General features: G+C 41.1%; 4 protein-coding genes across 8 annotated transcripts in view; 3 read left to right on the forward strand and 1 right to left on the reverse strand.

Moving 5' to 3' along the window:
• arfip2a (ADP-ribosylation factor interacting protein 2a) overlaps positions 1-12,539 on the forward strand; it is a 17,166-nt gene extending 4,627 nt beyond the window's left edge. For 2 of the 3 annotated variants that reach the window (XM_072691498.1, XM_072691499.1), the window contains 8 exons: positions 4,783-4,891; positions 5,023-5,085; positions 7,606-7,686; positions 7,880-7,995; positions 9,403-9,624; positions 9,737-9,894; positions 10,113-10,287; positions 11,904-12,539. In XM_072691498.1, coding sequence (XP_072547599.1) covers positions 4,783-4,891; positions 5,023-5,085; positions 7,606-7,686; positions 7,880-7,995; positions 9,403-9,624; positions 9,737-9,894; positions 10,113-10,287; positions 11,904-12,059 — 1,080 coding nt within the window. In that variant the 3' untranslated portion in view covers positions 12,060-12,539. The remainder of the gene's footprint in view (positions 1-4,782; positions 4,892-5,022; positions 5,086-7,605; positions 7,687-7,879; positions 7,996-9,402; positions 9,625-9,736; positions 9,895-10,112; positions 10,288-11,903) is intronic. The other variant, XM_072691500.1, reaches the window with a different exon arrangement.
• Positions 12,540-15,476: 2,937 nt separating this feature from the next.
• Positions 15,477-31,970, forward strand: fhdc4 (FH2 domain containing 4). The gene is made up of 11 exons (XM_072691215.1): positions 15,477-15,905; positions 20,346-20,407; positions 24,410-24,512; positions 25,985-26,070; positions 26,700-26,800; positions 27,841-27,911; positions 28,005-28,112; positions 28,211-28,281; positions 29,237-29,354; positions 30,029-30,193; positions 30,909-31,970. Exons 1-11 carry the CDS (start codon positions 15,561-15,563, stop codon positions 31,968-31,970), a joined length of 2,292 nt encoding a protein of 763 aa, XP_072547316.1. The 5' UTR covers positions 15,477-15,560.
• Positions 31,971-39,487: 7,517 nt separating this feature from the next.
• trim3a (tripartite motif containing 3a) lies at positions 39,488-87,965 on the forward strand. 2 transcript variants are annotated; one of them, XM_072691506.1, is made up of 14 exons: positions 39,488-39,630; positions 68,441-68,628; positions 70,940-71,180; positions 72,496-72,647; positions 74,546-74,726; positions 75,578-75,925; positions 76,541-76,928; positions 78,403-78,506; positions 78,612-78,779; positions 81,244-81,412; positions 81,625-81,684; positions 81,866-81,936; positions 82,096-82,236; positions 83,548-87,965. In XM_072691506.1, exons 2-14 carry the CDS (start codon positions 68,483-68,485, stop codon positions 83,698-83,700), a joined length of 2,322 nt encoding a protein of 773 aa, XP_072547607.1. In that variant the 5' UTR covers positions 39,488-39,630; positions 68,441-68,482; the 3' UTR covers positions 83,701-87,965. The 2 variants fall into 2 exon arrangements, with proteins under 2 accessions (XP_072547607.1, XP_072547605.1); XM_072691504.1 differs by lacking the exon at positions 39,488-39,630 and adding an exon at positions 56,842-57,356.
• Positions 87,428-121,357, reverse strand: c4 (complement component 4). Of its 2 annotated transcripts, none has more exons than XM_072691503.1 (41): positions 121,147-121,357; positions 120,847-121,036; positions 120,557-120,731; positions 120,391-120,461; positions 120,195-120,280; positions 119,254-119,336; positions 118,079-118,166; positions 117,873-117,978; positions 117,559-117,685; positions 116,801-116,916; positions 115,653-115,835; positions 114,219-114,416; positions 113,019-113,204; positions 112,683-112,829; positions 110,596-110,725; positions 110,432-110,491; positions 109,788-109,991; positions 106,882-106,999; positions 106,305-106,375; positions 104,697-104,836; positions 103,787-103,990; positions 103,597-103,648; positions 103,418-103,501; positions 102,541-102,744; positions 102,371-102,446; positions 100,781-100,937; positions 100,569-100,673; positions 100,273-100,441; positions 98,307-98,494; positions 96,360-96,515; positions 96,222-96,281; positions 96,047-96,137; positions 93,309-93,492; positions 92,875-92,962; positions 92,702-92,776; positions 91,282-91,384; positions 91,108-91,197; positions 90,135-90,227; positions 89,961-90,044; positions 89,731-89,866; positions 87,428-88,171 (listed from the first exon to the last, which is right to left on the reverse strand). In XM_072691503.1, exons 1-41 carry the CDS (start codon positions 121,206-121,208, stop codon positions 88,030-88,032), a joined length of 5,082 nt encoding a protein of 1,693 aa, XP_072547604.1. In that variant the 5' UTR covers positions 121,209-121,357; the 3' UTR covers positions 87,428-88,029. The 2 variants fall into 2 exon arrangements, with proteins under 2 accessions (XP_072547604.1, XP_072547603.1); XM_072691502.1 differs by having other exon boundaries at positions 89,731-89,869.
• Positions 121,358-121,896: the final 539 nt, after the last annotated feature.

Consider the following 121,896-nt stretch of genomic DNA (forward strand, 5'->3'; position numbering starts at 1 on the left):
TGGTCCTGTGGGTGTGTGCAAAATAAAGAGAGAGCTGTTAAGGAAGTAGGTGGTGGGATTCAGTCAGGGAAGAGCATTGACTTGTTTGATATAGCTATGAAGCACTACAAGTCTGATTGTCATTATAAGACAAAAAACAAATATTGAAATTGCTGAGAAGACCTTGAAAAATCAGGGTTCTGAAATAGGCCCTAAAATAGAACCCTGTGGGATGCCACAAAACGCACTAAACCAGGGTTTAAAGGGTTAAAGGACTCGTCTACTCTCATTGTGTGATTTCCCATTGCAGTACATGTTCAAATCAGTTCAATTCCATTCAAATTAATTTGCATAGCGCTTTTTACAACATACACTACCTGTCCAAATGTTTGTGGACACCCTCTCCGATGAATGCATTCAGCTACATTAGGCTGATGACTCAGATGTCCAAATGCACACATACACATAGCATATCTAGTCCTTGTAGAGAAGTATGGCCAATAGAATAGGACTCTTTGCAGCAGATCTACATGAACCTGTTGGCACCATGCCCCAATGCCAGGTGTGAGCAGTGGAAGAGAACGGTGTTCTCTGGAATGATGGATGGTGGAGCTCCATCCAATACTTTCGGGATGAGATGGGGTGGTGATCAGCATCCTGACATCACTAATGCTCCTGTCGCTGTAAGCAAATCAGATCCTCTCAGCAGTCCTCCTAGTTTGGGCCCATTTGGGAAGCTCACCTTGGTCCCAGTACCAACACTAGCCCACATTTCACCCTTGTGAAAGAGCCTCAGAGTCTACAATCCCAGTGAAATTTTGCCTTGAGAAGCCACCCCTTACCTTGTAATCCTGTCATAAAATCCCTACCTCTTGTCTGTGAAGGTTTTCTGTGTTCCAGCTCACTACATAGTCCATAACGTCATGTAGTAGTAGCAGAAAATTGACCACCATGTCTGTCCATGTGCCTGATTCTTCTTTATGGTTTGCAGTGAGAGGTTAGCCAATCATATAGATCCCATTATTGAGTAGCTACATATAAAGCAGTGCTTATTAATAGAAGTATTAGAAGTCTGGACCCAGTGGCAGGTCTGTGAATGTCAGTGATGTAAATGTACTAAACCCAGTAACGTCCAGCTACTTGAAGGTATCACCATTGTGCATTAACTCTCACCAACCAAGCAGCTAACACGTCTATACTGTCCCAGGTTTATTTTAATGGCCATGCCTCCCAACCTATGAGTGGAATGGGCAAACCTCAGTGCTGGGGGTGTGTTTCCTGCCTGAACACTCTTCCCTCTACTTATTTAGACCTTCCTGACTAATCTCTAATGACTAAGTGCTACTTGATATGAAAAGAGTGTTATTGCTGTGCTGAAGCTGGACATCTTTCAATATAGCTGAACTTACTGTGTGTCTTGCTTACACTGGAATGTCCATAAGCAGCCGAATGACCAGTGTTCACCCTTAAATACATACCTTAAGTCATTGGTGACCTATACGCCCGTTTTCTTACCAAGTCAGTAGCATCTAAGTAGTAGAACTTCTTAAAGGGCCTATATTCAAACTTTTTCTTCTAGTTTCCATCTCTTCTCTGGTCTTATGTAGCCAAACCAGTCAGAATGTAGTTCTACATGATTTATTTATGTCTCAGAATTCTACAGGCTGTTTTTGTTACTTTGCCTTTAACCCATTATGCTCCATGACACTGATTACACCATGGGGGTTACTAATCGGTAACTACATGCAAAGCAATGTAAACTGGCTGGGGGGTGGGGGGGGGGCATAGGAACCACAAGAGGGTCTGAGTCTAGATGGGACCCATATGAGGTTAGGGTGGGCTGTAACGATGGGGCCCACTTGAGAAGCCCACCTGGGTCCCAGTACCAACACATGTATAAACCCACTCAGAGCCCATGCCCAAGTAGAGTCCACCTAGCCCACGTTTCACCCTTGTAAGTCTCACATGAGCATGTTGGCTGAGGAACCTACAGAGTCTACAGAGTCTAGCCTTCAAATTTAGCCTTGAGAAGCCACCTCTTAGCTTGTAATCCTGGCATCAAATCTCTATCTCGTTTCTGTGATGGTTTACTGTGATCCAGCTCACTAAATAGTCCATAAAGTCAGTGTGTCCACTGCATGAACACTTGATAGCTCCTGTACATGCAAAGCAATGTAACCTGGCTGAGTTTGCACCTATGTTGCACCTAACAGAGGGGAAAAAACACCAGTGATTCTAAAGAATTTAAGAGTTAAAAACTGGTATATGCAAATGACATCTGCACTGATTGGCTGACCTGTATGACTCATTATTAATTCAAAAATCAGTCCATACTGAAACATCCCTATCAGCTTAATTTCTAAATGTGGGCTAAGTGGAGTCCTGGGGAGTTAACAGCACATTTGGAAACTCAACCAGTGTCACCAGGGTTTCTGACATGAGGCTGGATTCACAAAAGTTTTCCTAAGAAAAAATGTAAAGCTACATTCTCAGAGCAGGTAAAGTGCTCCACCAAATCTGAGGCACTTTTTAATGTGATCTCTATCTGACCTTCATCTGAGCAGAGCAGTGCTTCACCTGAAGTTTCGGTTTCATCTTCACCAGCATCACAGGAGCTATCTAGGACGTCCAGTGGCTGACAGCTGGGCTTATTACAGAGAATGCCTTCCAGCTCTGTCTAAGCTCTGTGTTATTCGGCCACGCCCACTTTCTAAAATTTGCGGCCTGATTTCTTTCAAATTTGACGCTGCAGCGGCGCCCTCCTGTGTCCACGCTCAGACATTTCTCTATGAATGTCTTCAAACGCGGAGCAGTCATTGGGTCTTCTAACAGAGACACCCCCCCCAAATATTAAGGAGGTCTGTTAACTCTCTGTCCCACCACGGAACACCTCCCTCACTGCTTCCTGTCGTCCATTTTCCCTTTCCCTCAGTCTGCATTCATGAGAAATGAGTTGGACTGACGTAAAAGTCGTATGAATTCTGATCTGGCTGTTCAGACTGAGTTGCGATGCCTCGTATCGGATATGCATTGGATTTCAGCACCACGTGTAAAAAGTGGTCAAGAAATCCAGGTCCAGAAAATTAGCTCCAACTGCCTGGGCAGCTCTGGAAGCTCAGCTGAAACAAAATCCTGGGGCAGATTTTTACTTCTGGACCTGGGTTTTATATGTGGTTTTGAAATCTGATGCATATCTGATACACAGAGTGTGAACAGACAGATCTGAAGTCAGTCCAACTCGACCTTTCTCATAAACGCACACTGAGGAGAAGGGCAAATGGACGACAGACAGCAGTGAGGGAGGGAGGTGTTCAGTGGCGGTAGAGCGAGGTAACAGACCTCATAAATATTTAGGGCTGATGTCTCTGTTCAGACTAAATAAGAAGGCAGATATCACTTTCACCTCCTGTGTGAATGCAGCCCGAGAAATTCATAAGACTGGAATTCTCAAAAAACAGCATCACTTAACAGTTATTACCAACAAAGTTTCAATAAATTATTTATTAATTAAATGATTTAAATGAGTCTAATGTGTTCTTATTCAGATCATTTGTGTTGCATTTTACAGCTTTTCATGAACAACACCTTTTTAAATTGCCATTATTCAGTTAAATCTGTGCAGTGGATGAAGAGCAAAACTAAAGAGACACAGAACCGAACTGAGTCTTCAGAAAGGTTTAGTAAAGAAGAGCCAGGAGGAGGAAGAGGAAACTGCCAACAGGAATAAAATCCGCCTCATTCACCATATATAGTGTTGGACAGATGGAATTTGGCCTCCTTCTTTAACAGTGAACACACACACACACACACACACACACACTAGTGATCAAACACAGTGACAGTGAGCACACATGCCCGGAGCGGTGGGCAGGCATTGGGCTTTGCTCAAGGACCCAACAGTGGCAGCTTGTCAAGCCTGGGTATCGAACCCACAACCCTGTCATCAGTAGGTTAAATTGGTTCACTGGTTAAACTGGTCAAGGCTGACCTTCTGAACACTCACACAGTTAAGAAGGGGTTTAAGAACACACACACACACACATATATATATAGATATATAATTTTCTTAAGACTCTTTTGTGAATCTGGCCTTTGCTGCCTAAGGCTTATTATTCAGGAATAACCTTAAAAAAATGCATAAAGCAAGTGCTTGAGTCAAAATATCATTCTAATATTTGATTCTTTTTTCCAAGTATTTTTTTTTTAAACTCATTCTTATTATTTTACAAAATCTTGGAAAAAACACTTTGTGTCAAATAAGCACTAAATGACCTAAAAAATCGAGGTATGTATAAATGCTTGGTGAAACACTCGTGATTTAAAGTGTTAAATTAAATCTACATTTAAATCTAAATTAAACATTTAACCCATTCATGTCCAAAAACTAAATTTAGTATAACAAGATGCTACCGAACTTGTTCTGTCTTAAATGATCACTATATAACAGTACCAGTTTGAATATTGTGATTTAATGTATTTTTGATATTTTGATATTCCTCGTCAGACTTGAATACCATCAGAAATACCATGTGACCAAAAGAACGAAGCTAATATCATAAATGAAGTTATTAAAACTCACTTTTTAGGCACGTATGTTGTTCCAATTAGTCTAAACTCTGAGCCCAGGTGAGCTCAGACAACATAGACCACAGACCTAAAGGAAATCTACAGTGTCAGATATGGACATTAATGGGTTAAGCATCCAGCAGACAGGTGCTCTTACTGCTGTACTAATCTGACGGTAGTTAAGAGCGTGTGGGTGTTAATCTGAACTCTGCTGATTTTACTGTTTATGATCTTCAGGACCTGCAGCAGGTCATGGTGTCTGGGCCCAACCTGAACGAGACGAGCATTGTGTCCGGGGGGTACGGAGGAGCCGCTGAGGGCATCATCCCCACCAGCTCCATTAAAGGTGCGTATTCTACTCAGTTAGCAACACTGTGGCTCATTGGATGGCCTTTACCGACGATTGCAAGTGACGTCTGAACGTTTTGGACGAAATTACACTGGAAGTTTCCAGCCTTTTAATTCCCATTTTTTTAGGACCGGCTATACTTTTCAACGAGGAGTATTTTGAGAGGCGATGTGGTAACACACCAAAGCCAGGTGTTTTTATACACTCGTGAACGCTTTCATCTTCCACTGCTCTCTCTCTTACGTTTCTGTTTCTACCAGTGAAGAATGGTTTGAGCTCACGTTTGGGGTTAAAGGAGGATTCCACTGATTTTTCACTGAGTGAGATGGTTTGCTGTGGAGAATCGTCCTGACTTCTTTACAGTGGTGGTGGTTGGAACCAGGGGTTGTCATTGTTTACACCACAAATACAGCCATTTAACAGAGTATCAGAAGCCATCAGTGTATGTCCAAATGTTTGTGGACACCCCTTTTAACCATTGCATTGTTCATCTACTTTACGTTGCACCCATCAATAGAATAGGACTCTCGAATAGGAGCAGATAAGCATTAACCTATTGGCCCCATGCCTAATGCCAGGTGTGGGCTAGAGGGGTATGAATGCCCCCCAGCATTAAGATGTGGAGCAGTGGAACTGTACACTATATGTCCAAATATTTGTGGACACCCCTTCTAATGAATGCCCTATTCAGCTACCTTAAGTTGCACCCATTGCTGAGAAAGGTGTGCAAATGCACACACACACACACACACACACACACACACACACATATATAGCTTGTCTAGTTCCTGTAGAGAAGTATGGCCGATAGAATAGGAGCAGATAAACATGAACCTATTGGCACCATGCTGCCTAATGCCATGCGTGGGCTAGAGGGGTATAAAGTCCCCCAGCATTGAGCTGTGGAGCAGTGGAAGAACTGTGTTCTCTGCAATGATGGATGGTGCTCCATCTAATACTTTTCAGATGAGCTAGAAAGTTGGGGATGAGGTGGGGCGGTGGTCATCCAACATCCTGACCTCACTAACACTATCAACTCCTTTCAGCAATGTTCCTCCAAAATCTAGTAGAAAGTCTTCTTCCCTGGACATTAGAGACAGTTACTCCAATAAAAGCAGAATAAACTCTTTTTAATACCCTTGATTTTAGAAGAAACAATGAATACACAGGCGTCCCAATACTTTTGTCATGTAATAACTTTCTGTAAGGAAGCTTTTAGAGGACCTCTGGTCTCATTCACCACTACTGTAAACGATTCGGACTGTGGTATGACTCTTCAGAAAGGGTGTATTTTTCAGAAATCCACTCTGAATAACTTTAACTTTGAGAAATCGATGGAACCCCCCTTTAACCGGCAGCATTTACCCCTTTTCTACAGGCTGGAAAGACACACAACAGACTGGCTGCATGCTACGATGTTTACGATGGGAGCACTAACTAACCAGAATGTATTTCCCTGGTGTGTGTGTGTGTGTGTGTCTTATAGCAATGGTATGTACAGTCTTCTTTCAGAATGTTAAATAACAGATTAACCCTTGAGGCAGCAATTGCAGCATTGTGGACTGAATGTGCTTCCATACTTTGGACCTGAAACGCTGAGCAGATGTTGTTCTTGTGGCTCATTCATTTATTCATTTGCTGCTCATTCATCTTCTTCATCACACTGTCGAATAACATGGTTCTAGCCCTGTTTTCTCTCTCTGTCTCATCTTCCAGTACTGGTTATTCTCTACTGATGACCTCTTCATGCCTCCTTTTACTACATTGAAGCTTACATGTATCTACTGCTTCACATGTTATATACACTATATGGACAAAAGTATTGGGACACCTGCTCATTCATTGTTTCTTCTGAAATCAAGGACATTAAACAGTGTTTCTCCTGCTTTTGTTGGAGTAACTGTCTCTACTGTCCAGGGAAGAAGAAGGCTTTCTACTAGATTTGGATTTTGGAGCATTGCTGTGAGGGTTTGATTGATTGCATTCGGCAACAAGAGCATTAGGGAGGTCAGGATGTTGGATAATGATCACCACCCCAACTCATTCTGAAAGTATTAGACGGAGCACCGTTCATCATTCCAGAGAACACATTTCTTCCACTGTTCCACAGCTGCTCAATGCTGGGGGGCTTTATACCCCTCTAGCCCATGCCTGGCATTAGGCAGCATGGTGCCAATTAGTTATTATTGTTGACAATACGTCTCTACAAGGACAGAACAAGCTGTGTGTGTGTGTATGTCTTCAGTGGGTCCAACCTAAAGTGGCTGAATGCATTCATTAGAAGGGGTGTCCACAAACTTTTGGACATATAGTGTATTTATTCCGTTTTCTAAAACCGAGACCATTGTTATTATTGCAACATACTTATCGGTTGCCTTCTTGTTGCATGTGTAACATCTTTTCCCCATTCGGACCCCTTAGAAGTCGAGTTATCGTTGCTGTTTTGATAAATTTAAATTCTGTAAATTGACGAATAATGGTAGAAATTGAAAGTTCTACAAGAACATCAATAAGCTTTTATTAATCACCAGTTTTAATGAACTATAAGTTAAATAATTCTGATAAATTAAAAATATTATTATTTTATTACGTGTTCAGTGATAACAGAGACTTCTAAGGGTTAAAATAAAAAAATTAAATGTTGTCATAATGCTTCATACCATCTCCCCACCTCCCAACCCTCCACCCTCACTCTTGTCCACTCATTCCAGACCTTCGCTCCAAGTCTAGGGGAATCCCCCCCAGCCACTCAGCCGCCAGCCGGATAGCCCGCCAGCCAGATCACCACCCAGGTATCACAGGGGCTGATCAGCATTTCCTTCCACCTCCAGCCACATCACTTCACATCAGTTCAGTCATCAGCATTACACCTCGACTCTGTCTCATTCGCACTCTAAAGTCCTGGTCCTCTTGACCTCCTGTATAGTAGTAGAGCTTAGTAGAACATGATTGTGACTTGTTATAGTGTTCCTACCTTCTCTCTAGCTTCCAGCATGCATCACAGTAACAGCCATCCAGCCATGATGTCAGAGGAGGCCACACGAGGCATCGCTGTAGAGAAGTTTGACAGCGTGAAGAAATGGAGCATCAACACCTATAAGGTACAGGTCCTCTCCAAGTCTACCGTGATTCTCTACTGAGGTTGTAACAGACGTGTTCACAGGAGCTGCTCAGTTGGGGGGGGGTCAGTTGTTTGGGCTATTTTATGGCGTAAACCCCACTAAACCCCATTACTTGTATTACTAGTAATTACTAATATTACTAAATCTATGTGTCTTTAGTGTCTTTTCTACCTTTTTTTTCAGTTGCACCAAAAATGGAAATAATTCATGATATAATGTCAGACTTTGTGATGGGTTCGGGTTCTTTTTTAACATATTTAAACATCTGGAGATTTGATGTGGTCATGATGTGATCAATACTGAGAGATAGAGGTAATCTATCTAAACTCACACAACTGAAGAAATGTCTGTGAATCATCATTTATAAAATAAAACTAATAGAAATGTAATGTAATGTAAATTAGAACACAATCTATACATTATTATTTATGCATCAGTTATGGATTATTTATTATTTAGTATTAATAATTTATTATCTAGCATGAATTATTTATCATTTACTATTAATTATTTATCTACTATGGATAATTTATTATCTAGTATGGATTATTTACTATTTAGGATGGATTATTCAGTATCTACTATGGATTATTTCTTATATACTGTGAATTATTGATTATCTACTATAAATTATTTATAATCTAAAATTGATTTGTTATCTACTATGAATTATTCAGTATTTACCATGGTTTGTTTAATATATAATATGGATTATTTATTATGAACTATGGGTTATTTATTATCTAGAAGGGAGTAAGCAGTATCTACTATATATTATTCAGGATCTACTATGGATTATTTATTATCTACTGTGAATTATTTATTATCTAATATTGATTTATTATCCACTGTGGATTATTTATGATCTACTATGGATTATTTATTATTTACTATGAATTATTCAGTATCTTCCATGGTTTATTCAGTATATAATATGGATTATTTATGAACTATGGGTTACTATTTAGGATGAATTAAGCAGTATCTACTATATATTATTCAGTATCTACCATTAATTATTTATTTTCTACTATGAATTCTTCAGTAACTATCAATTGTTTGTATGTGCACAGACAGACTCATAGGGTTGAAGGGGTTAAGTACATGAGTAGAAGATGATGATGATGATGATGATCATCATGATTATGGTTAAATCATTTAGGATGGAATGGTAATCGTAACTGTAGCAAATTGTGAGATCAGATTTACAGCCCCACTGTAGAGGGTTGGGACACTTTGCCTTCAAAGCAGCTTCTAGCTGTTGTGTCTTTCAACATCAGTACCTCTGATTCCTCCAGATTCTTTGCTATGTGTAGTGGAAGGCTTTGCCTCCATGATTCATCTTTGGTGCTCCTTCTGACATGTTCTCCTCTCCTTGCTCTCCAGTGCACGAAGCAGATGTTCTCGGAGCGTTTCGGCCGTGGTACGCGGACAGTGGACCTGGAGCTGGAGGCTCAGATCGACGTCCTGCGCGAAACCAAGCTGAAGTACGAGCACATCCTGAGACTGGCCCAGGCGCTCACCAGCCACTTCTACAACATGGTACAGACGCAGCAGGCACTGGGAGACACCTTCGCTGACCTGAGCCAGAAGTCTCCTGAGCTACAGGTGAAAACGATATATGGGATATTACTCACGCTTCATCAGATCTCAGAATCTGCCCAGATTATTAATGAATGGTTTTATTGAGTGACTTTGAAACGGATGCAACCTTTTTCAGGATGAGTTTGGCTACAACGCAGAAACACAAAGACTTCTGTGCAAGAACGGAGAGACGCTCCTCGGGGCCATCAACTTTTTCGTGTCCAGCATTAACACTCTGGTCAACAAAACCATGGAGGACACATTAATGACCATCAAGTTGTACGAGAATGCAAGGTACCTCAGCACCAACGTAGACCCTAAACGTGTACAAAGGGATGCTGCTATCCTTCAGTCCTACACTTTAAGCACTGAGGATCCATGTAGTACTGAAAAGAGCTGTGTGGCTCATAACAGTAGTGTAAGCATTGAGGTCAGCGGCCTCTGTTGCTCTCATTTTATGTTTCTAAACTGAAAATGTGTCTATACGTCATTAAGTGAGTGTGTGTGTGTAGGTTGGAGTATGATGCCTATAGGACAGATCTGGAGGAGCTGAGTGCTGGCCCCAGAGATGCAGCAACTATGATGAGGATTGAGGTGGCCCAGCAGGAGTACCAGATCCACAAAGACAAATACGAGCGCTTACGCAGCGACGTCACCATCAAGCTCAAGTTCCTGGAGGAGAATAAGGTACATTTGGCACCACTGCTGTAGGAACTTTTGAAATAATATAAAAATTAATAAGAAAAATTGTAGTAAAATTATGTTGGGTTAAACATCTAATTTGGTGAACATGGTCAACAGTAACATTATTTGGAGTTTATTAAGATGTTTTTTATTCAATAAAGCCTAAATTAGACAATTTTAAATATATGATCACTATGCATTAAGATTTATTCATTTTAATCTTTATTAGTACATAAATGAAAAAATCTGTTATGTAAAAATCACCATTTATTTAATTATTAGTTGTGATAATGCACAGTAAACACTTTATTACCACCCTGTTATACAGGTCATTGAGCATGAATTATCACCTATTGTCAGTCTACATATTATGAGTGTAAAATTAGCAGCACTTTGTTTCATGTGGGTTCTAGATAGTGCCAGGTTTATTGATTTATGTGAGTTGTTTGAGTTAGTAAGAGTTGTGTTAGTAAGAGTTGAGGCTATACTAACTATAATAACTAATGAGAGGTTAACCTTCTGAGGTCAGGGGACAGAGCAGAGATACAGTTCAGACAGTTCCTCAATTTGTAGAGTCAGACCTTCGGATTGCATCTGATCCCGAAATCATACGTGACTTACATCTGCAGTTACGAGGCTGTGAAGAAGAGTCCGCCATCTGTCTCTTATCTGTAATTGGTGTAATTGTGCGTCTGTCTATGTTTAGTGTGAGACTGGAAAATGGACAAAAGTGTACGCCCAGGAATATATAATAATATAAAGGGGAAAAAAAAATATATATATATATATATTAAGATAGCATAGTGTAAAGAGCTTGTTTTTAAACTCTGTGTGTTTTTGGTTAGAGCTTTTACACAGTGAAGTAAAGATGTACTAATGGTTAGCGATTTCATTTCTACACTTTTTAAATTAAACATTCTACTACTTTAGTGGTGCTAAAACTCTGGTAAACTCATTTCCGGCACCAAAAAAATTTGTCCTCTTGAGTAAAGATATGCTTTCACAGTAAAAATGAAAAAAAAATCTAAAATCTGTCTTAAATTTTTTAGGTTTAGGGTCAGGTTATCTCTTCACAACGGGATTGTTCTTGCTGATAAAAAACATGTGGGTATTATCTGATATGCAAGCAGATTTAAAGGCGAATTTAAGAAGAAATGCAAAAATACAGAAAATGCCTTTAGACTCCAGAGGGTTAAAAATCACTAAATAAGAATATTTAATAATTCCATCTCTATTCATACTAATTAAAATAATAGAGATTTTCTTTTTGCAAGTAAAAGGAAATTTCTATTATTTCAATTAGTATGAATTCCATACAGGAGTTCAGTTTATCAGTGTTTGGCTGATAAAAGGAGCTAAACATAAATAAATAACATAAATAGCAGGGTGGTAACAAAGTATTCACTGTGCATTATTACAACTAATAATACATTTATTAGTGATTTTTACATAACAAAGCTCAAATTATGTGCTAAGAAAGGTCATAATTAATGTGTATATATATATATATATATATGAATGCATAGTGAATAACTTATTTAGAAATGTCTAATTCAGGCTTTATTGAACAAAGCATGAGACCTCAATAAATCCCTAATTTATTTAACTGTGTCCTGCAGGTAAAGGTGATGCACAAGCAGCTCCTCCTCTTCCACAATGCAATCTCGGCTTACTTCGCCGGGAACCAGCAGCAGCTGGAACAGACTCTCAGGCAGTTCAGTGTGAAGCTGAAGCCCCCCGGCTCAGACAAGCCATCATGGCTCGAGGAACAGTGATAAAAGCCGTCGGCCTCTAGAGAAGCAGAAGAACTGGAGGATGGACTGAGGAATGGATTTACTGACAGAGGGACCTAAGGAGGAATGGATGGGAGGTCTTGGAGTAAACCGCACAGATCTGGTTCATTTGAAGCCGGGTTTGATTTCGGTGAAGGACAAGAGAAATCCTGATCCCCTCTCTGGTCTCTAGGGTTCTTGAGGTTACTTTGGATATTTTTTGTCACGGAACGTGTAACATAATCACATATTTGTTCTGTACGTGAGGTAAGGCACCTTCTAGGGAAGTTATTTTAATCACTTTTGTTTTAGAACAGGACGGAGGCATTGTGTTTGTGTGTGGGTTGTGGAAATGGGACACTGGAACGGGAGCATGTGATGGAAAATTGTTTACAGTACATGTCATAAATAGGTAATTCATGTATATTATTGTGTAAATTACAGTGTAAAGTCTCACATATGAAATTAAACAGTTTGAAGAGATCACAGCTTCCATTAGTTTGTTTTGATATTAGAACCAAAGACACAAGTGGTCCGGCGCTGGATTAAGGCGCTGTCACTATTATCAGAGGATCGCTGGTTCGATACCCAGTCATGCTGCAAGCCATCGCCAGCCGAGGCCCCGAGAGAGCTCAACTGGCCTTGCTCTCTCCAGGGTGGGTAGATGGCGCTCCCCAATATCGCTTCGCTGCGGTGCTGGCTGTCACTGCCAACCGTCACTGCCGTCTTCAGGCTGCAGAGTTGGAGTCGAGTATGCGACGCATTGGTTGCCCAGTGATGTTGCATCGGCAGCAGTTCGAAAAATGAGTGGCTTGACTAGTCAGCCCTCACTAGTCTCAGGGCATCGCAGGCTAGGTAATTGGTGGTCCAAATTGGGGAGGAAATAAGTGGGAAATCTGATAAAATTTAAGTCAGGCCAAATAAAAACAATGCAAACACAGTTAAATGAGCTGCAGCAGAAACTGATTAAATAGGTTTAGTCTGTGGCTCCGCCCCCTCAGCCTGTTTACTGTTTATTCCCATCTGCAGGTTAGAATGTCCCTATTACATGATAGGATTTGAACTTATGGCCTCTGATGTCTTTTAACAAGCAGAGGGTTAGACAGTTGCTCCACTCTAGAGCTGTAAAGCCCTGGACATATCTGTGTCTAAGAAAAGAAATCTGTGTTTGTATGTAGTGTAATTTCACAGCCCTAGACCGGCCCTACGGTCTAAGTGCTGCGCATTGTTAAGTGTGAGGAGCTCATAAATTCATAAACTCATAATCCCAGGAAGGCCTCAGAGCTCCAGAGTCAAAAGCTTCCCAGTTTCAGGACGTCATGTAATGGTGGAGATCTAACCCGCAGATGGGAATAAGCAGTAAACTGACTGAGGGGGAGGAGCCACAGACTTAACATCTTACCCAGTACTTAATGAGTTTTAGCTGCAGCTCATTTTTTGAGGCCTAACAATAAAATGTAAGTACAAAATGTGATTTAGGAGAAAGTTCATTCAAAAAATGCTTTCTCATTTTGACTGAGAATTTAATGAGTATCATACTAATTCTGCATTCACAGTTCATCAGTGTAAAAATCTGTAAACATCATTTCTCTCATTTCTTCGGCCTTCACTGTTAAAAGTATACAATCCTTTTTATTTTATATTGTTATTTTTTCCACCAAGCGTCTTACAGCTTTTAGAAGTCATTCATTTCATTTATTTGCTTGATGCAACCCGTCTCTTTTTGTCCCTTACAAGTGGGTACCAGTCTACAGAATTTTAGATTTTAGACAGAGCTCTAATTATATATTTGGACATGGATTGGAACATATTTTAAGTCTGAAGAGCAAATTGGGATGTCCTTGTGCAAAGCCGGAGCTGTAAACACAATAAAAAATACTTAATTTTGATCAGTTACATCAGTAACAGAGATAGCCCTGTAGCCCTGTAAATGCAGTAGGTGCTTGCATTAACAAGGACAGATATTTGAGTACTAGTAGTGCCCCCTTGTGGACATCTTACTAAACAAAGTAAAGACAAGGGCAGCATGTGCTTCTCAGACAGGATATCTATTTATTGAACTCTAGAGGAGAAGAATGCTTGTAATGTTGGATTACTGCACTAAAATATCTGCATTTCATTCACTGCAAAGAATTTATAACATTACAGAAAACTCTAATCATAAGTTAAAAGGTTTAGCAATATATAATTTTAACCTGGCATTCATTTAGATACACATACAGATACACAGTAAAAATATGCAGATCAATATATTGTTTTTTAAAACGAGAACTAAAAAGATTTGTTTTTTATTTTAATGCCTCTTTCTCTCTCCCTCTCTATCTATCTATCTATCTATCTATATATATATATATATATATATATATATATATATATCTGTCTATCTCTCTCCCACTCTATCTATCTATCTATCTATATATATATATATATATATATATATACATCATACAGGTAACACCACTGCCAATGTTTTTATAAATATTTCTAAATATATAAAGCTAACTAGTGCTACTTAATAAGCTACAAAGCTAAAGCTTGTCCCAGAAATGTCTGGAGTCGACTCGATTCCGATCTGAATCGATTCAGAGGGTCGACTCCATACAGTTTTGTCGCTTTTACAAATTAAGTCATGAAGACAAACTGACTAAATAAAAAAGTACATTATTTCTGCTCATAGCAAAACAGTGTGCTGCTCACGCTAGCTAACTATCTTAACTGACTCAAAAGAGCCGATACTGAACCGGATCCCAGCTCCCTGTTGGATTGTTTAAGCACTAAGCAGGCCATTTAGACCGCAAACACGTTTTTATTACACATTTCTAGCTAGTTTAGCTTCCACATACAGTGCTACTAACCGATTTACCTATCGTGTAAAGTATTTGTGTTTTGCGCAGGCTGTGATCTGCAGAATCGATTCTGAAACCTCGGAGTCGACTCCCACTTCCTACACGCGTGCAAATCGTTGAATCGACTCTCAGCTCTAGCAAATAGTGCGGTCCCACTGAACTGCTTCAGATGAGTGTTCAGATGACTGGCTTGTTTTAATCCGTGGGCTGTGTGTGTGTGTGTGTGTGTGTGTGTGTGTGTGACGGGGAAAGAGGGTGGAACTGGGCGTGATTAGTTCATTGCGACACACACACACCTCTCTCCTAAGTGAACACACACACACACACACACACACACTTACTCTCTCTTTCCTGCACCTGGAGCTGAAGCTGAAGCCCTTCTGAGAGGCTGTCAGAGGATTAAATTATACCAAGTTTTTTTAACAGGTAAGTGATTTTTACCCTTTCTAACAGTGAGATTATGATATATTATATCAGAAATGGTATATATATATATATATATATATATATATATATATATATATATATATATTAATCCTTATAGACGTAACCTATTTACAGTGTGGAGACCTTTATCACTCCCCACCAATCCCCAGGAGACTCTGCCATGCACAAAGAAAAGACGTTCAGCTTATAGTGTGCCCAACTGCCACAACCCATGGCAGAACCACCACCACCGCCGCCACCACCACCTCCACCACCACCTCCTCCACCTCCTCCACCACCCCCTGTGCCAGGCTCCGGTGGGAGGCTGCTGTCCAGAGATGCCAGAAGGAGCTCCAGAATGCGAAACTTCAACTGGGAGGCCATCCCACATGACACTGTGCTGGGAAAACACAACATATGGACTGTGGAGAAGAAGAAAGAGTATGAACTGGACACCAAGCGCATGGAGGAACTGTTCAGCCGGGATGACCAACCCGACAGCAAGCGCCTGGCATCCGTACGGCGGAGCGTAAAAGGAACCCAGAGCAGGGGTCAGAAGGCCCAAGGGCCTGAAGTGGTCAGTTATTTTCTATTTTTTTTCCCCTTCCTTTTGGTTTCTGGGTGGAGTGGCCTGGAGGTACTCAGGTAGAAGTACTGATGCTGTGGTGAAATAGTGACTTTTCAAAGAACAGCTTGAGTAGAGGGCGAAAGCAGCAGCTTAAAGCACTGCTATAGCACTAAGTAACAAGTAGAGCTGGAGGAGAGCCTGTTTCTACATCTAGCATCTGTGAGCATGCAGGAGCTGAGGATTAATAGACTCTATTCTTCTATTTTTGGATCATTTTGATCTAAAATAAAGGCTAAATCTAAAATGTTGCCCATTGCAAAGCAGTGCTAATGCCCTTGCCAGTGTAACTTAATCAAATTAAATGCAAAAATCAGTTAGTAGCTAAATAATGGTCAATAAATACAATTAAGCTTTAGTTAAAAATGGATTCCGTTCCACATGAGTTTACCTGAGTAAAGGATCAGTTATTAGCATCATAGGATTTTTGAAATACCAGAATTTCAGATTTAAATTCATATGCATTCAATACCATGTATAGTATCATAATGCTCAAGACTGAATTATACTGCTACTCTACAACACCAAAGGTCAGTTTCCTGGACAAGGCTTAAGCCTAGCAGCATTCCAATAGGAGATTCTCCATGGAAAAGGAAAATGACTAGACTTCTGCCGAGCATGTAACTCGGATTTTTTCCGACCCTCTGAACTCAGCATGTGACGTCAGATCAATATGGCTGCTCACAGAATCAGCTTTAGTAGCTTTTCTTTATCCTTTATACTTGATTATAGTCGTTATAGGAACAATCCTAAATGGTGTATTTTAGAAAATTAATTACTGGGAAAAAGCAAGACATAATGTTTTTTTTTTTATCAATACAATTCTATTCAAATTTAGGCAAAATACAACAACAACATGGCCTATTTAAATAATAAAATATCTGACACTGTGCTGAGTATGATAATATGCTTTGTGTAGAGGTTTACTTATTTTTTAACAAACTGACATTTTACTCAAATACAAGTATTAGCAGATTTCTAGCAATCACTATTTGAAAATATTATTATAATATATTATATTTAATATATTAATTAACTTTAATTCAACTTTAATGTTCTACTTTACTTAATCATTAACTTATTAGTTGAAATAATCAGCTTGAAGTTTGTTAATTTGCTTAGACGTGAGAAAATTGATTTTCCAACTTTTTATAGTAAACATAACAGTTACAGTAAAACTTGTATTTTTGTACTGTATTTTTGGCTGAACAAATACTGAACTTATAATACTTTATAATTTACTTTACTTATTTTACTCTGTAAAATCCTTTAGAGCAAAAACCTTGTAGCTCCTTTGTTTTTTGGCAGTAGTTCTTATTTAGGGTCAAAATGTCATGATCAATTTCTTTTACATTGGTTTCCATTGAAAGCCAAGAAGGTTTTTCTGTCTGCTGCCTTTTTTTGCCTTTTTTGGAGGTACAAGGTTTAACCATGTAACTCTATAACCAGTTACCATTCAGTTGTGTTTATAGATACAGATAGTGTAGAGCTCAAACACTGTTGCAGACTAAGTCTTGACACAATTATCTGGGCAATGTGTAAAGTATAAAATCCACGTACATGATCCTGATCCCTACATGTCTGGAACTGACTGTCAGGCTGCTGAGAGACTGCAAGGTTGGGACATTTTCATAAGGCCTACTCATCTTTAGCATCTGTAGGTGTTTTGCATAAACCGTTGACCTTACGGGTTGTTATCTTTTATGTAATAGTGGACGGTAGTACTTGTCTGGGAGCAAATTCTAGGCCTTTAACACATAGTAGACCTTAAAGGGCTTTGGAGTCGACAGACTTATGGGATGGTAATGTGTGTTTTATGACTTTGGGCCTTTTCAGAGCCAAGATAAAGCGACCTTTATTGCACAAACAGCATCAAAACAAGAAACACTGTGGTTCTGTTGACCTATTTTGACCCATATTTAACTCCATTGACCCACAGTTCAAACTTCCCTGCCTATCTTGAGTTGGCTTTGTTCATGTGACCCATATTGATCTTCTCAGATCCAGTGTTTTGCTGAGAAGCATTGCTGTTTGCTTGTTGGTGTGTTTGTGAGCTGTGTGGTTCGTGGTAGAGTAATTGTAATATGGCTTTGCTATGGAATGTGGGGGGACCTGATTTCCTAACGTTTCTGTTATCAGGTTTGTCAGAGAAGGAAAAAATGAGAGGCTTCCAGGTTAATCTGATATCTTTATACCTTTAGCAGTAGCTGTGGTGTGGCTGTGGTTTATAAGACCTACATATCAGTGGGTGAAGACTCATACTCTAACATTTTGAGCTAATAGTTGTCATTTCTTTGGGCTACACCCTTTATGGGTGAAGCTAGTGCTCTCATTTGGTACATGTTTGCACAAGGTTGATGCCTGTCTTATTTCCAATAGCTGATGTTTGACTAATGCTCCAGTGTAGTCAAGTTTACTTTAATGTCGTGATCTTACTTGTTACCTGGGTGCATTGTACAAGCAGCTATAAGCACAGGGGTGTGTTATAATAGTCCATGCCTGTTATTGTTACCATGTTCCAAATTTTAGATGGACCAGTAGGTCTCGACCCTGGGCCTGAAGCACCCCTGCACATCTTAGCTTAGTTTCCAGCTTAAACACACCACCTTCAACTCAACAAAAACAAAAATGTAAAGAGTAAAAAAAAAGTAAAAGTAAAAGTAATTTATTTAGTAAAATATCCTAAATCATTCAGATTAAGTGGAAAAAACATAAATTAATTAACTTAAATAAAGATTTTGCATAGAAACACTGTTATTTTACTGTTGATTTGTTTCTTACAGATCATTTTATATAATACTAAGGTTTTGTATGCAATTAAAAACAAAAAAGAAAAATATCTTTATAAATCTGGATTATTTTTCACAGTGTTGTTAATTAGCTAATTTCATGATCTAATTTTAAATTTACAGACATTTTCATCAAATGTTCTGCTGTGAAACACCATTATTTTACAGATTTTACCCAAATATTATTATAATCCCTTATTATAAAACCTTCAATAAACTGACAACACTAAGTTCTGCAGAAACTACTTAACTACTTAGCAAACACTGACAGTATATCCCTGTCCCTACATACAAGAGTGAACACTATAGTGCACAGCCAGTGCAGAGTCACACTCAGCAACACAGAGAAGTGGCAACTTGCTCTTACAGCCTACAACACTGGGACCACAAGCAGTCAGCCAATACAGTATATATATATATATATATATATATATATATATATATATATATATATATATATATATATATATATTGATGGCGAGTGTCTAATATGTATTGCTCACTCTGCTGGTGGCTGCATACTGGCTGCATATCACCACAGGATGATACTGTCAGTGTTTGGCAGTTAATGTTTAGTTAATTAAGGAATGACAGAATGAGGCTTTCTTCACTGCAGATTTTGGGTTAACTAGAAAGATTCAGTTAAAGTATTAAGATTTAACAACAAGTATTCTAGCATATGAGCATATTAGTACCTTAATTACATTTAACATCATCTTTTTAATGTGCTACAGAACCTTTAGACCTTTAGTCATTTTTTAAGTTTTTAGGTGTTTGATTGTAATAATTCAGGAAAATGTTTTTGAAGAATTTTAAATTAAATTTGTCTGTAGATTTATCGATTTGAATTAGGATATTTGACTTTAATTAAATACGTATAGTACATATAAAGTAAGTTCATATAAAACTAATTACTGAAAATAAAGTAATAACTAAACTAAGAAAAGATTTACCTTAAAAGTACAAGGTACTTTTTGGTTTTTATTTAATTGCATATGTTTGAAAGTTTGCATGTAAATATAAAGTTACAAAACAAATACAAAAAAAAACTAATAACTAAAACTAATAAAAGTAAATAAAAAAACCTAAAATATTAGTTTGGTCAAAAACATTTATATAATTAGCTTTGTGTTTTATTACTGATAATTATTGTCATTTTACATACATTTTTATGTAATTGCATGCTATTTAAGAAAGCAGACAAATACTGTATAAATAATAATCATATTATATTCTTTTATTAAATAATAAATATAATTTGTAATTATTGGCATAATACTTACAATAGCGATAGGTTATTAATTTACGGATATATCTGTAATTTTATGGGGGTTTTGTGTACAATTCCATTGAATTTGGATTTATGACTCAGCTGATTAGTTGATTATCAGATGTGTTGGCAGCAGGGTGAACACTGAAATGTGAAGGACAGGGGGTCCTCCGGGGTCCAGAGTTGGGAACCACTGTTTTAAATGTTTTGTACAATAAAGCTTCTCAAATAAGCTTCTCTGGAGATCTCTGGAAGTCAAGTTCACCAGCATTCATCATGTCCTGGAGTCAGCAATCAATAAAAGTGATAAACCTTTCTGTGTCCTCCCACCAGGTCTCCATTCTCAACGCCAAGAAGAACATGAACGTGGGCATTTTCCTCAAGCAGTTCAGGCGGTAAGTATGCTCAGTTTCCTGCCAGGTCCAGGGCAGAATTCCCATGGAGTCACACCTATGAGCTTCCACAAGTCTCTGCAAGCAAGGCATTTGAGAATTGCCTCACGGCAATGCTGAGAGCTCAGATGTGGCATGACTACACAGATAAGAGAGGTCAAATCATTAACGTCAGCTTTCTCCTCAGTCATACTGTGTCACCCATGGATTAGACCATGGTCTATGACCAGGCCAAACTGATAGGTTCTCTTTGAGAGTGAATGGATCAATATTTAGGTGCCGGGGGAATTTTAAGATATCAGTGTGTGTGTGTGTGTGTGTGTGTGTGTGTGTTAACAGGCTGGGGCTTGTTCTGTATTAAGATGTTTTCAGTGCTTTACTAAGCGAGTTGATCCCATGCGTTTTGAGCAGTGAGGCTAAAGTACAGCCTCAGCCAAGCCCATCACTATCCTCACTACCCTGACTTACCTAAAACAAAGGAATGTGGAAATCAGTGGGTTGCCCACTTCCTCTTGATGACGTTCACACTCCATAAGTTCTGCACTGATATCTGGATCCAGTACAGTTTCAGCAGTAGGGTGAGTTTGATTGGTTGAACCTTTCATAGTCAGAGGAACAAGGTGCAGTGCAGTTATGGCTGTAAAAATATACAGGTCAACCAGAGCTGGGTGTCAGTACTGTTATGTTATTAAATGACTGTTTATTCATTTTCTTTTTATCATAATTACAGCATATCATCAGTGTCACACAAAACCTTATAAGGCATGGACAAAAGTATTGGGACACCCCTTTTAATCGTTGAATTCAAGTGTCTCATTTAATCCTAATACCACAAGCCCCTAGCCCTGCAGTCTGCCTTTATTATACATTAGTGAAAGAATCAGTGGTACTAAAGAGCTCACTGAACTCCAGCATGGCTGCACCAACAACAAGTCAGCTGGTGAAATTTAGACCGTCCCTCCTAGATCTTCCTCCATCAGCTGTGAGTGGTGTTATTATTGAACAGTGGAAGAGTTTAGGAGGAACAGCTCACAGAGAACAGCTCAGTGTCCACCGAGTGTCTGTCAGACCACGTAAAGTTACAGAGCAGGGTCAGGGCCGAGTGCTGAGCTCAAAGCAGAGTGCAGAAAAGCCTCCAACTGACTCAATAACTGCAGCAGAGCTCCAGACCTGCTGTTGCTGTTAGAGCTTAGAGCAAAGGGGGACTAGCGCCATATTATTGCCTGTGGATGCAGAATGGGATGTGCTAAAAGCTACTGTAGGTGTCCCAATACTTTTGTCCATACAGTGTATCTCTATAGTATATCTTGCTGTTTTTCACATCATTTGAATATGAAAGCGGTTCTTTACATTGAGTCAAAATGCTATAACTTGATTACTTAATATAATATTATGGAAAATAAGAGGTTAAAATAAGATAACATTCAGATTCTATCAAAATTTAACAGAATTCTGGTAGATTGTTTTGCTTTTGCTAATATTTGCAGTAGTCTTTGCGCTCTAGACAGACTATACTATAAAATAAAGCAATCTAGAACTGCTTTAGGCTCATTTATTATGCGTAAACCATAGCTGCAGTATGGTTCCCTTTATGGCTGTTGGGTCTGAAACCAGTGACGTTCTGATGTAATGAAATCCGGTACGATGAATCATTGTTAAATAGAAGTAAACAAGGATGTAAGAAGTTAATCTGGTAAGGCCACTTAACTCAGGGGCCACATGCACCGATCTGTGATCTGTGAATAACATTGATAATCTGGTTCCAATGGCAGCTGTCTAGGGGTGGATATATTAGGCAGCAAGTGAGCAGTCAGTTCTTGAGGGAAAGCAGGAAAAATCTGAGCCACTTTGACAAGAACCAAATTGTGATGGCTAAACGACTGGGTCAGAACATCTCCAAACATCTCCAAAATGTCCTGCAGGGTTTGTGGGGTGTTCCTGGTAGGTACTGGTGGCCAGTACCTACCAAAAGGGCTCTAAGAAAGGACAACCAGTGGACCAGCAACAGGGTCCTGGGTACATAATGGAGGACCCAACTTAAAGGACTGAAAGGACCTACTGCTAACGTCCTAATGTCTAGAACCACAGTGCACCTTCAGGGGTCCTGTGGAGTCCATGCCCTTAGAGCTATTTGGCTAGGTGGTGTTAATGTTATGGCTAAAATGATTCTTTAGTCAAGTCAAGTGGGTTTATTGTCATTTCAACTACATACAGAGTACACAGTGAAACGAAACAACGTTCCTCCAGGACCATGGTGCAACATAGACAGTGCATACAAAACACAAGTGCAACACAAACAACACAAACTTTAGATATTTAGCTCATTGATTTTAGTGTACTGCTGAGTCTCAGCACCAAAGTTGTTAGTTTTGGCATCCGTCCGCCAATAGGCAAAGTCGACCAATTCACCATTGCTTCCACCATTAACCCATCCGTGCAGTGAACACACCCGTTGACAAAGCAAGCACACATGCCCGGATTAGTGTGCAGCCATCACTTGAGCGAAAATGGTTAATGGCCTTGCGCAAGGGACCAACAGGGGCAGCCTGCTGAGCCCAGGTTCAAACCCACAACCCTGTCATCAACAATAACCTGGTTCTCTAATCCCTAACTCACCACTGGCCCGGGCATGGTTGTTCTGAAATCCAGACTGCTGATGGGCCGTATGCATGTTACTAACATCAGCACTTCTTGATTAACCCCCCAGCACCTCACACTCGTTCTGGTCTAAACCACATCCACGTACAAGTACATATTTAAAAAAGTATACATTTTTAAGAAGTATCTAATCTAATTTTTTAAAGTTCACTCCTAATAATACTGTAATGTAATGAGTGATACACCTTATTGTAATAAGCCTTACTGTGTTAAGGGGTTAAGAATTAAACCTTAAGCCTTAATCATTATGCTTTGATCTGAAGATGCATCAACTTCACTATGAATTATAATCAATTACAACAATATTCATTAAAATATGCTCTTATATAAATTAAATATTAAATAGCCTGGCTATTTTTAACCTTACAATTCTTCATCTACCTGTTTTTAAACAGTGTAAACAAGTCAATAACAGCTTTGAATAAAGCTTTGAATCATTTTCTGAAGAATCATAGTTGAATCATTGAGAGGTCCTGCCTTATCGAATCTTTTTATTCATATGATTCACTTGTAAAAAATGGTGCTACTTGTTCAGACTTCTGTGGACAGGACTGTTGTAAGACTCTTACCGCCGTTGCAACCAGCGAATTATCCATGATCTTGCAATATTGAGTCATGTCCTTGCTTGCTCATGTTGTGGAGAACATTTAAAAGGAATTCTCCAGCCATTTGTCAACCTGTAGTAAACTGTATGTCCAAACTGTATGTATATAGATGTATTGTATGTATATATATTAGATCTAGATGTATATAGATTATAGATCTGTATTAGGGAATTCTGCTACTTCATGGGGTGCCCATTTCTGACCCAGCATCACCTGTGTAAGTAAACAAGGTGTACAGTGCACTAATGAGTATGGCAGCTTGGTGTTCAGGTAGTAAGGACACAGCACACAGCTTAGTTACAGTAGAGGGAGTTCCAGTCCTATTGTATAATCTCCATAGGAAAGCACTGCCAGCAAAATGAGACGCTCTGGAGCAGCCTAAGGTCAACATACCCTATGCCAACTATCAGCTAGAGGGCCAGAGAGCTCTGCAGGATTGCAATGTGGAGCTGTGGAACTGATCCGATACTTGGGTGAGCTGGAGTGGCGTTTGTGATCCATAACTAAACACCCAGCATCAGGACTTGACCTCAGTAATGTTCTTGTATCTGAATGCAATCAAATCCTCACTCATAAATGTTCCAACATCTAGAGTAAAGTCTTCCCAGTTGAGTAGATGGTGTTTCTGCAGCACGGGAGGAACGGATGTACTACTAATATCCTTTTATATTATGTATCTATATTTTGGGGGATGTGGTTAAGTCAGGTGACTAATGAAGCCACTGTTCTTCACCCTCCACAGGTCTGTCAGAGAAATTATTGAGGACATCTGCGATGGCAAGAGTAAAGGATTTGGCTCTGGAAAACTGGAGGAGTTGATTAAACTGCTGCCTGACTCTGGAGAGGTACGAGAACACGGTGCATGGATATGGGGTCCAGATATTTATCCAAAGTTGAGATGGCACTGATCTGATAGCAGGTATCGAGCCAAAATCAGGGTAAATTACTGGATCAGAGGATGCAGCTGAGTGGTGCAGCTGTCTAAGCATTGGCACAACCATCAGGGGATCATCCTTTATTTTAATCCCCAGTCATTACAGGTCACCATGTGCCTAAAAGTGAAACTCTATCCTGGCCTGTAGGACCATGGTCCTTCTGTACAAAATCAGTGGCCATTTTTATGTCGCCCATTCCTCAAGGGGGCGATAGTGGATGAATCAGAGAGTCTGTAAACTTGTGGACCGTAAAGGAAGAAGTGCACTGCTTTATTGGACCAGACAGCTGGCCAGAAGAAAACGCCCTAGTGGTTGAAAGCAACACTATGTAGGATTTGTACCTCCAAATAGCAGCTTCTAAATGACTGTAATAGGGTGAATAGCGTCTCTATCATTGCTAATTCAGGCCTGAAACGCTACACTTGGTGTAGTGGGCCAGACAACACTCACGAGAACTGCGTAATTCTGCGTAACCCAAGTCATATTTGTGTAAAACCCTGTAATATTACTCTACCGCCTCAGTTAGGGCATTAAAAATGATTCGAAACTGACATTCTGAACCTTTTATTGACAATATCTTGCTCATGTTCTGTTTAAATGTCTTGTACTGTTCATGTACTGCCCCTGTAGCTCATGTGGATCCACTTACTAGTCAGCTCTGCTGTTAATTACAGAGGCCATGAGATACAGATCACACAAAGTCAAGCCAGGTATTTGGATGCAGCCATAGTCTCAAGCTTTTTTAAGCTTCTGAAGCTTCACATGCTGGCACATTCTGCTGGTCCAATTGGTGTAAATACATCATGAATATCATATAAGCATATTGTTTTATTGGTAAACAACATGCTACTGCATGTGTAGTCACACCACTCCACCCCAGCCCGTCTGCAACATGGAAGCAACATGAAGGACAACTCAAACACCAGGCCAACTCAGCAACTCCAGCAGTTGCTCATGTACACTTGTCCTTGAGAGGTGGTTCAAAGCGCAAAGTACAACTCCCGACTGTAGGGGGAGCCCAGGAGCAAGAAATACCCATTCTCGAATAATGCTGCTTTAAGACAGCTCAGACAGTCTTGGTCAGTCGCTGTAATTCCCCATGTCGTAACAGAAAACACCTGTGTATGGTTAGCTCAAAGAGCTTGCAAATCACATACTTGCATAAAGCTGTGTGTGTGTGTGTGTGGGGGGGGGGGTCTTCCTATAGAGCGAGGAGATGTTGGAGTAGTTTGATCATGGTAGGCTAAGGACAGGAGGAATATGGCCTGTATGGACAAAAAGTGTAATCGTCCCGTCTCTCTCGACAGGAGGATGTCATACTTTATTGCTTACATCGCACAAGCTAAAACAATATTTTGGTGTGGGTTTGATGGTGGTTTCAGGTGAAAGAGCTTCTTGCCTTTAAAGGAGACTATTCAACCCTCTCTGAAGCTGATCTGTTCATGGTGCAACTTGTGAAGGTTCCATGGTGAGTCCTGGTCTGTCCAGTCTTTGCTGTCTTGTGTACATTTGCAGTCCTTTCAGTATATGATATTACTAGAGTGTGAGTCTGTAGCTCATGTGGATCCACTTACTAGTCAGCTCTGCTGTTAATTACAGAGGCAATGAGATACAGATCACACAAAGCTAAGCCAAGTATTTGGATGCAGCCATAGTCTCAGACTTTTTTAAGCTTCTGAAGTTTCACATGCTGGCACATTCTCCTGGTCCAATTGGTATAAATACATCATGAATATCATATTAGCATATTGTTTTATTGGTATTGTTGTTAATGTTCATTGCATACAAATTTTATGAGAGTAAATTCCAGGCTTAGCTAAATTTAGACATTCTGAATTCTAAAATTCCTGAATTAAATGCCACTACACAAATAAATAAAAGACCAAAAAAAAGGCTGGTGAGTTTGACTAGTACACATATTTACATCCTATTGGAGCTGTACAATAATTAGCATAATGTAAACTATATTATATAGTATAGTATGTTATGTTTCCTTCTATTCTTCATGTGAGTAATATTTTCAGTGTTTTTAGGCCCACATTTGTAGACAATTCAGATTTTTTATTGTTTATATCTTTACTGTTAATCTTCTACTAGCTATGAGGAACGACTGAGAAGCTTAGTTCTCAAAGAAGAATTTCCCCATTTAATGGACGAGGTGAATCACTGCATTACCATCATGACTGCTGCTGGGAAAGGTAACGTCCCCACCTTACTTTTCATGCTGTAACAATAGTCCATATATTAGCATTTCCTGTGATTTCTATGCTGTTTAGAAGGCCTGCCCCTTCTTTTTTGTTTCCTTTATGAAGATGTTGTGACACTGCGTTAGGGGTGTGTTATGGCAGGAAACTCTGTACACACAGGATTCAGAAACACCATGCTAGTGTAGTACTCCACCATGCTAGTGTAGTATCCAGCCAATCAAATTAAATTGTCGGCTGCCTGGCCAGCTCAGGTTGGTTAAGCTGGATAAGCTTAGCCTAGATTAGGTATTGACCAGCATTGGGTATGTTTTTAGTTTGAGTTTGATGGTTTAGTTGGTTCACAAGCTTGATCAACCTGACCAAGCTAGACAACCAGTATGACTGTATCACCAAGCTGGTCAACCAGCATGACCAAGCTTGACCAAATTCAAATACACACACTGGGCTGGTCAAGACCTTGTAAACCAGCTATTATATATATATATATATATATATATATATATATATATATATATATATATATATATATATATATATATATATATAATAGCTGGTATATATATACTGCTCAAAAAATATACCTCAATATACGCTACCTCAATATAATTTGATTTCCATTGATGATTTTTGTGTGATTTTGTTGTCTGCACATTCAACTTTGTACAGAACAAAGTATTTATTTTTTTGAGCAGTGTATATATATATATATATATATATATATATATATATATATATATATATATTTAATATTTAATAGAACAATATTTAAATGTATTCATGTGGCCTTACTTTCCTACTAACTATGAGCACACAGAACAAGCCAATTAATTTATAATTATTTTCTTCATTTTTCTAATTTATATATAAATATAGGTTATATTTTTTTTCTACATATTTTATTAAAAATATTTATTTTAGACTATTGAATGATGGTTTCCCATGTTTGGACAGTATTGTTTGCGTAAAGTCGGCATAAAAATAAGAACAAGATTTTCAAGTTTTATTGTTTACTTAAGTAATCTTTCCCTCAGAGCTGCTGGACTGCCTGGATCTTCATTCTGTCATCCGCCTCGTGTTGAAGACGGGAAACTACATGAACGCTGTGAGTATTTATCGTCTTCTTATAACTGACCCGAAATACCATAAATACTACCAATACTGTATGTAGCTGCATACCAATCCGTTGCATTCTCAGGACGGCTATGCCGGCAGTGCTGTGGGATTCCGGATGACGTCTCTACTGAAGCTAGCTGACACCAAAGCCAACAAGCCAGGAATGAACCTCATGCACTATGTTGTGATGGTAATATTAGAACCTTTACAGCCTGAAGAGAGACCTTGCAGGCTGATGAGTGTTGTTCTTCGCGTCTCATTAATGCTTCCTCTCCATTTCTTTGACAGCAAGCTCAGAAAAGTGACGCTGCTCTCCTGAATTTTCCTGACCAGCTCAGGCACATTGGAGAAGCAGCAAGGTACACAGTCCACATACACTGGTCATATTCAGTTTTAATAAATGTGTTTAATTAGCAGTTCCATTTGTGTTAACTGGTGGTTCTCTGAAATGCTAATAGAACCAGGTTCTTCAGATTCACTCCTTGAGGGCCAGTGTCCAGCATGGTTTGGTAATTTCCCTGCTTAAACACACCTTCTAAACCATATCATTAACAAACCATTAGACCCAGGTGTGTTTGAGGAAGCGATCCTCTGTAGTGTGCTGGACATACACTATATGCCCAAATGTCTGGGGACACCTAACCTAACCTATTGCTGACAGCACCCTATGTGCAAAAGCACCCAGACACAGCTTGTCTAGTCCCTGTAGAGAAGTACTGCCAATAGAATAGGACTCTTTAGAGCAGATAAACATCATGAATCTATTGGGGCACCATGCTGCCTAATGCCAGGCGTGGGCTAGAGGGGTATAAAGCCTGCCAGCATTGAGCTGTGGAGCAGTGGAAGAACTGTGTTGTCTGGAATGATGGATGGTGGAGCTCCATCCAATACTTTTTGGGACGAGTTGAGGAGTTTGGTGATCATTATCCAACATCTTGACATCTATAACACTGTTTCAGGATAAACTATTTGTTTAATACCTTTGATTTTGAAAAAAACAATGACTGAGCAGGTGTCCCAATACTTTCGTCAATATACGTATCACTCAAAGAACCCTGTAAGCATATTTATTTGGAGCGGAATCCAATAATTCTGCTTTTCCTTACTTACTATTGAAGCTGAATATTACCGTTGCTGTTTCCTCTATTTGGCTTCCCTCCACTGGTTTGATTTATTGAGGGCAGAGCCTCGGCTCTGAAGCCCTAAGCTTGAATTTTGCAGGCCTTTTAAATGAATGTGCTTGTGGTGAGTTTTGCGACATTACATCAGGAAGTGTTACAACAGCAGGCGAGGTATTTGTTCACTTCGTTGCAGAATCCACAAACAGGAAATTGAACTGGAATTCCAAAGAAAAGTGAGCGCAGTCCAGGAGGCGAGGAAGAGCGCTGAGAAACAGAATGACCTGGCGAGACAGATGGAAGACTTTTTTCAGGTAGATTCTGCCCCCTTTTGTTTTCTAGCGGTTGCTACATCTTAATGCATATCAGCAGAGACAGTCTCCAGTCACAGACGAAGCAGCAAGGCACTGGAGTCTAGCTCTGATTTTGTGGCTGAAATGCTTATTGGAGAAACAAATGTACAATATATGTCCAAATATTTATGGACACCCCTTCTAATGAATGCATTCAGCTACTTTAAGTTGCACCCATTGCTGACACAGATGTGCAAATGCGCTCACACACACAGTGTGTCTACTTCTTGTAGAGAAGTACTGCCTGGCGCAGATAAGCATGAACGCAATGCTCCTCAAAAATCTAGTAGAAAGCCTTCTACCCTGGACAGTAGAGACAGTTACTCCAACAAAAGCAGAATAAACTCTTTTTTTAATATCCCTGATTTCACAATGGAAACAATAAATGAGCAGGTGTCCCAATACTTTTGTCCGTTTAGTGTATATTAGGTTTTTGAGCATTTGGGGTTGTTGTTCAGTTGCTTTCCTGCTCCCTGAGTTGGACATTAGTCACCCTTATTGGTTGTAATCAAGGCTATATTAGCCAATGTTACAATTAGTAAAAACGGGAACAAATATGGGAGTCGCAGTCGGGAGCGATGACTCCTCAGATAATCTGCTCTGATTTGTGACCTGTTTCTACTTGTCGTCCTCAGTATGCCGATTCCAGGATAGCTGAAACGAAAGCTTCCTTCCAGACGCTGAATACAGTCACTGAATCCGTGGCTGAGTATTTCTGTGAGGATCCCAGTGAGTTCAAACTGGACGAGTGCTGCTCCATCTTTTACTCCTTCTGTGAAAGGTTCAAACGAGCCCTTCAGGTAAGGCATCATCATCATCATTCATCATCAACAGCACATGACAAACATAACAATTTTCATAAGATCTACCACTCTGAACAATTCAGATCCAAAAAGCCCCTGAAGGACTTCATTACCTGGAACGGGTGTGTTCGGTTAGGGTTGAAGCATAAGCTTGGCAGGGTGGTAGATCTCCAGGGCCAGATTTGAGAGCCCAAAATACCCAAGGCTTTTTAAATGAAAGCGAGATGATGCTTGCCTCCCAATTATACCATACAACCATCAGCCATAACATTAGCACCATATATATCAGGCAGCAAGTGAACATTCAGTTCTTGAAGGTGATGAAGGTGTTAAAAGCTGGAACTTTGACAAGAACCAACCTGTAATGGCTAGACGACTGCAGGGTCAGAACATCTCAGAGGAGTTCCTCTTATGCAGTGGTCAGTACCTACCAAACGTGGTCCAAGAAAGGCCAACCAGTGGACCAGCGATCATGGGCACCTAAGGCTCATTGAAGCAATCAATGGAGGACCCACCTCACAACTGGAAAAGATTTGCTGCTAACATCTTGGTGCCAGATACCACAGGATGCCTTCAGAGGTCCATGGAAACCTACTTGATATTAAGCAGGAGGTGCTAATGTTATGGCTGATAGGTGTATTGCTCCTGTCCTGCAAGTCTTGATCCTTTGTCAATTGCAGTTACAGATTTTCCCTTGTTTCTTTCTCCGTAGGAGAACCTAGAGCGTGATTTGGCTGAGGTCAAACGGAGACAGCGCGAGAAGCTTCAATCTGCAGCCAAACGTCGCTCCACTGCCACCTGCTCCATGCGGGACAAAGACATGGAGGGGGTCGCTCTGGAGTCGGTTCTTCAGAGGTTCCTCACAAACCGTGGGTCTAACAGGAGAGCCAGGACACCCTCACCCACAGGAATCAGCCTATCTGAGATCATATCTCAGGACAACCGCCCGGTCAAAGACTCCAGAAAGCAAAACTTGACAGGGACAAATCTGTCCCAGACTTCCGTGGATAAGGAGAATATGAAAGACAGCATGGATACGTCCTCCAAAAAGCCTCCAGGTAGCCGTGCATCTGTGACGTTGGCGGTGAGTGAGGACGAAGAAGGCCAAACCGAGGAAGAGGTGCAGAAAATGAGGGAGGTGTCCCAGAAGGTGCTGCGTTATCAGTCAAGCCGAAGCAGCGTGTCATCAGGAGAGTGTCTTTCTCCAATCAGTTCTCCACGCAAATGGGCATTTCAGGAGGACAGGGACAAGCTGCTGTCTGTTTCAAATGTGGAGGATGCTCCCAAACCTCCTGTAAGCCTAGTTTTGATCCAAAAAAGCCCTGGTAGCATCAGTCGTCGACACACCATTGCCCTACCGTCAAGACCTTCACAAGACAGTGACGGTGAAGAAGACGTCTTGATCCCCAGCAACCCAGTGAATGGAAATCCTGGAGGTCATGTGCCAGTCTCTCTGGGAAACATTGGAAAGATGAAATCCGTGGACGGCTATTTTTCTACCGCGAAAAACGGACCAGAGACGGTCAGGAATGTCTCCGATAAAATGCCGGCTGACGCTCCGAAGGACAGCTCAAAGGATGTGAGCTCACCGGCAGAGTCAAGCAAGAAGGAAGAAAAGGAAAAGACTGTGGAAAGTTCGACTGACTCGCGGCAGAGTAAAGCTTTCCAGAGACAAACCAAAGAGACCTCCAGATTCATATCCTTCTTTAGGCGCTTGGGCGAAAAGGCCAAGACGAACAGCAGAGAAATGGATTCCAGCAGTGTTGACCCTTAAAATGTCCTACTGAGAGCATTGAAACCGTCCTCATTCTGCTGTACTGTTTCTCAATGGCACGTGGAAGTGGATAGCATTAGGTAAAAGTGTACATAGACCACCTAATGCAATGTTTATTATAAGTTATTACTTAATGTTATTGACCTGTAATGTCACTAATCTGCAGTACAACACATGTTCCCCTGGGGTGCGCTGTTTCACAGAGGTGCCTTCCACAGCTTTTCTTTTTCGGAATTCTAGCAGAATTGAATAGCTTCTCATATAGCTATTAGCTCTGAAATAAATGTACACATCTGGAATATGACTGCTGGCACAGCTGCATTACTATACCCTGCTAGATTGCTAGTTAGCAAGCTAAATGCTACACGGCTAACACCAACAATAATAAAGGCATCACTCCACAGTAGGAAACTGAAGCTTAAAGCCAGATAAAGCAGCAATTCTCAAGTTTCACGTGCATTAAGTTGTTCTCAGAAACAAGGAGGTTCACATTGCAAAGTTAGCATGGCTAGCTGAATAGCAAACCGGTGCTAGCCTAGTCTAGGGCTCCATTCCTCATTGTTCAATCCTGCGAGTGGCCGCTCATGTAATACAGGTGTGACGGACCGTAGATTGGTGTGTCAGTGTTGTGGAGGGCTGGTTGAAACCAGAAACTGGGCCGTAGTCCTGTCAAATCATTTGATGGAGGTGTTAAAAGTGAGCTAATACCATACGTACAGATTCACTTTGGACAACAGAAGTAACGCTTACAATGGTTACAATTTTCCTTATTATACTACTTAAATAAAAATGTATAATTATTGTATAATCATAGTACGTCTGCAATGAATTATATTAGCAAGAAAATTAAAATTATAAAAGTGAAATGCACGTAAATAAAATTTCTAAACCCCAGACTGTATCGTAACAGTCTTCGCTCATGTTATTTACGCCCCCAAAATGTATATACACCTAGCCCACCAGTGAAAGCCTTCTGAAGCTAAACACAACGGCTATGTCGGGAGGGTATGGAAGCAAGGAGCAGCTAGAAAACCGATGGAGTTACCTGGTTGTTACACACCCTAGGCTAGGCTAGACTACGCTAAGCCGAACCAAGCTAAGCTAAACTGTGCAGCCGGGAGCTAATAAAATCAGGGTGTTTTGTTCTGAGGTAAAATAACAGGGTGGTAAATAGGCTTGCTGAACGTTTTCCACCCCAACCAAAGTCACATATTTACTATTTATACGTCAAATAACCTAAACCTAAAATACTCAATAAATGCTTTCTGCAGAGACTAAATGTGGCAAGGTCAGGATAAGTCAGAGTAAAAGAGAGGTCAATGAGACGTCTGGGTCATCTGGGTCAATTGAGTTGTTGTAGTTACTGGCCTTTGCCTCTGTAGGGCAGTGTAGATATCTGAAGCATCTCACAGCATCTCGCTGGCCCTCTCTTTAACTTCATGCCCATCCTTTGAATTTAACGACAGATAAAGGAGAGCTTATCCTTGGTAAAGACATACAGAGCTTATTCAGGGAGAGAGTCAGCACCTGCAGATCCCTGATAATGTGGCGTGATCCGGCATGGCCAGTGCCGCACATTAGCGTATGTGCTTACAGCCCCCTGACAGCCGGGGACCACCAGGGGGTCCCGCTAAGAGGGTGTGGGGAGAGAAAGAGAGGGAGAGGAGGGGAGAGGCAGCCTCAGAGTTAAATATGTGGGTCGCTGTAGCTTCTAGACAATGGCTGTCACAGTATGTTGTATGTTCTGCATAGGAACTAACGGCGTTTGGCTGACGTTCATAACATTTCTAGTCAGTTTTTAGTTTTCATTTAAATAATTGAATTTATAAATGACTTTTTTATTATAATTAAGAATAAATAATACATAATTAAGAATACATTGCTAATACATGCATGAGCTTAAAGGAATAATTGGGCAAAAGAAAATAATTAGGATAATTTATCACTGACTCTAGGTGCAGATGATTTGCCAAAAATGTTAAGTATCTGATGTGTGCTTCTTTAGTTTAGAACAGGAGATGCTAGGCTAATATTGCTAACAAAGACTGGGATTAGACTGTCACCAATCAAATCTCTGAAGAATAAACAACCAAATATGTCTTTTAACCCACATAAAAGCTTTCAGATCTTCATTTGTTTGGTACAGACAAATGATAGGACTTATTTTAGTCAATAAACATAAATAAATGTCTCCTCATAGCTGCATTATGGGGCAGATATTTTGAGTAACCATTCCAAATTAAGCTCATGGGCCCTATTTTAGCCATCTTTAGGCTGTGCAGGTTCATTTATGGTGTGTCAGTGTGTCTTTGCTATCAAAACGAGTGTGTTTTGGCCGTAACGTGCAGTAATAAACCAATCAGCGTGTCACTCGCCGTTCCCTTTAAGAGTCAGGTGTGGTCTGACTTTGGCGGATTGATATTTCAGTGGTGTAAAGCGTGGGGGGGTGTACGAGCGTCAGGCTGCACACACCTGTGTTGACAATGCACTGCCAAGATAGCAACGAACGTCTTGACTGTTGACGAACGTCTGCCTAGGTTGTTTTCAGTCAATGGAGCTCCTCCTGTGTTTTCCGTTGCCAAGATACACAGCAATACTCCCGAAATTCACCTTAACACACCTAATTTCGAGACCACCGCGCCCATCAGCATAGATATATTCACAAGCAGCGTTGCTGTTTAAATGGCGCATGTGTAATACATGAAAATAGACTGTTGGCAGGGTGTAAGATAGCAATGAGCATTGCAACGCACCTTGTGCAGGGTGAAAAATAGGGCCCTAAATGTTTAAATTGGGTCTATCCATTATGTTTTCTTAAACAAACATGTTCACATGGCTTTTTAAAAAAAATATATTGAAGCAAATTCAAGATTTGAGCATGTATTTAACGAAATACTGCTACCATTTGGTGACAGTCCTGTGTTAGCCTTTTTAGCAATGTTAGCCAAGCATCTCCTGTTGTAAACTAAAGCAGTTAGCTATGTTAGCTACCAAATATGTCTTGGCTAAACCAGTTTATATAGCCTTTATTGTTTGTTTTATAAAGCAAATAAATGAATGTGTTCAAAGAACATGTTTAGTGACAGTCCAATTTCAAGTGTTTGTTAGCAGAATTAGTTAGCCTAGCGTCTGGTGCTGTAAACTAAAGGAAACACATGTCGGATACCAAACATGTCTTGTCTAAACCTGTTTAAATAGCTTTTTTGTGAGTTTTATTAAAAAATAACAAATTAAGATTGTAACATACATGTACAGAAATACATTTGGTGAAAGTCTTGTGTTTGTTAGCAATGTTAGCCTAGCATCTGGTGCTGTAAATAAAAACGGCACTCGTCAGATACCAAACATGGCTAAACTTGTTTACATTTTGTTCATTTTTTAAAGCAAATAAGTTCAGATTTGGGTTTGTATTGACTGAAATAGCGTTACTGTTTGGTGACAACCCAAGTCTAGTGTTTGTTAGCAATGTTAGCCTAGCATCTGGTGCTGTAAATGAAAGCAGCACCCATCAGATACCAACCCTGTCTTGGCTAAACCTGTTTACATTGTTTTCAGTTAGTTATTTGAAGCCATTATTTAAGATTTAGATGTATATTTATTGAAATACTGTAACTATTTAGTTTAATTCCAGTGTTTGTTAGCAATGTTAACCTAGCATCTCCCACTGTAAACTGAAAGAAGCACACGTCAGATATCAAACCTGTCTTGGCAAAACTTGTTTACATATTTTTTTAGTTAGTTATTAGAAACCACTTAATTAAGATTTAGATGGATAGTTATTGATATACCGTTACTGTTTGGTGACAGCCCAATTCCAGTGTTTGTTAGCAATGTTAGCCTAGCATCTCCTGTTGTCAACTAACATGTTTTGGCTAATTGACTGCTTTTAAATCAGTGTTCAGACATTTTTAGCAAATTATTACTTTAACAGTTTAAAACAAGGACACCCTGCTTCAAGGGGTTCTGCTACATAAGGAGTGATGCCATAGAGGAACCTCTTTTGGTTCCATAAAGACTCGATTAATGGATTTAAAGGTTCTTCACCAATTTAAAGGGTCTTCACACTCACACAGCTCTATCAGAAACAGGGAACCATCTTTATGGAAGCAAAAATGGTTCTTTAGGGAACTGAAGTTGGTTATTTTCCGGCACCAGAGATGTAGTGTGTGAAGAACCTTTAAAATAGTAAAGAACCTTTCCTACAGCTTCTTAAAACCTTCAAAATATTCTTCACACACTTTATCAAAATGGTCCTCAATGGAACCAAATACCAAATATTAGAAACCGGTGGAGTTACCTAGTTGCTACACCCTAGGCTAGACTAGACTAGGCTAAGCCAAGCTCTATTATGCAGCTGGGAGCCATCCTTCCTGCTCCTCTATGGTCTCGCTCAATAACCATTATCAGAAGCAGCTCTATATGTAATAGTGTATCTGCTTTCCTTATTTGCCGCACTGTCCCCTCACACTGAATCCCAGGCCATTTGCAGGTGTGCAGTGCTGGTCAGTCTGTGTCATAGTTGTAATATCTGCTGACGTGGCTGAGGGAGACTGCCTGCTCCTGCCATCTGGCTGGATGCAGTCTCCATAGCAACCACCTCCTTCTTCGCTGAAAGCTGAAGATATCTGTCTTTTTTTACCTCCCCCCACCCGACACTGTAAACAATGCCTGACCCTCGGACTGCGCCGGCTTATTACTGCTTCAGCATTCGCTGCTTACTTTCCCTCTTCCCTTTCATCCCTCTGTCCTCCCTCGGCCCAGTGCCGTGACTCACGGCTTCGTGACCTCTGTGGGTATGCTGAGGATAATGGCTTTTACAGACATCCTTTTTTTTTTATTAAAAAATGAGACGATTTTGTGTAGCAGGGCTCATTCGATTTGCCTTCAGAGGTGCTGTTTCAGGGTTAGGCCTGCCTTGCTAGACTGCACTGTATCCATCAGGTTTGCTGTCTCCAAGGCCTTTTTAATTTAAGAGGGATATATATATATATATATATATATATATATATACTCCTCTTAAATTAAAAAGGCCTATATATATGTATATATATTTGCATATATATATACATATATATATACATATATACACACCCCTCTTAAATTAAAAAGGTCTATATGTACATATATATATATGTATATATACTTCAGCCTTCAGTATTGTTGCTATTGCTGTCCGTGCTATATGTAAATAGCCTTTATTCTAACTGTCTGCCCTATTTTATGCCAGAATCAGTCTACTGAAGCAATCCTTATGACTTAAAAAATAAGCTCTGTTGGTTTTTAGTCAAGGTAAAGCTATTTTTTGCAAAACAATAAATGTATATATATATATATATTTTTTTTTTTTTTTTTTTTTTTTTTTGCAGCAACGGTATCCTTGTCAAATTGCCATGCCTATTTTCTCCCCCCAATGTATTACTGTCATTATGAGATTTCCTAAAGTGTCTAAGAAGTTACTGAAACTGTATTTACATCCATACGTAAGATTTACACACTAACGTTGCCCTTTAAACCCACCTAAACCCACTTAATCAGGAATGCCGCTGAAGTCAGCATAATGTAATCACCAGTGTGTAAACGATGTAATTCAGAGTGGGGTTTGGTGTGAAATGTCTCATTGTAGAGAAACCTACCGACTCAGGTCTCTGTACAGTGGTGGAGATAGGGACCAGGCGTACTGTAGAGATGTCTGCAACACGTTTAGCCTTTTATTTACTATCTAGATAAACCCGTACTATCTAAAACCAACGCTCAACACTTCAGCCTTACCTCAGGCGTCAGGCAGTGTCTTTATAACCAGCTTCATGTAATACCTTTCTGTGATTTAGCTTTTCTGGTTTCCATTCATCACCACTGTGAACAGTGAGTAAGATTCATCCCACCGCTCTGAACAGGGGCGAGGGGATTTTGGGCCCCATGAAAAGATATTACACTGGGCCTCACAACTCGAACAATTCAAATATGTCAAAATACTTATTTAATACGATTTGTAGAGGCTCTGTCAGTCACAGGCCTCTAGAATCGTCCTAACTTCCCCCCTTCGACAAAAGCTGATCAATGCCTATGGCTATGTATTGCGTTTCAACAAGGAGCTGCCATCTGCTCATGGTAGTGCCTAGTTTATTGTCTGTATTGCTAATAGTCTGCATGTTTAGCAGTATCTAAGCTTAGAGGTATCTTTGGACCATAGTCTACAAGTCAAACTAGCTAAGGCTATTTACGGAGAAGAGCATCTGCTAAAGGCCTAAATGTAAATGTAATATTCCTCAGTGTGAAGCAACCAGACACTTGGTGTTAACTAATATCTGAAATTTAATATATGCATAATTAATGGCTCTGATGTAAATAAAGCCATTTAGAGCGGTTTAAAATCATCTGCATTACTGAGCCAGAAACTGGTCCAGTCACACTGGTCTGAAGAGTTTAACCTCTTGACACAGAAAGGCTTATTACACACTAAGGTGTATCACTCAGTAACTACAGGGACTTCTGCACAAACTGGTGAGGCTATTCTTAGGTAATAGACGGTTGTAATAACCCTTTCAACCCACTGGCGGGTATTCTCGTAAAATTGCTATGCCTATTTTCTCCCCCTATGGATTACTGTCATTATGAGATGTCCTAAGATGTTACTGAAACTGTATTTACATGCATATTGTGAATTTCCCCACTGCGGGACTAATAAAGGACTATCTTATCTTATCTTATATGCAGGATTTACACACTAAAGTTGCCCTTTAAACCAGGTCACAGCTTTTTAACATAACCAGCGTTATAAACGTGTAGGCTCTAGAGGTGGTCAGTATGGCGGCACTTATCAAAATTTGATAAATTAAATACAATAAATTAAAAAATAATCATTAAAAAATATATTTACTTGCAAAGAGTGTAATTACTCATTTAATTTTCTCACAGTAATAAAACAAAAATATTTATAAACATTTTAAGGATTATTTTGGATAGTCATTTCTTTTTATCCCCCACTAGTGATGCATTTTTATGTTAAAATATTATCATAAATATTGTGATATAAGTGTTTAGGGGCATTAAACTCTTCAGATGTTCTTCACCAGTTTAATGGTTCTTCACAGTCACAAAAGTGGTTCGCCGATGGCATCTGCAGCCCCTTTATTATGGAGAGAGTAGTTGGTGGTCATCACCACCATCCTAAAGAAATCTGCTCCTGAGTTTTCTCCACTCTGAATTATGCAAAGCTTTTTAAAAAAGTGGAATAAGCCAGTGGAGCTCCTTGTTAACTAGTCAGCTTTAAGATAAACCAGGAAAAGTAAAGGCCCTGGGTCTGGCCTGGGTGGGCTTGGCTGGGCTCATGGCAGGGCGTTGGACTTCTGCTGCAGTGGAAAAGAAAAGCCCTGACTGGCTTTGCATATTCAAAATACGTCTATCCTATTGGACTGCGTAACTCCACCCTGTGCTGCGCCAGCCAATCCGTCGACACTTTGTGTTTAGCCACGCCCCATCGCCCCTCCTTCAATCTCAGTCTGCTGTTTCCTCCCAGTGTCTCCCATAGAGAGAAAGGATTACCGTGTATCTTCCAAAAGCCTTTGTTTTCTTCCATATAGGATTTATAAGCAGCGGATAAGACCATTGTTGCCTTTTGTTGGGATGTTGGTGATGCTTTAATTCCTGACTGATTTTCCACGTGAGTTGGTATTTCTCCTGTTTTCCTCGTTTTCCTCGTTTTCCCTGCAGCTTCTTCTCATATTAGGCTCGTTGGACCGCCGTCTGGGTCTGGGCTGAATAGCTGGAATAGCTGAATGCGTTTTCTTTCAGGGCAGAGGATGAATAATTCATTGAATAACTCATCTGCAGATAAAGCCTTGCTGTTCTGGTAGCCTTACATGATGCAAATCCAGCTATATCTGGACACAACTCACCTAATTTGGCAGAATATGGGCTGTCTTGGGTCCTATTCAATCAAATTCTGCAGCTGCAACACCAGCAATGCAATCCATCCATCAGTTGATGCAGACGGACTGCATCCCCACGTTAATATTGATGGGATGGTGTGTGAGGCTGGTGATGAATTGGCCTGAAGATATGAGACGTGCTATGGGAAAGGGGAAGTCTCTGCTGCTAGACTGACCCTGTCAGTGGGCTTCACTGGCTGGGAAACAGCTGGCACCAAATGGGGGGAAGCAAATGCTCAGCTGTTCCTCCAACAGTGTTATTGTGTTAGAGTGGAATGAGGAGAAATGGCATAAAGTAGGCTGTGTGTGGTAGTGTTGTCAGTGGAGAATGACTAGCATCCTTTTATGTTCTGTTTGTGAAGAAATGCCCATTATTTCTGTGTATAAATATAAATATACATATCTAAATCGCAATGCTGTCCAATAAAAAATGGTCTTTTTACATGGTCTAAGAGTTTATTCCTAGTAATTTAGAGCATTTCCATTGGTCCATAATAATAATATGCAGATACATGTTTTGTTTTTTTGTTTTTTTCATTGGACAGCAGCGATATGCATAATGCTTGACCCTTGTAGAGTTTACATAGCACAGACCAGACAATCACTCTGGCTTTTGGCTGTGATTAGATAACGGACTGCTTATTCAATCATCACCCACAATCATGGTGTTCACAGATCTTTAGCTCTTTGATCCAACAGCAATATTTAAATCACCAACAATAACGAAAACGACTTTTTATAGGAGAAATTTGGGTGGTCTAGGGATGCATGGTCTAATAATAGTCAGAGATTGGCTCTCTGGGACACAGGCACATTTCTGTTACTTTCTAATAACCACAGTTTTAGTGGAAATACCATAATTTGCTCGATAATGAGCCGGATTGACATTATAAATATCTGTTGGCTGTCTGAAAAACATATCAACAAATAAATGTTAACATAAAAGCTATTTAGCACAATATGTTATGTACCATTAGGCTGGATATCATCATTATACAGGTATAGAAATGTAATTCACAATAAACAATGCCATTTATAATGCAATTGCAACATGAATCAGCCAAATAAAACAGACAATTAATGAAATAATAATGTCTAATTTGATGGATGCACCAGTCCGGCTTTTTCAGTTCCGATACGATACATAAACTTTGCATATCACTCGATACCCGATACAGATCCAATACCATTGTTGAATTAATAAACCGTATATCTCACCATGCGGGACACACTTAAGGCATCAGGATTGACTTCAACATTACTTTACTAACTTTGTAAAACAAAATAGAACAAATGAACACACAGATATAAATGTACTAAATTGCTATTTCTTTGTCACTAAAATAAACAAATGTCCAGGACCCTGACACAACATTTACATTCAAAATAAAGAGACAAACTTTATAAAATATATTAAAATACATACAATAAGAAAATAAAATATGAAAATAAGTAGCTTCACTTTGTAAAACACACAAACAGTAATCAATCTTATTTAAAAAAAATTCAGCGTAATTCAAAATAAAATTTAGCAGCTGAACCTGAGAATAAATAAGTAACTGTATAGTTTAATGGATCTATAATCAAAAAGTGAAGGAAAATGATCTATTTAAATGTAACTTTTGTAAAGATATGCCTGAAGTAATCATCAGTAATCAATCTTATTGTACATTTTTTTGTGTAATTCAAAATAAAATTTAGCAGCTGAACCTGAGAATAAATAAGTAACTTGGTCAAAGCAATCAAAAATTGCAAACATCTAAACATTTAGTGCAGCCTCACACCAACCAATCAAAGTAAAAGGATCGGTTCCATGGATCGGCCTAATTATCCGATTTTGTTAATATCTTGTCCGATATCCGATTCTAATATCGAATCGGTGCATCTCTACTTTGGAGCCTGTTCTTATTTTGCTTTGCAAGGGAAAATCTGTTTATCCAAGCAAATGGACAAGAGAGGCAAAACTGCCCAGGCCCTTGTCTTGCCCTTTGGACATAATGCATACAGTGTACAGTGCCCTCCACAAATATTGGTTCCCCTGATACTTGATGAAATCCATTAAATCCATGTATACCAACCGACCGCCCAGGGCCCACAACATCACAGATTAACCTCCATTCTTCAAGGTGGAACTTTTCTGGCTGTCTTTGGATAACGTGGCCTGGTAGGTGCCTGAGTTTGTTGATCCTTGACCACAAAAAGCCTTTCTTCTGGCAAACCCAACTCAACAGAACTCAAGGTTCTGTAAGTGGCATCTGATTAGTGTGGGTGCCCTGATGGTTGAGATGGCTGTTTTCAGCTGTTTAGGGGCTGTCTAGTAGCTGGCTCCGGTGGTCTGTGCCGCTCAGCAACCTTCTGTTACACATCACTGCTGTATTCTTTGGATGGATGACTAAGGGAAATTTTTCACCTCAGTGAAACAGGGTAAAAATCGCTCATACCCGTTTTTGAATAGTTGCGTAACCTTCTGCAGCCACTTTTTTGTTCAGCACAAGACTGCCATTGCAACAGACCCCTTGTTATTTTTCTGTGACATCTGATTGGTTCCTTGTGACACAGAGCAGCAAAACAGACAAATACATAAACATGTCAGCGCTGAATTTCATGATAAGAGGGATACAGGCATAAACCAGCAGACAGGAAATTGACAAGGCTGGTAATACATTCAGCTTGATTAAGCCTAATGTGGCATAGTAAATTAATCTCTGCCAAGAAAACTGTGGTTTTTGTCTGCATGAGAAACGGTATGCATGCAGCTAACAGAGCCTTATGAATTGCAAAGAGCAGCGAATCCTCCCCATGGGCCTGCTCTCAGGCCTTGATCTTACATCAAGCAAAGTCAGGCAGGGATATGTCATGCAAGTCATAGAAATACTCAAAAGAAACTGTCCACCAGGACTTTTCTCGCAGATTCTGAGTGACAGATCAGCTTCAGAGAGTTCACAGAACCACAGATGTGTCAGATGTGTAAGCAGCATTCATTTTTATTTACACTGTCAGATTAGCGTTGAAAAGTTTAGAAACACCTGCCATATGGCTCATTTTTATTATTTTATATACAAAGATAATACATTGTGTAAATTTAATATTATAGAATATTCACCAAAATGTATTTTTAAAGGTTTAATCACTATTTTAATGGATCTATAATCAAAAAGTGAAGAAAAATCATCTATTTACATTTAACATTTGTAAAGATATGCCTAAAGATATGCATATGCTTTTTTTTTTAGTTTGTGCCTCTTTTTTCTACCATTTTGGTACTGCTAATTGTACTGTGGTTGGTGTGGCGCAACAGATAACACCACTAACTGCCAGTGAGCTACCACACCATGTGGGAGACTGCTCTGGGTGACTGTGCTGCGCTACACCAATAAGAGTCCTTGGGCAAGACTCCTAACTCTACATTGGCCCTCCTCTGTAATACCAGTAATCATGTAAGTCGCTCTGGATAAGAGCGTCAGCTAAATGCCATAAATGTAAATGTAATGTATCACGTGCTAAGTCGGCCACTGCCTCACAACTTCTGCCGATGCAGCATTTCTGGGTAGCCGATACACTCTAAGGTAAGCACTGGGTCCCCAGTTCCACCACCAGCTAACAGATGCCTGTGCTGGCCAACATTGCTTAAGAGTGATGAGGGGTGAGAGCGCCATCTACCCACCCGGAGAGAGCACAGCGAGTTGTGCTCTCTCTGACTCCGGCTGCTGATGGCAAAGAGGCATGGCTCGGGATTCGACCTCCTGACCTCCAGCCCTTGATCAGCACTTTTGAAACAGGAAGTTTTCTATTTTTATAACCCCATGGCCATATGGCTTTTATTAGTCATTTCAGATTGTTCTCAAGCTCGTTTCGTCAGTTTAGACACACCTATAATTATTATTTATTACAGATTCATAAATGCGGCATAAAAAAAGATTATTTATTACAGCTTTATTAAAGTCCGACCAGTTGTGAGACCCACATTAGGCTCATTTTTATAGTGTTGAAAGTATTGATTCCAAACCTTTGAATGCTATTGGCTGTTGCAGAGCACAGCAGATGACAAACACCTGCGCCTCACCTAGGATGAAGCTGAGGTAGCCAAGTGTAACGCTAAGCTGACCAGCACAGGCATTAGTATGCTGAACTCATTCTTCTAGTGTATGAGTGAAGGACACATTGACTTTATAGAACCAGGAAAAAGACAACGCGAGGGCCGAGTCGCTGCTGCAGAGCAATTATTAGACTTCTAGGCCTCTACACAGGGTGCACACTACTCCCGACAGATCCTTAGACCTGTCAGTACAGCACATTAATAACTGTGAGTAAACAGTTAAGACAAGGTTTGACGAGGAACGTTGAAGGCCCATCTCCAGCATAGTGGACTTACATGTACTCCACCCACTTGTCCAGCTCATGTGTAGCTCATCCTCACCGCTTGTTGAAGTAATCACCAGTAAGACTGTCATTGAAAGTGCGGTCAGTGTATTTTGGCCTTTAGAGAAATGCTGACACATGCTAATCCAATAGTGGGCTGGGGCAAAAGTGCCACATACCCTTAAAGAAGGCATCAATCAGGCTAACTGCACCAACAGACAAATCACCCACATGTTCATGATGAGCGGAAACAGCAGACATGTACACTTTAATCATGGATGGAGATGTCAGGTCCTATAGGTCTGACCCTGCGTGATGAAAGGAGCTGTAGTGGAGACTGGTCAGTGGGTGATAGTGGTTGGTGGTGCAGGTACCAGAGATTGATCTCTCAAGCTGCTCTAACTGACCTAAAAAGTGGGCCTTTCTTTGGCCTGTAAGCTTTTTTTCTTTTAATGGGGTTTGGTTATATGGTACGCTATATTGACAAAAGTATTGGGACACCTGCTCGTCCATTGTTTCTTTTGCAATCAAAAGAAATCAAATTTAAAAAAGAGTTGGTCCTGCTTCTGTTGAAGTAACTGTCTCTACTGTCCAGGGAAGAAGAAGGCTTTCTACTAGATTTTGGAGGAGCATTGCTGTGAGGGTTTGATTGGATCTCGGTTGCAGCTGCTGGTATTGCAGTAGTTTGAGAAGATGCAGGATTAAGCCCTTTTCAGAACTGTGGGATATCAATGTCAGCGTTCTGTCAGCACCCAACACTTTCCTTCTGCATCTCAGCTCGGGTTAGACTCTGCATTTCATCATTTGCCAGAGTAGGAGCAGTGGATCGTCCAACATAAGTGCTCATAGTCTAGCAGCAGCAGCTCTTCTGAGAAGGCTTAATGACTTCTGGTAATTATAAATTCATGTATATAAAATAGCATAATCATGGTGGTTGCTTTAGACAAAAGGGTCAAGATTTGGTTGGTCCATTGGTTTGCATGGAAGTAATCCCAGTATGTTAAGTCCAGCTCCTAAAAGCTGTACGTGCTCTATCACCTACCAACAAAAACCAACCTACCAACCCCAGGCCTTCTGAAAGTCCTAGATACGCCAATAACTCTGGATCACATCATCTGTCAAACATGGTGGAGGCACTGTTATGGCAAAGACAGGTATAGCTGCCGATAGAACTGGGTAGCTGGTGTTTATTGTTGGTGTGACTACTGTTAGGAGTAGCGGGATGCAGTGTATATAGTTTTTATATAGTATATAAAGTGTATATACTATGTGCAAAACTAATAGGATAATTACATCAACTACTAAATAATATCTATAAATAATGTATGTGTGTAGTAAAATATGCATTATTGATGAAACACTTGTACAAACCTTGTACAAACACACAAGCATTAGCTCAAACATACACAACATGGACAAAAGTATTTGGACACCTGTGCTCATTCATTGATTCTTTCGAAATCAAGGGTATTAAAAAGAGAGTTTGCCCCTCTTGGGTTGGATCAACTGTCTCTACTGTCCAGGGAAGGCTTTCTACTACGATCTACGGATCTATCTTGGAACATTGATGTGAGGCTTGAATGCGACTATTGTTTGATTTTATTCAGCATCAAGACAATTAGCAAGTTCAGGATGTTGGATGTTTACCACCTAACCTCATCCCCAGACCCCCCAACATATCCCAAAAGTACTGGACAGAGCACTACCATCATTCCAGAGAACACAGTTCGTCCACTGCTCCACAGCTCAATGCTCCTCTAGACCATGCTTGGCTTTAGGCAGCATGGTGCCAGTAGGTTCATGATGTTAATCTGCTCCAGAGAGTCCTATTCTGTAGGCAGTGTGTCTGTGTGCATTTGCACATCTGTGTCAACAATGGGTGCAACTTAAAGCAGCTGAAAGCATTCATTCGGAAGGGTGTCCACAAATATTTGGACATAAAGTGCATGTATATCTAATAGAACTAGAACTAGACCACGCCTTTTTCTTTCTTCTGCACTAGACTTGAATTGAATTGAAGGTGGTGCAGTGAGGTTCCTCAGTGGTTTAATTATACCTAACCCTCAGTCTAAGGGCACATGTGCTGGACAGGGAGCCACTCGTCTTCTCTGGCTGTTATTAATCATCATCATCATCATCATCATCATCATCATGATCATCACATCAGGCTGTGAGGGAGCAGAGTGAATCCTTTAGTCAGGCTAGATCATTAGTATACCATGTACCTTCTATTCAAATCAGACATGTCTTAAGCCGAACAGGCAGTGTGACAGGCCAGCTGCAGGTAAATCGCTGAGCACGCCCTTGTTTGAGTGGCAGCCGGTCCTGCAGGGCGCTCGGCGAGTTGACAGCGGGAGCTGGGCGATGCCCAGTCGTGTGGAATATTTTGACCTTGCGGAAATGTACTGTGTTTGGGTGTGAGCTTGGAACTGCTTGCTTTAACTTGCTTTTTCCAACACACAGATGCAGCTATGCATCACCGCTAGCTTGGATTACTGTCAATCATTTCTGTAATTTTCTTGTCAGTCTTGCTCTCTCGCTCTCGCTTTCGCTCTCTCTCTCCATTCCATGCTTTTTCAATTAGGCTCGTATAGAAGCCTCATTCAGAAGCTTCTCAGTATTCATGCACCAGACCACTGCACATGGCTTGCAGATGTCCCGGGATGCGGGTACAGCTCTGCTGGTGCGTGGTGACGTACGTAGCCTAAAACCGGAAGACGTTTTTAGAGCTTTATTTTAATGGACGATTATGGAAAAAACAAGCGTTTTGCAAGTTTTGCTGGCTTTGTAACACTCAATACTCCGCTACGGTGATGTGGCGGCGTGTTGTAGATGCTCAGAGCACACTGTTAACAGCCCCTGTCTGTACTGCAGGGAAAGCCAGATTAACAGATGATTTATAGACTAAAACTGATTAAAGGAAAACTTTATTTATTTAGTTTTGTTATATTTCATTACTGATATTTTGTACATCCTTTAATTTTAATTTTGACATAAAAAGGACGTAGGAGTTTTATTAATTTTTACTTGGAAACAGAATAGTTCATTAAAACAGTGAATTTCTGAGTAAGTTATTCATCTTTATTGCAGACTGTTTCTGTTCTGCATCGAAGTGGTGGAGCGAACCTCCCCTGGGTGTCCGAACGGCAGAGTCGCTCGCTGTCTCCTAACCCCGACTGAAGACCCACCTCTGCTTCCGAGAGTACTTACTGTGCAGAGTGTAGAGTATGTACAGTATTATGGTCTCCACACTGACTTCTGTATTTAGCAGTATCTAAGCTAAGAGGGATATTTTGAATTCCAGCCTGTATAAAACAATAACTACGGCTATTTTTTTTGAGTGAACAGTGAAGCACTTTTATGAGTGTCTCTGGAGAAGAACGTTTGCTAAATGCCTTCAGTATAAATGTAAACGTAATAAATGTAACTTAATGCACTGATTAACTTCTTACTTCGTACAGCTTACGTAAAAAATAGCAATAGCTATTCCTAGTCCAGATCTCTCAAGCACAGCAAATTCCCCCTCCTTCTGCCTCGGTTCAGTGGCCATACAGAAATTGCAGAAATGTTAGTAAAAATGAACAGCTATTAGCTATTAGCTCTGCTCAGCTTCAGTCCCCATTGTCAACTACTTAACGTAAAAAATCTATTTCTATAACCGCTTAAAACATCAGTGAAGAGCTACTTAATAGATTCTGTAACAATACTAAAATAACAACTGCTCATACAGCTCAAATACATAAATAAAGTAATAGATGTTGATATAATTACTTCACAGATACATTATTAGATAGTTAATAGATTAGTGGGAATTAATTGATCTACACTTATATAACAGGAATTTCTATAACTACCTATGTAACAACTTAATACATTTACATTTACATTTATGGCATTTAGCTGACACTCTTATCCAGAGCGACTTACAGCATTACTCGTATTACAGAGACGGGCCAGTGTAGTGTTAGAAGTCTTGCCCAAGGACTCAGCAGCATAGTCACCCAGATGGGGAATCGAACCCCAGTCTCCACTGTGGTGTGGTAGCTCACTGGCAGGATGTAGTGTTATCTGTTGCGGTACACCAACCAGATCAGTCGACTTCCTCATGTCTAACTATTTATATATCTACATAATAAATACATTAAAGGGTCCTTTGGATTCTGGGGTATTTTCCGAGTGAATAGTGAAGCACTTCCGAAAGTCGCTCTGGAGAAGATCCTCTGCTAAATGCCTTCAATGTAAATGTAAATGTATTGTTCTTGTGCACATGCATGAAACAGCCTCAAGAGCTAAGAGGTATTTAGTAATCAATCGATTCATTATCCCAATATCGATTATTCTTTTCAATAATCAAAATTCAAAATAGTTGTTGCAGCTCTGTTGTACATCCTGTACTGAATAGCCCTGTTTATTTATTTTAGCCTTTATTTGTTTGACTGTGTACTGTGGCCAAAAATCTGCTTTTTGTGAGCATTTACTGAACAGCGCCACCTTGTTACACAGTTCAGTATGATTGATAAGATGCCCATGAATAATTATTGTGTGAACAGCAGGACGTGGATGGTGGAAGAGCCTGGAATTAATAGGCAGTCACCCATCTGCTTTTATGGACACCAGAGCTGTGAGGTGGTCCAGAGACAAGTGTGGGTAATAAAATAATAATATATATATATTTTAACAAATAGGCTGAAATGAAGCCAAGTGCCGCCTGTTGGACTAGGCATTGAGGCCATAGCAGCATGCCAGCACTCGGAGCAGTGCAGACTAGGAGAAAACCTAATTTGCCAGTTCAGAGGACAGGAGAAATACAGAGATTTGGACTGGACACAACTTTACCCTCTTTTTGTGCTTTGCTTTTTGAGATATAAGTGAAATATGAATATGCATAAAGGCAGTTGTCCACTGTAGTACATCACTAAGGTATTAAAACTTCATTACTTAAAAATGTTTAAATATGAATTATGATTTTAACAGAGAGAATCAATGTTAGCTGTATTTTATACCCAGAAGTTCATAATCCATCAATTAGCGTTCTTCTAAGTGCGTACATGGTAGCTACATTAGCCTCATGCCCCAGTTTAAACACAATGTAGCCTTGCAGCAAGAACGGTGATATTGATACATTTAGAATTACTGTCTGAAGGTACATGATACGGGCAAAAGTATTGGGACACATGTCTTAGTCATTGAATTCAGGTGTATAAAACCAGGTCCTTAGCCATGCAGCCTGCCTTTATGCACATTAGTGAAAGAATGGGTGTTTCTAAAGACCTAGTCTGTCTGTGATATTTCCTTTCCCCTTCTAGATATTCCACAATGATGTAGAAAAGTGGAAGTGGTCAAGAACCACATAGAGATGGGACTCAGTTATGTCTCAGTAGGGTCTGGTGGAAACTGTACATTTAATTTGTGCTGAATTATCACTTAAAGCAATGCCTGGAACCATTACATGTACAGTAGATACCCTTCAGCCCATTAAATGGAGACTAATGAAGACGAATCATCCAGACAGAATAAAGATGATACACAGCCCTGAACAATGCACAATTAATCAAACGAAGAGGCTTCATCGCTTTAGGTGACCCTATAATCCAGCATCGTCAGTCGCTAATCTTTACCCAGGTATGCTCCATCAGTTCCAGTTGGTATGAGTCATTGCAGACGGGACGGCACACTGCTGGCCTCTAAATACAGCTTACATAAAGCTCAGCATTAAAAATTCAGCTGGGCTACATGCAGATGAATCAGTGCTGGACTCATCTGAGGCCTCTGATCTGATGTTTCTCTGCAGAACTACGCAAAGATACCTCCAGCTTTCGATGTGTCAGATGATCCTGATATACCGCGTCCCTGTGTTTACACTGTGTGTATTTGTGTGTGTGTTGCGCTTTTATCGCCTCATAAAAACGCAGACTGTGCAGTCAGACTACTTGAGTACCAGCCAATGTGTCACGCTCTTTAGCGCTAGGCAGTTGAAGGCTGAACAATTGGGTTAAATTGAATTCATGCAAATGATGTAATCTAAGCAAGCGGCGGGCTCCTATCGGCCTAGGCAGACGCCGTTTGAGCGGGCCCAGGGGAGTTTACAGCCCACAGCAGAGGATAACGGGGCAGTTAGGACATGGTAGAAGATTACCCCCGGCCTAATGTTTTCTCTGAATGGAAGCCTGCGTGGCAATCCGATTAAACGCTGTACTGGTGTAGAACAGTTTTACTATGATGGAATATGACTGGGGGGGATACTGCTTACTTTTTCTGTAAAGCCAAGAAACCTTCACATCGTCTCGGTCACACCTAACCCTTTTATCCTGAAACAGCAACTTTACAGGAGAAGGAAAAAACCTTTTTGACTTTCAATGGAAGTGAATGTAAAAATATTTTATTCCAAGTCAGTTTGGAGCATTTCTATTGGTCTATTCATCATGAAATTGTCACAGTATGTAAAGAACAACTGTCAGGTTCATATTATGTAAAAAATTGAAAAATGACAAAAATGGAGATGCAAGCTTTTTGTCGGACCACCTAGCAGACTGGCCTGGAAGAGGAAATTTCGCTCACTGACTGGCTGAGTGACTGACTGATGAACCTTGTTGAAACACCCATGCACAAGAACTGCCTCTTTTTAGCCTGTAAGATACATCTACTGGTCCTAATGGTCTGCGGACGACATTTTGCCAGCTAACAAGTATCTGTGCTGCTAAGAGGATCGCTGTCGTGCCATTAGCATTGCCATTACGATGTTCATATCACTATCATGGCTTTAGCATCGCCATCACCCTGTTAACATGCTGCCGGCCTCGCCCGACATCGCTACCACGTCAACTGCCAGCTTCACCCAGCATCGCTTTTGCATGGGTAGCATTGCTATCACTGCATCAGCATCGCTATCACTGTGTTAACATCACTACTGCACCTGCTGCCAACCTGGCCAAGCATTAACTGCTGCTGTGTTAGGAGAGCTATTGACTATATGGCGTTAGCATCAGTACTGCACCAGCCTCACCATGTATACCATTCCATACCATGCACTGCTACTGCAGCAACCGCCGGCCTCCCCCAGCACCACCCTAGTCGCAACTGCTGGTGACCTTGTCCAACATAGCTACTGCACCTTTAATCATGAGCCATGTTGGTGAGGTTCTGGGCCCTTCACATCAAAACCTTAGTAAATTCATGGCCTACATCTCAAGGCTCTACGGGCAAGTCTTTAACAGGCAGGGTCACATGATTCTATGCAGCCAATGTTGTGTAACTATATATATATATATATATATATATATATATATATATATATATATATATATATATATATATATATAGTATATTACCACAATTAGCCTACCTTAAGAAATCCATAAGTTGGATTGGAGTTCTGTTGAGCTGAATTTGAAATGGGTGGTGCTGTTGTTGTTCTGCGTTGAGCGATTAGATGTAAAGAGGCTGGAGTTGCTGGTGCTGCAGAATAATGTGTCCACCCACCCATCCAGCAGTGGTCTACATAGCTGCTGTGCATGAGGGAGCAGAGGATATTCACAGCAGTGCTCTACATCTAGGCAACGTGTTTGGTGTGCTGCAAAACACGAAGTACGATGCTTATTTATTCAGCATCTAAATGTCCAAATGTTTGTGGACACCCCTTCTAATGACTTTAGGTTGTACCCATTGTTGACACAGATGCACACACAGTTGTTTAGTCCCTGTAAAGCTGTACTGCCAATAGAATGGGTCTCTCTGGAGCAGATGAACCTGAAATTAGTGGTACCATGTCTAATGCCAGGTGTGGGCTAGAGGGGTATAAAGGCATTAAAGGATTGAGCATTGACGGATGGTGCTTCATCCAATACTTTTGGGATGAGAGGAGTTGCTTCTCCAAAATCTAGTAAAAAGCCTTCTTCCCTGGACAGTAGAGGTAGTTACTCCAATGGAAGCAGGATAAACTGTCTTAATATCCTCAATTTCCAAAGAAACAGTGAATGAGCAGGTGTCCCAATACTTTTGTCAGTGTAATTGGCTGAAACAATCCCATGCTCCATTGTTCAGTTTCCATTTGGTGAGTTTTTTCTTTCGCACCTGAGCAGCTGGAACAGGAACACGCTTGTATTTAAAATCTCCAGTTTGGCTCAAGGCGCTTTGGGAGGTGCTCAGAGTTCAGGGTCATGGCTTGAAAGGCGTGGTTGTTTGGGTGAGTGTGTGTGTGATGGTGTGTGATCCAGACTGTTTAGTGAGGCTCTGACCATAGGGAGTCATTAAACTGATCAGCAGTGAGAGAGAAGAGTGCAGGAGAAAATCGCCTGACCGGCCTATAGGCCACACCTTAACACAACGGATTATTCAACATAGGATGAATAACTGAATATTAAAAATTCATATTATAAACTGAATGGGGAAACACAGAGCAGCTAAAGATGATCCCACTTCCAGACAGTTCCTATGGTTTTGCTAGGTGGTTGCTATGCTCTTGCTAGGTTGTTAACGTAGGATCCCAGGTGTTTAGTATGATGTTGCTAAGTTGTTGCTAGGTAGTTGCTATGGTGTTGCTAGGTTGTTGATATAGTATCCTAGGTGGTTACTATGGCTAAAGTTATTGCTGAAAGGTTGCTAAGTGGTTGCTGGGTGATTGCTATTATGTTGTTAAATGATTGCTATGGTATTCCAGGTGGATGCTATGGTATTCTAGGTTGTTGCTGTGGGGTTGCTGTGGTGTTGGTAGGCGCTTGCTATGGCATTGCTAGGCGATTTCTATGACACCCCAGATGGTTGCAGTGGTGTTGCTATGTCATCCTAAATGGTTGCTAGGTATTTGTTATAGTAGCCTAGATGGTTATTATGGTAGCCTAGATGGTTCTTATGGTGTTTTATGTTATCCTTAATGGTTGCTAGGTGGTTTCTGTTGTATCTCTGTATGTTGTTGTGGTGTTGGTAGGCGCTTGCCATGGCATTGCTAGGTGGGTTGACATCATATCCCAGGTCCTTGCTATGGTATTGCTAGGTGATTGCTATGACAACCCAGATGGTTGCAGTGGTGTTGCTAAGTATTTGCTATGATGGTATCTCACTTGGTTGCTATGATGTTGCAATGTCATCCTAAATGGTTGCTAGTTAGTTGTTATGGTGTTATGTTATCCTAAATGGTTGCTAGTTAGTTGTTATGGTGTTATGTTATCCTAAATGGTTGCTAGGTGGTTTCTGTTGTATATTTGTATGTTGTTGTGGTGTTGCAACATGGTTGCCTGATGGGTGCTTTAGTTTAACAAGGTGGTTGCTGCAGTATTTCAGGTGGTTGCTGTAGTGTTGCTTGGTGATTGCTAGGCAGTTGCTATGGTGTTGCTATGACATCCTAAGTGGTTGCTAGGTGGTTGCTATGGTATCTCAATATGTTGTTGCGGTGTTGCCTCGTGGTTGCTAGATGGGTGCTTTAGTTTAGAAAGGTGGTTCCTGTAGTATTTCAGGTGGTTGCTGTAGTGTTGCTTGTTGCTGTGGTATCCCAGATGGTTGCTATGGTGTCTCAGGTGGTTGTTCAGGTGTTGCCAAGTGGTTGATGTGATACCCTATGTAGTTGGTTAGGTCTTACGAGTGTATTTGTTTGGTCAATGGAAGTGACAAACCGTGAACCTCAAACCCAGTTGTTTCTTCCAGCAGAACCAGGACCAGAGCTGTAAAACGAGCCAATTCCAAGACCCTAAAACTGCTGCTCGTTATATTTACACCCCTACAATTTACACACACCCAGCCCAAAGGTACAACCTGCTGCAGCCGATTTCTCGAGAAGCTGCTGGTAGCTGGTAGCTGTTGGTCTGTCTGGAGTTGTGCTGAACTCACTCAGTCAGTCCATGAGAACCGCACCACCCACACAGATACGGAAGGCCTTTTCCTCTCAGCCGCAGAGCTAACTTTCTTTAGAGCTGCTGTGCTGAGCAGGACGTTCAGGAGTTTTATAACATCTCTAAAAGCGACCTCTGAACGACCTGAGTGTCAGGCAGACGGCAGTAAAGTCTTTTTCTTCACCTTCTGTCTCTCCGTTCTCTTTTAAAACGCAGCACAACTTTTGGTTTCGTCTGTTTGTGGAATACGATGGAGTGATTTTAGCAGAACAGTGAAAACAAGTCCATGTATTTCAGTATCTCGCCTGTACGGTCCAACAGTTCCTGCACTCCTAATGGAAAGATGGCTGGATTGATTGGTGGATGGATAGATGGGTAGGGCGATGGATTGGTGGATAGGTAGATGGATGGATTGGTGGGTGGGTGTATGGATGGATTGGTGGGTGGCTGGATAGGTACAGATTAAGCATGATAGATAGATGAGTAGGTGGATGGATAGATGGCTATATTGAAGGATGTATGGATGGATGTATGGATGGATGAATTGGTGGATGGATAGATGGCTAGGGCTATGGATTGGTGGATAGGTGGATAGGTAGATGGATGGATTGGTGAGTGGACGGATGGATGGATTGGTGGGTGGCTGGGGAGGTACAGATTAAGCAAGATAGCTGGATAGGTGGATGGATAGATGGCTATAATGAAGGATGGATGGATGAATTGGTGGATGGATAGATGGCTAGGGCGATGGATTGGTGGATGGATGGATTGGTGGGTGGCTGGATAGGTACAGATTAAGCAGGATAGATAGATGGGGAGGTGGATGGAGAGAAGACTATAATGATGGATGTATGGATGGATAGATTGGTGGATGCATAGATGGCTAGGGCGATGGGTTGGTGGGTGGATGGATGGATGGATTGATTGGTGGGTGGATGGATGGATTGATTGGTGGGTGGATGGACAGGTACAGATTAAGCAGGATGGATGGATGGTTGATAGATTGGATTGATTGGTGGGTGGATGAATGGATTGATTGGTGGGTGGATGGACAGGTACAGATTAAGCAGGATAGATGGATGGATGGTTGATAGATTGGATTGATTGGTGGGTGGATGAATGGATTGATTGGTGGGTGGATGGATAGGGCCATGGATGGACAAATAGGTACATATATAGCAGGATAGATAGATGGATGGGTGGCTAGATGGTTAGAACAATGGATGGATGAATGGATGGATAGATGGATGGGTAGGTAGAGATTGATGGAGATAGATGGATGGGTAGGTAGAGATTGATGGAGATAGATGGATGGGTAGGTAGAGATTGATGGAGATAGATGGATGGGTAGGTGGATGGATGCATGGATGGATGGAGGTATGGTTAGGTATTAGGGTTGCAGTGGTATGAGATCTTTACGGTATGATAACCGCCTCAGAAAATATCACAGTTTTACAGCAGCATGTTACGCAGCATTTCAGAATACTTCCTCTCGTTGTTCTTGTTTATCTTCCTTCTTAATTAATTTATATTCTGGATGAATCTGTGGATTATTTTCTCCAGTCATCGATTGATGGTTTTTAAGCTCTGGAAATAGTAAGAAATTGGTGGGAATCTTTGTTTCTTTTCCAATATCAGTACTAAGACAATTAAGCAACATACAATATACTGTAGATAGACAGGTGGATGGACTGGTGGATGGATGGATAGATGTCTAGGACGATGGATTGGTGGATTGATTGGAGGGGTGGATGGATATATTGATTAGTGAATGGATATATTGATTGGGGGATGGATAGCTGGATGATGGATAGGTGCAGATTGAGCAGGATATTATTATATATTGAAACAAGTAGGGTGAGTGAGAGAGAGAGAGAGCGAGAGAGAGAGAGAGCGAGGCTGAAGGCGTGGGTTAAGTCTTCCTGTGTCTGATGTCAGTGTTCAGCTGCTCCCATTCAGAAGGCGTGTGTGAGGTGCAGGAGGGGGAAGAGCTGCAATGTGTGTGAGTGTGTGTGTGTGTGTGTGTGTGTGTGTGTGCTGGGTTATTGGGCTGGTCGGTGTGGGTAGAAGACCAAACAAAGGGGTCTGTCTGAGAAAATACAAAACCCGTCTAAAGCTGGGAGACAGCCTGTATGGGTAATCTTTCTGTGTGTGTGTGTGTGTGTTGTATTTGTGTGTGTGTTGTGTTTAGCTTACAGGACACACATTTATGAACACACACATGTGCACTTTCTTCCTTTAACTACATATCTCTCTCTCTCTCTCTCTCTCTCTCTCTCTCTCTTTCTCTCCATGTCATGTCATGCCTGCTCTCTCTCTCCCTCTCTCCCCCCCCTCTCTCTTTCCTATCATGTCATCCTCTCTCTCTCTCCCCCTCTCTCTCCCGCCCTCTCTCTCTCCCTCTCTCCCCCCCTCTCTCTTTCCTATCATGTCATCCTCTCTCTCTCTCTCCCCCTCTCTCTCCCGCCCTCTCTCTCCCTCTCTCTCCCTCCCTCTCTCTTTCCTATCATGTCATCCTCTCTCTCTCTCTCTCTCTCTCTATATATATATATATATATATTTTTTATTTTCTCTCTCTCTCTCTCTCTCTCTCTCTCTCTCTCTCTCTCTCACAGCATGTCTTGCTCTCTTTTTCCTTACTCGCTCGGCTTATACACAGCTCTCTCTCTCTTTCTCTCTCGCTCTATCGCGCATGCGTACACAGTTCTCTCTGCCTCTGTAGTGTCATGCCTGCGCTCTCTATCTCTCTCTCTCTCTCTCTCTCTCTTTCTCTCTCTCTCTCTTAGAGCAGCTGGACTCGGAGGAAGGAACTGGGAGGATTTTTGGGGAAGTGCCATTTTAAGGCTTCCTATTTATGACTCCCCTCCTCCTCGCCTAGCAACGCAGAGCAGAGAGGCTTCAGCCCGGTGATATTTCAGAGGGACAGCAAGAGAGGGAGAGAGACAACGACAAAGACAGAGAGAGAGTAAGAGAGAGAGAGAGAGCGAGGGAGGAGAGAGGTAGAAGGAGGTAAAAGGAGGTAAATAAATTCATAGAGATGATAGAGAGAGAGGAGGAGAGAGAGAGATAGGGAAAGAGAGACTCGCCCGCTGTGCTGCAGTAGAAGCGTGAGTGGTCCCGGCTGCTGCTGCTGCTGCTGCTGCTGCTCTGTAGAAAAGCAATAATTAAAAGATCAGTTTACTTCAGGCTCCAACAAAGGAGCTCAGACAGCGGCTTCTGGCCGAGAGGAACTAAGATTGGATGGGGAAGTTGCTAAGCTCATGCTAAGACCACAAAGGGTGAGTCTGCATTTTTCCTCGCTCTAGCTCAGCGGCGTTGTCTTGTGTAAGACCGTGTGTCCGTCTGTGAAGTGTGAGCCCTGTTGGAGATGGGGCTGTGGGTAATGCAGCCAAGATCTCAGGGGTGTGTCCACTTCACATTACAATGACGTGCTCTCGGAAAGAGAGCCTGTAAGGAACAATGCCATTAAATCCTGAATTATCTGCCGGTGGAGCAAGATATTTCATACGGATTCACATAAAAGTCCTCAGAAAGAGTCCAGAAGGTCCAAAAATATGTTGGAATATGTGAGGAAGGATAGGAAACCTATGATAATCCTTGTCTTTTTGAACGCATTTAAACACATATTTGGACATCAGTTTATTTACACATTTATTGCTACTTAAAATGTGTCAAATGTTGTTTAAAATCAGAATCAGGAGCAGAACATCAGCTGCAGATGATCAGAACATGGTTGGAGAGGATTATTCTGGAGGGATCTGGAGTCTTATTTAAACCTCAGACGTTTAGTCTGGTCTGATCTTGATTGAAGTTGAAGTGAGTGGTGAAGAAGCTCACCATGACCAGATCCAGAGAACTCTCTGAGCCCCTCAGAAAGAAGGTTGTAGATGCAGATGGAAAGTCTAGGAAGAGGTCTAAGAAGATCTTATTCATTTACAAGTAAAACAACAAGTGGCAAACTTGTTCTAGCAAGTTCAGGCCAAGAGCAGACCTCAGGATTAGTAAAGAAGTCGCCAACAATCCTAAAATGTAGTCTCGGGACTTACAGGTAGCTTTTACCACCCTTACAGTACAGTACAGCATCAGATTTTTAATGGAAGGTGTGCGAGGAGGAAACCCTTGGGATAAAAAACAAAACAAAACATCAGGGCAAGACTTGAAGAAAGTGTAGAAAGGTGCTCTTGGGGAGAACATGAAGAAAGGTGCTCTTGGGGAGAATGTGAAGAAAAAAGGTGCTCTTGGGGAGAACGTGAAGAAAGAGAGGTGCTCTTGGGGAGAATGTGAAGAAAAAAGGTGCTCTTGGGGAGAACGTGAAGAAAGAGAGGTGCTCTTGGGGAGAACGTGAAGAAAGAGAGGTGCTCTTGGGGAGAACGTGAAGAAAGGTGCTCTTGGGGAGAACGTGAAGAAAGGTGCTCTTGGGGAGAATGTGAAGAAAGAAAGGTGCTCTTGGGGAGAACGTGAAGAAAGAAAGGTGCTCTTAGGAAGAACGTGAAGAAAGAAAGGTGCTCTTGGGGAGAACGTGAAGAAAGAGAGGTGCTCTTGGGAAGAAAGAGAGGTGGTCTTGGGGAGAACGTGAAGAAAGAGAGGTGGTCTTGGGGAGAACGTGAAGAAAGGTGCTCTTGGGGAGAACGTGAAGAAAGAAAGGTGCTCTTGGGGAGAACGTGAAGAAAGAGAGGTGCTCTTGGGAAGAAAGAGAGGTGGTCTTGGGGAGAACGTGAAGAAAGTGAGGTGCTCTTGGGGAGAACGTGAAGAAAGAGAGGTGGTCTTGGGGAGAACGTGAAGAAAGGTGCTCTTGGGGAGAACGTGAAGAAAGAAAGGTGCTCTTGGGGAGAACGTGAAGAAAGAGAGGTGCTCTTGGGAAGAAAGAGAGGTGGTCTTGGGGAGAACGTGAAGAAAGTGAGGTGCTCTTGGGGAGAACGTGAAGAAAGAGAGGTGGTCTTGGGGAGAACGTGTAGAAAGAGAGGTGCTCTTGGGGAGAACGTGTAGAAAGAGAGGTGCTCTTGGGGAGAACGTGAAGAAAGAGAGGTGCTCTTGGGAAGAACGTGTAGAAAGAGAGGTGCTCTTGGGGAGAAGGTGAAGAAAGAGAGGTGCTCTTGGGGAGAACGTGAAGAAAGAGAGGTGCTCTTGGGAAGAACGTGAAGAAAGAGAGGTGCTCTTGGGGAGAAGGTGAAGAAAGAGAGGTGCTCTTGGGGAGAACGTGAAGAAAGAGAGGTGCTCTTGGGAAGAACGTTCTTGACCATTTATCCCGCATGACGAACTTGCATGAACACAAGGACGGAGGACACCCATTGAGATGTGCTGTGTACTTGCTGTTGCACAATACAAGAAACCCAGGTGTTGGTCACTATTATCCACAGCTAACCAGCTTAGCTATGAGCTTCACGACAACAGAATAAACAGTTGCTGTTTCAGTCAAATGAACTGACGGCTTTACTACCAACTTCTCACCTCAGTCTTAAAAGCAGAACTAGGTGCATGGTTTATTCTTCTTCTTTCAGGCTAATGGCGGTGGGCAGACATTAGCGGCATCTACTGATCAGCACTATTCAGTTAAAATAAAAGGACTTACTGAGGTCTGACCAGTGTCTTCTGCCGTCGCGGCAGCGCTGAATTTACAAACAAATGCTGGATATTTCTGTTCTTTGCCTCTTTTTCCAACCTGTCTCTGATGCAAACTAACCAGGCAACCCACTCGCTCTGAGAAAAGCTCCGTGTACATGGCTCTGATGCATCAGCCACCAGGATGCCAGTGCTGGCCAACTTGCACTGGAGTGATGGGCTCCGGCTGTCATTGGCTAGCAGCATGACCGGGAGTCGAACCAGTGATCCTCTGGTCACTGTGGCGGCACCTTATTCTGCTGGACCACTCGGAGTAAATGCGTTTGTCAGTAGTGGAAGATGACGTCAGGCTACAACACAAGAATAGCATATTGAGAAACCCAGGCCTGGGTCTATGTCTAGGTGTTCTCTGCCAACCTCTGTAGTCCTGCCCTGATGTGTGTTTGCTTTCATGGGGTGTCCTAATATTATCACATATCTCTATATAGGCTTGACAGAAATGAAATGACTTTGCTTGCCAACATTTGCCATCATTTAGCCAGTAAATAGTAACGATAACAAATGAGCCATTTAATAAGTGCAGGCCTGTTTGGGGCTGTGGTTAAAGGCGGTGTACATCCGTGGAGACTGGGCTGAGATTTATGACAAGATTTATAGAGTCATTGTTTTCCTTTTCTATTAGTTGTCCCTTCAAAGACCGGCTGTTTTCCCAGGAGGATTCCCGGAGCAGGAATTCAGTGAAAAAATGAGGCTTGCACAATGTTTGAAGCGAGGCCTGCAGCTGTAATACGGTCAGACGGTGCTTGTAGTACATTCAGATTGATTCCCAGCATCTTTCACATGATCAAGTAAACCCTAATTGATGCTGCCTGAGCTGGTCTGTGTTCAGAGAATGGAAAGCAGGAGTTCAGTTGTTCTGACTGGAGTCTGTTTCATTAGCAGCTACAGCTCATTTAGGCTGTGCTTGTTTTGCTGTCCAATTCATTTATCTGCATATTTTTAATAAGCCAGTTTCATTCATTGGTGACTGTCGCTAATTTCCAAGGCAAACAGCGCTATTTTTGGTAAAGGATGTGCTGTGTGAGAAGTTTGTGCATGATAGCTTATCCACTACTTCCTGGTCAGGGTCACAGTGGGTCCAGAGCCTACCCGGATTCATTGGGTGCAAGGCCAAGGCCAGTTCAACAAGGTTGAAGGTTGTGTATACACCCATTCTGATAAAATGCTTAAAAAATTAAAAACAGCTTATTTTAAGGTGTAGCAGGAAAAATATTGCCTTTAATATTAATACTGGCTTATTTTAGTATTATAAATATTAAGTATGTGCTTTTGGTTGGGGCGAAAAATGCTCAGATGTTCTTTAATAGGCCTATTTACCACCCTGTTATTTGCCTCAGAATATAACACCTTGGCCGTGTGGAGGAGGTCTTTGAAAGGACAACTAATAGAAAAGGAAACAATGACTCTATAAATCTTGTCATAAATCTCAGCCCAGTCTTTACAGATGTACACCGCCTTTAACCACAGCCCCAAACAGGCCTGCACTCACTTATTAAATGGTTCATCTGTTATCGTTAATATTTACTGGCTAAATGATGGCAAATATGGGCAAGCAAAGTCATTTCATGCCTGGTCAACAAGTCTATATATAGTATATGTGATAAAATTAGGACACCCCATGAAAACAACCACACATCAGAGCAGGACAGAGAACAGAGCTTGTCAGAGAACACCTAGACAAAAACCTGGGCCTGGGTGGGTGTGTTCTTCTGTTCTCATGTTCTCGCCTGATGTCAGAATTCCAGAATGGAATAAGGTGCTGTCACTATGATTACATGATTGCTGGTTCGACTCCTGGTCATGCTGCTAGTCATCGGAGGCTGGGACCAGACAGAGCAAAATTGCCCCTGCTCTCTCCAGGGTGGGTTTATTGCACTTTCTTCCCACATCACTGCAGCGCAAAGCTGGCTGGCACTGGCATTTGCTGGCCGATGCATCAGAGCCGGATACAAGGTATCAGGAATGTCAGGTGATGCTTTATAATTAAAAAAAATAATAAAAAAGACTGCAGGTCTCCTGGAAAATTAACAAAATGAGCTCTGCTGGTTTACGGAACCGACGATGGCTCACAGGACCCACAAATTATGGCATGGTTTTAACACTGTAACAAAGATACTGTAATTATTCCTTAGTCTTACCGGATAGTGCTGCTGTCCTCTCACTGTCACCGTTGTGTCTTTTCAGTGCGATGAGTTATTAACAAGCTGAAGAGATTGTAGCCGGTTAGCTTTTAGCCTTGCATCCAATCACATCCCTGGGTTTATCTTCACCAACAGAAAAATAAGCCCAAATTTTCCCGTCTGATGTGAGTTTAGCTGTAGTTTGTTTGTTTCGAGGGAGTGGAGACAATGAAGAGAGGAGATGATAAAAGTTAGCGCCATCTAGTGTTAACATCTAGTGTTTCGCTTCATTGTGTACTGAATTTTGAGCTCCTCTTCTGCGGACTTTGGCACAGGTACAGCCACGGTCACAAGGCCTGGTTCACATAGCAATCTGTATTCTCATAACCAGCAGTCTGGAGGTGTTGAGCCCTAACCTTAACCCTAACCCATTATCAACACCATATTCTCTAAAAGTCGCCGTCACATTTGACCATTTCTCCAGTTTTAAATGGGGAATTCCTGATTGGGGTGGTTTTGTGTAAATTTTGGGGTTGAAGGCTGGTTTGAATCCCGGGTGATGCTGCTTGCCATCAGCAGCAAGAGTCTAGAGAGAGCACAACTGACCTTGTGGATTTACAGGAGTTTCTGAGGACTGTGTATGATTGTAGCTCTTAATGTTCCTCTAGTTAGAGTTTGAAACTTCTCAAAGTATAAAGTCCCTGTAGTGGCATGCACTGTCAGCTGTATGTAGCGTCAGTAAGTGTATAGCAGCCTAGAGCAAAAGCAAACACCTACACAAGATAACAGAGATGCTATTCAAATGACATGCCAGCCTCCCAATCACCTCTGAACTCTACTATAAGCAAAACAGCTGATACAGCAAAGGGAGGAATAGCCTCTGCTGGATACTGCTGCTGCTTCCAGTGGGAAGTTAGTTGGGTAATGTAGTGTAATTTAAATTCTCGGATTTGGATCCTTTATTAAATGTATTGCGATTTGGAAGCATTGTTGCCAAGTGAGTTTGAGATGATAAGATTGGCAAGCAGATCTCATGTACTAGAGTTTCATTTGCAGGTATCCCAGCATTCTTCACTGGAAAATCTACATTATAACTAGAGTGGGCGATGTGCAAAAATATCATATCCAAATATTTAAAGATGTTCCACTTAAACCCTTGTCTAAAACGGCAGAAGGGTCTCAACCACATGGGGGACATCTGTTGAACAATGACAACAGATCCAGCGGTTAGATGGAAGCACAAGTCTTAAACTGAATACCACTGGATGAGAAATGAGCAGAGCGAAATGAGCAGAACTCCAAGTCTGTGTTATTGTGTATTTCTTAAAATCACATCGTGGAAGCCAGATTTGCACTCCTGTAGAATGGTCTGGTGGGAAATAACCTCATTTATTAACACTGGTATCTCTACCTACATCTGGCCTTCAGTCTCCTCCTCCAGAAGTGTTTTAGGACCCTCCTGAGAGTGTAAGCAGCATAAAGTGTAATATCTGCACTGTTCAAAAGGACAAGGTCATTGAGGAACCTTTGGTGGGTCTTCAGGTTGAAACTCTGGAGGAATTTCTTTAGTTGCTTTAAGAAACCTTCAAGAGAAGGGTTTTAGAAGAAGAAGGTTTCCTGGAGCTTCCTTGAAGCGCCTGTCTCCACAGTTCCAAATTAAGGAACCTCAGGGATCTTGTCCTTTTAACAGTGTGGTTAAGGTCTCAGTTGCAGATTACACAGTGAATGGTCAAAAAATAAAGGTGCTGCAAATGGTTCTTTGAGTAATGCCATCTCTTTTCCAAAAATGGTTCTTCTATGGAGTCAAAAATGGTTCTTCTATGGCATCCCTCAAAGAACCTTTTGCAGCACCTTGATTTTTAGAGTGTAGTTGTCCATAATAAAGGAATGTAGGTGAGGATTTACCTCGGAACACTACCTAAAACAGCAGGGTGAGCAGCATCGGTTGTATTGCATCAGAGTATTGCACGGTTCCTGTCTGTGCTGTGGGTCTGAAATAGTCCTCCACCCGGGTGCCGACACGTGGCCTGTGTCACAATGATGAGCCCTGAGCAGTGGCGTGTCTCAGTGCCACCACCAGGGAAAACCAAGCCTGAGAAGAAAAAAAAACTAATACGCAGGCACCAAGAACAGAGCCTAGAAATGCACCTCAGCCTTTCAGCATTTACACCTTCTCGGGTTTTATTTGGGATGATAGTACCATTAATACTTACCTATCTTTATTAGCATACATAACACGTGCCATATGCTCGTGCATTCTGGACAATTCGATAGCTTTTACTGCTAATAGCAAACAGAGAATCCAAACATTGCTCACAGAGAGCGTCCAAAACAACTAGATACTAATCAAAAACATTTTTGGTTGTTGGAGGTGGAGTTATGCATTGGACATGGGGTTGGGCTTTGGGCAGGGGGTTGGGTATTGGACATGGGGTTGGTTGTTAGAAGTGGAGTTAGGTGTTGTACATGGGGTCGGGTATTAGGCATGGGGTTGGTTGTTGGAGGTGGAGGTATGCATTGGACATGGGGTTGGGTATTGGGCAGGGGGTTGGGTATTGGACATGGGGTTGGTTGTTAGAAGTGGAGTTAGGTGTTGTACATGGGGTCGGGTATTAGGCATGGGGTTGGTTGTTGGAGGTGGAGTTATGCATTGGACATGGGGTCGGGTATTGGGCAGGGGGTTGGTTTTTTGGAGGTGGAGTTAGACATTGGACATGGGGTTGGGCATTGGGGAGGGGCTTGGGTATTGGACATGGGGTTGGAATTGGAAGTGGAGTTAGGTGTTGCACATGGTGTGGAGTATTGAACAAGGGGTCAAAAATTGGACATGGAGCTGGATATTGTGTATTGGGTGGAGTTTTGCGCATGGAGTTGGGTGGTTTGGGATTGGGTGGAGTGTTGGGAATCGAGTGAAATATTGGGCATGGAGTAATATCTCTGAATTCCAGGTCTCTGAACAGTCATATGGGTGGGGTTTTCTGCAGCCAATCCAAAACAACTAAATACTAATCAAAAAACATCCACCTTGAGGAGGACATTAGGAAACCTTCTTCTCCATAATGCATAAACCATTAAGTGGTATGATCAAGATGTCACCATTATGCCGGGGTCTGTTTAAGCTGCTTTTAGCTTCTAAGTGTGACAGATTTGTTAGATTTAGTTTGATAGATTAACTGCAGCATTTAAAAACACACTGGCGGTCTTTGTTTTCCTTCTGTACTGTCTGCTGGACGCTGGTGTATTTGCTTTGCGCGTAGGAGAGAGATCTTTTTTTCCCTTTTTGATCTGCCGGTCCTGTGTTCCTTTACTTTGGATCTCAGCCCACTGCTTTAGGCTGAACAGTCACCCTGAGTGTTGTAGTCTGCCTGGAGAATGCTGAGGGAAATCCATTATCTGTCTGACAGATGTCCAGAGTTCTGGAGTTGTGTGCTGTTGAAGTAGATGTATGGGCGGGGGCATAAATATAGCATGCATATGATATTAGTATACTGTAAGAGAACAGTCTGTTCTCAATACTCAACATGTCACCGTATTTGTTTTTTCTGCTTTCTGATATACTGTGCGAAAGCCAGGGGTGCACAATAAAACAATATACTGTTAAAAGTGAAAACTGATTCTTTTTATTTAATCTTTCACACACTGTGTTGGACATGGGGTTGAGTATTGGAGTGAAGCGACAATACACATGGATACGCTTTCTTATTTTGTTCTTTCAAGCCAATTTGAGCTATTATGCAAAAACAGAAGTAGTCCTACATGAACAGAATGCTCAATGTTAACACCACTACCATACACCATCTGAGATGCTCTGCTTAAATGGAACAAAAATATTGTCTAAAATAAGAATATAAAATTTGCAGCACCTGCCAGCAGATAACACTTCTTCAAGTATTTCATTTGTTTGATGAAATTTGTACAGATTAAAGTGGACTAGAAATCTGAGGCCCCTGGACACTGGCCCAGCCAGCCAGTATGGGGTGACTGTTCGGCGTGAGGTTGGGTATTGGACATGAGGTTAGGTATTGGATATATGGTTGGCGATTGGGCATACAGTTGGGCACTGGACATGGGGTTGGTTGTTGGACATTGGGTTGGGTGTTGAAAGTGGAGTTAGGTGTTGGGTATTGGGCATGGGGTCGGGTACTAGGCATGGGGTATGGTACTGGGCATGGGGTCGCGTATCGGGCATGGGGTTGGGTATTAGGCATGGGGTCGGGTATTGGGCATGGGATTGCTTATTGGGCATGGGGTTGGGTGTTGGAAGTGGAGTTTGGTGTTGTACATGGGGTCGGGTATTGGGCATGGGGTTGGGTATTGGGCATGAGGTCCCTTATTGGGCATGGGGTTGGGTATTGGGCAGGGGGTTGGGTATTGGACATGGGGTTGGTTGTTAGAAGTGGAGTTAGGTGTTGGACATGGGGTTGGGTATTGGGCATGGGGTCGGGTACTGGGCATGGGGTATGGTACTGGGCATGGGGTTGGGTATTAGGCATGGGGTCGGGTATTGGGCATGGGATTGCTTATTGGGCATGGGGTTGGGTGTTGGAAGTGGAGTTTGGTGTTGTACATGGGGTCGGGTATTGGGCATGGGATTGCTTATTGGGCATGGGGTTGGGTATTGGGCATGAGGTCACTTATTGGGCATGGGGTTGGGTGTTGGAAATGGAGTTAGGTGTTGTTCATGGGGTCGGGTGTTGTACATGGGGTCGGGCATTGGACATGGGATTGGGCATTGGACATGGGGTTGGTATTGGATGTGAAGTTAGGTGTTGTACATGGTGTAGAGTATTGAACAAGGGGTCAAAAATTGGAAATGGAGCTGGATATTGTGTATTGGGTGGAGTTTTGCGCATGGAGTTGGGTGGCTTGGATTAGAGTTTGAATTTGGAATTGGGTGGAGTGTTGGGAATCGAGTGAAATATTGGGCATGGAGTAATATCTCTGAATTCCAGGTCTCTGAACAGTCATATGGGTGGGGTTTCCTGCAGCCAATCCAATCCAATCTAAATGGAAGTGATGAGAGCCGTCAGATCAAATCTGATATCGTTCTATTGAAGTTCCTACCATCAGACATCCTAGTAGAGTTCAAGACATCTGGAACTCACTAGAGATGGGAGGGAGTTTAAGATATCACTAATATATCTGATGAATGATTGTGAAGAAAAAAGGTCTTTCAGCCTTTACAGTGCAGTACATGTGGAACAGTCACATGAATGAAAACATTTCCAAGTCAAATAAAGTCTTTGATTAAAATGAAGCAAAGGAAAATAATATGTCAGATGGGCAAAATATTGTTCTTCATCAGTCAGGATCTTACAGGCACTTCAAAGCAACATCTGGCCAGGAATTAGCTGAGGACTGCTGTTTTTCCCTCTGGCAGTGTACAGTACCTGTTTTTGAGTGTGAGAAAAGCTTGGGAACAGGGTACAGGGTCATTACGGAGGTAGTACATGTCTATGATGGGATTCATCAGCAGTGCTAGAGAAAGGGTTTGACTTATATCCGTAAATACCCCAGTGTCCAGTGTCAATCCTTCATGATTATCTGATGCAGTTCAGTGGTTAAGCATTTTGTATTAAAGTGATAGTTTCTATAATAACAGTCTAGTTTTCTAAAATTTGATTAGTTGTAGCAGAGAAAAGTAACTATTAATACCATAAATACTGTAAAAAATACAGTGATTTAATGTTACAGACACTGTGTTGCCCTAAATCCAATGAACTGTTATGCTCTCATATTGATGAAACATGCCTTTTGGCCAGGCTTTGCAAAGTCCTACTGATATCCAAGATATAATAAGTGAAATAAGCCATAGCATGTTTGACAGAATTTGACATTACCCTCGATTTTGCACATTCTGCGATGTGACTGCGCACATCGCGATGCTGATGCTATTGTGCAGCCCTAACCCTAGTACAATTTTCAGTTTCAAGAGTTTCCATCACTTTATATATATATATATATATATATATATATATATATATATATATATATGGCATATTTTATAAGCATTAATAAAATATTCATTATTGATCATGATTGGTCAGCTGTTTAAACCACACATTGCTTTTTCTTTGCATCAAATCAAAGCGACTATCGTCTGAACGCCGTCTTCATACCAGTACAATCCCACCAGCTTCATTCCTAATGCTGAAAGTATAAAGAACATCAAAGAGTATCAAAGCGATGGAAGTACAAGACTTCAGTCTTTTTGATTCAACATTTATCAGTACATCAAAGGCAGGACACATCTTTAAAACCTCACCTTTCATGTAAGAGTTGTGTTTGTATTTGTGTGTTTGTGTGATTATTGACTACACTTCAAAAAATGAAGGTGCTCCAAAGGGATCTTCAAAGAATGCCATAAAAAAAGTTTTGGTTCTGTAAAGAACCATTTTTGTACAAAAGATTTGTGTAAAGAACCTTTATATCTCAAATGAAGTGGATGCCAAGATTCTTTACCAAGTCAGAGGTTCGTCACACTGAGATCTCTATTAACAGAGATGTGAGAGCTCCTATGGTGATCCTTAACCCTTCCTTCTTGGGGCTAGCTAATACTTTTTCCACCTTAATGATGCTAAATACAGTCTCTCTCTCTCTGTTTCTCTCTCCTTTTTTCTCAGTGGGTTAAGAGGTGTGTGTGCCTCCTCCACCTCTCTTTGTGAATGCCTCTCACCATGGCTAAGAGGGAGACCGGCAGCACCAGTCCAGTGGTGCGACAGATAGATAAGCAGTTCCTGGTCTGCAGCATCTGTCTGGAGCACTACCACAACCCCAAGGTCCTGCCCTGTCTGCACACCTTCTGTGAAAGGTACAGTATCAGTACCTCTGATCCCGTTGCTTTGTGAGAAACATGCTGAGGGGTTTCCTTCAGCTGCAGCTTTACTGAGTGTGTCCAGAGCAATGAAATGAATGTATTTAATGCTAAAAAATGGAGGAAAATGATGGCAGTGAGGGATGCAGTGATGTGGGACGATTCTTATACTAAATATTAGATACATCTTGCATACATAAGACTTGCATCTGATAAGACTGATGCTAAGTAGGGAATGCTCAATAGTCACATCGCAGGACATGCAGTTTCATGTAAGGCTAAATAAATCAAACACATCACGCTACACCTTTTTAACTGCTTGATATTAAAGGTGTCAGTCTATTGATAGGTTTAATAGCATTAATCACAAAAATATTATGTGATTAATTAGGATTAATCACAAGTTAAAATGCTTTAACAACTTTTTAAAGAGATAAATGGACGATCAGTCATTGGGCTGGATTAAGATAATCTAAGTGTGAGTGAGTGTGTAAGAGAATGAAAGTTAGTTATGAGATTTATCCATATTTCAGCATAAATAAAGTGTAATCTACCCTCCGAGCTTAACAGTAGCGACGCTGTGTTTACATCTCTAAATAAAACCGCTGGTGCATCACTAGGCTCTGTAAAGTGTCATTTACATACACTCTGGACAGCATTTTTGGGACACCTACACATTACACCTACAGGAGCTTTAATGACATCCCAAAATCCATTGACATTATTATGGAGTCAGTCCTCCTTTGCAGCTACGTATATCCACCTATATCCACAGTTTAACCCCTGCCCATTCACCCTAGTTATAAGGAGAGACTCAGACTGCTTTTTAAATGAGGTACAATGCAGCATAGCCAACCAGAGCAGAGGTCATTTACATATATTAGTCCTTAGGAGAAAGTAGCAACCTGTTTAATATTCACACATGCCCGGAGCAGTGGGCAGCTATTGCTGCAGCGCCCGAGGAGCAGAGAGGGGGGAGGGCCTTGCTCAAGGGCCCAACAGTGGCAGCTTGCCGAGCCCAGGTATCGAACCCACAACCCTGTTATCAATATCCCAGTGATCAGCTAACCGCTGAGCCCCCACTGTAAAAGTACTGTATTGATATTGAGGTGCTAATGAATGTCTACCAGAGCCAACGGAGTCACTGATATTGTCCATCCCTAGCTCTGACCTCTTCAGACAGGCCTGCATGAGAACTACAGTGGCTTTTGACTGCATTGGCTTTTAGCTTTTCTTAGTATGCAGATTTTTACCAGTGCTGGCAGGCCTCTTTTAAAGCAGAAGTGACCCAGCCAGCCTACTGAGGGATCTTAGCTCCAGACAGTGGATTTAGAGCATTGCTGTGGTATGACATCATGTTTAAAAGCACCCACTGTGTCTGAGCTGTTACAGGCGTAGTCACCTTCTCTTTGCTCTTATTTTGCTTGAATATCATTCTATCCTGGGAATCCTGTTAGTCATCAGACCAGGCCACAGCTCACAGTTAACTGCTTTTGACAGAGTTCACACCAAGAAATACTGCCTAGTTCTGTCAGTATATCACTAAGACCACATGAGGCTTCAACTTTAGTCCTTAAAGGTACCAAACATTTATTTAACAAGCCCATTTACCACCCTGTTATAAGCAGATATTCCCTTTTAATAAGGAAAAATAAAGATAAGCTCTGCTTTTATTGGCTGGTTTGTGGCACCGTGACGGCCCACAGCCTCAAAGCCTGGCCTAGACTGGCCTAGTCTTACCAGATAGTGTTGCTCTCTTCTCTGCGACCTCTTGACACGTTGTGTGGCCACTTGGTTGGTGCTTCACTCTTCTCTGGTCAGCCTAGCTTTACCTTTAAGCCTTTTTGCCGCTTCCCCAGTTGCCGACATGGTTCCTTTGGACTCCACAACGCCCACTAGCATTCTTCTTTAGCCTTTTTTTAGACTTGCTTCCATATTCTCCAAAGGTAGCTGTTGCGTTTAGCCTCCAGCCAGCTAGTGGGCTGGGTTTTAGTCAATTTTAGGGGCGTAAATTGAAGGAGTCAAGACTGTTGGGTAACAGTTTTGGGGTTTTGGAATTTGTATATATACATATGGAAAATGTATATGTAGAAAATGTAGAAAATGGGTTTCTATGATACATAAAATCACAAAAAGGCCTTTTAATCTACATTTGAACACAAACACGGTATGAATTGAAAGTTTAGACTCTGCACTTTCGACTCTGAGTGAGAAATAATTCAGCAGAATGTCAGAAGATGCATTTTCCAGCATGTATGAGCCACAGAGGAACTCATATTTTCCTCTCCATCTTCCCTGTTTTCTGCAGATGCCTCCAGAACTACATCCCTCCTCAGTCCCTGACGTTGTCGTGCCCCGTGTGCCGGCAGACGTCCATCCTGCCTGAGAAGGGCGTGGCAGCGCTGCAGAACAACTTCTTCATCACTAATCTGATGGAGGTTCTGCAGAGGGAGTCGGAGTGCTCCCAGCCTGAGGCCTGTAACGTGCTGGAGTCGGCCAGCGCTGCCACCTCCGCCCAGCCCCTCTCCTGTCCCAACCACGAGGGCAAGGTCAGCCAAAACACGTGGTCTTACACTGTGGAATAGGGAAGGAAGTTAGTAAATGAAGGGGGCACACAGCAGTTCAGACGTTTAGTATCATATTATTGGATATAAGGTTCACTCTGCAGTATTTGAAGTTTTCTTAATAGCAATAAATAGCAAACATTTATTAAATGATTTATAATATATTGTAATAATGTATTGACATTAAATAATATTGAATTCTTTCCCTTTTTTATTATTTTTTTTTTATTATTTTTTATTATTATTTTTTTTTATAGGTATTTTGTACGTTAATTTTTATTATGACTTCTCAATTATCAATGCTAGACAGCTTCCTCAGTTATTAATGCTCTGTTTATCATCATGAATATTTTTCATTCCTTATTAGTTTCCTAAAAATCAGATGAAGCAATATATAATAAATACACCAATCAAAATATATCCGACCAGTCAAGGTGCAGACGCCACAAGACCTCTGAAAATGTCCTGTGGTTTCTGGCTTCAGGATGTTATCAGCAGATCCTTTAAGTCCTGTAAGTTGTAAGGTGGGCCCTCCATAGAACCATCGCATTAATGAGCTGTAGGTGCCCATGACCCTGTCGTTGTTTCACCGGTTGACTTTTCTTGGAGCAATTTTGGTAGGTACTGACCACTGCATACCAGAGAAGCTCCCTCCACAAGACCTGCCTGATGTTTTGAAGATGTTCCTTTGACAAAGTGGCTCAGATTTTTATGCTTGGCCATTTTTCCTGCTTGTATCACTCCTGACCCTCAAGAACTGAGGGTCTTGCTGCCTAATATATTCACCCCTTGTCACTGCAGATGAAGATAATCAATGTTTTTTACCTCACCTTTTTTATCTCACCTGGTCCTAATGTTATGGCAGATCTGTGTTTATGTAGTGTTTATTTCCTTAGTAAAAAAGTAGTATTAGAATAAAAACATTAATATTATTCCTACAGAAAGTGGTGGAGGTTCTCCATCACTGTGTTCATCATTAGAACATCTCCAAAGTTCTCCTCTCTCATGGAGTCTAGTATTATTTAGAGTTCTCCTCAGATCAACACCTGGTTTGGTGGTAAATCAGGGCTTAATGATGGTAAATCAGGTGAGCTGCTGCTGCTGCTGATGATGATGGAGTTGATTGAACACATCCTCTATGCTGTGCTGGCTGGACTGGGGGCATCTAGGAGAAACCTGGAGGAACCGAGCTCTGTTCTTCAGACTAGCTCACCAACAAGATCTCACTACTTTCTTCAGAATGAGAAGCTCTTGGTCCTTTTCATTGTTCTCTAATAGCACTCTTCTGTGCCCTCTGCAGGTGATGGAGTTTTACTGCGAGTCGTGTGAAACAGCCATGTGTCTGGAATGTACGGAGGGAGAACACCGGGAGCATGTGACCGTTCCTCTGCGGGACGTTCTAGAGCAGCACAAAGCAGCGCTCAAGAACCAGCTGGACGCCATTCAGAACAGGTGAGAGCGTTCATGCTGCTTACAGATGTACTACAGTGATTAGAGCTTGGAGGAATTGCATTACTGCAGCATTTACTCACAGTGTAGTGATACCAGGCAGAGTGTACATGTCTGACTGTGCACTCCCCTGTAGCTTTATTAGAAAGCCTGGTATCACTTTACCTGGATGGTCCTTTATAGATGACCTGTAGATGCTCACCTGACATTCAGCTAACATTCTATGAACTGACCGTCTATTAAATGCATCTGAGCTCTAAGTTGAATATAAATGATTGTCTGAGGAATGTAACCCTTATACCTAACCCTAACCTTAGCCTTAGCCTTAGCCTTAATTTAACCCTAAATTCTAACCTTAACCTCAACCTTAACACTAACCCTAACCTTAACCTTCAATCAGCCCTAAATTCTAACCCTAACCTTAATCTTAACCCTAACACTAAACCCTAACATTAACCTTAGCCTTAAATCAACCCTGAATCAGAACCCTAACCTTAACCTAAAGCTTAAATCTAAACCTAAAAGGATATGGTTAGGGTTAAGTTCAGGTGTAGGGTTATGTGTAGAGTTTGGTGTAGGGTTTGGTGTAGGGTTAGATGTAGTGTTCAGTGTAGGGTTATGTGTAAGGTTTGGTGTAGGGTTCGGTGTAGGGTTAGGTGTAGGGTTCAGTGTAAGGTTAGATGTAAGGTTTGGTGTAGGGTTTGGTATAGGGTTAGGTGTAGGGTTAGATGTAGGGTTCAGTGTAGTGTTTGGTGTAGGATTCAGTGTAGGGTTAGGTGTAGGGTTAGATGTAGGGTTCAGTGTAGTGTTTGGTGTAAGGTTCAGTGCAGGGTTAGATGTAAGGTTTGGTGTAGGGTTTGGTATAGGGTTTGGTGTAGGGTTAGATGTAGGGTTCAGTGTAGTGTTTGGTGTAAGGTTTGGTGTAGGGTTAGGTGTAGGGTGTGGTACAGGGTTAGCTGTAGGGTTAGGTGTAGGGTGCGCTGTAGGGTTAGGTGTAGGGTGCGGTGTAAGGTTAGGAGTAGAGTTCAGTGTAAGGTTAGCTGTAGGGTGTGGTCTAAGGTGCGGTGTAGGGTTAGGTGTAGGGTGCGCTGTAGAATTAGGTGTATGGTTAGGTGTAGGCTTAGGTGTAGGGTGCGGTGTAAGGTTAGGAGTAGAGTTCGTTGTAAGATTAGCTGTAGTGTGTGGTCTAAGGTGCAGTGTAGGGTCAGGTGTAGGATTAGGTGTAGGGTTAGGTGTAGGCTTAGGTGTAGGGTGCGGTGTAAGGTTAGGAGTAGGGTTAAATGTTAGTTGAATATCAGGTGAGCCTCGTCGAGGCATCTACAATGAACCATCCAAGTAAATTGTTACAGAAAGCCTTACCTCGTACCTTCACACACTCATCTTCACCAGCCTTGTAGATGGTCTAGATGGATATATACACTAACAGATGGGCTACAGCAAGGTGGAACTACAGGGGAGTGGTTTCTATTTGGTGTATAATTGTTCACTTAAACAAATACAATAATGACAACACGCTGCTTTCAATCAGTGCCTCATTGCTGTTTATGAGTCATAATGTAACACGCTAGAGTAAAAATCCTTTTGAGCATGGACAAGTAGGCCAATAATGTCTGGTTTGAGACCTGCCGTGATACCCAGTGTGACCACTATGTTTGAAAAGCAATAAGAAAATTTGCCTACAAGACAATATGCAGTTACACAGCTAATTATCCGCTCTGTAATAACCCTAATAATCCCTCTGCTAACGTTATGGTGCACCGTGGAGGAAACAGCCATTCTTCATTGCACGCCTACTGCTGTCTGAGTGACAAATCTCCATGGCCTCCTAACTGCAGTATTACATCAGAAGTTTAATGAAACTCAGCCCCTTTCTTATTAACTTCCTCTATTTCTTCCTCCAGGCTTCCTCAGCTAACATCAGCCATTGACGTGGTGAATGACATCTCCAGGCAGTTGGCGGAGAGGAAGAGTGAAGCCATCACTGAAATTAGCAGCACCTTTGAGGAGCTGGAGCGAGCGCTGCACCAGCGCAAGAACACGCTCATCACTGACCTGGAGAACATCTGCAGCACCAAGCAGAAGGTATACATATGTCCAAATGTTTGTGGACACACACAGCTTGTCTAGTTCATGTGGAGAAGGATGGGCAGAAGAATAGGGTTCTCTGAAGCAGATAAAAATGGACTTATTGGCATTAAGCTGTGGAGCAGTGAAACCGTGTTTTCTGGAATGATGGTTGATGCTCCATCCAGTACTATTAGGATAAAGAGTTAGAGAGCTGGGATGAGGTGGGGTGGTGATCATCCAGCATCCTGACTTCACTGACGCAGTTGAATCAAATCCTCAAAGTAATCCTTCCCAAAATGTAGTAGAAACCCTTTCCTGGACAGTAGAGACAGTTATTTCAACAAAAGCTGGATGAACTCTTTTTAATACTCTTGATTTCAGAAGAAACAATGAATGAGCTGGTGTCCCAATACTTTTGTCCATATATGTCCCTGTACGTTTGTCCATATTTGAGCTACTTTTGAGTGCAGATCACTCCAACAAGAACTTGTGAGCAGTGTATGTTGCCATAAGCAGGAGTACACTACCATGATTTTAGCCTCGATTGTGAGTCTGGCTGAGTCTGTGCTGAGCTACTCGCCTCCAGCTTCCTCTACAGACTGTACAGACCATGCTAACAAACGATTCTGCGTCTTCTAGTCTATATGAAATATTATCATATGATAATATTATGACCACACCAGTTTGACCCCACAGGACTGAACACCACAGAGCAGGTAGTATTTGGGTGGTGGGTCATTCTCAGCACTGCAGTGTTTAAAAACTCCAGCAGCACTGCTGTGTCTGTACCACCAGCGCAACACACACTACTAACACAGCTTCCCTGTGTAAGACTCTGCTGTTCTGTATTTTCTCTTTATGCGTAGGTTCTGCAGACCCAGCTGACTGCGCTGCTGCAGGGCAAGGAGAACATCCAGAGCAGCTGCAGCTTCACTGAGCAGGCCCTGAGCCACGGCAGCGCCACCGAGGTGCTGCTGGTCCAGAAGCAGATGGGCGAGCGGATGGGGGCGCTGGAGCGCCACGCTTTCCCCGAGCAGCCGCACGAGAACGGCCACCTGCAGTGCCAGGTGGAGACGGAGGGGCTGCGGCGATCCATCCAAAACCTAGGGGTCCTTCTAACCACCAGCGCCGTGGGGCACACCAGTGTAGCCACAGGAGAGGGGCTCAGGCATGCTGTGGTGGGACAGCTTACTACCGTCACAGTTACTACCAAGGTGAGTCCCACTGCTGGTTTGGAATCGCTCTTTATGTTGCTGTTCAAAAGTTTGGAAACACTTAGAATCACTTAATATTAGACATATTCACGGTAGCTAATATAGGGCTGGTTTCCTGAACAGGGACTATGGCAGGTCCTGGGCTGCAGTCTTAAAAAATGAAGGTGCTACAAATGGGTTATTTGAGCGTTATGCCATCGTAGAACCATATTGTAAAAGAGATTATATTTTTTTTATTTAATAATACAGATAATAAGTTCATAGAAGCCAAAGCTTACGTGTTTTTGTTAGAACAGCCCTGTGTGCCTCCTGTCAGGATTGGGGCAGTGGTGGCTCAGTGGCTCTGGGCTATTGATGACTGGGTCTCTGCTCTGGCTGCCCACCGCGTCTCCAACACTAATGATGAATATGGCTGCCTTGTCCTTGAGACAAGGATGCCCCAAGGATGCTAAAACAAATAGCTTATGCTATAAAAGCCTACTTCCCGCCAGAGTGTCCGAGATCGACCAGTGTTATAAAGAATTAAGAGGTTTATTAACTTTTCTGTTTTACAAATAAACACAAGTTGGTTTCGGTGTTTTACTCATTTGGAAGCGTTTCCTCTCATCCAACCAGGATAAGGCCGGCGAGCTGGTCAAGACAGGGAACGCGGCTCTGAAGGCTCAGATCACCGGCCCGGACGGATCTGTCGTCTGCGCTGAGGTGTCAGACAATAAGAATGGCACGTATGATGTGGGCTACACGCTCCGGAGTGAGGGAGAGTTCTCCTTCGCTCTGCTGCTGTACGGCCAGCCCGTACGGGGCAGCCCCTTCCGCCTGCGGGCCGTAAAACCCTGCGACGCCCCGCAGTCCCCGGACGATGTGAAGCGGCGCGTGAAGTCTCCAGGCGGAGGAGGGGGAGGAGGACACGTGCGTCAGAAGGCGGTGCGGCGGCCCTCCAGCATGTACAGCACCACCAAGAAGAAGGAGAACCCCATAGAGGACGAGCTGATCTACAGAGTGGGTGCGTAAGAGCAAAAGGAGGCTGTTTGAGTAGATTGAGCTACATAGCCTACTGTTAGATGCTCAAGTCAATTTCTTCAATAGACAGTAGCTCAGTTTAAGGGTTGGTGGTTTCTTTGTGGGTATATTTTGTTACTCAGTGTTTCAATATCAAGGTTTTTTTGTTTTTTTATTTTGACTATAAGCCTATTTTATGTATTTTTTGGAATATATACATAAGTAATGACACTTTTTTATATATGTAATATAGCCGTGTTGCTGTATTTATATATATTAAATTACTAAAATCTGCAGGGTTAAAAAATATAATATAGATATAGTAAACAAACAAACAAACAAAACAAAACTATATTTTTAACCCTGCATTATTCAGTTCAATTTAAAAGTTTTTCTTTTTGGTATTTTCCATTACTTGTTTTTTTTTTTTTAAATATCGATATCTATATCAGAGATCAAACACTCATATTGTAACCGCAGACTAATTTCTGTAACCGCAGACTAATAAGTAGCAACAGATTCTTAAAAACTACTATTCAGAGACTCTCCCGTACTGAATACAGTGATTTTTACACCTGCTAAACTTCATCTGTTTAATCCAGTTTAATCGAGTCTAGGATTAAACTGGAGCTGACCGGTGTTTATTAAGCCATAACCTCCTTGATCCTTGATATTCTTAGAAAAGTATATTGTGTTTTACAATAACAACATTTATCACAATATGATACAATATCCTAGCCCAGCCCTTATTATTTTTACTTTTGTTTATGTTTTAAGTTATAATGCATATAGTTCTAATATTTTCATGCATCATCATGTTTCCTTTACCAGCTTTTGATCAATACATTCTTCAGTGGAATTTTTTTTTCTTTGTTTTTCATTTTTTCTTTGTTTCTTTTCTTCCTTTTTTCTTATCTTCTCTTGTTTTTCTCTTTTATCAAATTACATTAACAAACAACAAAAAGTATCCACTCCATCATGCATAATGGCTACATAAGTAAAGGATATATTATAAGAGGTACCATAATATGTATAAAAAACTCTCTCATATTAATAAATCAAAAACTGCGCACCATCACTTACTAAATATCCCTTCTTAATGAGTTAATTTATTGGGGGGGGGGGGGGTGTTGTTTGGGGTCTGGTGTTACATTGTAATTCATCTAATGTTAGTAATATTCTTAAGAGATATTTCCTAGGCTTTCCTGCTGTGCCTTCAGGTATTACTCCCAATATTTCTGCTTGTGGGATCTCGTGGGGTATTCTGCTGAAACACTTCCTTAAGAGCATCATATACACCTTTCCAAAACATCTCTAGCTTTTCTATAGCTTAGGGGCTTGCTAGGCACCATAGTTTAAAATGGTGAAACATCCATAAGGATTGAAATATATTTATTAATGTATTTATTATATAATAGTTATTATTTAATAAATAACTCATCAAGTTAAGTAATAAAGAGTATATTTTTGTGTTGCAGGAACGAGAGGCCGAGAACGAGGAGAATTCTCCAACCTACAAGGCATCTCCACCTCCAGCAACGGGCGCATAGTGGTGGCTGACAGTAATAACCAGTGCATACAGGTGCAGTTCAGGAAACGCTCACTTTCCATCACATTCAGTAGATTTACAGGAGCAATGCTGTTACTTGTTATTGGGCTTATAGAGGTTGCTGTGGACATTCTGCAGGTGTTCTCTAATGACGGTCAGTTTAAGCTGCGGTTTGGGGTGAGAGGCCGATCTCCAGGGCAGCTGCAGCGTCCCACTGGAGTCACAGTGGACATGAATGGAGACATCATCGTAGCTGACTATGACAACAGATGGATCACCATCTTCTCCTCTGATGGCAAATTTAAAGTGAGTGGTTTTCACTAGACTGCTGTATTTATCCCATTTTTTTACTTTTCTTTTGACCTATTTTCACTTTTAACCCCTTAAGCCCCCTGACTTTAATTACACCCTAAGGATTACTAATCGGTAAATACATGGAAAGCAATGCAAGCTGGTTGAATTGTTCTTAAGTTATAACAGAAAGGAAAAAAGCCAGGAACCACCGGTAGATTTAAAGGTTAAACCCATTACTGTAGGTATACATTTATGTATACAGAGCAAAAACCACTTACAGCTCAGATAAGGTGCTTTTTAATTATAATTGGCATAGAAGCCTAAAACGTTTGGGCAGTACTGTAAATCAAAATGTAATGAATAAATAGAACATCTTATATTTCCCTCATTTATATAGGCACACCCCAAAGGTCCCAATATTACTCAGTTCACTCAGACAATTGAGCTACATACATGCACCTTAACTCAAAATATGGCAAAAGGTGTGTTTATTAAATAGTTCAGTTAGTTTGGATTAATCGGCTTACGTGATCCCACATTTCTGTAGTATTAAGATATATATTTATATATATATTGTTGCTGACCACTGAAAAAATCTCTATACAGTAGAAGGAAAAACCTTAACTTTCAGTGGAAGTCAATGGAAAAAGATTTGATTTCAAGTAATTTAGAGCATTTCTATTGGCCTATTCATCCAGAATTATTTACACAGTGTCCAGAGCAGCTGCATGGTTCAAATGATAGTGTCATGGCGTGCTAGGCCAGACCAAGATGGGACGAACACTGGTATCACTGGTATCAAAGCAAGCAGATTTATTAACAAAACCAGGATAAACAGAAAGAGGCAAGTGAGGCAAAACAAGCAGCAAACAGTGAGCAATGGTGATCAAACAAAACCCAAACGTGAAAACTGAAATGGCAAACAACACAAAACCTGGGACTGGGAGGAGTCGTGAGCAGTACACTGTACAGTGTACACTGCACAGCAAAATATGTCCTCTGCATTTAACCCATCTGTGGTAGTGAACACACACACACACACACACACACAAGTGAACTAGGGGCAGTGAGCACACACACACAGAGCGGTGGGCAGCCAACTCCAGCGCCCGGGTAGCAGAGAGGGTAAAGGGCCTAACCGTTGAGCCACCACTGCCCCACAAGTCTCCTCAAGTGAATATAGAGACCATAATACTCTACACTTCGCCCAAGTACTTTTGGAAGAGGAGGGTCTTCAGTCTGGGTTTGAAGACAGTGAGCGTTGGACTCTACCGTTCGGACACCCAGGGGAAGTTCGTTCCACCACGAATGGCGATGTCGAGAGTACTTAAGTACCCCCCAAGTCCTAGGTGAAACTCATAATCCAAACAATGAACAATCACCTCTGAAGCAAATCACACGTGAACACAAATGAACTAAACCAGACACACATAAACATAACTGAACATGAAGTCCTTATTTGAGTCTGTGGACGGCGGCTCGGGATTGCCCCCGGGGTAGGGCACAGTAATGAGGGCCTGACAGATGGCAAACTGAGAACAGACAAAATGGGGATGTTTTTCCATTGGAGAGCAGTGATATATATTGAGTATAAGCTTATTATATATATATATATATATATATATATATATATATATAAGTAATTACACATTTTCTATACTCACGCAAAGAATATATATATTTTTAACCAAATATGCATGCTTTTACTTACCACTTCTAAAAGAAAATTAGCATACACTGTAAAACCTGCTCTAAAAACTTACTTTCTTTAAAAAATAAACTTTAAAAATAGGAAGTTAACTTTACTACTACAGAAATGTGGGGTCACTTAAGCCAATTAAGCCAAACTACCTGAACTAGTTGAGAAACACACCTTTTGCTATATTTTGAGTTAAGGTGAATGTATTCAGTATTCAGTTGAGTTCAATTGTCTGCGTGAACTGAGTAATATTGGGACCTTCTGGGTGTGGCTCGTGTCTGGGCAGTACAATCTTGATGAGTAAAACTCTCATGTACTCCCCCTATACCCACCCTCAGTGTGTAGTCCACTCAATGTTCACTATAAAACCAGATAAAAATGGATGTTTTTTTCTTGTAGGTGTGCATGTATATGTGTATATGTGTATAATGCTTGGCAGCCTGGCCTCAGTGTGGTGGGCCGTAAAGGCTAAAAGTGACCATGTTCTGTGTGACTGTATGCTCACTGATTACTGCTGTATTTACTCTTGCATTAATTTTTTTTTTTCATTCATTAATTAAATTTTATTTATTTTAAATGCCAGTTGAGATAAAAATACAATACAATTGTAAAAATACAATACAGTGTTTAGTATCTTAAGTACAATTCAGCTTTAATGTTTTTTGAATTACCTATTTCACATTTGCGGTCAGCATTTTCAAGTGACTTCTGACTCATCCTTTAATGTGGAAGTCCTTCTTTTGGTGGCTAACTGAGGGCTTCATGGTTTCCCTTCAGAATAAAATTGGAGCAGGGCGACTGATGGGACCCAAAGGAGTAGCGGTGGACAAGAACGGCCATATTATAGCTGCAGACAACAAAGCCTGCTGCGTCTTCATCTTTCAGTCCAACGGCAAGCTTGTGACGAAGTTTGGAGCCAAGGGAACGTCAGACAGGCAGTTCTCAGGTACGCTTTTCACAGACGTGGATATCAATGTCTGCTTGATGAAATAATGTCTAACTGTGACACTTAGAAGATACTAATAAGGGTCACTGTTAGCCGTTATTTATAATATAAATATAGGCTTATAGGACAAGCAGAATGCAGCCGAACACACCTGCCAATACATACTGTTCATTATCTGCCCGTACTAACTCTCGTCCTTCTGTCCGTCCTAGACAAAAGTGCTCCGAACACTCCAGTGGAGCCAAAGCTCAGTAAATCCGGCCCTGCCTTCAGTAAGTAGCCTATACCACAGGCCGATTTCCGAACCCTAGATTAAGCTCTTTGTCATGGTGAATATACTTAAGCCATGTCCAGAAAATTACCTCTATAAAATAACTCTAAAATGCAACGGAAGGTCATTTCTCACCCTTATCTATCTGTCTTCACCTCTTCCCTCACGTTTGCCCTCATTAGGTCCCCATTTTGTGGCCGTCAACAACAAGAATGAAATTGTTGTGACCGATTTCCATAATCATTCTGTAAAGGTAGGCTGTGACTGTCTTTGATTGTTGGTCCGCAGGCCATCAAATATTAACTCTATATTAACTATTATTTACTATAATAAATATTAACTATAATACCAGATTATTAGAGTCTATTTAACTGATAAACACTGATGATGTATGTCTCCTTGCTCTCCTCAGGTCTATAATGCAGATGGGGAATTCATGTTTAAGTTCGGTTCTCATGGAGAAGGAAACGGTCAGTTCAATGCTCCAACAGGGGTGGCAGTAGACAGCAATGGAAACATCATTGTCGCAGACTGGGGCAACAGTAGGATACAGGTATGCATATTTTACTGGCACAGAAAGTACAGCGGTCAGCCATAACATTAAAACCACCTGTCTGATATTAGGTAGGTCCCACTTGTGCCGCCAAGACATATCTGGCCATTCGAGGCATGGACTCCTCAAGACCTCTGAAGGTGTCCTGTGGTATTTGGCACCAAGACTTACAATAGCAGTACATCCTTTAAGTTCTGTTAGTTGGGAGATTGGGCCTCCATGGTTTGCATCATTGAGCCATAGGTGCTCATGACCCTGACACTGGTCGTCCTTTCTTGGAGCACTTTTGGTAGGTTGCAGTGGTCAAACCAGTTGTCCTATAAGAACTGCTTGATGTTTTGGAGATTTTCTGACCCAGTCGTCTAGCCATCAGAGCTTGGATGTTGTCAGTGTGGCTCAGATTCTTATGCTTGTCCAGCACCTTAATCAGATAATCAGTGTGTTTCACTTTGCCTGTCAGCAAAGGCAATTTTATTTATTGGAAGAAATTCACAGATATTTAATGATTTACACATAATTCAACATCAAACAACTTCAGATAACTCTTAGTATAAAACTTCAGACGAAGACCAGGTGTCCTCAACCTTCTGAATTTTGCAGTAATGAACCTGCCAGTCCTGTAGAAGGCAGACTGCATGGGTTAACTCATAATTAAGAAAGTAATAGCATCTAGGTACGCACCAATATGAAAATTGTGGGCCGATGCTGACATCCAGTGTCTACATATCTACCTATGCTGATACACACTCATCTATGCAACTGGTGCTAAATGCACCAGAGATACCAGCATTACAGAGATAAAATGCTCCTTATCTGAGCAGTAAGTGTTTAACACTAATATCAGAATAAACACGAATAATAACACTCCTACAGAAAGTGGTGGTGGTTCTCCATCACTGTGTTCATCATTAGAACATCTCCAAAGTTCTCCTCATGGAGTCTAGTATTATTTAGAGTTCTCCTCAGATCAACACCTGGTTTGGTGGTAAATCAGGGCTTAATGATGGTAAATCAGGTGAGCTGCTGCTGCTGATGATGGAGTTGAACACATCCTCCACGCTGTGCTGGCTTGACTGGGGGGCGTCCAGGAGAAACCTGGAGAAACTGAGCTCTGTTCTTCAGACTAGCTCACCAACAAGATCTCACTACTTTCTTTCTTCAGAATGAGAAGCTCTTGCTCATTTTTACTGGATTTATGTTCACCTGGTTCTGTTCTGATGAGATGAAAGTTCTCTTACTGCTGAGAGACATGACTAAATAAAGTGCTTAGGTGCCTAAAACCTCTCAATCCTCTGCTCTATTTTCCTGCAGGTGTTTGACAGCTCAGGATCCTTCCTGTCGTACATCAACACGACGGCTGACCCTCTGTACGGCCCTCAGGGCCTGGCTCTCACCTCCGACGGTCATGTGGCTGTGGCGGACTCTGGGAACCACTGTTTTAAAGTCTACCGTTACCTGCAGTAGGAACCGCACGCTACTGCCAGTGAAGGACAACCCAGCAAATGTATTGTACAGGTGCAAAGACCTTTTGCATTTACAGTTTTATTTTGCACACCGATAAAGGTCTCAGCCACTGAAATAACCTTTGGGAAGGAGTGCCGCTGACTCCATATTTTAATCGAATTGATTTAAGCTAAATTAAAGCTAGTCTACCCTGCTTTATAGCGAGTGTCTGTTACACATTAATAATCATGCCATAACAATGCAATTACTGGTGACATACTCACCGTTAATAGATGGATTACAGTACTAGAGCTTGTGTAAATACATGAGTCAAAACCTAAGCTGATACACATGTACAATATATGGACAAAAATATTGGGACACCTGTTAATTCATTGTTCATTCATTTTTTTCTGAAATCAAGGGAATTAAAAAGAGCTGATCCTGCTTTTGTTGGACTAACTGTCTCTACTGTCTAGGGGAGTAGGGTTTCTACTAGATTTTGAAGGAGCATTGCTGTGGGGATTTGATTGCATTTAGCAGCAAGAGCATTAGTGAGGTCAGGATGTTGGATGATGATCTCCACCCCACCTCATCATCCCCAACTGATCCCAAAAGTAAAGGATGGAGCATCATCCATCATTCCAGAGAACACAGTTCTTCCACTGCTCTACAGCTGCTCAACGCTGGGGGGCTTTATACCCCTCTAGCACAAGCCTGGCATTAGGCAGCATGGTGCCAATTGAGTTCATGTTTATTTACCTGCTCCAGAGAGTCCTATTCTATTGGCAGTACCTCTCTACAGGCAAGCTGTTTGTGTGTGTGTGTGCAATTGGGTTCAACTGAGTAGCTGCTGAATGCATTCATCAGAAGGGGTGTCCACTAATCTATCACTTGGACAGATAGTGTATGCTTACATCAGCTCTACTGCTGTAATCCGTCTATAACAGTGAAAAGACACCAGTACCAGTTACATTGTTATAACATGCTTATTAATGTGTAGTAACTACTAAGTTATTACAAACACTTATACATATTACGTGGGATCTTTATCCCTTATCCTTCGTGCACTCATTTGGGTTGATTGTGAATTTTTGGACTAACTCCAAATCGGACTGCATCGCCAACAACGACTACAACAACTACAAGAAGTCAGTAATAACAGTCACAGTACTGTCAGCAGTGCTTGTGAGGGGCAGCTACTCTTTAAGCCTTTAAAAAGTATTTTATCAACGTTTTGGTTTACCTAAATTCTCAGACCTCTTGATAATATAACCATCATCTGAATTAAAACAAAGAAAAATCAGCATTTCCAACGGCATGGAAGCGAAGTTCCTTAGGAGTGGAACTCACACACTATCAGTGACGTATCTTATATAACTGTACTGTGAAAAAGCAAAGCATTTGGTATCAAACCTGACTATTTGTGCATTGACTCGCTGTATATGTTGACGCATTTGTATCATATCATGTACATTTGATAGCTTTTTGCTGTACAATGGATTTGGAGGTCCACACTCCTTTAGTATGTGGTCAAGCTTAGAATGCCAGTGTTTCAGATGTTAATGCACATGTAGAGGAAGAGCAGCTTCTAGTTTTAGTGCGCGTTTGCCTTGAAACCCTCTGCAGAAGGGTGTTAGCCATATCTCTCTCTCTCTCTTTCTCTCTCACACACACACACACACACTCCAGGACAGCACAAATTTAGATTATTGTGTACTTTTTGTTTTGTTTTTTTTTTTGGAAGGAAAAAGTTAATTTATTTTATTTTCTACTTGTTGTTGTAATTTATGGGTTATTTTTCTAATTTCTGTAATGTTTATCTGCAATACAAATGCCTTGACATGCATACACACTGCAAAAATGATTTCTTGGCAAGTGTCCAGTCAATATATCTGTTATTTCTCGGTTAAGGACGGTTGCAAGAATGTTGCGTTTAAATTTGACATTTGTAGGATTTAGCCGAAGCCTTTATGTTACACAGGTAGGAGTAAGTAAAGGTAGGAGCCTGCTGGTGCTGGTGCTGGTGCAGTGTGCTAGGCTTGGATTCAAACCTTAGTCTGTTATGGGTAGGTAGTGTCACCCGCTATGCTACACCTACATGTTTTTTTACCATTGTAGAGTCGTACAGTCGTAAAGTCTTAAAAATAAAGGCGTGGGTGCTGGTTCTTTGTGCAATGCCACTTCAGGTTCCATTAAGAACCTTTTTTGTAGTGGTGTGTAAAAAAGTGTGAAGAGCCTTTACACCAAGTGATGGGTTTTTTAGACCTTCGAAAGGTTTTTCATACTCGCATTGCTCTAAGAAATAGTGTAGCACCTTCATTTTTAAGATGTAGATCTTTTGCTGTTACCCTCAAGTTCCTCATCACCTCTTCCAGGATCTTAACAAGATGCCCACCGGATTGCCCAGTTTATTTAACACATTTCTAGATGTGTCCACTTATTTATGTCATTTTCTTTGCTGAAATTATCTTATTATTTGGTTGATTTCGTCAATAAATACTGCTTTTAACATTAATTATTTAATTTCATGTCTTGCTAAAATGACTCAAAACAAAAAAAAAAACATCTTGAAATAAGGAAACCCTCTGGAGTCTAGGGCTGTTCTCTCGGATTTCGAATATCTTTAAATTCGCCTTTAACCCGCTTAAAGTTTAAGATCAAAATGTTGAGAACAATCTCAGCTCTATCTAAAATGACCCTAAGTGACCACAAGCAGTAAGGGAAGACCCTAAACCTGAAAAATTGAAGTCAAGCTGTTGTGGTGCTTGAAATGGGTTTACCCGAGTCTTAGTTGTGGAATGTAGGACTAAAATAGTATATTTTATTTTATTCAACAAGAAAACTTATTGATGTAAGTTTACCCTCAGGAGTCTTAGGGGTCTAAGTTTCACAAATGTGTCTTTGACCAGTGTGAGTATGAAGAACCTTGTGAAGGTCTTTTAAGGTCTTACACCTTCTTCAAGAGGCAGAAGACGAGTTTCTAAGTGTTCATTGGTCAGTTTCACACGAACCCATAGACGGACGCGTAAATCCACCAATTACAGATGAGGGGCAGACGCCAAACACACGAATCGAGATGAGTATCTCGACTGGTCTTCGTAGCCTTGTAATCTCTGGAGGTGAGTCATGTACATTCTGGCCATGAGATGCAGAGGCGGGCTCTATAGATTCAGGAAACGTCTGGACCGGGTTTCTGTGGCTGTATTATCTCAAAGATATGAAGAGAAACTGAGGCACTGGCGCATTCGTAGACTCCAGAGGATTTAAATAATCGTCCAATATTCTTACAACAGCCTCAAAAATGGGAAATTATAGACAAATTGACTAGATTGATCACTTGCCAAAACATGAGATTCTTTGCAGTGGAGTAAATGCTATCATATGGAACTCTTTAGTATAGGACACAAACACATTGTCAAAATGTGAATGACGTGACTGCAGTAAAGGACCTTTACCTTTCAGAAAGAAAACCTTAAGAAGCTTCAAACGTTAAAATGAATGAAAAACTCATGAATTTTGCCACTGATCACTAAATCTCCCTCAATAGCTTAATCCCCAGTGTAAATAGTTCAAATCTGCTGCTGAGATTTATTCACATAGCTTGAATTCCCAGTATCTGCCATTCCAGGCTAGTATATGTTGCCTATCATTAAGGCAGTAGTACTGTAGTACCGACTTAAGCCCAGTTAACCCAATAAAACAGTCATTAAAACCTCTGTTCCTACCAGAAGCCACATTCAACAGGATCTTTTATGGTTCTTTATTTGCAATATAACATCCTTTTTACTCAGGCTACATATCTACACACGTTTCAGTCCATTCAGTATTCAAGTTCAGGTCCTAAACATCACACGGTTGCTGTGCTGCACTGCTATAAGAGCCTTTTCAGATTTTACATACTCTCCAAACGATCGGTTCCTTTCAAGACCAAACATCACATGACCTTCAACGACATTTCATGCTTCAGTTAAAGCAAAGCGGTCGATCTTCCCTTCATCACTGATCCAAGAGTTGTTCTGTTAAAGGCACAGACTTCTTCATTAGTAGCGCTACATCATATATGACTCAATGCTGAGGACTAATATCTCATAAATGCTCATTCCAGAAGGTTAGGGAACAGAAAGAAAGGTCACGCCTGTACGCGACATTGCCAAACATCCAGCCTCTTCACTAGAAGAGCTAAGCTACGACATGCTTCTACTGAACTTTGAACTGTGCTCTTCCACAAAGCGCTTTTCTTTCTCTGTCATATGCACTGAAAATAAAAGCACATGATTTACTCAGCCAAGTGTTGTCCTCCACATGCTTTCTTGGTCGTCCCCTCTGTCTCTTCATGACCCGTTTCGTCTATTGCGCGCACTGGTTTAAAGCATATTGGTCCAGGAAGTCCGTGAGAAGCTGACAAGCCAGCCTGTTTCTGGAGGCCTTGCATTTGTTCTGTGGTGGCATCTCCTCGATCCACATCTTCTCATTCAGGATGTACTTGAATCTGAAAAAAACACACAAACACACAAACCACTTTTACTCTGAGGACAGCAGTCAGGGCCGGCCCAAGCATTTCATTTTCATTCATAGATTTTCATTGGGGACCACTCATACCACCACCTCAGTACCAGATGCTTCATCATTCCATAGGGTACTCTGTGTGTAACATACCCACTGTCGTTAGCATTATCTGCATTTGCCCAACAGGTGCAGCAGCCAACAGCAGGAATTGATTAACCTTATTGGTGATTGATTAACCTTGGTGTGGCAATCATAAAAAAAATAATTTGTTTTATTATTGTTATTATTGTTTTATTATTATTATCAGTGTTTAATGTATATATATTTTTATCATGATATCTTGGGAGCCCCCTGGTGGCGGCCACGTATTTCAAGTATGCCTTGGGCTGGCTCTGCCTGCAGTGGTTCATTGGGCTTGGGATTCCAGGCTACTGTAAATTCATAAAACACAAAAAGCATCAGTTTTCCTGCAGACGGTTACCCAACCCCTCCATATCCCCCATCACTACACAATGCTCCCGACACTTTATGGGTGAAGACCAATACACGCCTTCTCCAACGCATGTGCAGTCAGACAGCACCTCTTTTTCCATCACCGGGCAACCAACATGCTCAGAGGAAAGTGCCGTTTACACGGCTCTGATGCATCGGCCAGTGCTGGCCGTCATTGCCCTGAAGTGCTGTGGGGAGAAAGTGCCATCTAACCACACTGGAGAAAGCAAGGCCAGTTGTGCTCTCTCCAGGCTCCCGGCCGCCGATGGCTAGCAGCATGACGGGATTCGAACAAGTGATTCTCTTGTCATTGTGACAGCATCTTCCTTATTCAGCTGGACCACTCAGAGCCCAGTCCCGGGGTAATTTTGTCTTGCAAAAGAGCTTCTTTGTGAGTTTATTTCCATCAGGATTGACCATGTCAGTGTTTTTCTTTATAGTCCTACAGGCTGAAGTACTAGGGTTAGACCTGTAGATTTCAGACCTGTACAGATTCAGGTCTTGTGTTTTTTCAGGCAGATGTTGCCTCATGTCAGACAGAGGTTTCTGGCCACTGCTGCATGCAGTATTTGGTCTCGGGTGCATGTTTCAGCATGAGCTCCTCCGGTGAATAGTAAAAACATTGTGAATTGCTAAAGGAAAAACTGGAACATGAAGACAAACCTGGGTTTATCTTCTCAGAGTTTGCACCACCAGCTTTTCAAAAGGGTTAGTTTCACCTCATATAAGATGGCAAAACGCCATTTATAGGCCTGCATCTCTGTACGTCCAGTCGATTTGCTCTGGCCTAATGAAGGTGCTTCACATGGTCCTTTGAGCAATGCCATAGAACAACCACTTTTGCTTTTATAGAGAACCATGTTGGGAATGGAGATGTGTGAGCGAGAAGAACCTTTTAAAGGCCTGAGGAACCATCACTTCATTTAAAGGTTCTTCACGTTCATATGTGCATCTCTATTACGAACATGGTGGTGGTTCTTCTTCTGTAGCATCACTCAAAGAACTATGCGTGAAGCACCTTTATTTTTAGGGAACAATTCCCATTCTTACTTGTCCTTCATTCCTGTAATGCTGTTGTCTTGGCCCATGATCAGATAGTCTGCATCGGTCTTCATGTCCACTTCATTGCACGCCAAACGCTGGACCATCTCTCGGAAGGCACCCTTCTGGATCTGAGTGTCTTTACCTGCTGTTATTTAGAGAATGTAAGTCTAAAAGACAAGCAATCTAATTTTTAGATTGGAATAGGAACAGAGGTTATACGACTAATTCTGTCTCACCTGTCTGAAGGACATTCGTGAGCAAGGTGGAATAAGTTGTGAAGACGCCGTCATTGCTGGAGTTGAGAATCTTGACCGTGTAAACTGTAGAAAACCATGGACTCAATCATCATTCATTTAAAGGTTTAGGAGCAATAGGCTGGCATGCAGTTACCAACATACGGTCTAACTTACCATAATCTACAACAGGAGAAAAGCATGCATAAGTGCTGCGTGTGTCTCGGTCCATGTTCTTGCTAAAAGTGACCTTCAGTCGTGGACAGCCACCTATGACATGAAAACAGCAAGAAGGTCCACAGTCCACAAAGCTGTAAACTAATGCCTTCAGGCTAATGGGGGCCGTGGGGGCTCAGCGGTTAGAGCTCTGGGCTATTGATGGCAGGGTTGTTGGTTCGATACCTGGGCTCAGCAAGCTGCCACTGTTGGGCCCTTGAGCAAGGCCCTTCACCCTCTCTGTTCCCCGGGCACTGGAGTTGGCTGCCCACCGCTCTAGGGGGGTGTGTGTGTTCACTACCACAGATGGGTCAAATGCAGACCTTAGTTACACAGGTCACAGTGCATGAAGACCAGCTAGTTGTCCATCAGAGGTGGGCAACAGGTGCCAGAGTCCAGCACAGGTCCTACTACACTTGAGCTGTGCATGAATGTGGCCCTTCAGGACTGGCCCTCCAGGAATTACCCACCCTCTGACCTACATTAACCCAAAGCAAGGTTTCAAAAGGAAGGATTTCTACTAGAATTTGGAGGATCATTGCTGTGAGGGTTTGATTGCATTTAGCGACTAGAGACTAGAACGTTCAAGCTCAAGGTCAAGATGTTGGATGATCACCACCCCACCTCACCCAATTCCTCAAACTAATCCTTAAAGTAAGCAGGGCTTTACACCCCTCTAGGCCATGCCGTGCATTAGGAATGTTGCCAATGGGTTGCTGTTTATTGTTGGTGTTGGAGTCCTATTCTGTTGGCAGTGCTGCTCTACAGGGACTAGATGAGCTGTGTGTGGGTGTGCAATTGCATCTGTGTCAAAGGCCAATGGGTGCACCTTAAAGTAGCTGAATGCATTCATTACAAGGGGTGTCTACAAACATTTGGACATTTAGTGTATGTGTGTTACATGGGTTGTTGGCCATAGGAGAACCATACTCACCTTCTGCACATGTACACACGTCCGCCTCGCACAGTTTGGACAGCATGGGACTGCTCTTGGCGGCGGTGTAGAATGTGCTGCACCTCCTTTCTGTGAACCCAACACATAGGGGCTGGGTGAGCGTCTATTGCAGTTAAACACTGCCATTGCCAAAGTGAGCAAAAGCTGGATTACCTGGACTGTAGTAGTCATAGATGACTGCAGCTGCTGGCTGGATGAGTCCGATAGGAATGATCTGCTCTACGCGGAAACGAAGACAGTCCTCTTCTTCAGAGAGCTGTTAACATAACAAACATGTATTAGTGTAGTGTCGGCCTTGAACTTTAGCCAGCAACAAATACCTTCTTCTAACCAATCAGGTAACGATAGCAATTGGTCTTCTCATTCTTTCAGTGTGGCCTCTTCTCACGTCTACAGCAGTGGATCTCATGGATCCAGCAGTCCCTGCAGAACTTACAGCGAAGTGCAGTTTCTCTTTGAACACCTTCACTTAAAGAGTAGCTCTTTGAGCAATGCTATAAAAACCCACCATAGCTGCACAGGTCACTGTGCATGAACCCTGAGTCTACAGCAATGGTCTCCAACCCACCTGCTGGAGAGCTTTTGTAGGTTCTAAAGCACCCCATTTGGCCAATCCTGGACTTCTGAAAGCGGCAAGAACCACTTTTGGTTCTATAAAGGATTGTGTTGGTAAAAGAGAGGTGTGAATGTGAAGAACCTTATAAAGCTCCAAACCTTCAGTTGATTTGAAGGTTCTGCTGATCTCTGGATCTCTAATCCAGACATGGATCTCATGGTCTCCAAACCATCTCCAAGAGAGCCACAGTACCTTCTTGCAGGTTTCAACTCCAACCCACCCCACCCAACTCCAACCCAACCCATCCAACTCCAACTCCACCCCACCCCACCCCACCCCACCCCACCCCACCCCATCCAACTCCAACTTCAACCCACCCCATCCAACTCCAATTCCAGCACACCCCATCCAACTCCAATTCCAGCACACCCCATCCAACTCCAATTCCAGCACACCCCATCCAACTCCAATTCCAACACACCCCATCCAACTCCAATTCCAGCACACCCCATCCATCTCCAATTCCAGCACACCCCATCCAACTCCAATTCCAGCACACCCCATCAATTCCAACACACCCCATCCAACTCCAATTCCAGCACACCCCATCCAACTCCAATTCTTTGTCAGGCTTTCCAAACAAGCTCGAGCTTATAAATCCTCTGATTTAGTCATTTGGGCTTTCCAGGTCTTTGTGTGCTCCTATTGCGCTGGAGGGAAGACCAGCAGCCACAACAGCCTTCTGCGGATACAATTAAACACCCCTGTTGTACAGTACACTAGATGGACAAATGTTTTCGGACACCCCTTCTAATGAATGTATTCAGCTACTTTATATTGCACCCATTGCTGACACAAACGTATGACAGCAAATGCACACACAGATACACATCATTGTCATTGTCTAGTCCCTTTTCGGGAGTACTGCCAATTGCCAAATCCTCTCAGCAATGTTCCAAAATCTATACAGAAATGTATACAAGAAAATCCAAGCATTACTATAAATGTTTATGTTACCTTGTGAAAGTAGAGATATACTTTATTGTGGTGGACGTCATAGTGGTCGATGTATTTCTCAGTGCCCTTTGCACTCTACAGAGAAAAGACAGCTTTAATTAGATGACCAGTTAAAAACAACCAAGCAGCAACATACACCAATCAATGAGAAGTAGCTACTGTGGCCAACATACGTCTTCCAGATCTTGGATAATTGGGGTGAGTCCACTCAGGAGTGAGATGTCCACCACGACCATGCCACTGGAATTCCCATTTTTCATCCTGTAGCATCGGTGTGGGAAAAAGAAGCTTTACATATGACCATGATGTGAGTATGTGTACCAGCACTACTTAGAGCAAAGGATAAAACCTGTACACACACACACACACACACACACACACACACACACACACACTAATGTAATCTTTCAAAACCATATTCCCAAATTTCATCCACCCATTCATCCTCTTATCCACTTCTTCATGGCCAGGGTGGTGGTGGGTTTGGAGCCTTCCTGGAATCACTGGCCACAAGACTTTCCAGGATTTTCCAGGAGGAGGCCGGAGTTCATAGTCTTCATTCTTATGGTGTGTGAGAATGTGTGGCTACACATGACCTCATACTCACCCCAAACACACTGTATAAACCAGTGTGTTCTCTTTCTTGGGCTGCTCCGGGGCTTGTCTCTTTCTGCGAGTGCGGAGATCGAACCAGGCCAGTCGGCTCATGGGTTCCTCTCTCCTCTCTTGGCCGTCATCAGTGTCGTAGTTGTAGTAATCATCCAACTGCTCCTCTTCCTCCTCACGGGTTTCTGCAGGAGTGCTCAGGTTTAAAGTCTTGACACTTTGGGTTTAACTTCAACCACTTAAACTCCAAAAAACACGACAGCATGTCCAGAGACCTCATAACTGCAACAGTGACAAAGCACCAGTAATTAATGACTGTAATCCAAAGTCATTACTGGAATGAATCAAAAATAATATTGTAGAAAAGAAATCTTCTACCTTGTATCTCCAAAAAGCTTCTTACATTTTAAAGGATGTATAATGATTTTTTTTTTCAGATCATTGTGGAGCATTTTGATTGGTCCATTCATCGCAATAATTTTGAGACATTAAATGAATTATTCAAATCCATTTAATTGATCAAATTACATAATTACATAAATAACATAATACCTCAATACATCGGGCTTTTAATTTATGTATTCTTTTTTAAAAAACACAATTTTAATGAAATCTCTCTACTTTTTCTGCGTTACCAGTTCTAAAAAAGGGAAATAATAATAATAATAAAAAATATGATTATTATTATGATTATTATTATTATTATTATTATTATTATACTTTATTATTGTATTTATGTTTAAGTACTATTGCATCTGCAATATTAATTTCTTTTATTAAGACAATCAAAGTATATGAATCTCAAAGACCATGACTTCTAATCATTTAAGTTATTGCACAATTTAATTTTGGGCCTTTATTAAAACATCCTGACAAATCTGTGTAAAATCTGTTTAAAATAAAACTGCCCACAACTATGCTACTTATTTTTCTGTGCAGTAGGGCTGTGTTTTACAATATTTATCATGATACAGGGGTTACGATTCAGTACACTGCGATATATTGGGAAACTGTAAGCAGGACGAAATACTGCAATTCTTTTTTTATCCAACTTTTAGGGAAACCCTCATAGTATATGAATCCACCATCAATAAATTTTGAGTAAAAGAAAAGTTGACTTTTTGTCCAATCAGAACAGTGATTATAACACTGCCATGTAGTGGTTGGGGTTTAAATAAAACACAAAATTCAGATACTTTAATATATCGATATTTTCTTCCACCCCACCAAGAGTGAAATAGTTGTTTGGTTGCTGCATTACACACCAGCCAGCAAAGAATACCTTTAATTTTTTTGTTTATACATTTATATACACTTTTAGTACTTTTATATACTGTACTTGATCTTGTTTATATATCAATACGTATAATGATTTTTGCAAGATTTATTTTTCCTTCTAATTTTATTTAACTTAATAGATTAATCAAATGTACTATGTAATGAATTAGTAATACCTCTACCTTGTATAGTATATACCTTTAATTTTTCAGTTTAGACATTTAGTTACTTTTATATACTGTACTTGATCATGATTAAATATAAATATTTTGTAACTTTTTAAATACTTTTGGCTTCATATCAAATACACTTTTAATACACTTAAATCACCCTGCCAACCCCCCATATTCTGCTGTTGGATATCTGGTCTCAGATCAGTGCCATTGCTACACTCTTAAAAATAAAGGTGCTACGAATGGTTCTTTGAGTGATGCCATAGAAGAACCACTTTTGGTTCCAGAAAGAACCATGTTTGTTGCAGATATGTGTGAGTTTGAAGAACCTTTAAAGAACCAAAAAACTTTCTCCTGATGTAAATTTCCTTATAGATTTAAAGGTCACGTATTTACATTTACATTCACAGTATTTAGCAGATGCTCTTCTCCAGAGCGACTTTCAAAAGTGCTTTACTGTTTACTCTGAAAATTCCTTCAGCTAGTTTGAATAGACTAAAAATGCACTGCACTATGTACAGCGAAATGTGTCCTCTGCATTTAACCCATCTGTGGTAGTGAACACACACACACTAGTGAACTAAAGGCAGTGAGCACACACACACACCCAAAGCGGTGGGCAGCCAACTCCAGCACCTGGGGAGCAGGGAGGGTGAAGGCCCTTGCTCAAGGGCTCAACAGTGGCAGCTTGCCAAGCCCAGGAATCAAATCCACAACACTGTTATCGATAACCCGGGGCTCTAATTGCTGAGCCACCACTGCCCCACAAGTCTCCACAAGTCAATATGGAGACCATTATACTCTACACTTCGCCCAAGTACTCTTGGAAGAGGAGGGTCTTCAGTCTGGGTTTGAGGACAGCGAGCGTTGGACTCTGCTGTTCGGACACCCAGGGGAAGTTCGTTCCACCACTTTGGTGCAGGACAGAAAAAAGTCTGGACGCTTGTCTTCCGTGGATTTTGAGGGATGGCGGGTCGAGCCAAGCCGTACTTGAAGCTGGAAGGGCTCTAGGTGCAGATCAGCTTTTGACCATTGCCATCAAGTACGGAGGGGCTGGCTGGTCCAGTCTTGGCTTTGTAGACCAGCATCAGGGGTTTGAATCTGATGCAGGCAGCAGTTACAGGAAGCCAGTGAAGAGAGAACAGTTCTTTATGGAACCACAAGTGGTTCTTCTAGGAAATCGTTCCATGAACCTTTTGTAGCACCTTAATTTTTTAAGCGTGTAGGAAATACTGTACTGTATCATGTGTTTAGAGTGACTTTAGGAGAGCCAGTGGTGGACCCTTACTGAGGACAAGTTCCCCCTCCACTTCAACACTGAGATGGAAAAGGTCACAGTGTGACTCGTCCTTCTTGAGAGATCTGTACGTCTGCAAAATCTGTAAAATGCACAAAAGCACTGTAAGTCTGAAAGTAGCTGGATAAAGAAGGAGTATCTGTAAGAGCTGTGGAGGGGCACTCACTGATAGGGTCCCCCGCCCTCGTCCGTTTAGGCTGAGAGACACTTTGCCTACTTCTTTGACCTGGAAGAGCAGTTTTGAAGGGCTTTAATGCTGTTCATTACATTTCAGATTTCCTTTCTTGTTGAGAATCTCTCTCACCTGAATGGCGGAATAGGTCAGCGCATTGGTCTTGGTTAAATGCAGCTTCTGCTTTTGCACATCGTTCACACACAGTTTCACGTTCAGGTTCAAGTCGTTGACGTCATTGTTCTGTATGCTGAATTTGGACAGAGCTTCAAGAGCCACGACTGTATCCTAAAGAACAGACGACACAGCAGTCAGCAAAAAACGAGGCAAAAGAGCAGTTTAGTCAGTTATAGGCGTCCCTGCTGATCCCATGGACCAGTGCTTCTCAACCCCCTGTCCTGCACTTTTGAGTGGTGTCCTGCTCTAACGCATTGCCCTCAACTCAGGAACTCAGTGCTTGTTAATTAGCTGATTAGCTGTAGGGTATTTACTAGAGGATTTATTTAGTGGTGTCTGTTAGTGGCATAAACACTAGGATGTGGTTTCCCAGACGAGGAACAACCCAGTCATGGACTACACTGATCAGCCATAACATTAAAACCACCTGCCTAATATTGTGCTGCCAAAACAGCTCTGACCTGTCGCAGTCATAGTCTCCCTCTGGCACCAGGATGTTAGCAACAGATTCTTAAAGTCCTGTAAGTTGTGTGGTGGGGCCTCCATTGGCATCAATAAGTCTTGGGCAATCACCGATTGTTCTTCCATGGAGCAGTTTTGGCCATCCCAATCTGTCTCAGATGTTTATGCTTTTTTGGCAATTGTTCCTGCTTTTAACATTCAGGAACCTTCACTTGCTGCCTAATATGTAGATCCTGTCAGGCCCTCGTAATCACCCACAGGCCCAAATAAGGACTTCCGCCTCACTTCCTGGTTGTTTGTGTTCATTCCGGTTAATTTGTGTTCAGTCATTGTTCATGTGTTGCACCTGGGACTGGGAGCATTTAGGGGGCTCCAAGACGGCAACACATTGCTGTGAATTGAATCTCCAGGAATCTCCTTGACGCTCCGTCATTCCTCACGTGGTATTGGTGTGTTCTGGTCGGCGAAAGTTACGTTCATAGTCGGGAGAACTCACTTTATTCACTTTATCCCTTTATTTTAACGTTAATCTTAGTTAATAAAGTATCTTTGCTTTGATTCCATCCCTGCAAGTGTCCGTCCCTTCTTGTCTGGCCGTACACGCCATGACAGATCCCACCTGCTGACAGATGCCATCTGGTTATGTTATGCTATGGCTAATCAGTGTATATTTTCTTTTTAATAGGAAATCTTCATTCAATGCTAAGCCAAGCTATGTCCACAACTAGGCTTATTCCCTGTCCAGGAAACTGACCCTCACATGAGCATCAGAATGTAAAAAATGTAAAGGAGCACACTAAAAATACACTATATGTCCACATGTCTGTGGACACCCCTTATAATGAATGCATTCAGCTACTTTAAGTTGTACCCATTGCTGACACAGATGTGCAAATGCACACACATGCACAGTTTTTCTAGTTCCTGTATAGAAATAGTGCATAAAGAACAGGACTCTCTGGGGCAGGTAAACATGAACCTATTGGCACCATGCTGCCTAATGCCAGGTGTGGGCTAGAGGGGTTTAAAGACCCCCCAGCATTGAGCTGTGGAGCAGTGGAAGAACTGTGTTCTCTGAAATGATGGTGCTCCATTCAATACTTTTGGGATGAGCTGGATTGAAGATCATTCAACATCCAGCTCTTTTTGCTGAATACAGTCAAAATCTTAAAGCAGTGATCCAAAATCAGGTAGAAAGCCTTTACATTAGACATTAGAGACAGAAAGGCTAGACATTAGAAAGCCTAGACATTAGAGACAGTTACTCCAACAAAAGCTGGATACTCTTTTCAATACCCTTGATTTCAGAAGAAATAACAAATGAGCAAGTGTCCCAATACTTATACGATGCATATCTTATAAAGCATACCAGTAGTTCTATCAGAGTTTTGGGGGGTGAGGGTATTGGAAGTTCTCAGTTGGTCTGAAGCTGTAGAATACCTGTGTGGACCGGAATCCACCTCCATACTTGCGTTGTTCAGTCAGCCAGGCAGCGATAAGTGGAGCTTTGGACTTTTCTTGCCTGGTCACAGCCTGGAGCAGGCCATAGCCTGTGGCCTCTATAGAGATGGCATCTGCTTTGCTGTCCAACCCCGTCTCTGTCCCTCTCACATCCCAGAAACATCGCTCTAGAGAGTGAAAGAAACATGAAACAGCAAAGATTAACAGACATGATGGACAATTCAGTAGATAAAGCATCAACCCGTCCCATCATTTCAGTCCTATAGTCCATCTCCACTGGACACAGTTCTAGCATTTTTGACTAGTAAGATTTAACCAGAAGCAACAGGGTTCTCGGGTGACCTCAGACTGAGTCTGATATTCAGTCTGATGATTTAATTTGACTAGTGATTAGTTATGAATCATTAAGGGGAAAAAACTTTGACTATGCAAATAGGACTGGGCCAATAAGACTAAGTTCATACAATCATATAACATACAATCTCAAAGAAATGATTTTAATAATTATAATGCAAAGAAGTTATTATCTAAATTTAAACACAGTACTAATATTTGTACTAAAACTTTGAGAGCATTTAGAAATCATTAGGGTGAAATAAGCTTGACGGCCAATCACAGCTTTCATGTCTTGGCAGAGTCTCCACTGGTCTTTCACATTGCTGTTAGGACTTTATGCCATTCGTAGTCTGCAAATTCAGGTAACTCAGCTTTGTTTGATGAAATGTCTACATGCATATATATATATATATATATATATATATATATATATATATATATATATATATATATATATATACAGCTCAGTATATATATTTATTTGTAATCTCTGGAAATCCTTTTTAATTTCTGCCACACTGCTAAAACTACATCGTAAATGTTTTAACTTAAGAAAAAAACTGATTTCCAGGGATTATAAATTATGATATGTTTAGTTTGTTATTGTTGTTTGTTAGTTTGTTTGTTATTTTTTAATTCAATAGATTAGCTACTAATATAGAAAGTGGCAGAGAAATCAAAAAATCCCAATTAAATTTCCAATGGGCACAGTTTTGTGATTGACAGCATCACTCTAGGCCTACGTCACTGAGATACTGAATCCAGTAGCAGGATTTAGTATGTTGTCAGAAATTGAACTTCTTAGACTATTCATGTCTTCAATTAAAACGTGAAATGTTTTGTAAGTCTCAAATGTTTGTGGTTAATCTTAAACAGCCACAGAAATTTTGCATACTGTAAAAACTAACATACTATTAGAAACCCATTAGACAGGCTAGCAGAAATGTGCCTTTTTCTCTTGTTTTATGAACAAGGTTGATTTTTAATGGCCTGAACAGGGTTGAGTAGTAACAGTAGAGCCTGTCTAGGGAGAGCCTGACCACTTCCTATTTCCCCTGTTGTACCAAAAAATGTGCAAAACAGCAAAAGGAGCCACAAGCTAGTGCTCAATGAGGGGGTGAATGGAGATAAACAGCTAAAACAGTGTCTATCCAAATATTGTCCAACCACTTGTCCAAAATCTTCAATTTCACAAAAAAAAGCTAAAAAAAATGCCTGTATATTTCCAATTTCTATAGTACACAAGTTTTGGCCAATAGAGAAACTAGCATTACTGCGGTTGGTGAGTGCTGACTGGTTTGTGAGCCTAACATGAAGTTCTAAAGCTTAAAAAAAATGTAATGTCTGTCAGGCTGGAACAAACACAATATCTTTACAACCATGTTGTCATCATGTAAAGTTTTTTTTTTTACACATCATACGAACATGGTTCTTTTCAAAACCAGTAGTGGTTCTTCTGTGGCATCAATTAAAGAACCATTGGTGGCATCTATATTTTTAAGAGTGTACAGTCGTCAGCTAGCAACCAAAAGATAACAACTCCTGCCTTGTTAAGGTCTGATTTGGAAAAGGACAAGGTTTATGAAGTCACAGTGGGGGCAGACTTAACTGTTATCACATGTGACCTTCTCAAACATCTTCGTCTGAGCTTTCTCGGCTTCTCTGGTATTAGGGCCAATCAGAGACAGAGCGTACGCTGTGATGGTCACAGCATAAGGGTTCTGCAGTCTTTCCAAATTCTGCACCAGATATGACTGTGCTTTTTGCATAGCCATAATCTGAAAGACAGAGAAACATTGAAAACATCAATCCAAAAATGAATTCAGGAGGAAATCTGAGGAAATCTGACTGCAGGAATAAATTAAGAATTTACGAATGGACTGGAATATTCTCCTGTGTTGTTACCAGTTCTGTGTCTGTTCCCAAATCGTACACTTGCTTAGCATGTGTCATTGATATGAGGATGAATGCAGTCAAGGGTGCCTCGTCCTCAGTCTGTCCAACTCCACCCTACAAGAGGACCAAATTCCAGTTAGGTTCTTCTTAGATCGTCTGACAGTGAAAGCTTGAATTGATTTGTGATGATCAGCAGTTTTCTCCTCAGCATCAGGGCCTACCTTCATTCCTTTGTCATAAAGAGGATTGGGGTCATCCCACGCTCCATTGGGTTTCTGCTTGGATATCAAATAGGTCATGGCCTCCTGAATGTAGGAGTCCCTCACTTCGATAATGTCCCGTGATTCTGTCAGCTCTTTTGCAATGTAGGCAGTTAACCTAGAGGGGTCAGTCAACATTCATCCATCACGTGTACTTTGTAATTTTACTTAAATAACATGTAGCTCCATTCAAAATGATTGGCACCCTTAGTATAGTTGTGGGAAAAGAGACCTGGATCTTGTTCTGAACAGAATCTATAAAAGTATTTGAAAAATACATTTTTGCTCAAATTTACCACAATTTCTTCCTCCAGAAATTTTCTCCACTTTCATCTTCACTTGTAGACTCCTTTCTTTCTTTTTTTCAGCTCACACATCAGCTTTTCAATTGGGTTCAACATCAGAGGACAAAGTCTGAGAGAGGCCGTGCTCTCTCTAACTAAAACTCTCTGTTTTACCAGTGGGAGAACCGCATGCCTTTCTCTGTTTTTAAACCAGCACTGAAGAACCCATTCATAACCGAGTGGAGGCTAACGCTAATGCTAATACACGCACATACTATAGAAACCCCAATCACACACACAGCGTATTCATCCACTATAAACCAGTTATTACACACCAGTAGACCAACAACAACAGATATCAGTCCAGAGTGTGTACCTCTACACACACACACAGGAGGTGATTAGACTGCAGTGTTATAAAGGAGCTGGGAGCTGATTGGTCAGGGAGGAGAGTCAGACTGGATTATAAGATATTAAACACGATAAAACATAATTTTAAGAAAAGTCGTGACTAAACTAAATCAGTCAGTCCAGAATGTCTGATTATAGAAACTGATACTAAAAATAAAGAGATTTTACTGAATGGATTAATTAGCATCAACAGCAATAACAGACTCAGATTGGATCGGGGGTAAAATAACCTCATCAGGACATTCGTATTATTCATATTATATTTGATATATATTATATCATATTTTTCTGGAATAAGTTGAATCTGGCAGTTTCATGATGAATGAATCAATAGAAATAGCTGGTCAGGTATACATAGAGTACAGGGGATATGTGGTGTATTCATGTGAGTTCAATTCTTAGCCTAGGCAAGCCTAGTGCTGGTCTTCTTCCACCTCTCTTTTATGACCAAATTATGGGTTGTTCTGAATAGCCCAGAATAAAGTAATGCAAATGATGATCCTGTGAACCATTCCATTATATGAGAGGGAATTGATTGATTGACCTGTGAAGAAAGCTTGATTCTGTGATCAATGAATCAGTGTTTGTGTGGATTGTTTTTGACGCTTTGGTCTCCAACCCTGCTACTGGAGAGCAGAGCCCAACATGATCCAACCCATAACTGCCTTCAGGAGTCCATGATTGGCTGAATGGGGTGTGTTTTAGATTTGATACAGTAGCTCTCCAGGAGAAGAACTGAAGACCAAATGAAATGTACTAAGAGTGCCAGTAATTCTGAATGTCTCAGTAATACTGTATAAAAATAGTATTGCTTGTAATGCATATTCCAGTAATTAAAAGAAGGACAAGGAATCACCAGTTGCTGCTGGGGGTAGTCAGGAAAGCCCCATACGATCCGTCACTTTTCTTGTAGGTAAGAACCCGGTTATAACCTGTTATTGAAACAACCCTTTATTTCTTAAGTGCCATCATCGGAGCTCACAGATGTTGGGTTAGTTAAACTGATGCCCCATTCAAGACACTTACCAGCTTCAATCATAGACTGGGCCTCATCCCTGCGTTCAGCTTTGAGGTTCAGCCACTGGTGGGTGGCATCAAGGTACTTCATGGCATGAATGGCAGGAGACATCTTCACCATGGTCTGTTCTGCACAGCCTTTGGGCAGCTCGATGAGGTTGTCCACACCCTCCAGGTTTAGACAGTTTTGTACTGATTCCCCCATCACCCCACCTACCAGCAGGGCAGCCAGACCCATGTGCCAATACTGAAGAGGCTTACACAAGTAGTTCATATGGGGTTCTTTGTACTGATCAAGTGTAGGAACCAGGTAACCAACCAAGTATGTCTATCTATCTATCTATCTATCTATCTATCTATCTATCTATCTATCTATCTATCTATCTATCTATCTATCCATGCTCTTCTGATCTATAAACTCTAGTCTTAAGCTGTTTTTCCAGCTGAGAAACCTGATGAAACATGAAAAGCTTAATTATGGCATTCTAAAATCTCAAATAGTGTCTTTTCAGTTGTATATATAGATCTAAAATCAGGCCTCATCAGCCCATGGAATCCCTTTCATGCTATGTATGTAAAAGGCATAAGCCGATACTCAGAAAGGTTTGTTAAAAATTGACCCAGATCACTGTAAGGTCGAAAGTGATCCACAACCCAATATATCCAGTATTTTTCTGTGGTCAGAAACTGACAATGGATAAATGGCAAACAATGGGCTACAGTCTCTAACTATACACCAACAAGATGATCTTGTAATGTAGGTATTTCTAATAATGTAGGTGAATGTATAAATCACTGGTGAACTGACTGAACATTTCTGCTCATGGTTTTATTAGGTTCTGGTTCATCTTGTGTAAGACCACATGATTCTGAAAGATCTGCTCACCTTTAAAACTCATAAAGGTGCTGGAATCCTGGCCCGGGACCTCATCATCAGGGGCTTGTATGTCAAATTCCATTTTTTTGTCACCTGTAGAGATTGTAGAGTTTACCAACAGTAATCACCTCCAGTTTCCTCTGATAAACGTAGATGCTTACAGTAATGTTAGTTGCAGTACGTCTTACTCTTTGCATCAATGTTATAATCCTTCTGGATAGCGACCAGTTCACCTTCCCCCTACATGTGGGATTTAAAAACACAGTTTATTCAGCATGTTGACTGTTGAAAATATGTTGACTGGCCAAGGATGCCCAAACTTTAGTGTTAACTGTCCCTGAATAATATTCAGTGTTAAAATTTTAAGCTCTACAGTACCACAACTTTGAGCTCTTTCTGTATCCTGTCTTGAGCGGTGGGGGAGGCATAAGCTAGAACACTGATGGGGATCCTCCCGATGATTAGAGGCACCACAGTGAAATAGACAGCCACTGCAGACTGGCCCTGCACTGAGACCTCCTGCACCACGTCCCCTTCACCTGCACTGCACAGACCCTCAGCCTTCTGCATCTTCACCTTAACCTGGAGACAGATGGAGAGAGGGGTGTCAACATCAACATCAACAGTGTCAACAGCAATGACTTTACTTTTGAAACGTGTGAAACTAAAAGTCTAGTGAGCCAATGTGGAGGTTTCCCAGCAGGCCTCAGACTTCAGTTTGACATCAGAAAGACGCTGGAGTCTGATGTTGAACTGAGACTGCAAAACCCAACATTGTACAGATGTTGAATTTTGGTTGGAAATCAAAGTTAAATCTGTCAAAAAAAAAACCAACATTTGGTCGACATCAAGCTCCAACATTAGACAGATGTTGAATTTTGGTTACTGAACACCATTAATTAAAGCTAACAATGTTAGATTTTCACATTCTGTGGATGTTAATAGTAGTGTAGTTGTAGTTACTGAACATCACAAATTAAAACCAACAAGATATCAACGTCAGCTGCCGTCACCATTTTACGTCAAAATGACGTCGGCATTAGATGTTGTTCTGAAATTTAAATTTTGGTCAACATGACCTACAATCCACCAGATACCAACGTCTATCGATGTTAGTGGCCAGCTGGATTTGAACTAGCTTCTTACAGCATATGGGGTATATGGGGTATATCCAGTCATGCCAGTTTCAGCTGTGTGCTTCGAATGCCTCTGACTCAGGTCAGTGCAGGTTTATCAGTGTACTCAGAGCAGTCCTCTGGTCACAGTCAGAGGTTTTTGAGAGCATTACCTCTAAGGTCTCTTGCTTGTAGTTGTACACAACAGCTTTCACCTCTAGCTGCTCGTTCCTCTTCACGGAGTAGGGCAGTTTAACAGATACAAAAAAGTCTTGGAAGACTCTCAGAGGCTTTGGGTCGGCTATGCAAAATCCTAAAAGAAATACAGAAATACAGAAGCTAGTATTAAACTGTGGGAAAATAAACCCACTTAGCAACACAAGGTGCATCCATAATGGGATACCATAGCAACCACCTACCAAAATAACAGCAACCACCTTTGATAGCCTAGCAAGCACCTAGCGACACCATTAACAACCAGATAGCAACACCATAGAAGCCACCTGGAATACTATAGCAACCATGTAGCAACTGTCTGGTAGTGGCAACCATAGAAGTCACAGTATTATGCATCCTGTGGCTTGGTATTAGTACTTAGTACTAGGACTTCAGTTTTTAGCTGTATCTAAGCTTAAGGTTAGGGTTAGGGTTGTTATTGGACTCATGTCTATTTACACTAGCTAAGGATACTTTTATAAGTCGCTCTGGATAAGACCAAGCTAACATGCCCATAGGAGGCCTGTATGGGTAGCCAAACTGGGAGCCAGAAAGTTTTGTTCTTGAGTTTCATGTTGGCCCAGAATATGAATGCCCACCAGAGTCAGTGATGGGACCAGGAGGGGTTAAGCATGGGTTGTACCCCCTCTGGGTTGTACACTGCACACAAGGCCTAGATGGAACCCATGTTTGATAATGGGTGGTTGTAACAATGAGGCCCATTTGGGAAGCCCAACTGGGTTCCAGTAACGAAGTATGTACAAAACCCAACCCATTCAGTGCCTATGCCCACCTGAAACCAACCTAGCCCACGTTCCACCCATGTATGCCCCACATGAGCATGTTGGTTGGGGAATTCTTGACTAAATACCAATTAATATGAATGTAAATATAGAGAAAAGAAAAACATACGGTGTGGAATACTACTGGTAGCTAGTAAAAAGGCTACAAACAAGAATGTGGAGCAACGGGACCCTCTAATAAGAAAAGCAGTGAACTGAAAGTGTTAACTAAATGTATTCAGTGGAAAGAAGAACTTTTTACAAAATATTGGAGAAAATTAGTTATTTCACCACACCACAACTGGTAATTAGTAAGAAAGTGTATATTATTAAGAGTTGTATGAAGTAGGCTTGAAGGAAAATGGCCCCTTAGATAACTTTATTGTTTGTAATTTGTCAACCACTCCTCCTACCCCCTTAACACCTTGTCCTCCCATTGTTGTGATTCAATTGAAATTGTATAAAAAGGCAACAAATAGGTAGTTTTTTTTATTTCCCTTTTTAGTACTGCCATTTAACCCACCCCCTCTTAGCTCCCCTGAGCCCTACAATGCTTCTGATGTTACTTTAAGAGTGATGAGGGGAGAGAACGCCATCTACTCACCTGTAAAGAGCACAGTAAATTGTGCTTTTTTGGACTCTGGCTGCTGATGGCAAAGCGGCCTGACTCAGAATTCCAACTCGTGACCCCCCGGCCATAGTGAAAACCTATTAGAGCGCTGAGCCACCCGCTAGCAAATAGCTAGTTGTGAATGTACATTGGGTAGAAAGCTGGTTGGGTACCTTTAGTTGGAGAAATGCCCACAGCTTGGACCTCCCATGTTGTTATAGAATCAGGAGTGACTATGGGATACCTGATAAATTACAGAGACAAAAATATAAACATATCATTTTATCAACATTATCTGGCCAACAGCTTGTAGACACCATCTCATCCAATGGTTTTCCCAATGTAAAGAGTGGTATGAAGAAGCTGTTGTTCTTCCTTAGCTACATTAAGTATCTCTACTCTTCAGCGAAGGCTTTCCACAAGATTTTGAAAGATTGCTGTGAGGATTTGAGTGCATTCAGCCACAGGATTGGTTCTAGCTCACAAACTCCACTCCAACTTATACCAAAGAGACTGGATTGGGCTTTTTAATTCCAGAGGACACAATTCCTCAGATCTATAGCCCAATGCTATGGGGCTTTATACCTCCCTAGCCCAAACTTGCCATCAGAATTTTCTTCTTAAGAACCCTTGGTGAATAAGGCTTACAGATCCTTTATGAAGATAATATTCTTTCGATCCATAGCAGCACATGCAGAACTTAACTCAGCAAGCAAACACTAGGTCATTAAAGTCATCATTTCCAAGTACCTGATGTTCCCAGAGATGTCTGGCGTTAAGAGCAGCCACATCCACGACTGAGGAAAGTAACTGCGGAGGTGGATAGCAGCCTCATCGATCAAATCATCCTCCTCTGCACTGCCGAACGCTACACAGAGCGATGGAGAGAAAAGAAGCCGGAGCAACTGTCAAGATGATCTGTTCCTCTTTATCTCCATTTCAGAAAATACAATAGCACTAAGACTGACAATCAAAAACTGCCTTTGGAAAAACGAGGAGAAACTGTGTTGGTGATGTCAATCAGGAGAAACTTTTATTAGTCACATGCCTACACACCATGAATCTTCACACTGCCTACTTCTATATCCTCCACACTTTTCCTGCACAGTATAATGACTGCTTTGGTAAAGCTGGACACCCTTATTAAAGAACATTTAAGCTTTTTTGTCATGTATGTGTGTTGGACTTCATTGTCTATGCAAGCCTGAGAACATGTGGTTTATCATAACGAGTTATAATTTATGATCAAACTCAACATGCTCCATTGCATACTCAAAAAAGAAATTGCTGTAGGAACATTATGTTCAATTATGCCATACATTTGCATTCTACTAAACTAGGAGACTTTGTTACCCCAACATAAAATGTAATTATATAAATAAATATTTTGATTTGATTAATTGGAATATAACTTAATCTGGATCATGATCCAAATAAATAGGAAATAGGAATTTCATTCATTAAAATGTACTTTCATAAATTCTTGTCTATTTTACAGACGACAGAATCCCTACATTTATTGTTGACAATTTTTTGTTTTCTTTTGAATGACTTTCCTTTTTTGTGTGTGTTTACACTGTAAGTTAGGGGTCATCAATTCTGGTTTTGGAGGCCTGATGTCCAGCACAGTCTGGTGATTCCCCTGCTCAAACACACCTACAAAACCTGGCAATTCATTTATGAGTTAAGTCAAGTGTGCTTTGACAAAAACAAAAGGTAGCTTGGGGGCTGCCGAGTGGTGCAGCTGTCCAAGCATTAGCCCTGTCATTAGGAGATTGCTGTTTTATTTCCAAGTAATGCTGGGAGTGCCAAAGAGCACTCAGAGAGAGCAAGGCCAGCTGTGCTCTCTGAAACTTCTGCTATGGTCCTTGGTCCTCACTCTGCTCATCAGTCTACAAACAATCAGTGCAGTGCCAGCCAGAGCAAACCTTTGTAATATTTTTGTTTGTTTGTTAGCGGCCACCTGTCACATTTTAATTATGCAAACCCAAGTTGCCAAAACCTAACCAACTATTACTAACGCTGATCCTACTAACCCTAGCTTAACCTTAACCCCTAACTCAAACCCTACCCTAATCCTACCTAACCCCTAACCAACTATTACTAACCCTGATCCTACTAACCCTATCTTAACCTTAACCCCTAACTCAAACCCTACCCTAATCCTACCTAACCCCTAACCAACTATTACTAACCCTGATCCTACTAACCCTAGCTTAACCTTAACCCCTTACTCAAACCCTACCCTATTCCTACCTAACCCCTAACCAACTATTACTAACCCTGATCCTACTAACCCTAGCTTAACCTTAACCCCTAACTCAAACCCTACCCTAATCCTACCTAACCCCTAACCAACTATTACTAACCCTAATCCTACTAACCTTAGCTTAACCTTAACTTCTAACCCAAAACCTAACCCAAACCCTACCCTAATCCTACCTAACCCCTAACCAACTATTACTAACCCTAATCCTACTAAGCTTAGCTTAACCTTAACTTCTAACCCAAAACCTAACCCAAACCCTACCCTAATCCTACATAACCCCTAACCAACTATTACTAACCCTGATCCTACTAACCTTAGCTTAACCTTAACTTCTAACCCAAAACCTAACCCAAACCCTACCCTAATCCTACCTAACCCCTAACCAACTATTACTAACCCTAATCCTACTAACCTTAGCTTAACCTTAACTTCTAACCCAAAACCTAACCCAAACCCTACCCTAATCCTAGCCTAACCCCTAACCAACTATTACTAACCCTGATCCTACTAACCTTAGTCTAACCTTAACTTCTAACCTAAACCCTACCCTAATCCTACCTAACCCCTAACCAACTATTACTAACCCTAATCCTACTAACTTTAGTCTTACATTGACCCCTAACCCAAACCCTACCCTAATCCTTCCTAACCACTAACCAACTATTACTAACCCTAATCCTACTTAACTCAAACCCTACCCTAATCCTACTAACCCTAGCCTAACCTTAACCCCTAGCCAATTCTAACTCTAATTTAACCATAATCCTACTTAACTCTAGCCTAACCTAACTTAACCCTACCTAACCCCTAACCAACTCTTACCTAACCCTAATCATACCTAATCCTAGCCTAACCCTAACCCATAATTAACCCTAACCCCAATTTAACCCTAATCATACCTAAACCTAGCATAACCCTAACCCCTACCCAACCCTAACCCTTACCCAACCCTTGCTAATTTAACTAATTTAACAATAATCATACCTAACTCTAGCCAAACCCTAAGCCCTAACTAACCCTAACCCTAATTTAACCATAATCCTAGCCTAACCCTAGCCCCTACCCAACCCTAAGCCTAATTAAACCGTAATCTTCCCTAACCTTAGCCTATCCCTAACTCCTAACCATAACCTTAACCTAACTGTACTCCTACCTAACCCTAACATAACTCTACTTCTACCTAAGCCTACCCTAACCCTAACCCTACCCCTATTCCTATTACCCTATTTGCTTGAACCAGCTTTCTTGTCAAATCACGCTTGCAGCCAGTGTTTTCATTTTCATATTACGTTGAGAAATTTGATAGATATTCTTTTTATTCCACATTAAAACTGAACTAGTAAACTCACATCTGGAAAACATCTGCATATTGCAGAGAGAGCTTTACCTCGTCCCAGGCTGCGTCTCATGTTGTTCAATTTGTCCTTCTTCCTCCTGGCTGTAGCAGCTTCACAACACTTTTTGAAAGCTTGGCGGCATCTCTCTGATTGGTGCGTTGTCTTTTTCAGCCTCTCCTCACACGACCTCAACTGCAGGCCCAGCCTCCGTCCATCATCACAGCACTTTTTGTCCAGATGCTTAAAGCTGTTGACTGCACATAACACCACAACTCAACATATTTGCTCTTCATCATCATCATACACTCTTAAAAATAAAAGTGCATAAAGAGTTGAGCTTTAAATGGTTCTCTAGCAATTTAAAGGTTCTTCACGCTCACCTATCTCTTTACAAACATGTTCTTCATGATTCTTCAATGACAAGACACTCAAGGAGCCCTTAGTCCACTGTTAAAAGTATAAGATCCTCAAGGAACATTCAGAGGTTCCTCAGTTTGAAACTCAATAGGTGCTTTGATGAACCTTTTTTTAAATAAAACATTACTTAAAGGTTCCTCAAAACACCTTAAGAGGTTCCTTAACAGTTTAAAATTGAAGAACCTCCAAAGGTTCCTCAAGCATCTTACACCTTTGACAGTGTAGCCCATAAAAAAAACAGAGCAGATCCAAAACCAGAAGCACTGTGAAGCCTTACTGAGCTTGTTGTACTCCACGTCCCTCTTGTTCCGATGACGATCTTCATAACATTTATGATCTATTTAGGAGAAATCAGAAAACAACATGATCACACTGATTCCATTACTGTTGTGTTTTCAGTTAGATGACGTTCATGCCTTTCCTCCAATCTACTGATATTACCACTTGGTTTAGGTGCATCTTTTTCACAGCTGCAGATGTATGTGAGTCCAACTCTTTGCAGAACAGACATAGAGTCTTCTCCACCGCCTATGGAGCAGGCCAGATCATAGGAGTTCATGTAGTCAAACATCTGTGAGAAGACCAGTATGGTGTCAGTGGTGCTAATCATAATCAATGTACAATGAAGACGTAATAGATATGTCCACTCAATGGCCACTTTATTAGAACCCTCTACTTTGAGTCAGTACATCTAGAGACTGAAGCCTGTCTCTTCAGTTTCTGACCACAGAGCTGCTCATGGATGGGTATTTTAGGCTGGTGGACCCTCAGCAACACTGCTGAGCCTGATACGCTCATACCCCCATGACCACTACCATGTCAGTGTCTTGTTTGGTAGAGGGTGAACAAGAGATTGACTATAGTGTGAACTGAACACTTATGGAGTGGGTGTATAAGGTAAGCTGAAACTAATATAATGACCATTGAGTTTTTTAATATTTCAGTGCTGTGACCACCCTTCATTCATTTAATTTCCAGTAAGAACAACCACTAAGTAAAGCTTTTCAAAAGCTATTTCTGTGGAGAATAAATATACAGTATATATATATGTATATACAAGTGTTAAAGTTGTGACACCCCATGAAAACCTTGGTCTTTTTAAATATTTTTAAACAAACAAACAATTCATCCTAATTTCGCAATGAACACAATGAAGAAATGTCTTTAAACATCAGTTGTAAAATGTAATTAATAAAAAATACTATTTTCTTGTGAGGAAAAAAAAGAACACTCCCACATCTATTGCTAATTCAAATGCAATAGAAATTTAAATAAAGAAATTTAGTCTGGTCTGCTCTTGATTGTTGAAGTGAGTGGTGAAGATCACCATGGCCAGATCCAGAGAGCTCTATGAAGGTTGTAGATGCAGATGACTCTGGAAAGGGGTTCAAAAAGATCTCAGATTCTAGCAAGTTCAGTCAGCAGACCAACAGCAGATCACATGTGTAAAGATGTCTCCAACATCCTTAAATCTACAGGTAGCTCTTGTCATAGTCAAAGTCAAAGTACAGCATCTACCATCAAACAATGAGCATACACGTCAGATTTTCATGGTAGGTGGGCAAGGAGGAAACCCTTTCTATCAAAGAAAAACCTCAGACAAGACCAAGTTCAGGACATCTGGAACAATGAGCTTTGGACAAATGAATGCAAGGTTGAATGATTTGGACACAGTAACAGAGGACACGTTTGGTGTAAACCAAACACAGCATTTGAGCACAAGAACCCATATCAGCTGTGAAGGTCATGATTTGGAGCTGTGTTTCTGCAGTTTGGCCTGGAGAGCTCTCCAACATAGAATTCACTCAGAATTCTTTACTGTTTTAGAAAACACTTGTGGGAAAGGAGAGACCATCTGTCTAAAGACTAAAGCTGAAACATCAGAAACGTTTCAGAAAGCTGAAAGAATTCTACATGGAGGAGTGGGAAAAACTCATTATAGGACACGTCAAGGAGGGAAATACCAGCTATCAGGGCATAGGGTGTCCTAACCTTTTCCTCAAAAGAAAATTGAGCTTCTCTTACCTATTTCAAGACATTTCTCCAGCTGCATGTGTTTAGTTATTTTACCTCCATCACTTAAAACTGCTTAAATCAAGATCAAATGTCCATATATTTAAATATATTAATAATTGTTTTTCTTTTTTAACAAAGGTTTTCATGGGGTGTCACAACTTTTTCACATAGCTATAAGAAAATCTACTTAGATTAGGAAGGTGAAAGTCAACTTTAAAGAATAATAAAAAAAAAGAGTTTCCAAAAGTTTTAAATATGAATAAAAGAGAATTGGGAGCTTCTAGCAGCCAATCAGGACTAGGTGGACCACCAAAACTACCCCAATACATCCACAGAGGTTTATGTTCTTCCACTGTGAGAAGACTATTCAACGCCATGGTCTGAAAGGTTAAGAAGCTGAGAAAAGAGCTGAGTGGCTCAACTGTCTAAGCGCTGGACCTATATTGCAGGTTTGATCCCTGGTGAGGCCATGATTAGAACTGCTTCTACATACCTTGTCGTTAAGGCTTTACCTTTTGAGGAGTCAGTTTGTTCTTCTTATTGAGAACGTACACAGCTGAGTCCACTGCAGACAAGGCCACCTTGCTGTCTGGATCGGTACTGACCAACACATCAAACTGCTGCGCAGGCTTTAGATCTCTGAAAGAACTTATTTCCATCTACAGATGAAAAAATCAACATATCAGACTCTTTATTACTAATATTACTATATTACTAATATTATTACTATTTATCAGATTATTTTATATGTCCAGCCAAACCAAGCAGCAGTGTAAAATGATCACAGCGGCTGCATCTTCACATCAACAAGACCGCTTCAGAGAATGCTGGTTTGATCTGTTCTCTACCTTTCCTTTGCATACGTCTTTCACATCCACCCACACCGAGTCAGCCACTATACTGCCATGCCTTGTGTAGTAGTAGGCCAACAGGCGGAATGATGGGACCATATCTGCAGAGAAGGCCAGGCTTGTGGAGGTCAGATCAGTTCTGTGAACATTGCCTACCTGCAGCACTTTCCCTTTACTCAGAACCTGCAGAGACACAAGAGATGCAAGAGACACAGTAGAAGCAGAGATGGCCTGTGGATCTCTAGGGCTTAAATGGGACTCACCAACAATTACAATGCGATAAGCTCTGGATCCCCACAGTAAAGATTCCAGGATTTCTTTTAATGTTATTAAACAATGTGTAAGACAATGGTTCTCATCGACTTTTTACATCAAATTAGGTTTGGCATTACATATTTATTTTTAAATAAACAATATATATTTATAATATGTATATAATTTTATATAATGGGGCAGTAGTAGCTCAGCGGTTAGAGCACCGGGTTATCGATAACAGGGTTGTGGGTTCAATTCCCAGGCTTGGCAAGCTGCCACTGTTGGGCCCTTGAGCAAGGCCCTTTACCCTCTCTGCTCCCCGGGTGCTGGAGTTGGCTGCCCACCGCTCTGGGTGTGTGTGTGTGTGTACTCACTGCCCCTAGCTCACTAGTGTGTGTGTGAGTGTGTGTTCACTACCACAGATGGGTTAAATGCAGAGGACCCATTTCGCTGTACAGTGCACACTGTACAGTGACAAATACATGCACCTTTACATAAATTCCCTGATATAGTTTATTTTAAAACAATCAATTATACTTAATTTTCTAATGTTTGACCATGTATGCATGGGAGGCTGAGAAAAGAGCAGAGCGGCTGGACCTAGATTGCAGGTTTGATCCCTAGTAAGGCCATAATTGTTATTGTAATTAATAACAATGTTTATATATGTTTATAATATGTATATCCTTTTATCTAATATTTTACCTAAATCCCCTGATATAGTCTATTTTAATACATCAATAATACTTAATTTTCTAATGTTTGACCAAATTCTCAGGGCAGGACAAGCATTTGCCAGGATATGTTGATGTCATGTGCATTTAAAATGACTTGTAAACCACTGCCAAGGCTCATATTACAACTCAGGATTCATCAGTTCAGAATACTCTGTGCAAATCACAAACAACCATTGTGAATACTTAAACTGTTCCGGATTATTACCATGTAATAGATGTGTGAAGGCCTTGCTATGCCAGGCGATGTGATGTCTCTGAAGGTAACCTGCAGCTTTTGGCCAGGCTGTAGGACCTGGTGCTGCACCTCCACACTCAGGAAGCTGCCCTCCACAGGCTTGGTTGCAGTGGATATGATGTTAGCACTACTAATGATAACTTCCTCATCACCTCCCTCTACAGACACCTGTCAGAAAAAAAACAACAACTTTCATTGTTTAGCTGTATAACAACATATCATATTTGTCATGCCAAAACCTTGTATCGGAACTTTACAGGAGAAGGAAAACTCTTGTTAGCGTTCAATGGAAGTCAATGTAAAGAGAAATCCTGACCCAATGTTGAGTACAAGATTTAAATAATGTAACTAAGTCCAGAACTGAAACAGAACAAGGAGATGCAAGGTTTTTGTGTGACAGTGACAATGTATTACAGCTATGATTAGATATCTGAATTTATTTTTAAATCAGTGCACTTCAGAGTAGCTAACTGTAGACCTTTAGAAAAGGCTTAATGATTGAATGAATGTAAATTAAAAAAAAAAAAATCTATTAAATATTTAATAAAATTAAGCTTTTTAACTCCAACAGTATTACAGTGCTGTTAGCATTTTCAACTGCCAAATGTGAAAAGTTTGCTGTGGTATCTAAATAGATACAGCTAAGTGAGCTCTCCCACTGGTTAGGACTTCACAAGCAGAACAGAAGCCCTAATGCATCAGATTAACCACAGACATCATTAGTAAGTGACAGAAGAATCAACCAATTATGTTTAGAGTAGGACCAGTTTCATGAGGAAACATTATTCTGGGTCTTATTAGATATATTACTGCAATGTTTCCTCTAGGTTTATTTTTCAGCAGCAACGGTCTGCGACCTGCTAACTTGAGCAATCTTTAGTGTTGAGTATTATGGTCCCCATACTGGCTTTTGTGTTTAGTAGTATCTAAGCTAAGGTATCTTTGGATCCTTCATTATTTCACATTAAATGCCTTCTGCTTCTGTTTCCTAATAGCGATTTCATGAATTTCTAAAGCAGTGGCAGCTATAATGTAGAAGCGGCGGGCCACTGCTGCAAGATATGTCTAACCAGGATTCAGCCATTAGTTAGAAACCAGTGGCGGTAGCTCTGTGCCAGGACTTTGATATGTTAACGTTAGTACAAACGTCAAATAAAACATATATACTGTATTTTACAAGCTTCAGCTGTCTGTGTTTAACCTAGAAGTCCATTGCTGTTAGCATAGTGCTAACAGTATACTAGAATTTCACAAGGTGGCTAGCAGAAATTAGGATTATCATAGTGGTGAGTTTTTTTCCTACAGCCCGAGATGAGGACTTTAATAGTATAATAGTCCCAATCCACCACTGGTAGCTAGCATGACTCCTGCATTGTTTTAGTGAACGACACTGAGTACAGTTACCATGATAGACATAGTACTGGCTTGCTCTGGGACTGGAAAGGTGATGGATATGTCTCCCAGGTTATTCCCCAAGCGCTCTTCAGTCAGAACCTCCTTCGCTGGTCCACTTGGATTCACAGTGACGGTGGCTGTGATTTTTTTCAAGTGTGGGACTCTGGAGCCATCTGGGTAGGTGGTGGTGCCCTGTAGAGTAGCACAAGGGAAGCTCAAGTTCAAGTTTCTGAATATTCACATTTAATATTCATAATTACAAATAAAAAACTAAACAAATTGTAAAACTTCAGAAAACAAAAGAAACCTTTAGTTACTTAAGTAATGTTGTTTAAGTAATGTTTAGGATTTGTATTAGGTGACATCTAGAGCTGGTTTCTCAGACAGGGAATTATGGTAATACAAGTTCCCGGCTTCTGAACATTGCCTTAAGTCATAATTTCTAAAGGGAAATTGCAGACATAATTTTAATATCCGAGTTCCCCGAGTTGAGGTGATATTCAACCTTTAAACATGACGGAGAAGACATGTAGAACACAGATATATGACCATGCAATTGATGCTTCTATTCATGGCAAATTGACCCCTCTGCAAGAGCAGTGTAAGTTTTTAACATTTGCTACATTGGCCGCCATTTTTCATGTCGCTTTTACAACAAAGCACTTAAATGTGACGTGGTCGTAATTCTGAGTAGCACATGAGTGCAGCATAAGCCCTAGTCCTGGTTGGCACAACATTATAAATGGAGATTCTCCATTGAAGCAAACGTATTGTCCAGAACTAGGCCCGAAAAGGCCCTAAAAGTTTCTGTGGTGTTATAAAGTGTCTTTATTTTGGCAAAAGGCCCCTCTTCCCTAATCTAACAACCCATAAATTCCATCTCTAACTTGTTCACATGTCTACAACAAGTCTACCAAAGCCTCCACCACCCCGTCACCTCCATTGTATCCCTGTAATCTATCATTTCTGGCTCCACTCATCAGAGGGGGGACTGGCTTCTCCTAAATCATCTCCTACAGTCTTCTCCCAAATCATCATAAGCTAAAGGTATGGTCAGAACTAGCTAAATGTCCAGTTGCAGAAAAGTCCCAGTGATCTTTTTTTAAGCTCATGGTTCTTCTCTATGCAAGTCTGTAGAATCTTTTGAGGACGCATACCAGGATGGAGAACATGCCACCAGGGGTGAAATACTTCTTCGTCTTCGACAAATCAACAACATACGGAGAGGTCACGATCTTCACTGAGGAGCTTTCCACTTCCTCCAGATCTCCACCTGTGGAAACCAGGTACACACATATCGAATAGGAGAGCTGGATGGTCAGAACAGGATGAATGAGTGCATACCACAAATTGCATACTGGTTTCAGATGGTCTAAGCTGGTCTTTGATGGTCAAGGTGACAACATACATTGTGCTAATAGGCTAGGTGGTTGAGTTTGATGGACTAGTTGGTCAACCAGGATGACCAGCTCAATAAAGTTGGTTGACCAGTTTGGTCAAGCTAGTCATGCTGATGGACCAGTGTGGTACAGGCTGGTCATGCTGTTTAACCACCTTGGTCATGCTGGTTGACCAACCTGGTCAAACTGGCCATTCTAGTTGACTAGCTTGATCAGGTTGTATATGCTGGTAGACCAGCCCACCCATTAAACTTAAATGGAAACATACTGTAACCTATGCTGTTCAAGAGCTAAAATGGTCAACCAGCTTAAGCTAGGCTGTTCCTTTTGTAATGCACTGCACAGCCCAATCACTTCATTGGTTATTCTGCAATCATCTCAGCAGTGTTTCCGTAGTTCTACAGTAAAGATGGTTTAATTGCAAGCCTGTTTTCTGAGAACTTAAGACCAATGACAAAATTGATCTCCAAGATATTACAGACTATTGTCTTCTTACTGGACGGCATGAAACTCACTTGCTTTTTCCAGAACTGTTACAGCGATGTAAAGGTACAGGCCCTCTATATTTGGCTTGTCCTGATTTGCTGCAGCCTTCGTTAAATCCATAGTGAGGAGTACAAGGTCTGCACTGCCACCCTGAACCTAAAATATGAAGTGAAGTATTCACAGCCTGAATTCAAGATGCAAGAGCCAATAGTATACAGTCAGTGTTTACTTCATCAGACGTCTGCTGGCCACTTTACTGCTGTGATGTTGCTGGAGATTAGGCTTCGAATGGTCCACAAATCAAATATGTCCAATCAAAAGCAGCTCTACTAGCTTTACTTACCGCAATCTGTTTTTCAATGCCTGGTAGATATGTCCTCTCTCCTTTACTGTCGACGAGCCCAAATCTCACATAGGCTATTCCATCAACACCCTTTCCATAGGTGTATCTGGGAACATCAAGCAATGATGACATGGATACAGAATAAGTAAAACTGATGTTCATGAGTTCATAGAGTTTTCTTCAGTAAGATATGATAAGCTGCATACCTGGCAGAGATACTGAATGGGAAAGTGTTGCTGCTTAGAGTGTGGTACGGTTTGGTAGCCTCTATATTGACCTCAAATGAGGGAAGAACTGAAGACAAGAGGAGAATAGTTAGCTTTGTGAAATGTTTTTTATTTTTATTTTTTATGAAATTTTAATATTTAGTTTGATAAAATAATAATGACCAGGGCCCAGTTTCTTCAAAGTGCTTGAGTGTTAAGATTATGTGTGATGCTCACTTGAGCATTTAATATGAGCTTTGTGCTAAGATGCTTTTGAGAAACCTAGCCTAGAACGCTCTTCAGAAGAACATGGGATAGACTATATGTAGCATTATGGAAAATATCAAACTAATGAATGAATCAAAATCCTTGTATCTTAGTCTTCACTTTGTCACATAATGTCACTCTGGCGGTTCTTCTTAACAAATGGACTAATAGAAATGCTCCAAAATGACTTGGAATAAAGCCAGTTTTCATTGACCTTCATTGAAAGTTAAGACTTTTTTTCCTTCTTCTGTAAAATTGCCATTTTGGAGATACAAGCTTTTTTTATGTGACAGTACCGATATACAAGATGTTTTATAGAAAAAAATATATGGGCTATAATTCTTCCTTCAAAAGGATCTAAAGTGAAACAGTGAGTTCCATCACAGGGTTTATATAATTCTCTAGCCGGACTGTCCACAGCTGTGGTTGCAAAACTCTGTAATGGCTGTATGCCAAGGACCACTGTAGTCTTACACAACCACCACTCACAGACTTTCACTTCACCCTGCTGTTCACCCTGCCATCCTTGCTAAACTCTCAAAAGTCTTGTCTTTAGTCCACTGGAGCACTTAAAAAACCATTGACCAGGTGCGATATTCAAAAACAACAAATCAGAGCTAGCTCTGCATTTAATTCCCATTGGAAACAACCACATGTGCTTAGGTGTGTTTGCCATCCCTCAATATTGACCTAAAGACTCAAGAGATTGGCAGAAATCTTCCAAAATGATTCCGATAAAAATTCAATGACTGAAGAAGATCAAAGAGCAATAAATTATAGTGTTTGTTTATTCTATGATAAAGGTAAACAACAGCCCAGCTCACCCTCATTATGATTTTACTGGTATTAAAAAGACAGTTGCTGTCAGATGAAGTTGGCAACCCTCTCTGAATGCTCTTTACACTCACCGTACTCCCGGATCTCGAATTCCACTGAAGTTTCAGACATTGGAAAGTTTAAAAAAGAAGCAGTGATTTTCCAGTGGCCGGCCCTGAAAAGCGAACACATTCCAAATGATAAGAGGATGCATGTCCACACAATCATACAATCCCTTCTGCACATTATTCTGCATACGGTCTGCAGCATATCAGAAAGACCTGTACATGTAATAAATAAATATACATAATTCAGCTGATATGTTTAAATCTGCTGAGATGAGGTTAAATTTACTTAATAACCTGCCCCAATGACTGTGGGTTGTATTCTTAGTTAGGTAAAATGATGCTGAGTTGCATAACACAGGTACTTTATTGGATGTATGCAGTTGTATGCAGTAGCCTACATGAGTTGTAGTAAGTGAGCCCCACAATTATTACTTTTTGTAATAAATGAATAAATGAATGCCCTAAATGAATGGTAGGTCAGCCTCAGAAAACAATAACAAGAGTGGTTATCATATATATTATCACTGTCCGATAAAAAAAACAAAAAACAGGGGAAGGCAATAATATTCTTCACTTTGAATGGATGTTAATGTAAAATAAGAGTTTATACCAAGTAATTTGGAGCATTTCTATTGGTCCATTCATCCAGAATCATTTAGTCAGGGTACAGAGCGGTTACAGCGTTTATACCCTGGAGGAAACTAAAAACGGACGAAATGCAAAAATGGAGATTTTCATCAGACAGCAGACCAACCCTAGTCAAGCAAAAACCATGTATCTCAATTTTTTTTCATTTTTTGCTTTTGAACATAATGGGAATCTTGTAGTAGTTATTATTCACATTATGTCACAATCATGATGAATCGACCAATAGAAATGCCTCAAAATGAAAGTTGTTGTTTTGGAGATATGAGGCTTTCGCTCAATTATGTATATGTATAAATGTATTAAATGAACAAACTCACAGCTCCACATCTGGAATAGTGATGCTCCTCTGTATGATCTGTTCAGATGTCAGGATATGACTGTAGACCAGTAGGTCTTTGCAGTTCTGTAGAGAATTACTAGTGTTTTATATCTTGAATTCTTAGACTGAAAAATGAAATAGAATGGAATATAATGCAATATAATTGAATAATCGAATAGTTTCCTGATACTCACAAATATCTTTACTTGGATTGAATCATTTATTGGCTGCATGTAGTCGTCTAGAGTGAAGATTCTGTAGTTTACTGCAAACAGAATGCAGAAAAATGAACGTAGAGAGTATAATATCTACCAGTAAAACAGTAAATCTCTCCTTTTATTCCACTGCAGCAGATCTTACCATGTTCTCCTGGGTTATAGATTGGTTTGTCTGTTTGGATGAAAATGTACCCGCGTCTGGTTGACAAAAGAATGTTAGCCATCCTTTTGGTTGCCCCAAACAATTTGCTCTCAGCAGCAAGTTGAATATAGGGTGGGGTATTTTGTTTGACCCTGCTGTAAGACAATGGATCAACCTGGAGGAGAAGCAGATGATGATGTTCATGGATATTAGATTGAATATTTCATATTGAAGACTGACCGTGGTTTTAAAGCGAGTGAGTTTAGGTTGAGGAGGAGGCTTAGACGTACCTTAAGAGTCACCACCGCCTGGTACTGATTGTTGCTGTTTAGGTTCACGGTCTTTCTGGCAGATAAAATCTCGTGATATACATATCGGAAGTACAGCTGTACATCCACAGCTTCAGTGGCTCCATGCAGTTGCACACTGACTGTCTCCTCCACTCCCAGATGAACAGTGTTTGGTGCAGTAATGAGAATCCTGGATCAGGAGTGGAAATACACACACATTGCCCATAAAAGCATGATGGAACGTTTTGTCGCTGCCATGAGGAAACATCTCAGTTACATGACACATTTAGAAGTACTCACTGAGTGGTTGCCTTCACTGCCAGAGGGATAAGGGTCCCCAAAACCAGAAGAAAGATCAGCATGATTGTTTTTTGATGTACCGTCAGGTCACTCTGTCTTACGACACATTAAAACAGGTCCATCGTCTTGGAGAAACGGGGTCCTACAGTGCCTCTTCACAGCTTCAGCAAAGTGGGCTTTTACTGGTCATCTACATGAATTGTGCAAAACTAAAAAAAAAAAAAAAAAAACCTTGGCAAAAGCTTATATTCAGGAGAAGTCACATGACTTCCCAGAATCCGACCGGTTTCTGAACTGGATGTGAGGGGTGGGGGGTAATTGGCTGCAGACAGGTTCAGTGAACACTTGTTGTGCAATAGATTTTTACAAAAAAGTATTTTGCAATGTGTCAGAATCCCCCTATTAACTCGTCTTCTGTCTTCTCCAGACCTTTACAATTGCTGCTTTATTTTGAGACCAGACTCAGTTTTGGTATCTTTATTCTAGCAAAAAGATACCAATTCTTACATCATGCATAATGCTTGTTAATCACTTGCCATGCTGAATAACTTTGCAGACAATGGTGTGGTAAATAAACATAGAGCTAAATAAAATATCATTACATACAAATTACGCAATAGTACAAATTACAAAGTAAATGAAGCAAGAGTGGCTTCTGCAAATTTCAAAAACTGTTTAAAATATTGATACATTATATGGAAAAAATATTAAAGTATTGGGACACCTATTCGTTTGCTGTTTCTTCTGAAA

Source organism: Salminus brasiliensis, chromosome 11, assembly GCF_030463535.1.
Source record: "Salminus brasiliensis chromosome 11, fSalBra1.hap2, whole genome shotgun sequence".
Lineage (NCBI taxonomy): Eukaryota > Metazoa > Chordata > Actinopteri > Characiformes > Bryconidae > Salminus > Salminus brasiliensis.

What these genes read in the sequence shown, in the direction of transcription:
- fhdc4 (XM_072691215.1), top strand. Translation starts at nt 15,561, where the DNA reads ATGGCAGAACCACCACCACCGCCGCCACCACCACCTCCACCACCACCT. An exon ending in TGCTGCCTGACTCTGGAGAG is followed by an intron (nt 24,513 to 25,984) that starts GTACGAGAACAC and finishes TGGTGGTTTCAG; the next exon opens with GTGAAAGAGCTTCTTGCCTT. An exon ending in CAACTTGTGAAGGTTCCATG is followed by an intron (nt 26,071 to 26,699) that starts GTGAGTCCTGGT and finishes ATCTTCTACTAG; the next exon opens with CTATGAGGAACGACTGAGAA.
- trim3a (XM_072691506.1), top strand. Translation starts at nt 68,483, where the DNA reads ATGCCTCTCACCATGGCTAAGAGGGAGACCGGCAGCACCAGTCCAGTG. An exon ending in GTCCCAACCACGAGGGCAAG is followed by an intron (nt 71,181 to 72,495) that starts GTCAGCCAAAAC and finishes TGCCCTCTGCAG; the next exon opens with GTGATGGAGTTTTACTGCGA. An exon ending in GTAATAACCAGTGCATACAG is followed by an intron (nt 78,507 to 78,611) that starts GTGCAGTTCAGG and finishes GACATTCTGCAG; the next exon opens with GTGTTCTCTAATGACGGTCA.
- c4 (XM_072691502.1), bottom strand. Translation starts at nt 121,208, where the DNA reads ATGCTGATCTTTCTTCTGGTTTTGGGGACCCTTATCCCTCTGGCAGTG. An exon ending in TTTATGACAAAGGAATGAAG is followed by an intron (nt 100,674 to 100,780) that starts GTAGGCCCTGAT and finishes GTCCTCTTGTAG; the next exon opens with GGTGGAGTTGGACAGACTGA. An exon ending in ATTACAGGAATGAAGGACAA is followed by an intron (nt 88,172 to 89,730) that starts GTAAGAATGGGA and finishes TGTTTTTTTCAG; the next exon opens with ATTCAAGTACATCCTGAATG.